Raw genomic sequence first — 144,179 nt, 5'->3', positions numbered from 1 at the left:
AACATTCCATTGGAACTACTGACGGCCTTGGGAGAGCCAGTCATGACAAAACTCTACCATCTGGTGAGCAAGATGTATGATACAGGCGAAATACCCTCAGACTTCAAGAAGAATATAATAATTCCAATCCCAAAGAAAGCAGGTGTTGACAGATGTGAAAATTACCGAACAATCAGTTTAATAAGCCACAGCTACAAAATACTAACACGAATTCTTTACAGACGAATGGAAAAACTAGTAAAAGCCGACCTCGGGGAAGATCAGTTTGGATTCCGTAGAAATACTGGAACACGTGAGGCAATACTGACCCTACGACTTATCTTAGAAGCCAGATTAAGGAAAGGCAAACCTACGTTACTAGCATTTGTAGGCTTAGAGAAAGCTTTTGACAATGTTGACTGGAAAACTCTCTTTCAAATTCTAAAGGTGGCAGGGGTAAAGTACAGGGAGCGAAAGGCTATTTACAATTTGTACAGAAAGCAGATGGCAGTTATAAGAGTCGAGGGCCATGAAAGGGAAGCAGTGGTTGGGAAGGGAGTAAGACGGGGTTGTAGCCTCTCCCCGATGTTATTCAATCTGTTTATTGAGCAAACAGTAAAGGAAACAAAAGAAAAATTCGGAGTAGGTATTAAAATCCATGAAGAAGAAATAAAAACTTTGAGGTTCGCCGATGACATTGTAATTCTGTCAGAGACAGCAAAGGACTTGGAAGAGCAGTTGAATGGAATGGATAGCGTCTTGAAAGGAGGATATAAGATGAACATCAACAAAAGCTAAACGAGGACAATGGAATGTAGTCGAATTAAGTCGGGTGATGCTGAGGGAATTAGATTAGGAAATGAGACACTTAAAGTGGTAAAGGAGTTTTGCTATTTGGGGAGCAAAATAACTGATGATGGTCGAAGTAGAGAGTATATAAAACGTAGACTGGCAATGGCAAGGAAAGCGTTTCTGAAGGAGAGAATATCGAGTATAGATTTAAGTGACAGGAAGTCATTTCTGAAAGTATTTGTATGGACTGTAGGCATGTAGTTTGGACAAGAAGAGAATAGAAGCTTTCGAAATGTGATGCTACAGAAGAATGCTGAAGATTAGATGGGTAGATCACATAACTAATGAGGAAGTATTGAATAGGTTTGGGGAAAAGTTTGTGGCACAACTTGACCAAAAGAAGGGATCGGTTGGTAGGACATGTTCTGAGGCATCAAGGGATCACCAGTTTAGTATTGGAGAGCAGCATGGAGGGTAAAAATCGTAGGAGGAGACCAAGAGATGAATACACTAAACAGATTCAGAAGGATGTAGGTTGCAATAGGTACTGGGAGATGAAGAAGCTGGCACAGGATAGAGTAGCATGGAGAGCTGCAACAAACCAGACTCAGGACTGAAGACCACAACAACAACAACATCTCGAGAAGCTGAAGGAATCGGAAACAGCCACTTTCGATATCCGTTTTGACTACCTGTTGTTAAGTACACTCCTGGAAATTGAAATAAGAACACCGTGAATTCATTGTCCCAGGAAGGGGAAACTTTATTGACTCATTCCTGGGGTCAGATACATCACATGATCACACTGACAGAACCACAGGCACATAGACACAGGCAACAGAGCATGCACAATGTCGGCACTAGTACAGTGTATATCCACCTTTCGCAGCAATGCAGGCTGCTATTCTCCCATGGAGACGATCGTACAGATGCTGGATGTAGTCCTGTGGAACGGCTTGCCATGCCATTTCCACCTGGCGCCTCAGTTGGACCAGCGTTCGTGCTGGACGTGCAGACCGCGTGAGACGACGCTTCATCCAGTCCCAAACATGCTCAATGGGGGACAGATCCGGAGGTCTTGCTGGCCAGGGTAGTTGACTTACACCTTCTAGAGCACGTTGGGTGGCACGGGATACATGCGGACGTGCATTGTCCTGTTGGAACAGCAAGTTCCCTTGCCGGTCTAGGAATGGTAGAACGATGGGTTCGATGACGGTTTGGATGTACCGTGCACTATTCAGTGTCCCCTCGACGATCACCAGTGGTGTACGGCCAGTGTAGGAGATCGCTCCCCACACCATGATGCCGGGTGTTGGCCCTGTGTGCCTCGGTCGTATGCAGTCCTGATTGTGGCGCTCACCTGCACGGCGCCAAACACGCATACGACCATCATTGGCACCAAGGCAGAAGCGACTCTCATCGCTGAAGACGACACGTCTCCATTCGTCCCTCCATTCACGCCTGTCGCGACACCACTGGAGGCGGGCTGCACGATGTTGGGGCGTGAGCGGAAGACGGCCTAACGGTGTGCGGGACCGTAGCCCAGCTTCATGGAGACGGTTGGGAATGGTCCTCGCCGATACCCCAGGAGCAACAGTGTCTCTAATTTGCTGGGAAGTGGCGGTGCGGTCCCCTACGGCACTGCGTAGGATCCTACGGTCTTGGCGTGCATCCGTGCGTCGCTGCGGTCCGGTCCCAGGTCGACGGGCACGTGCACCTTCCGCCGACCACTGGCGACAACATCGATGTACTGTGTAGACCTCACGCCCCACGTGTTGAGGAATTCGGCGGTACGTCCACCCGGCCTCCCGCATGCCCACTATACGCCCTCGCTCAAAGTCCGTCAACTGCACGTACGGTTCACGTCCACGCTGTCGCGGCATGCTACCAGTGTTAAAGACTGCGATGGAGCTCCGTATGCCACGGCAAACTGGCTGACACTGACGGCGGCGGTGCACAAATGCTGCGCAGCTAGCGCCATTCGACGGCCAACACCGCGGTTCCTGGTGTGTCCACTGTGCCGTGCGTGTGATCATTGCTTGTACAGCCCTCTCGCAGTGTCCGGAGCAAGTATGGTGGGTCTGACACACCGGTGTCAATGTGTTCTTTTTTCCATTTCCAGGAGTGTAGAATGTTTCTGTGATAACACTTTTTTCTCTTTTCTTAGGGGATTGCATCAAGGGATTATCATACCGCAGTCTCCATGGTACGAAAGAAGAATTTGTACTTATAGGATGAATGATATTAGATTTATAATTTTCATACGATCCTTGTGATTTTTCATCTGCTTTCAATGTTACTGTCGTGGTCCTCAGTCCGAAGACTGGTTTGATGGAGCTCTCTGTGCTATTCTATACTGTGGAAACCTCTTCATCTCCGAATAACTGCTGCAAACTACATTCTTCTGAACGTGCTTACTGCACTCATCTTTTGGTCTCCCTCTACGATTCCCTCCCTCCTCCCCCCCCTCCCCCCGCCGCACACACACACATACACACACACACACACACACACACACACACACACACACACACACACACACACACTTTCTTCAGTACTACGTTGGTGAAACCTTGATGTCTCAGAATGTCAACCGGTCCCTTATTTTACGCAGGTTGTGCCACAGTTCCTCCATTTTAGTTAGACGACCTACACATTTAATCTTCAGTATTTTTCTTAGAACCACATTTCAAAAGCCTCTGATCTATTCGTCTAAACTATTCACCGTCCGTGTTCCCCTTCCATGCATGGCTACATCTCATAAAAATATTTTCCGTAAAGACTTTCTAATGCTTAAAAAAGTATTCGATGTTAGAAAATTTCTCTTCTTCAGAAACCCTTTTGTGGCCATTGCGAGTCTACATTTTATATACTCTGTACTTTGGCCATCATTACTTATTTTGCTGTCCAAGTTGCAAGACTCATCTACAACTTTAAGTGTCTCGTTCCCTAACCTAATTCCCTCAGCATCACCTGATTTAATTAGACTACATTCCATTATCCTTGTCTTGCTTTTGTTGATGTTAATCTATATCGTCCTTTCAAGACAATGTCCATTACGTTCAACTGCTCTTCCAAGTCCTTTGCTATTTCTGTTACAATTACAATGTGATGGGAAAATCTCATAGTTTTTATTTCTTCCCCCTGAACTTCAATTCCTACACCAATTTTTTCTTTGGTTCCCCTTAGTGCATGCTCTGTATATAGACTGAATAACATCAGGGATGATCTACAACCCTGCCTCGCTTTCTTATCAAGCACTACTTCCCTTTAATGGCCGTCGACTCGTGTAACTGCCATATGGCTTCTCTACAAGTTTTAAATAGCCTTTCGCTCTCTGTTTTTACCCTTGCTACGTTCAGAATTTTAAAGAGAATATTCCAATCAATATTTCCAAAGGCTCCCTCTGAATCTGCAGATGCCATGACCGTATATTTGTCTTTCCGTAACCTATCTTCAAAGAGAAGTCGTAGAGTCAGTATGGCTTCTCGTGTTCTTACACCTCTCTGGAATCCAAACTGATCTTTCCCGAGGTTGGTTACTACCAGTTTTTCCATTCTTCTGCAAAGAATATGAGTTAGTCCTTTCAGGACCTGCTTTCCTTGGAGCTGGAAGTATTATATTGTGCTTGAAGTTTGAGGGCATTTCGCCTATCTCATATATTTTGCTTTGAGTTTAACAGAATGAAATACTTGAAAATATTGTGTGTGTACCTGAAATCATTCTCCGAATTTTTGTGACCAAAAGGAATTTATCAAAATATTCATTCTCCAAGTTTACTCAACAGGAATTAAAAAAAATGATGTCTCCTTTCTTCGAAATACTTTAATTTAAATTCCCTGAGAAAGTAAGACTCTGCACGATCTTTTCGTATGGCCTATAGTAACCTATTATACGATTTCAACAACACGCCTCTGAAACTGTTTGATGTTTGCTGTCAGGATACTTGATAAGGAAATCAAACTTTGAGCACGGTAACAAAGTGCACGTTGACTTCTTTACTGTTGCAGCACACATTCTAGCAGGTCTTCACCAATCAATCCAGCAAAGAATTGGCTTGGTTGATGTAGAAGCCCTCGCCAACCACATAATTTTTTTAATGTGTAATTTAGTCTTTCCTGACCTAATAATTCCAAATTCGTTAATGTAATTAAGTCTTTTCCTAACTAAATATTTCCCAAGAAGTACGTATTCGTTGTCACAGTTTCCTGATGACATTGTAATCCTCTCAGAGATGACAATGAGCTTTCTAGAGCGATTGAACGGAATGGATAGCGTCTTGAAACGAAATTATGAGAAGAATGTAAACAAGAATTGAAAAGAATGTTGGAAGGTAGTATAATTAAACCAGGCAATGAGGAGAGAATACACGACAATAATGGCCATATATGCAAAATATGCCTAAAAAACCTTCTGGTTGACAACAGAATTAGACTGAACGATGAATAATATGGATACTGCTGATAGACCAATCAAGGCAATTTCGAAACACGAGCATCATGTAGAACACAGAGAGCTACGAAACAAGATAAAGAAATGCGTTCGGCGAGCTGAAATCAGCCACACTCGTACCTTTCTATGCAGCAATGCGCCTCCTGCGACTCTTTGAAAGAAGCTCGGTAGTTTGGGTATTGGAAAGGCTAAATCAGAAACTGCTTTTTCTCAACCGAGGAACTTGAATGAATTTTGCTCTGCAGCAATCAGCTGCCATGCGGCAACGATTACCATCCACAAGTGCCTCCTAACTACATAACTAACCACAACACTTTCTACCTGAAATACATGAAAACAAATACAACAAGAAAACATATAGTAAGAATCTCTTCCGAAGCAGTAGCCAACGACGGCATTAGAATCAAGAATCACACGACAGCTAAATACCATTCTCTCGAGAATGGAATGTATCCCACTTCATAAAAAAGAAGCAAGGTCCGACCAATCCCTAACACCGAAAATTTGCTTTCGCCCTGTCATTGGACTAGCACACAATCTGCTGTTTCCAAGGTCCTGGAGTATATTGATCACCAACAAATTACTGATCACTTTGCGAATTCAACTTATTTGACAGGCCAGGCTTCGTTTTGTAAACACAATGGCACAAATACTGCACTAATTAAGGTAACTTATGACCTGTAATACGTCATGGACAACCGTGAGGACACCATATTGACACAATCTTCAGCAAAGCTTCTGATACAGTCAAGTTTGACATGCTGCTCAGAAAAATGCGACAGCTAAATTTCTCAGATAGTGCTCTGAAGTGGCTTAAAACGTAGTTGAGGAACATGCAGCGACGTGTTGTCTGCGGAAAAATCATCCCAGAAACACTTTCTGTCAGGAGTCCCGCAAGGGTCAGTCTTAGGCTCATTTTTGTTCTACTTGTATGTCAATGATATTTCATCGGTTTTGCCCTCCTGTAAATATCATTTCTATGACGACGACTACCAACATTACCTGAGTGCCAGACTTGAAGACATAACTATATCTGCTGCCCAGATGAGTGATGAGCTGTCTTCAGGGGTAAATTGGGCGAGAATACTGTGACTGAGACTAAATACATAAGAAAGTGATCTTAGTATCCCACTAGAAATTAATAAGTTAAGAATCTGCGATCATTTGCCTCCCACTCAACATGACAGCATACCAATACAGTAACAGAGAGCAATGAAGAACTTAGAGTGTAAGGCTGGGGGAGTGTTTAAATTGGGCAGGGAATATTGTCATCAAGTGCCGAAAGATATCCGCTTGCTTCTATACCCTCGAAAAATTTCGGAACGTGTGCATGTAACTTCCCATCACGGCATGACAACACCACGCGATTTCTGGGTAAGGTTACAGTTACACTACTAATTTAATTTTGTAGAATTATAATTATTCCAGTAGAATTATAATTATTCTAGTAGAGAAGCATTAATACTCCTGACAGTGGTGCGGTGATACTTCACGATTATCTACGGAAGAAACTTAGCACTACTTTCGCTCGAGAGCAAAAATGCTAATTTTTTTGAAGAAGGACACAAAAACAGAATGCCTGAATGTTACTAGTTAACTATTAGCAACGTTATAAAATTATGAACGAGTGATTTAGTTTCCGTTGCTAGGCAAGTATCATACACCATCTGAATCAGTTTTGTTTCATCCGAACAAGTAGAATTTACGCTAATTTAGAAAAAAGTGTATCATTACTTTCCCTCGACCGACCCACGAACAACTGAAAGGAGAAACAGTTATCGGCAGGTGAGACCAAAACTCGATAGAATCACAGGAGGTGCCGAATCAATAAAACATCCCACTATGGTAATCTGTGTCATGGTGGCACGGTACCGCTTCGCTGATTGTGCATTAGTGCTTACCTCTAAATTTGAGATAATTCTTAGTTGCTTGTCATTTAATTTCCAGGCTAGCAAATTAGTAACACAAATTATTATTTTTTAAATAAATTAGACTTGGGGGGTGACCAACAATAGGCCTTTTTCTTTCCACCCACCAGACGTATCTTATTTTACTCCCCAGGGGTTAATTATGCCCTAGTTAGGGTCAGTTTATCTGTAAGAGGAGAGATGATGTCGTCATATCGCACATTTTCAGAACTGAAGTTATTTCAGACGTCATTTTCACAGTTGATGATGACGTCCGAGTCGAGCTTCTCTGCTAGTTGAATTCCTCGCAGCTGAAGGTGCCCACTGAATTGAGTGCCCTCCAAAGCTCCAGATATCTTCAAGATGGGATGGGGACGCTAACTGCAGCCACTCTGCTGCCCTCAGAGAAGCTCCCAGAGCAGAGCACGGTCTTTTCTCCGGAGTGAAATAAACAGACTGCCGATGCAGTTCACAGATGACACGCAAAGTCGTCGAAATGAGTGTATTAATAAAAAGTGCAAGCCATTCAGCTTATCACTTTTCATTCAATATTACAATTAATTCGACTAGAGGATAATAAGAAGGAAGGATTTAACAACAATAGATTTGAAGAATAAATATGAGAGCAGCGAGTATGTGTCATGACTTCATGGTGACTTAATTAGCGTTTTCACATTTAACCTGCTTCTGAGTCTACTCTTTGTTTTTCTGAGAGAGCTTGATAATACCGTATACAGCGGACTCAGGACAGGTGATGTAGGGTCCGGTAGAAAAAAGCGGGCCATGTTGTGCAGTCGGGACACAGGCATTCATGGGAATAGAGCAACACCTTGCCGCAGGTGGAGAGATAAGCTTTGTCAGGGTGACAACTGCATCGCTATCCGGCACCCTGGCAGATCACATTGTTGGATTTTATGGGACTTTACCACTATAACCGGCTGAGGAGAGAACTTGTATCAGCAACCAAGGCCGGCACAGTGACCACCCCATCTTCAGCAGATAACAATCTCCAGCTTTCCAAAAACCATGAAGATGGCGCACAATTACTGGCTGGTTCTTTAACTTTCCCAGCGGTTGGGGATTGAGACTAGTTGCCAGGCACAAAAACGCTGATTGACAAAGTCCATGTGACGTCATGAGCTTAGATCACACAGAGGGAAGTTATTTAGAGAAGAGGGAAGGGTAGAGAACCTGGACTTTTTTTAACATAACGTACTTTCTTGGAGGATATTTTGTTGAAGAAGCATTTACGCCATTGTTGGACAAAGAGCATTTGTAAAATTATTGTTGATCGTGTTTTCTTGGCACGAAGGAAAGAGTAGGCTATTCGATTCAGATACACAAGGCGGTGACTTCGACACGGGCTGTGGCACTGGGCGCATCTCGGCAGACAGTGGTCTCCACTGGAGCAGCATCTGAGGGTCCTAAGATCGAGTCTGCAGAAGCTCAGACCTTCAGAGAGCCAGAGATGGAGGCAACACCCTCCTTGTGAGCAGTAACGGCAGCACCGGCACATTAGCATAGACGAAAATCCAGTCTGAGCACTGCAGTTAATTGTTCCACATCCATCAGTGGTTTGGTAGTCACGTGCGTTTTTTCCGATATAACATTCAGCAAAATTTTGGATAGTTTCAATCTTTCATAATAGGCAATCGCCTCCCTTCAGGATCCATAACTAGGACCTTAAGATTTCATTCCGTCAATTAATCCACTCGTGTACAGTAATTTAGCCTGGGTCTTAGGGGTGTGTCTACCTCGAAATTAATTTTTCCTGTTATTATAGTCTACACATGTGGCGATTTTACATGCAACAGCAACAAATCAAACACTTTCGCTAATTAGAGGCTGATGGGTGAGATTACCTTTTTGTAACTGTTTTAACCGTTTTATACATGACTTCGATTTCACACGGTATCTAATTTCACATTTTACAATTCTGTCTTATCTCAAATTACGAGGCGCAGTCAATAAGTAATGCAACACTTTTTACTCTGCCAGCTTTGGGAGAAAAAATGTGGAATTTGTTGTGGAACACCGTAGAATATTCTCGCCCCTATAGATTCATGAAGTTCCGATGGGTAGCAGATCTATTACCAGCTTTCAAAATGGCGTCTGTGATGGTGTTGTGTTGCAAGCAGACAAATGTCGTTGAGTTCCTTTTGGCGCGAAATCAGAGTATCGCAGATGTTCATAGGCGCTTGCAGAATGTGTACCGAGCACTGTGAGTCGGGAGAGGCGTATGGTGTCATCACAAGTTCGCGCAAACCTGTCGAATTTCCCGTGTGCCATTTGCAATGTTGGAATGTGCGGACAGTCTCATTCGAGGTGATTGACGGATCACAATCAAGCACCTCGTTGCTCAGTTGGACGCCTCTGTGGGTATTGCTCACATACCAGTTGGGGGAACACAGAGATGTATTCTTCCTCATCCGCACTGCAACCCGGCTCACGCTCCTTCCGACTTCCATTGGTTGGCCCAGTGAAGGATGTACTTCACGGGAAGAAGAACGTATCGATGCAGCAAGACATTGGCCCCGACATTGACCAGTAGAGTGGGACCATGCGGGCATACTGACACTTTTGGTAATATGGCGGAATGCCGTTCCATTGAACGGATATTATGTTGAGAAATAGGGTTTTGTAGCAAAAACAGTGGCAAACAATATAGTGTACTGCAATCTTGAACAAAACCAACTTGCCTTCAGAATAAAAGGCGTTACATTAATTATTGAATGGCCCTTTTAAGCTTTAAATTCCATCATTCTCTGTTTCGATCATACTGAATTTGCGTTAATGTTTTTCAACATTTCTGTATCACATTTTCCACTTACACTTCTAATAAATATCTCATTTTCCATCAGAAGAATATATGCGAAGAAGAACATGTGTGAATAAGAGCAAAATCGATTCATACTGATGAATTGCTGTGTAAATATATACGTCAATCTTAGATTTTATTCAGTTTAGTCTACACTTAACTTCTAGTAACAAATAGGACGTTGAGATTAATTTGTTCCATGAAATATAAAGGAAATTGAATCTCCATCAACTCTTGATATCTCCTGCCTCATGATTGTACATTCATTTTAAATTTATTCATTCAAAAATCATATGTTTTTCAGAATGAGAGAACGTCTCAAGAGAGGAGGAACACTAAGAACCCACATTGATGGTCTGTTTTAACTTTTAACCTTTAGAAATCTGTTGTAATCGGCTCTATCTCGACAGGCTATTCAAATCGAGATAATGCAGTTGGCAGATAAAAAGTATTACAGTGAGAGAATCTGCAGCTTTCCCACACAGACTGAGTAGACAGTGCTTGGCTGGTACGCCTCTGGTATGAGTGTGTCAGAAGATAACAGTTCTCTACTTCCTGTATGAATAATGAAATAATATGGACTGACATATCAGGAGACCTTTCCACATTTGTTTTCAACTTTTTGGAATTCCCAACCTGTTGTCATAGGTCGTCAGGTAGATTGTTAAGAACATTTGTACGCTCAACTTTGTCTAGAAGGGAGAACAAAGTATCTACATCATTCAAGAGACCACTGGAAGATGTGCAGTCATGCATTTTACTTCTTCTGAGTTCAGCTGCAGTGTCATATACGATAATTCCGTTTTCCAGTACAGATTTCAGTTAAGGAAAATAAGCTAGTGTTTTGTCTGGTGGTAAGAAACAATAAAAGACATTGACTTATTAGTGGAGAATATCCAAAACTAAGCTTCTAGATAACTTCGTCATATAATATTTTATCTTGTTATTCATACTGATATTAAGAAGAATAACCACCAACGTCTGTCACTGGCTAATGCAGAACGTTGTTTTTTTTTTGGTTTAAAACTGAACAATATAGATTCATATAATCTTAAGTCCGACACGTCTTAACGTGTGAAAGGTCTAAATTTTTTCAGTTGTGTTCTTCGATATACAAGATGTTAATTTGCTCGGTTATCTTGCTCCCTGTGTCTGGCATAATCGAGGCTGAACCATTAATTAAAAAGTATTACAGTGTTTTATTTGCATCCCATCCCATCGATCACTCAGAGGGAAGTATTTGGGACGTAAATACGTAGCTCATACAACTCCCTAAAATCATGAAACATTATAATATGACGATGATAAAGTGAATTTAGTTATAAATAAGTACCTCTACACCTACATACATACATACATACATACATACTCCTGATGCGAATATACTGTGCATGGTGGAGGATACCCTCCAGCAATGTTTGCCATTCTCTTCATACTTCCACACGAACCCTGGTTTCATTGGTTTCGTATTCGCCGTTCTTAAGCGAGACGCGCTTTGGTGGCAGCAGGGTTGTTCCGCACAGTGTCGCCAGTGCCGGCTCTGTGAAAATTGTCAGCAGCGTATCACGAAAAGAAATTCTTCACTCCGGGTATTACTGTCTGAGCTCACGGAACATCCCCGTAATGCTCGTGTGTTGACCGAAACTGCCACCACCAAGTCTAGCAGCTTGCGTGTATTCCTGTAATTCGACCTGATGGGCATACGAAACACTGGAGCGGTATTCAAGAATGGATTGCACAAGTATTTATTCGCAGTCTTCTCTGTAGATGAACTATAATTTCCTAGAATGCTCCCAATAAACCGAAGTTGATCATTCGCCTTCCGTACAACTGACATTAATATGAACAATCTTCGTTCCATTTACGTCGCTTGGCAACGTTATGCCAAGATATTCAGTAGACGTGGCTGTGTCAAGCAAATTAAGAAGCTATTCTGTATGTTCTCTAAATAAAAAATAAACTGAAAATTGAAACTTTCGCTCTACTTCTTGAATGTTCCCCCTTACAAATGTTCGAACATACAGAATAGCAATATTATTTAGTAATAGTACTCCCCCCATGAACAATCGAGTTTGCCTCAGAAATACTGATAGCCATACCATATGTGCAATCAGAACGGAGGGGTATCTGTTGAGAGGCCAGACAACCGTGTGGTTCCTGAAGAGGTCCAGCAGATATAGTGGGAATTAGTGAAGTTCGCTGGCAGGAGGAACACGACTTCTAGTCAGGTAAATACAGGGTTATAAATACAAAATCAAATACGGGAAATGCAGGAGCAGGTTTAATAATGAATAAAAAAGTAGGAGCTTGAGTAAGTTACTACGAACAGCATAGTGAACGCATTGTTGTAGTCAACATAGAGATGAAGCCCACGCCTACCACAGTAGTACAAATTTATATGCCAACTACCTCCTCAGATGATGAAGAGAAGGAAAAGTAGTAGATGAATATGGAATGGGGGTAAGGAATGAAAGAGGAAGCCGCCTGGTAGAATTTTGCACAGAGCATAACGTGTGCCCCCTGCCGCCGTTGGATAAGCAGCTGAGCAGCAAGTCGTATACTCCTAGCTCACTCGTTTGTTACATAGTTTAATTCTTAATTTCTTTGCGTGTTTTTGGTACTTGCATTGTTTAATTCATAAATTTTGGGCGTATTATAGTATTTGAGAGTTGTAGCATCGCGTTTTAGTACCTGAATAGTGTAAATTCGCGTAGTCGTTTGTCTACTGTTTTTGTTCTGAACGGCCAGTGTCGGTTGGTCGCAGTCAGTGTGCCCCCTGCCGCCGTTGGATAAGCAGCTGAGCAGCAAGTCGTATACTCCTAGCTCACTCGTTTGTTACATAGTTTAATTCTTAATTTCTTTGCGTGTTTTTGGTACTTGCATTGTTTAATTCATAAATTTTGGGCGTATTATAGTATTTGAGAGTTGTAGCATCGCGTTTTAGTACCTGAATAGTGTAAATTCGCGTAGTCGTTTGTCTACTGTTTTTGTTTTGAACGGCCAGTGTCGGTTGGTCGCAGTCAGTGTGCCCCCTGCCGCCGTTGGATAAGCAGCTGAGCAGCAAGTCGTATACTCCTAGCTCACTCGTTTGTTACATAGTTTAATTCTTAATTTCTTTGCGTGTTTTTGGTACTTGCATTGTTTAATTCATAAATTTCGGGCGTATTATAGTATTTGAGAGTGTAGCATCGTGTTTTAGTACCTGAATAGTGTAATTTCGCTTAGTCTCCTTCCGCCGCCGAGCAGTGTCAGCCGTGCGCAAGTAGCAGCATTACTGCATTTACTAGGCAATCTTGTATTTTAATAACCGTTTAAATTTTGTCGATTTGTTGCGCTCTCTGTAGATTATTTCAGACGTTCTTTGCAAAACAGTTTTTAGCATGGATAGGGACTGCAACTGCTGTGTTCGGATGCAGGCTGAGTTGGCATCCCTTCGCTCCCAGCTTCAGGCAGTGTTGGCTTCGGTCACACAGCTTGAGGCTGTTGCCAATGGGCATCACTGTGGGGGTCCGGATGGGGGTTTGTCGGGGACGGCCAGCTCGTCCCACGCATCCCCTGATCGGACTAAGACTGTGGTTGCCCGGGATACTGCCCGCATTGAGGCTGATCCCTCACCTGTGGTAGAGTGGGAGGTCGTTTCAAGGTGTGGCAGGGGGCGAAAGACATTCCGGAGGGCTGAACGGAAAGCCTCTCCAGTTTGTCTGACGAACCGGTTTCAGGCTCTGTCTCAGGCTGATACTGATCTTCGGCCTGACATGGCTGCTTGTCCTGTTCCAGAGGTTGCCCCTCAGTCTGCAAGATCCGGGCAGTCGCAGAGGGTGGGCTTACTGGTAGTTGGGAGCTCCAACGTCAGGCGCGTAATGGGGCCCCTTAGGGAAATGGCAGCAAGAGAGGGGAAGAAAACCAATGTGCACTCCGTGTGCATACCGGGGGGAGTCATTCCAGATGTGGAAAGGGTCCTTCCGGATGCCATGGAGGGTACAGGGTGCACCCATCTGCAGGTGGTCGCTCATGTCGGCACCAATGATGTGTGTCGCTATGGATCGGAGGAAATCCTCTCTGGCTTCCGGCGGCTATCTGATTTGGTGAAGACTGCCAGTCTCGCTAGCGGGATGAAAGCAGAGCTCACCATCTGCAGCATCGTCGACAGGACTGACTGCGGACCTTTGGTACAGAGCCGAGTGGAGGGTCTGAATCAGAGGCTGAGACGGTTCTGCGACCGTGTGGGCTGCAGATTCCTCGACTTGCGCCATAGGGTGGTGGGGTTTCGGGTTCCGCTGGATAGGTCAGGAGTCCACTACACGCAACAAGCGGCTACACGGGTAGCAGGGGTTGTGTGGCGTGGGCTGGGCGGTTTTTTAGGTTAGATGGCCTTGGGCAAGTACAGAAAGGGCAACAGCCTCAACGGGTGTGGGGCAAAGTCAGGACATGCGGGGACCAAGCAGCAATCGGTATTGTAATTGTCAACTGTCGAAGCTGCGTTGGTAAAGTACCGGAACTTCAAGCGCTGATAGAAAGCACCGAAGCTGAAATCGTTATAGGTACAGAAAGCTGGCTTAAGCCAGAGATAAATTCTGCCGAAATTTTTACAAAGGTACAGACGGTGTTTAGAAAGGATAGATTGCATGCAACCGGTGGTGGAGTGTTCGTCGCTGTTAGTAGTAGTTTATCCTGTAGTGAAGTAGAAGTGGATAGTTCCTGTGAATTATTATGGGTGGAGGTTACACTAAACAACCGAACTAGGTTAATAATTGGCTCCTTTTACCGACCTCCCGACTCAGCAGCATTAGTGGCAGAACAACTGAGAGAAAATTTGGAATACATTTCACATAAATTTTCTCAGCATGTTATAGTCTTAGGTGGAGATTTCAATTTACCAGATATAGACTGGGACACTCAGATGTTTAGGACGGGTGGTAGGGACAGAGCATCGAGTGACATTATACTGAGTGCACTATCCGAAAATTACCTCGAGCAATTAAACAGAGAACCGACTCGTGGAGATAACATCTTGGACCTACTGATAACAAACAGACCCGAGCTTTTCGACTCTGTATGTACAGAACAGGGAATCAGTGATCATAAGGCCGTTGCAGCATCCCTGAATATGGAAGTTAATAGGAATATAAAAAAAGGGAGGAAGGTTTATCTGTTTAGCAAGAGTAATAGAAGGCAGATTTCAGACTACCTAACAGATCAAAACGAAAATTTCTGTTCCGACACTGACAATGTTGAGTGTTTATGGAAAAAGTTCAAGGCAATCGTAAAATGCGTTTTAGACAGGTACGTGCCGAGTAAAACTGTGAGGGACGGGAAAAACCCACCGTGGTACAACAACAAAGTTAGGAAACTACTGCGAAAGCAAAGAGAGCTCCACTCCAAGTTTAAACGCAGCCAAAACCTCTCAGACAAACAGAAGCTAAACGATGTCAAAGTTAGCGTAAGGAGGGCTATGCGTGAAGCGTTCATTGAATTCGAAAGTAAAATTCTATGTACTGACTTGACAGAAAATCCTAGGAAGTTCTGGTCTTACGTTAAATCAGTAAGTGGCTCGAAACAGCATATCCAGACACTACGGGATGATGATGGCATTGAAACAGAGGATGACACGCGTAAAGCTGAAATACTAAACACCTTTTTCCAAAGCTGTTTCACAGAGGAAGACCGCACTGCAGTTCCTTCTCTAAATCCTCGCACAAACGAAAAAATGGCTGACATCGAAATAAGTGTCCAAGGAATAGAAAAGCAACTGGAATCACTCAATAGAGGAAAGTCCACTGGACCTGACGGGATACCAATTCGATTCTACACAGAGTACGCGAAAGAACTTGCCCCCCTTCTAACAGCCGTGTACCGCAAGTCTCTAGAGGAACGGAGGGTTCCAAATGATTGGAAAAGAGCACAGATAGTCCCAGTCTTCAAGAAGGGTCGTCGAGCAGATGCGCAAAACTATAGACCTATATCTCTTACGTCGATCTCTTGTAGAATTTTAGAACATGTTTTTTGCTCGCGTATCATGTCATTTCTGGAAACCCAGAATCTACTATGTAGGAATCAACATGGATTCCGGAAACAGCGATCGTGTGAGACCCAACTCGCCTTATTTGTTCATGAGACCCAGAAAATATTAGATAAAGGCTCCCAGGTAGATGCTATTTTTCTTGACTTCCGGAAGGCGTTCGATACAGTTCCGCACTGTCGCCTGATAAACAAAGTAAGAGCCTACGGAATATCAGACCAGCTGTGTGGCTGGATTGAAGAGTTTTTAGCAAACAGAACACAGCATGTTGTTATCAATGGAGAGACGTCTACAGACGTTAAAGTAACCTCTGGCGTGCCACAGGGGAGTGTTATGGGACCATTGCTTTTCACAATATATATAAATGACTTAGTAGATAGTGTCGGAAGTTCCATGCGGCTTTTCGCGGATGATGCTGTAGTATACAGAGAAGTTGCTGCATTAGAAAATTGTAGCGAAATACAGGAAGATCTGGTGCAGGGAGTGGCAACTTACCCTTAACATAGACAAATGTAATGTATTGCGAATACATAGAAAGAAGGATCCTTTATTGTACGATTATATGATAGCGGAACAAACACTGGTAGCAGTTACTTCTGTAAAATATCTGGGAGTATGCGTACGGAACGATTTGAAGTGGAATGATCATATAAAATTAATTGTTGGTAAGGCGGGTACCAGGTTGAGATTCATTGGGAGAGTGCTTAGAAAATGTAGTCCATCAACAAAGGAGGTGGCTTACAAAACACTCGTTCGACCTATACTTGAGTATTGCTCATCAGTGTGGGATCCGTACCAGGTCGGGTTGACGGAGGAGATAGAAAAGATCCAAAGAAGAGCGGCGCGTTTCGTCACCGGGTTATTTGGTAACCGTGATAGCGTTACGGAGATGTTTAATAAACTCAAGTGGCAGACTCTGCAAGAGAGGCGCTCTGCATCGCGGTGTAGCTTGCTGTCCAGGTTTCGAGAGGGTGCGTTTCTGGATGAGGTATCGAATATATTGCTTCCCCCTACTTATACCTCCCGAGGAGATCACGAATGTAAAATTAGAGAGATTAGAGCGCGCACGGAGGCTTTCAGACAGTCGTTCTTCCCGCGAACCATACGCGACTGGAACAGGAAAGGGAGGTAATGACAGTGGCACGTAAAGTGCCCTCCGCCACGCACCGTTGGGTGGCTTGCGGAGTATCAATGTAGATGTAGATGTAGAATCATAGCTGATACTTGGTTTAAGAATCATGAAAGAAAGGCCTGGAGACACTGGAAGCTTTGAGATAGATTACATAATGGTAAGACAGAGATTCAGGAATCAAGTTTTAAATTGTAAAACATTTCCAGGGGCAGATGTGGACCCTGACCACAATCTATTGGTTATGAACTGTAGATTAAAACTGAAGAAACTGCAAAAAAGTAGGAATTTAAGGAGATGGGACTTGCATAAACTGAAAGTACCAAGGGTTGTAGAGAGTTACAGATAGAGTATTATGGAACGATTGATAAGAACAGGGGAAAGAAATAGAATTACAGTAGAAGAAGAATGGGTATCTTTGAGAGATGAAATAGTGACGACAGCAGAGGATCAAGTAGGTAAAAAGACGAGGGGTAGTAGAAATCTTTGGGTAACAGGAGAGATAATGAATTTAATTGATGAACGGAGAAAACATAAAAATGCAGTAAATGAAGCAGGCAAAAAGGAATACAAACGTTACAAAAATGAGATCGACAGGAAGTGCAAAATGGCTAAGCAGGGATGGCCACAGGACAAATGTAAGTATGTAGACGCATATATCACTGGCGGTAAGTTAGGTACTGCCTAAAGGAAAATTAAAGAGACCTTTGGAGAAAAGAGAACCACCTGTATGGATATCAAGAGCTCAGATGGAAAACCAGTTCTAAGCCAAGAAGGGAAAGCAGCAAGGTGGAAGGAGTGTACAGAGGGTCTATAGAAGGGCGAAGTAATGGAGGGCAATATTATGGAAATGGAAGAGGACATAGATGAAGATGAAATGAGAGATATGACAGTGCGTGAAGTGTTGGACAGAACATTGAAAGATCTAAGTCGAAACAAGGCCCCGGGTGTCGACAATATTTCATTAGATACACTAATAGCCTTGGCAGAGCGAGCTCTGGCAAAACTGTACCATTTAGTGAGCAAGATGTATGAGACAGACGAAATACCCTCAGACTTTAAGAAGAATATGATAATTCCCATTCCAAAGAAAGCAGGTGTTGACAGGTGTGAAATTACCGAACTATAATAAGTTACTCCTGCAAAATACTAACAGGAATTCTTTACAGGTGAATGGAAAAACTGGTAGAACCTGACATCTGGGAAGATCAGTTTGGATTCCGTAGAAATGTTGGAACGCGTGATGCAATACTGACCTTACAACTAATCTTAGAAGATAGATTAAGGAAAGGCATACCTTCGTTTCTAGCACTTGTAGACTTATACAAAGCTTTTGACAATGATGACTGTGGGTGGCAGGGATCAAATACAGAAAAGGAAAGGCTATTTGCAATTTGTACAGAAACAAGATAGCAGTCATAAGAGTTGAGGGGCATGAAAGGGAAGCGGTAACAAGGAAAGGAGTGACACATGGTTGTAGCCTATCTCCAATGTTATTCAATCTGAATACTTATCAAGCAGTAAAGGAAACAAAAGAAAAATTCGGAGTAGGAATTAAAATCAAAGGACAAGAAATAAATACTTTGAGGTTCGACGATGGCATTGTAATTCCATCAGTAACAGCAAAGAACCAGGAAGAGCAGTTGAACGCAATGGTCAATGTCTTGAAAGGAGGATATGAACATGAATAAAAGCGAAACGAGGATAATGGAATGTAGTCGAAATAAATCAAGTGATGCTGTGGGAATTAGATTAGGAAATGAGACTCTTAAAGTAATAAAGGAGTTTTGCTATTTGAGGAGCAACATAACTGATGATGGTCGAAGTAGAGAGGATATAAAATGTAGACTGGCAATGGCAAGGAAAACTTTTCTGAAGAAGAGAAATTTGTTAACTTCGAGTATAGATTTAAGTGCTTGGAAGTCTTTTCTGAAAGTATTTGTATGGAATGTAGCCATGTATGGAAGTGAAATATGGACGATTAATAGGTTAGACAATGAGAGAATAGAAGCTTTCGAAATGAGGTGCTACAGGAGAATGCTGTAGACTAGATGGGTAGATCACATAACTAATGAGGAGGTACTGAACTGAATTGGGGAGAAGAGGAATTTGAGGCACAACCTGACTAGAAGAAGGTATCGGTTGGTAAGGCATGTTCTGAGGCATCAAGATAGCAATTTAGTATTGGAGGGAAGCGTGGAGGGTATAAATCGTAGAGGGAGACCGATACACTAAGCAGATTAAGAAGGATGTATGTTGTAGTAGTTACTTGGAGATGAAGAAGCTTGCACACGTTACATTAGCGTCAAACTAGTCTATGGACTGAAGACCACAACAACAACAACAACAAAAATAGTACTCTTGGACAAAACAACCTCAAGGGGCGCAAAAGTACGCCGGCTACTGACGTACTGCTAAAGGCTTACTACGCACGGGGTTGGAAGGAGGGCTTCCTGTAGGATAAACGGGCGGTACGTCGCGAGTTCAGTGGCTGACACATTTGCATCGGCTGCCCGTTGAGCCACAGGCACGTATTCAAATGGCGGCGTGTTCTGTCGATCTCATACCCTTGACCACCATCATACTTCTATATTTCATGTTGAAGAACATTAATTATGAAATTAATTATGAATTAGTAACTATCAATTACTTATTATGACTCAATTACGAAATTTCGACTTCGGATCTGAGCTTTTCGCTGTCATGTCACATGGTCGTAATTTGCCGGGATGTTTCGTATCAGCGCACATTCCGCGGCAGAGTGAAAAATTTAAAGGAAATGGAGATAGTAAAAAAATTGAGAAATATCAGCAAATTCTGATGAGAGTGAGAAATATATTATGCAATTGTAACCATTCTGCAAACGGATATGCCCAGTTATTCTTTTCATGCTTTTATGTGATCATTAATAGTGGAGTCGACATTGTTTTGTACGCTCACAGTTGCAAGAACCCGGAATTCCAAGGAGCATAGATACTGCTCAAATCAAATTTATGTTACAGTTTAGCCACCTGACATTACACAAGTGATGAGTGCTGAACTCTACATCATCTCTGACGTTGAGAATTGAATTTCTCGCGAAACAATGGGAGCCATTGAGTGTCTTGGTATGACATGAATAAGAGCCTGGAGATATTTGTAAGGTTACTGCCTCAGTATTATTTTGCAAGAGGATCAAAAAGTAGTCGACATCGGTCGCTGGAGAATCGTAACGAACAGGCTGCTGACCAAAAAGGATCCCTCTACGTTCGCCAGAAGCATAATTGTCACCTACATCATAACATAATCCACTTAATTTTCATATTTCTGTATAATATATACACTGACATAAATCGAATTTCATTTATATTAATACCCATCAGTTTCTCCTTTCAGTATTAACACTCAGTTTATATTTCTAATTTTCCTGGGCAAGGGAAGCGTAATGTTGATAGAGGGATTCGACACATTATTGAGCCTGGGACTTCCTCCTACTTTGTGTGTGTAACTCGGTGCCTTCTGTTCAGTAGTATAGCGCACTTCATCTCATTAGCTGAAACACAGATTGAAAGAAATCTGGCCCATAAGCTCACCAGCCAAAGTATTACTCACCGCCTTGAAAGTCGACAGCAGTCGCTTTGGAATATTGTAACTGCTGTAGACTGGCATCAGGTTGGCATGTTGCGCTTCACTGCTTACTCAAGTCATACCATTTCCCAAGTTCCTCGTTGTTGCGGACTCCGGATTCATATTCTACGTGAACTTTTACAACAGATAAATTTACCTGTTTTCTAGTTCTCTGTTGGCAACAAACATCCGGTCAGCCTCTGCTCTTTGTTGATGCTAAAACTTTAGGGTTAAAGAATTTAATTTCGTTCGTAATGCGTCAAGTTGGCCGTTAATAAATAAAACTATTTTTTTCAGTCACAGTGCCGCAGAAAGTACTTCACAACAATAATACGTTGCCTGCCGCTAGCATATAAAGATACGTCCTTATCGTTCCACAAGCCGAATGCAAGACGGCGGGCGATTCGTAGGAATCTTCATTTGTTTATAAAACAAGGTGTGTGGGAAATTCTTAGAATATAATAATAATATGACAACCCTGTTTACGAGGATTGGTGTCCCGCTGGCAGACATTTAACACGGCGTAAGCACACCGGTGATGGTCCGTAGTTCGTGGTCTAGTGGTTAGCGTCGCTGCCTCTTGATCACAGGGTCCCGGGTTCGATTCCCGGCTGGGTTGGGGATTTTCTCTGCCCGGGGACTGGGTGCTTGTGTTGTCCTCGTCATTTCATCATCATCATAATTCGTAACAGTGGCTACACTGGACTGTGAAAAATAATAGACTCTGTAAAATTTGGGACTGTGTACGGCCGCTGATGACCACACAGCTGAGCGCCCCATAAACCAAACATCGTCGTCACACTGGTAATGAAAAGATACTAAGAGAAAAGGAAGGGCGCGTCAATGACACTCGGTTTCACACCAGAAAGATATTGCTGTTCTCCGTAAAAGCAGGTCCGTCTAACCATTTTCCGAGCCAATATTGCCAAGGAAACTGCATGCAATGCACAATTGCTGCCGCGTACTTTAAAAAAGGAAATTGCTCATAGCAGCTCATCAATGTAATCTGCAGTGAGCTAAACAACACCGAAACTGGACACTAACTGATTTTGGACCTGTAAAGCGGCCAGCGAGTCGCAATTTTGTCAATATTGTTAGTGATGCACCGGCAATCAGACGAAGAGTTCAGTCCGACATTTTGTGCAGATTGTAGATCTGGCCGGGGTGGGTATATTTTGTGAACCATGATTTGGGCAAAAATATCCAGGTCACTGTAAACATAAACGAGGATGTTTATTTCAACATTCTAGCTGACGAACGATTGACAATTTTTCTACGTCTTCATTATGACAATGCTGTGGACACTTATTCCTTGTTTATCGAACAAACTCTGTCGCAGTTACTGTGGCCCCCTGAATACCCCGATCTTAATGCCATACAAAATATCTGGGACTAATTGTAAAGGAAACCATATGTAGCAACGAACAACGCTAAAATTCTGAAGATAGCAGGGGGCAACACACAGCGAGCAAAAAATTGTCTATAGCTTTTGTGGAAACCGGACTATCGTTCAAAATTTCGAAAAACACGAAAGAAAAGTACACTACTGGCCATTAAAATTGCTACACCACAAAGATGACGTGCTACAGACGCGAAAGTTAACCGACAGGTAGAAGATGCTGTGATATGCAAATGATTAGCTTTTCAGAGCATTCACACAAGGTTGGCACCGGTGGCGACACCTACAACGTGCTGACTGAGGAAAGTTACCAACCGATTTCTCATACACAAACAGCAGTTGACCGGTGTTGCCTGGTGAAACGTTGTTGTGATGCCTCGTGTAAGGAGGAGAAATGCGTACCATCACGTTTCCGACTTTGATAATAGTCGGATTGTAGCCTTTGCGGTTTATCGTATGGCGACATTGCTGCTCGCGTTGGTCGAGATCCAATGACTGTTAGCAGAATATGGAATCGGTGGCTTCAGGAGGGTAATGCGGAACGCCGTGCTGGATCCCAACGGCCTCGTATCACTGGCAGTCGAGATGACAGGCATCTTATCCGCATGACTGTAACGGATCGTGCAGCCATGTTTCGATCACTGAGTCAACAGATGGGGAGGTCTGCACGACAATAACCATCTGCACGAACAGTTCGATGACGTTTTCAGCAGAGTGGACTATCAGCTTGGAGACCATGGTTGCGGTTACCCTTGACGCTGCATCACAGACAGGAGCACCTGCGATGGTGTACTCAACGACGAACCTGGGTGCACGAATTGCAAAACTTCATTTCTTCGGATGAATCCAGGTTATATTTACAGCACCATGATGGCGGCATCCGTGTTTGATGATGGTCGCATCCGTGTTTGGCGACATCGCGGTGAACGCACATTGGAAGCGTGTATTCGTTATCGCCATACTGGCGTATCACCCGCCGTGATGGAATGGCCAGCCATTGGTTACACGTCTCGGTCACCTCTTGTTCGCATTGACGGAACTATGAACAGTGGACCTTACATTTCAGATGTGTTACGACCTGTGGCTCTACCCTTCATTCGATCCCTGCTATACCCTACATTTCTGCAGAATAATGCACGTCAGCATGTTGCAGGTCCTGTACGGGCCTTTCTGGATTCAGAAACTGTTCGACTGCTGCCCTGGTCAGCACATTCCCCAGATCTCTCACCAACTGAAAACGTCTGGTCAATGGTGGCCGAGCAACTTGATGAACTGTGCTATCGTGTTGAAGCTGCTTGGGCAGCTGTACCTGTACACGCCATCCAAGCTCTGTTTGACTCAATGTCCAGGCGTATCAAGGCCGTTATTACGGCCAGAGGTGGTTGTTCTGGGTACTGATTTCTCAGGATCTATGCACCCAAATTGCGTGAAAATGTAATCACATGTCAGTTCTAGTACAATATATTTGTCCAGTGAATGCCCGTTTATCATCTGCATTTCTTCTTTCACTGCGGCCGGCGAACTGTAACAGCTCCGCTAACTTCACCTGATGGATTTTTACTACATCATTTTAAGTTACGTTATGCATTCATGTATACATATGTTTTGCAGAATGAGACAAGGTCTCAGATAGGAGGATCTCTAAGAAAACACATTTATAGTCTGTATCAACTTTCAACCTTTAGAAAACTGTTGTACTCGGCTATTTCTCGACATGCTATAAAAATCAAGATAATTCAGCTGACAGATAAAAAGCATTGCATTGAGGGAACCTGCAGCTTTCCCACAATGACTGAGCAAACAGTGCTTGCTTGTTACGAGTCTGACACGAGTGTGTCAGAAGATAACAGTTATCTACTTCCTGTACAAATAATGAAATAACTTGAAAATGGACTGACATAACAAGAGACCTTTGCACATTTGTTTTCAACTTATGGATTCCCCAATATCTTGTCATAGGTCATCAAATAGATTGTTAAGAACATTTGCACGCTCATCTTCTCTGAAACTTCGTTTAGGAAGGAAGAAGAGAATGTCAGCTTCTTTGAAGAGACTACTGGAATACCTGCAGTCATGCATTTTACTTAACGTTTCTATTGCACGCCTATAGCAGAATAAATACTTTTTCTGGGTTCATCTGCAGTGTCGCATATGATAATTCGGTTTTCCAATACAGACTGAAGCTAAGCAAAATGAGCTAGTGTTTTGTCTGGTCCTAAAAAACAATAAAAGGTACCGATTTATTAGTGAACAATATTCGAAACCGAGCTTCCAGATCACTTTGTCATTTTATATTTCCATTTTATTCACAATGAAACTAAGAAAAATGGTCGTTGACGTCTGTCATTTATTAATACAGAAAATGTTCATTTGCTAGAAACTGCACAATATAAATTCGTGTTACATTAAGTCCAACAATATTAACTGTGTAGCAGAGCGGAGTAACCGCGCAGTCTTAGGCGCCTTGTACCGTCCGTTCGTCTCCCCACGTCAGAGGTTCGAGTCCTCCCTCAGGCATGGGTGTGCGTATTGTCCATAGCGTAAGTTAGTTTAAGTTTGATTAAGTAGTGTGTAGGCTTAGAGACCGATGACCTCAGCAGTTTGCTCCCATAGGACCTTACCACAAATTTCCAAAAAATTTACTGTGTGAGAGGTATAAATTTATTCTGTTGTCCTTTCCTATAAACAAGATGTTGATTTTCCAGTAATCATGTTCACTGTGTCTTGTATAACTGTTACTGGATCATTAATTAAAAACTATTACATTGCGTTATTTGAACCACAACCCACCGATCGCACAGAAAGAAGTATTTGGGACGTAAATATGTAAGGCATGCAATGCCTTAAAAACTCGAAAGATTAAGATATTACGATCTTAATATGAGTTTCGTTATACACTCCAGGAAATTGAAATAAGAACACCGTGAATTCATTGTCCCAGGAAGGGGAAACTTTATTGACACATTCCTGGGGTCAGATACATCACATGATCACACTGACAGAACCACAGGCACATAGACACAGGCAACAGAGCATGCACAATATCGGCACTAGTACAGTGTATATCCACCTTTCGCAGCAATGCAGGCTGCTATTCTCCCATGGAGACGATCGTAGAGGTGCTGGATGTAGTCCTGTGGAACGGCTTGCCATGCCATTTCCACCTGGCGCCTCACTTGGACCAGTGTTCGTGCTGGACGTGCAGACCGCGTGAGACGACGCTTCATCCAGTCCCAAACATGCTCAATGGGGGACAGATCCGGAGGTCTTGCTGGCCAGGGTAGTTGACTTACACCTTCTAGAGCACGTTGGGTGGCACAGGATACATGCAGACGTGCATTGTCCTGTTGGAACAGCAAGTTCCCTTGCCGGTCTAGGAATGGTAGAACGATGGGTTCGATGACGGTTTGGATGTACCGTGCACTATTCAGTGTCCCCTCGACGATCACCAGTGGTGTACGGCCAGTGTAGGAGATCGCTCTCCACACCATGATGCCGGGTGTTGGCCCTGTGTGCCTCGGTCGTATGCAGTCCTGATTGTGGCGCTCACCTGCACGGCACCAAACACGCATACGACCATCATTGGCACCAAGGTAGAAGCGACTCTCATTGCTGAAGACGTCACGTCTCCATTCATCCCTCCATTCACGCCTGTCGCGACACCACTGGAGGCGGGCTGCACGATGTTGGGGCGTGAGCGGAAGACGGCCTAACGGTGTGCGGGACCGTAGCCAGCTTCATGGAGACGGTTGCGAATGGTCCTCGCCGATACCGCAGGAGCAACAGTGTCCCTAATTTGCTGGGAAGTGGCAATGCGGTCCCCTACGGCGCTGCGTAGGATCCTACGGTCTTGGCGTGCATCCGTGCGTCGCTGCGGTCCGGTCCCAGGTCGACGGGCACGTGCACCTTCCGCCGACCACTGGCGACAACATCGATGTACTGCGGAGACCTCACGCCCCACGTGTTGAGCAATTCGGCGGTACGTCCACCCGGCCTCCCGCATGCCCACTATACGCCCTCGCTCAAAGTCCGTCAACTGCACATACGGTTCACGTCCACGCTGTCGCGGCATGCTACCAGTGTTAAAGACTGCGATGGAGCTCCGTATGCCACGGCAAACTGGCTGACACTGACGGCGGCGGTGCACAAATGCTGCGCAGCTAGCGCCATTCGACGGCCAACACCGCGGTTCCTGGTGTGTCCGCTGTGCCGTGCGTGTGATCATTGCTTGTACAGCCCTCTCGCAGTGTCCGGAGCAAGTATGGTGGGTCTGACACACCGGTGTCAATGTGTTCTTGTTTCCATTTCCAGGAGTGTAGTTAAATACAGCTACATCTATATACATACATATATACTCCTCATGCGACTATACGGTGCGTGGTGGAGGATGCCCTGTATCACTGTTTGCCGTTCCGTTTTGTTTTCCATTCGCAAATGGAGCGAGCCATAAACGACTGTCTTCATACACCAGTACGAGCCCTGATTTCATTTGCCTCGTCTTCGCGGTTCTTGCGTGAGACGTACTTTGGTATCAGCAGGATCGTTCTGCAGTGTGTCGCCGGTGCCGGTTCTTTAAACATTTTCAGCAGTGTATCACGAAAAGAAATTTTTCACTCCGGGTATTCTCGTCTGAGCTCACGGAACATGACCTTAACGCTCGAGTGTTGACCGAAACTATCAGCATCAAATGTAGCTTCGATGTCTGCCTTTAATCTGGTGGGCATATCACGCATTGGAGCGGTATTCCAGAATTAGTCGCACAAGTGTTCTGCTGGCAGTCCCCTTTACAGATAAACTACGCTTTCCTAGAATGCTTCCAATAAACCCAAGTCGCCTTCCGTACAACTGACATTAAGTCGCCGTCCCACTAAGGTCACTTGACAACGTTATTCCCAGATGTGGCTGTGTCAAGCAATCTGAGAAGCGGTTCTATGTGTTCGAACATATGTTAAGGGGGGCTCTCATGAAACAGAGCAAAAGTTTGAATTTTCAATTTATTTTTTATCTAGTAGAAGTACTCATTGACAGAACTACCTCAAGAGCGCAAAAGTACACCGGATACAGAAGTACTGTTGAAAGCGATGAAGGTACAGGCTCCCTATAGGGTGAACGGGCGGTACCTTGAGAGTTCAGTGGCTGACACACTTTCACCAGGTGCCCAGTGAGCCACAGCCACGTATTCAAGTGGCGGCGTGCTCTTCTGATTCCCACACAGTACCCGTTATTGTTGTTGTTGCTGTGGTCTTCAGTCCTGAGGCTGGTTTGATGCACTTCTCCATGCTACTCTATCCTGTGCAAGCTTCTTCATCTCCCTCCTACTGCAACCTACATCCTTCTGAATCTGCTTAGTGTATTCATCTCTTGGTCTCCCTCTACGATTATACTCCGCAAGCCACCCAACAGTGTGTGGCGGAAGGCACTTTACGTGCCATTGTCATTACCTCCCTTTTCTGTTCCAGTCGCGTATGGTTCGCGGGAAGAACGACTGTCTGAAAGCCACCGTGTGCGCTCGAATCTCTCTAATTTTACATTCGTGATCTCCTCGGGAGGTATAAGTAGGGGGAAGCTCGATGTTAACAAATTTCTCTTCTTCAGAAACGCTTTCCTTGCCATTGCCAGTCTACATTTTATGTCCTCTCTACTTCGACCATCATCAGTTGTTTTCCTCCACAAATAGCAAAACTCCTTTACCACTTTAAGTGTATCATTTCCTAATTTAATCCCCTCAGCATCACTCGACTTAATTCGACTACATTCCATTATCCTCGTTTTGCTTTTCTTGATGTTCATCTTATATCCTCCTTTTAAGACACTGTCCATTCCGTTCAACTGCTGTTCCTTTGCTGTCTCTGACAGAATTACAATGTCATCGGCGAACGTCAAAGTTTTTATTTCTTGTCCATGGATTTTAATACCCACTCCGAATTTTTTTTTGTTTGTTTTCCTGCTTGCTCAATATACATACTGGATAACATCGGGGATAGGCTACAACCCTATCTCACTCCCTTCCTAACTGCTGCTTCCCTTTCATGCCCCTCGACTCTTATAACTGCCACCTGGTTTCTGTACAAATTATAAATAGCCTTTCGCTCCCTGCATTTTATCCCTACCACCTTTAGAATTTGAGAGTTTTCCAGTCAACATTGTCAAAAGGTTTCTCTAAGTCTACAAATGCTAGAAACGTAGGTTTGCCTTTCCTTAATCTATTTTCTAAGATAAGTCGTAGGGTCAGTATTGCCACTCGTGTTCCAACATTTCTACGGAATCCCAACTGATCTTCCCTGAGGTCGGCTTCCACCAGTTTTTCCATTCGTCTGTAAAGAATTCGCGTTAGTATTTTGGAGCTGTGACTTATTAAACTGATAGTTCGGTAATTTTCACATCTGTCAACACCTGCTTTCTTTGGGATTGGAATAATTATATTCTTCTTGAAGTCTGAGGGTATTTCGCCTGTCTCATACATCTTGCTCACCAAATGGTAGAGTTTTGTCAGGACTGGCTCTCCCAAGGCTGTCAGTAGTTCTAATGGAATTTTGTCTACTCCGGGGGCCTTGTTTCGACTCAGGTCTTTCAGTGCTCTGTCAAACTCTTCACGCAGTATAGTATCTCCCATTTCATCTTCATCTACATCCTCTTCCATTTCCATAATATTGTCCTCAAGTAAATCGCCCTTGTATAGACCCTCTATATACTCCTTCCACCTTTCTGCTTTCCCTTCTTTGCTTAGAACTGGGTTTTCATCTGAGCTCTTGATATTCATACAAGGGGTTCTCTTTTCTCCAAAGGTCTCTTTAATTTTCCTGTAGGCAGTATCTATCTTACCCCTAGTGAGATAAGCCTCTACATCCTTACATTTGTCCTGTAGCCATCCCTGCTTAGCCATTTTTCACCTCCTGTCGATCTCATTTTTGCGACGTTTGTATTCCTTTTTGCCCGCTTCATTTACTGGATTTTTATATTTTCTCCTTTCATCAATTAAATTCAATATTTCTTCTGTTGCCCAAGGATTTCTACTAGCCCTCGTCTTTTTACGTACTTGATCCTCTGCTGCCTTCACTACTTCATCCCTCAGAGCTACCCATTCTTCTTCTGCTGTACTTCTTTCCCTCATTCTTATCAATTGTTCCCTTATGCTCTCCCTGAAACTCTGTACAACCTCTGGTTTTGTCAGTTTACCCAGGTCCCATCTTCTTAAATTCCCTCCTTTTAGCAGTTTCTTCAGTTTTAATCTACAGTTCATAACCAATGGATAACCGTTATTATACTTCTATATTTGGTGTTGAAGAACATTAATTATGAATTATTAACTATCAATTAAATATATGAATTGAGTATGAATGAATTAAACATGAAATTTCCGGGAGAGGCTCCACTTCGGACCTTTGCTTTTCGCTGTCTGGCACACAGTCGAAACCTGCCAGAAAGTTTCAAATCAGCAGAGCGAAAAATTTAAAGGAGGCGGAGATAATAAAACGTCGAGACATATCTGCAAATTCTGCTGAAAGTGGGAAATATATCATGCAGTTATAATTATTTTGCAAACGGAGGTGCCCATTTATTCTTTTCACGCTTTTAATTGATCTTTAATAGTTGAACCGACATTGTTTTGTACGCTAAAGATTGCGGGAATTGAAAATTCCAAGTAGTGTAGATGTGGCTGAAATTAAATTTATGTTACAGTTTAGTTACCTGGCATATCACAAATGGTAAGGAGTGATGAACCCTACATGGCCTCTGACGTCGAGAATTCACATTCGTGGGAAACAATGAGAGCCACTGAGTGTCAACGTATGACATGGATAGGTTAGCAAGGTTACTGCCTCTGTGCTATTTTGCAAGCGAATCAAGACGTAGCCGACATCGTTCGCTGGAGAATCGTAATGTACAGACTACCGAGCAAACAGATCCCTTCCACGGTCACCAGAAGCAGAATCGTCACCTACATCGTAACATCATCCACTTAATTTTCATATTTTTGTATATTATATACACTGACATAAATCATATTTCACTTACATTTATACTCATTAGTTTCCCATTTCAGTATTAAAACACAGTTTATATTTTTATTTTTCCTGGGCAAGGGAACAGTAACGTTGGTAGAGGGGTGTAACGTATTACTATCTTTACGACGTTTCTCGTCGAGCCATATACGTTATCTTGCATTTCTAGCTGCTTCTCTCACGCAGATAATGATAAAAATTCAGAAACACAGGGTCGCCACCAGCCCAAGCCCTTCCTAACCATTTAGAAAAAAAGGGAGCTGGAAAATTATTAGTTTAATTACTTTAATAATTTAATTACAAGTACGCAAATTTCTTTAAGCAGCCAGATAAATAGTACTCCATGTCGTGCATGAAGCAACTTGATTAATTCAGGATTTGAAACCGGGGTAAGTGGGTGAGATCGACACCAAAGAATTTATCTTTCACACAGATTATTTATTGTAACTAAATATTTAGTTGCACATCCTAACTACACATAACTGGTGCCTGACTCGAAATATTTAAGTAAGAATCACGTGAGAATGAAACAGAGCACAATTTAACTACAGCAAGAAGAAACACAGAAGACGGGGATGGGAGACAATTATACAATTATCTCCTTTGCATTAATACGATAAAAATATCTCAGGGAGATTTGCTTTACCATTCTACGCATGCACTATTCTGGACAGAGGTTTAACCAATACACAAGGCTGTGCGATATCATACTAACTGTGTCTGCTGCTTGCAGACGGCCGAACTAGAGCACGTGGTGCATTCTGACTCGAACTGCTGTGCTGCTTTGTAGAAAGAGCACGAAAGAACAGATATTCTTGCAGAAATTGTAGCTCATTAAACAAGCAAACTGTTAAAATAAAGCCTATTGCGGTGCCGTGGTGGACCAGAAGGGTCATTGATTACCAAACACGTGGCACAAAATCGACACACAAAGACAAAAGCAATTTCCATAAAATATAAGATTAAAAATCATTAAAAAAATAACTCGCTTCACGCGCTTCAGTTAAGCCGAAGTTCTTAAGTATTTCACCAATTAAACATAACGAAGTCCTAACTCAACCTGATTCCTATAACCTGAAACCCACCTTAAGAGCTACGATCCGTTCACCGAAGAGTGCCCCTTTCTCTTACGAGATTGCCTAGCTCCCCGTGCAGCGGAAGCTACAGAGGGGTAGCCCTCAGTCACCAACCTCACACACAAAAACAGCCTTTGACACAGCCCTCGACTAAGATGGGTAAACCTCTCTGTTCAGGTATTGGAAAGTTGGCCATCCTGTACTCTCCTTCGAACGAGAAGCAACATCGTCTGCTCCCAGCAGACGATGACCAATTCAGCGATTCCCACAAAACAAAACCGAAACCCCACATTAAAACAAGCATGTAATAATCAATAGGCCTTATTTCAGTGCCAGTATTTCTGGAAGAGTTCATGAATTGAGCTAAAATTAGGTAGTAAAGTGAATAAGTTGTACCGAATTCGACAAGCGTCTTATGAAACGACTTCACAGATACGTTTCAGGGGATCGAAACCTTATTGAACATAGGACTTCCACCTGTCACTTAAGTGCTTTGTGTGTGTTACTCTGTGGCTCCTATTCAGTAGTACAGCGCATTTAGTCTCATAAGGCGATAGACCAGTTGAAAGAAGCCAGGTGCATAAGCTCGCCAGAAAAAGAATTAGTCACCGCCTTAAAAGTCGACACCAGTCGCTTTGGAGCACTGCAACTGTTGCAGACCGGCTCCAAGCGGGCATGTTACCCTTCATTGATCACCAGAATCATACCGTTCCTCATGGTCCTCGTTGTCGCGGTCTCTGGATTTGTATTCTGCCTGAACTTAGGTTGAAATTACAATACATAGTTTTACCTGTTTTCTAGTTTCTTCTTGGCAGCAAACATCCGGCCAGGCTCTGCTCTTTGTTGGTGCAAAAAACTTGAGAGTAAAGAATTTGATCTCGCATGTGATTCGTCATGTTAGTCGTTAATAAATAAAGCTAATTTTTTCAGTGACTCGGTTTATTTGCAGTGCTGCAGATGGTTCTTCGCAATAACATTACGACGCCTGCCGCTAGTACACAAAGATACGTCCCTGTGATTCCAGAAGGCGAATGCTAAAGGGCGAGCGCTTCGTAAGAAGCTTCGTTTGTTCATGAAACAAGTTAATTCGCAAATTCTTAGTGAATAATATTAATATCGCAGCCGGAGGCTGCTCTGGTCGTGTGGCTGCATCATGTATAATTTAAGAGTTTCATCGCCTTGGTACGTTGGACGGTGAAGTAGTGTGACAGGAAATGATCGTCTGGCGTTGTTGGCCGGGAGGTCCCAGTCGTTTTCGGCAGCCAAGTGCAAGTCTTATTTCATTCGACACCTCATTGGGTGACCTGCGGCCGATGATGAGGATGAAATTATGGTGAGGACAACACAACACCCATTCCCCGAGCGGAGAAAATCTCCAACTCGGCCGGGAAGCGAACCCGGGCCCAGTGCGTGAGAGGCAAGTACGATACCACCCAGCTAAGCCGGCGGACGGTGAAGTGCTGTGAATGTGCTAGACTTTTGAATGGAATGAGGGTACTAAGATTCGGTACATGAGGAGACGTGGAACACAGGCAGAAATGAAACGTCGTATTTGAACATGACCATGACCACACCGCGAATGAATTTGTGCGATTTGTAGGTAAATTATCGCGGACTGTCAACCGTGGTTTACGAAGACTGGTGTGCCGCTCGCAGACATTTATCATGGCGTCAGGACACTCGTTGTGGAAGAATGCTTACAGACAAGGAGACGAGCGCTAGTGATATTTGGTTTCGCTCCAGGCAGGTATTTCTGCTGTCTGTGAACACTAACTTCGGAGCCAATGTTGCGAATGGAACTGCATGCAATGGATGTTTGGAATCGTGTATCTCACAGAAGGAAATTGCTCGCAGCGGCTCAACAAGAAAGACTTCAGTGGCCCAAACAGTGCCGGAACTAGTCACTAGCTGACTCGACACCTGTAAAGTGGCCCACAAATCGCGATTTTGCCTCTTTTTAAACGATGCAAGGTGGCGTGGGCTCCGACTATCCAATGAAGCTTTCAGTGCAGATTGTAGATCTGCCCGGGATGTATGTGTGACGCTGTGGAAATGTTTTGTGTACCATGACTCGGGCAGAAGCATAGAGGTTGCCAATATTAACCACGATGTTTATTTCAATATTCTCGTTGACAAACTGTTGCGCTTTTTTCCAAATCTTCATGATGACTATGCTGTGGACTCTTCTATCTTCCAAGATGACAACCAGCTTGTTCGCAGGGTTGCACATACACACACATTCCTGGTTTGTAGAACAATCGGGAACGCGGTAGCACTTAGGGTGGCCCTATTGAATCGCCCGATCTTAACGTCATATGAAATATTTGCGCCTATTTGGAAGAAGAAGCGATATGCAGCAACCAACACCTCTATAATTTTGGAAGATAAGAGCGGCAAAATACAGGGAGCGAAAAGTTTTCTATAACTCTTACGGGAAATAGACCGTCGTTATAGGAGTCGAAGGACACTGAAGGAAAGCAGCAGTCCACAAGGGAGTGAGACAGGGTTCTAGGCTCTCCAAGGTGTTATTTCAATTATGCATTCAGTAAGCGGTAAAAGAAACCGAGCGGAATTTTGGCATTAAAGATTAGGAAAAAATACGAACTTTAAGGTTTGCCAGTGATATTGTAGTTCGGTCATACACTTGCAACAGCAATTGAAAGAATGGATAATATTTTAAAATGAGGTTATGAAATGAACATCAACAAAACTAAAACAAAGGTAATGAAATGTAGCCGAATAAAATCAGACGATGCTGGGGAAATCAGATTCGGAGCTGATGCACCAAATGTAGTAGAGGACTTTTGTTACTGGGACAATAAAGTAACAGACAATGGTTACAGTGGAGAGGATATAAAAAGCAAGCTGTTAATAACATAAAAGAGTTCCTGAGAAAAAGAAATTTGTCAACATCTAGTACAGTCTTTGCTGAAGGTGTTCGTATGGAATCAGCCTTGAGCAGATGAGAAACGCCTTCTACGAAAATGAAACGTGGACGATAAGCCGTTGAAACTAGAAGAGAAGAGAAACTTTCGAAATGCAGTGCTAAGGAAGAATGCTGAAGGTTAGATGAAAAGATGGAATAAGTAATGAAGAGTTACTAAATCGAATCAGCGAAATCAGAAATTTATGGCAGAAGTTGACTAAAAGAGCGCGACTGCTACGGTCTCAGGTTCGAATCCTGCCTCGGGCATGGATGTGTGTGATGTCCTTAGGTTAGTTAGGTTTAAGTAGTTCTAAGTTCTAGGGGACTGATGACCACAGATGTTAAGTCCCATAGTGCTCAGAGCCATTTTTTGACTAAAAGAAAGGACCGCTTGACAGGTCATATTGAGGCATCGAGGAATCATCAGTTTGGCGATTATCAAGTCCAGAGGCGATGTCTGTAAAGGAGGTGTGTGGAATGTTTATGATTAATATTATCTATTACAGAATAATTAATTGCATGCTTCTCTAATGGTCTCGTTGTCGGTGACATGTTGAACTATAGTTTTCCTTTCAATTGCATTTTATTAGTACGATGTGATGTAACATAACTTTCAATTAATTACTGACTTTTTAATTTTTTGATGTATTAGTAATTTTTTTCTCATTTATATCACTTGTTTCCTCCTTCACCATGTGTTTCGTTCTTGTTTTTTTATTCTCTTCTTCTTTTTTGTTGCAGTATAACGTCTCATAAGCCACTGAGCATCGTTTTCACAGACGGCAGAGCCGCAAAGGAGTCGTAACCTAGACACACACATACCTGTTCGTCAAGGATGTAGACTGTGAAAAACTCGGGCAACAAGCTCAGGGTGTGGCGTGCGATGAAATGCTTCATGGTCTCTATGACATGTTTTGCTTTTTGAAGCTGCATTAGGTTGTTCGGTATCAAGAAATCTGTATAATTAAACACGTCCCAAACGTTATAGTCGTTCTAAAAGCTACAAAAAATGTTAGGATTTGGTAAAGAACCAACATTTTGCTAATTGTCAGAGGATCTTTATTTTAACAGCACATTGACCAAGACAAGCTGCAGTAATGTGTCCAGACGGCTTCACCAGAAGTACTGCTGAGGCACCTCTCTGGTCTCGTAGATCTGCGATATGACGCCGGCGGAGGCCTTCGGAGTCCTGGTCCTGTTCGGGCTGTCGAAGTCCACCTCGTACAGACCAAATTTGACACTGCAAAAGAAAGTCACGTCCTTGTATTACTGACGTCCATCTAGTAGTTACTTTCACTTTAACGATATTTAACATACAAAATCACTGTTCATACGGACGGCTACCATCATCGAATACCTGACTGAACATTATTGACACAGCAGTGTATAATGGTACTTGAATTACGTAACCATTACGGCACCTCACCTGAACCTCTCGATACCAGTAATAGTCTACTGTGCTTCTGTTAACTACTTAACATATTTCTGAGACAACATTCAGATTTGATTTCATTTCTGATACATCGATATGTTTATATAGCAATGATATTATTCTTATGTGTATTCTTTCCTTTGGCCCTATGACCTTTGACTTACTTGTAACTCTGATTTTTGGGCGCGTAAGCGATTATTAGTTAGTTGTTAGAGAGTCGGACCTTAAAAATGTCAAGTCTTGGACGTCATGTTGGAAAGACGCATATTGTAGTCAGCTTATAAAATGTGAACCTTAACAGTGAGGAAGATGTTTTCAAGTATGTTTTGTACTGTGAAGTGATGTTTTGTGTGTTACGTGATATTGCAATAAAAGCAATTAAAAGGAAGTGTAACTTAAATTCGGGGTGCTGATTATTTTTTTTACATCGCTGTTGTGCTAACTTTGAAAAGTTTAATCTTCAAGAATGGTTTGTGAAGCGCATCTACAAAACTTTTGAATATAGCAGAATAAAACCTAGGGCTTTTTGCATCCGAGCTTGGAATCATCACCACCCAGATTTTCGACGATTGAGCCATGATTTTACAACGACACCAGCGTGAGAAACACGAAAAGATGAGTGCCTAGTTTATTCATTATTACATGAAATGACTTTATTAACTGTGCTCTAATGACACCTGCCATATAATAACTTTGTTGTTGCCCGAAAATGCAGTATTTAGCATCGTGAGCAACACCACAATCATTAAATTTTGACCTTTGTTGTAGTAGGGTTGTTAGAAGTGGACATTCTATAATGTAGTGAACAGTTGCCAATGACTTTTACGGAAACCAGACTGTCGTTATAAGAGCCGAAGGACACGAAAGGAGAGCAGCACTCGAGAAGGGAATAAGACAGGCTCTTTGACTCTCCGTGATGTAATTCTAGCTGTGCATCCAGTAAGCATTTGACGACACGGACGGGGATTGGCAAAAACACGAACTTTGCAGTTTGCCGGTGACATTATAATGCGGCCGAGAGTTGTAAGCGCAACTGAAAGGAAGAGATATTTTTTTTTAATTTAAGCTGATGAACATCAACAAAAGTAAAAAAAAAAGGTAATGGAACGTAGTCGAATGGACATTTTGAAATCAATGGGTTTTTGTAACTAAAATATTCGTATCATAGTATATTAATAGACAACCAATTTTTATTTTCCGAATTTGATAAAAAAATTATGACCCAAATGACTGTCTGGTCCGAGACAAACTTACACGTTTCTGTCCCTCCTTACAGTGACATTTACGAAGTTTTTAATGGATTTTGATGAACACAGATAAATGTTACACTACACACCTACTGCTCCTGTCCTCTTCTTGCAGTTGTTTTGCCTACTGCTTTGAGCGGTATGAAAACGAACAGTAGACCAGTGCCAAAATCAATGTAGCCTCTTTATCATACAATGGTGCATTTACTGATTTATGTATTTTGTTCCGCGGCTGTTACTTGTAATTGACCTGAAGACGTATAAATTAGCACTTCTCCAGTCATCTTTCCACAATATCTGAAGTATTTTTCTTTCGTACTTTAGAGGCTTTGCATTGTATCCAGACACTGACATTACTGAAATCAAGTAAAAGGATAAAACTTTAAAAGTTCACTTTTTCGGCTTGAAGGATGTCCTGTAGGGCCTCAAGTCGTTTGGTCATAGAGGTCAGCTCGCCTCAGAAATTAGCTGTACCTCAGAACACGGCACTGATGTGTACTTCTTTCCTGTTTTTATTGCATTTTCAAACATTGTTTACAGGACCACAACCTGTAGGAGTGGAGGCAAGTGGAACAGCCTTTGAGCCTTTCCTCTGGATAACGACTATTTTATTATCGTCCCTGCAGGACTCTTTCAGGTTTTTTCTTCTGTCAGTTGATGGCTGATCCTTCCAGACTACGTTCAAGAAGCTGTTGCAATAATGGCAATGTTGAGAAGTATCTGTCGAAATACAGTCTTCCACCTGGTGGTAACGTTTGTGCCAATCCAAGTATTATAGATCATTGAGATATTGGAGGTCTTCGTTGAGCATTCTACCACTTTGTTACCTGGCAAAGTTTTCCTGAACTTCTGGATAAACCAGTACTGTTAGAGATGGATTTTTGAGATTTTGCTCTTCATCGCAAAATTAAGAGCTTTCTCCCGGTCTACGTTTGTTTGTTCGCTGAAGTAATTTATTTTAAATTCTTTTAATAAAGTTAGAATTTCCTCACAAGTAAGAAACAAACGCTCTGTGGCAATGAAGTGCTAATCTACCGTACTATTCTCCGAATTCTAACCTCAGACATCGACTGAAAACAAGCAGACGCCAGTAACATTGTCCCAATACGACAGTTGTGCGTTTGGATGTCACAGTCACTGTTGCTATGAAGGTATTTGAAACTTCTTAGGCGGACGAGTCTTTAATTGCTTCTGTAGTCCCTTCGGAATCTCAGACATATTTTTTCAAATGACAAATCGCGATCAATAATGCACAATTAATACTTTTCTCGAGACAGATGTCTCCGACCCTTCGTCTTGAAATTTTAAAATGGTTAAGACAAGGTACCTTGTACACAAAGGAGCGATTCTTGCACAATTTTTTCTCTAAATACTCCACTGCATAGCGCAATAATATGTCGCTACAACGCAAATAAAACGCACCCACACAACTGTGTGTGCACAATTCCAAAGAGTTAAAGGACCACTGGGGTCTCCGACTAAAAATCGAATGCTTCTGGTAACCGGATTTGATTCCAGTCACTGATTTTCAACAAAAATAATCAGTTAGGATGGTAAGAAATTTCCAGTATGCGAAATCATCTTCAATCTGCCAACGGCTTTTTCAAAAGATGGTGGAAGTGTAGATTAATGTTCAACGAAGCACGTTGCTCCTGGAACGGAAAGCTGTTGCTAAAGGTGGAAGTATCAGCAATGATCAGCGGTATGAGGATGCAGATGGCATTGAAAACTAATGCTTTAAGACATAATCAGCTGTATACAGAGACATACTGTCTTGAAAGGTAATATGAAGATGTAACTAATTCTAGGATCTAAACTTGTCGCTCGTTCGCATTTCCGTGGCGGCGCTGATCTGGTGGGCGTTTTCAAGACGCACATGAATGCAACTAAAACTTAGGTGTCAAACGTTAGATTCTTAATTGTTTTATAGAAGCAGGGGAATCTGAAAATATAGATGACTTGGCTAAAGTGGCGCTCAGTAGTGATTAGCGAAGACAAATAAGTAGAGGGAAGATATTTCTGGTCATATGATCATAGGGTGATAAAAACTGAGATTCTAAAGGTGGCAGGCTAAAATACACGAAGCGAAAGACTATTTACAATTTGTACAGAAAGCAGATCGCAGTTTAAGAGTCGAGGGGCACAAAAGGGACGCAGTGGTTGAGAAGGGAGTGAAACAGGGTTGTAGCCTATCCCTGATGTTATTCAATCTGTATATTGAGCAAGCAGTAAAAGAAACAAAAGAAAAATTCTGAGTAGGAATTGAAATTCATGGAGTAGAAATAAAAACTTTATGGTTAGCCGACGACATTGTAATTTTGTCAGAGACAGCAAAGGACCTGGAAGAGTAGCTAATTGGAATAGACAGTGTCTTGAAAAGTGGATATAAGATGAATATCAACAAAAACAAAACGTGCATAGTGAAATGTAGTCGAACTGAATCAGTTGATGCTGAGGGTATTAGATTAGGAAATGAGACACATAAAGTAATAAATGAGTTTTGTTATTTGGGGAGCGCAATAACTGATGATGGTCAAAGTATAGAGGATATAAAATGTAGACCGGCAATGGCAAGGGAAGCGTTTCTGACGAAATTTGCTAACATCGAGTATAGATTTAAGTGACAGAAGTCTTTTCTGAAAGTATTTGTATGGAGTGTAGCCATGTATGGACGTAAAACTTGGACGATAAACAGTTCAGAGAAGAAGAGAATAGAAGCTTTCGAAATTAGTGCTACAGAAGAATGCTGAAGATTAGATAGGTAGTCACGTAACTAATGAGGAGGTACTGAATAGAATTGGGGAGAACGGGAATTTGTGGTAGAACTTGACAAGAAGAAGGGATCGGTTGGTAGGACACGTTCTGAGGCATCAAGGGATCAGAATTTAGTAATGGAGGGCAGAGTGGAGGGTAAAAATTGTAGAGGGCGACCAAGAGATGAATACACCAAGCAGATTCAGAAGGATGTAGATTGCAGTACGTACTTGGAGATGAATAGAGTAGCATGAAGAGCTGCATCAAACCAATATCTGGATAAAAAAAAAAAGAGTTGGTGAAAGCTGTTGCGTCTTTACGCATAGGAAGGTAGGTAGCAGGCAGGTAGCAGGATGAGTTAGTACGAGCAATTCAGTGAGTAGGTACTTCTTCTGAGGTGTTAAACTGAGACAGCAGCAGCCACAGCTGTGGAAACTTAAAATACCACGTCTCAAGACGATGAGGAGGAAACGGAATAAATGAGGAACAGGGTAACATAAACTTTTAAGCGGCTGGAACGGTATCATAGGGCATAGAAGGAAATGTAGGTTTACTGAAGAATATAGGCTACGGGGGGGGGGGGGGGAGACAGAAGAAGGAAGGGAGGCTTCTAGTGCTCGTTATAGTTTTCTACATCCTCCTCTATACTCCGCAAGCCACATATTACGGTGTGTGGCGGAGGATAGTGTTTTTAAGGCGTGACACCACAATAGCGTGGCATGATATGTAACACCAAAGGACCCTGGACGTCCGTGACGTACCGTTGTGCTGCCAGAGTCCCTCAGTTCACAAGAAGCCGCGACCCCTGACGTCATACCAGACGGCTCCCCCACAGCAACACAGCTGTGCCCCTACAAAAAAACTGGAGCAATGGAACCTCTCCCCAGGTTTTCATCATAATAGCCGACGATTGTCGTCCAGGGTAGGGTAGAATCGCGATTCATCGCTAAACACAGTGGGATACCACTCCGAACGCAGCCGTCAGTGTCGTAGTGTTAACGGCAGCCTGTGCGTGGAACTGTAATTTCACGGTCCGGTGCCGCTGGTCTCCGAGCAGTGGTTCAGGATGTCACGGAGTGCTTCACGGAGTCCGTTACTCGTTCTCGGATGGCAGGCACAGATGTGTATGGGTTACGATGTGCTTGCTGCGCAGTACTGCGATCCTTCTGCGTGGTGGTCGGACTTGCTCGGCCTTAATCTTGACAAATATTGTATTATGGTTTACTGTACAATGTATGGAAGGTTTAGACTGCACCAGGGAATAGTTTACATCCGTCACAAACATTGCTGCTGTGCACTGTGCAGTTAAAATTTACAATTATTGAGATCTCATTATGTACAGAGATCAGAGTGAATATTTTACTCCTATAACGTATTTGGTTCTGATCATTAACCTCTCTGAATATACAATGTCTCTCACACATGCGCCTTTCGTGTAAGCACATGGTACAAAAAATTAATCTCGCCGAGGTAGCGTAACAGTAATGTCGTGTAACTCGCCAAAAAGCCTTGATAACGGTCTCAGTGAGTCCACAAGTTGCTTAACGTGTTCTGCCTCCAGCTACAGCCACTCATTCGTGAGTACGCCGTGTAGAACAGCTCATGTTCCCACCCGCGGATAGCCGAACACCTGCAGGCGGCAGAAGACGGGGGTGGGCAGCCAGATCACTGGAATGTAGCCAAGTGATTGCCCAGAGGCTAGCTCGAGCGCAGAACGTCTGCGACAAGGCTAGCTGCCAGGTGAATAGTACAACTAGCGCCTACCCGCATCTCAGCTGACACCACGTACCAGTGGGCGCCCCTGTCCCATGGGGCAGCGTTGTAACAGCCTGTGGTCGAGCCACCACGTTACAGCTATGATCACTGACGTGTTTCACCCGCTTTTCCAGACAGCTGATCGTTAACATCTCTGAATATACAATGTCTCTCGCACATGCGACTATCGTGCAAACACGTGGGCCGAAAAATTAATCTCCCCGAGGAAAATAACAGTAATGTTGCTTAAATTCAGTGATTTATCGGGATAACCAAGGTGCGCAAGCGTGCCTTAGAGTTCGTCAGACCAGGGACGTACGTGTGCTGCATTGTGAACACGTTCCCATGCAGTCCAGCATCTTGCCCCTGTCACATCCGAATGCCGCACAAACCTGTATATTTCACGATTCCAGCCGAATGCAGATCCACGGTGAGGCTACTTTCCGATTCTGTCACGTGCTAATAACGCTCACGCGACTGCGTAACATCTCCTTCTCCCTGACAGTGATAATTCAAGATCAAACTTTGCCACACCAGTTATGTACCATACCAGTCCTGCTAGCAACACTGAACACGAAAAACACATGTGAACTCTGGTGGCTGTTCTCTTGTCGCAGAGAATTGCAATTCTAATCACCAACATGCACGGCGATGGTGTTTTGTCGGGCAGCGTAGATTCTTGCAAACGAACATTTTGTGTTGGCCATCATGCCAGTGTGGGCGTGGAGGGGCTCTATCTCTTTAGAAAAGTAAAATAAACTGTGTAACAGAATTATTCATAGAATTGAAAAATATTTCATTGTAACCGTTTGTCTCTACATCTGAAATTACATCTACGTGATTACTCTGCATTTCACAATTAAGTGCGTGGCAGAGGTTTCATCGAACCACCTTCAAGCTATTTCTCAACCGTTCCACTCTCTAACGGCACGCGGGAAAACGAGCACTTAAATCTTTCTGACCGAGCTTGGATTTCTCTTATTTTATTATGATGATCATTCCTCCCTATGTAACTGGCCGCCAACAAAATATTTTTACCCTCTGAGGGGAAAGTTAGTGACCGGAATTTCATGAGAACATCCAGCCGCAACGAAAAACGCCTCTGTTTTAATGGCTGCCACCCCAATTCGCATATCATATACGTGGCGCTCTCTCCACTGTTTCGTGATAGAACAAAACGAGCTGCCCTTCTTTGAACTTTTTCGATGTCCTCCTTCGATTCTGTCTGATGCGGATCCAACACCGCTCAGCAACACTCCAAAGGAGGAAATAAAGCGTAGATTAGGCAGTCTCTCTAGTAAACCTGTTGCATTTTTTCAATCATCTATCAATAAAACGTGTTGTTTGGTTTACTTTACCCACAACATTATCGTGATCGTTTTAACTTCAGTTATTCGTAGCTGTATTGCGTAAGTGCTTAGTCGAATTTGCAGTCTTCAAATTTGCGTGATTTATCGTATTACGGACGTTTAACGGATTAATATTGGTACTCATGAGGATGGCTTCACACTTTTCATCATTTGAAGTCAATTGTCACTTTTAGTATCATACAAATATCGTTTCTAAGTCATTTTGCGATTTGGTTTGACCATGTGATTCCTTTATATGACGGTAAATGACAGCATCATCTACAAACAATCTAAGAGTGCTACTCAGATTGTCTCCTAAATCATTTATATTGATCAGGAACAACAGAGAGGCCGGTCGGAGTGGCCGTGCGGTTCTAGGCGCTACAGTCTGGAACCGAGCGACCGCTACGGTCGCAGGTTCGAATCCTGCCTCGGGCATGGGTGTGTGTGGTGTCCTTAGGTTAGTTAGGTTTAATTAGTTCTAAGTTCTAGGTGACTGATGACCTCAGAAGTTAAGTCGCATAGTGCTCAGAGCCATTTGAACCATTTGAACAGCAGAGAGCGTGTATCAGATGTCCCAGATATTAATTATGTTTTACTCGATGACGTTCCGTCAATTACTACTATGACCTTTCTGACAGGAAATCACGAATCCAGTCGCATAACTGAGACGATAGTCCATAGGCACGCAATTTTATTAGAAGTAGCTTGTGAGATACGGTGTCGGAAGCGTTCTTGAAATCTAATTATCAAATCAATTTGACATCCCCTGTCAATAGCATTAATTACTTCGTGAGAATAAAGAGCTAATTGTGTTCCACAAGAACGAAATTTTCTGAATCTGTGTTGGTTGTTTGACAATAAATCATTTTTTCGTGATAACTCATAATGTTGGAACACGGTATATGTCCCAAACTCCTATTGCAGATCCACGTTAGCGATATGAGTTTGTAATTCAGCGGGCTGCTTCTATATCTTTGCCTTTCTTGATTTAAGCTGCTTTGCTACACCGAGGATATCTACTTTCTAAGTTACTCATGTTGGTAGTTGTTCTCGGTTCGAATTCCGGAACATTTACTTCGTTTTCTTTGGTGAAGAAATTTCGCAAAAGAGTACGTAGTATCTCTGCTTCAGAGGTACTCTCTTCAGTAACATCAATATTGCTGTCGCATAGTGAAGGTATTGATTGTGTCTTTCCATTTGTTTACTTTACATATGACCACAATCTCTTTGGATTTTCTGTCAGATTTCGAGACAGACTTCCGTTTTGGAAAGTATTAAAAGCAACTCGCATTGAAATTCGTGCTACATTCTGAGCTTCTGTAAAACACGCCAATGTTGAGCGTTTTGCGTTCTTTTATTTGGTATGCTTTATTTCCTTGCTTCTACAACAGTGTTCTGACCTGTTAAGTGTACTATGTGGGACCAGTACCATCTGTTAATAATTTATTTAGTATGTATATTCTCTCAATAGCCGCCGATACTATTTCTTTGAATTTAAACCACATATGGTCTACGCCTACACATTCAGATTGGAAGTTGACTCTTAGGAAGGCTTCAAGCGAATTTTTATCTGCTTTTTTAAAAAGATGTATTGGCCCTTATTTTTGGTGAGTATGGATGTTACGGTAGTCAGTCTCGCTACAACAACCCCATGGTCACTAATCCCTGTATCCATCACGATGTTCCCTAATTCCCCAGGATCAAGTGTGGTCAAGTGTGGTTTCGCAAACATTTACGCTTCGCGTGGACTCCTGAGCTGATTGTTCAAAATAATTTTGCCAAGAATGCACTCAGAACAGTTGCGGACGATGTTTTTTGCCCACCGCAGACTTCAAATACGTATTTTCGCCAACATATCGAGGGTATTTCTTTGGAGAAGAAGAACTGCTTAGTAAAGATCGCTAGAAATACTTTATTGTAGATAACCGGTTTCGGTAAAACTAAGTCACCATCTTCAGATCTTCATGAATGTTATTACAAACATCTTGTGCCAGCTACACACAAAATTTTTCCATTGAATTTTCAAGTACATAAAATGATCGACGCGTCAGCACATCAAAATTAAAAGTATTATGTACATCACCAATTCGCTTAAACATCGCTCCCATAGCATAACACGCCATGCCTACCAGGGAGTCACAAGACTAACTGCCAAAAGCGATCTTGTCTAAGAAGTCCTTCTTCTCCTAACTAATCACTACAGATCGAACCTAACAAAGCACAAAATGAGTAACATAATAAATAATATCAAGGGTAGACTAAAGTCACCACCAACTATAGTTGTATGAGTAGGGTAGATGGGCACCTATTTGAAATGAAAGTCAAGTTTTCTTTGAACTGTTCAGCAATTGCATCATCTGAGTCGGGAGTCGGTAAACGGAATCAATTATTAATTTATTATTATTACCCATACAAACTCACAAGAACTATCTACCTCGATTCCACTGCAAGGTAAACTACTTCCGATAGGACATCAAACGAGACGTTCTTGGAGCAGGAGAGGCACCACAGGATATTTTAATTTCCACCAGGGAGGATTCAGGATTCGCACTCATTGCAGTGGAAGTTCGAGAACATAACAAAATATTTTTTTTTTTACGTGCGAAATTTCATAATTTTTTTCACTTACTGCATTTATTGCTATAGGTACACTTTTCTTCATAAGTTACGGAGATTCGTCGATGCATTTTGCACAGCATACATACCATACTCACAGGTGTATGAAACTTTAGAATTTATTTAATTTGTGAAAAACGAATGAACTGTTATATTTTAAACTTCATGTTTGGAAAAAACACAAATTTTATAGTTAATTACCTCAATTTTTACAACAGTTTTTAATAGATTTGGAAAATTGTAGAGTTTCATACACCTTTAAGTATGGTTTGTATGCTGTGCAAAATTCATCGAAGAATCTCTCTTACTTATGAAGAAAAGTGTACCTATAGCAACAAATACTGCCATTAGTAAGTGAAAAAAAATGATGAAATTTCACATGTAAAAAAAAAATAATTTCGTTATGTTTTCGAACTTACACTCCTATGAGTGTGAATTCTGAATCCTTCCTGGTCATGCTGACAAAGTTTTATGAATTTATTTGTAAAAGTATAGACACTGGAAATTAAAATGTCCTGTGATGCCTCTCCTGCTCCAAGTCGGCCCGTTTGACGTCCTACCCCCCTTAAGTCCTTTGCAAAAATTTCTGTTCAATTTATCTCCAGCTTCAGACAGCTTCCCATATGTCTAATGTTTACATTAGCGCTTGAAGCTCTGGTACTTTCCCAATAGAGCTAAGACAATTTACATCTGTTATACCGACGGTTCCTGTACCTATGTTCTTCCTGTGTTCGACCTGCATCCTTTGAGACTGAAGCCCTTCCTACAGTTTCACAAGACCATCTAACCCAAAGCCGCCCCTTCACATAGCCCTCGCTACCCGTGTAGCCGCTTTCTGGGTGTAGTGGACTCCTGATCTATATATCGGAGCTCGCAAACCCACTACCCAATGGCGCAAGTAGAGGAATCTGCAGACCGTATGGTCTCAGAACCTACTGAGCCTCTGATTCAGACCCTCCACTCGGATCCTCACCAAAGGCCCACACTCGGTTGTGTCAACGATGCCACAGATGTTGAGGTCCGCCTTCGTCTCACAAGCAAGCTGTCTGCCTGTACTAATTTAGCAGCCGCACGAAATCAGAGAGAATCTCTTCCAATGCAAAGCGACACAACAGTTCGTACCGACATCTGCAGGAACTGAAGAAAAAGCTACAAGAGGTAAAAACCTCACAGCCCGCACCAGCACCACCAACACTACCATCCTTTGCCACAGTAGTTAAATCGGAGCCAAAGACAAAAGAGACAAAATGGTTCAAATGACTCTGAGCACTATGGGACTTAACATCTGAGGTCATCAGTCCCCTAGAACGTAGAACTACTTAAACCTAACTAACCTAAGGACATCACACACATCCATGCGCGAGGCAGGTTTCGAACCTGCGATCGTAGCAGTCACGCGGTTCCGGACTGAAGTGCCTAGAACCGCTCGGCCACCACGGCCGGCGCAAAAAGGACACTAAAAATTGAACAGGTCAAGGCAAAACAAACGACAACACTTGTCATCACTTCGACAGAAAACAAAGACTCAAAAACAGTACGAGAAAGCCTCACATAGAAACTTCAACCCAGAAAAGACAAAATTAAAATCAAAGCCGTCAAAACCGCAGCAACAACAGTCATAGTCGAAACTGCAACGCAGGACGACTGTAAAAAGTCGCTTGATTCAGCCAAGAACATCAACACAATTACGTGTGAGCCGCCAAGTGAGAGAAAACCGCTAGTGGCCGTTCATCACGTACCTGATACACTTGGCGACCAGGAATTCCTTAAAAGCCTGTACGATCTATATTTTAGTGAGGAAATTGAGAAGGACGATTTTGTGCAGGAGACGAAGGTTAAATTCCGTACTGGACCAAGAGGTAGGAGCTTTGACCATCAGGTAATAGAGGTCACGCCGAAATTACACTAAATTCTAACGAAACGGGACAGAGTATATAGAGACTTTTTGTCCTTAACAGTTAAAAACTTTGCACAACTTCCAACCTGATACAAGTGATGTGGCACTGGACACACCAAAAATCTGTGTAAAGACACAGATATCACCTGTGCCAACTGCCGGAGAAAAGGACATAAAAAATCACAGTGTAGGGCGCAGAAACAAGACATCTGCATCCCCTGCAAAATCCCTGGAAAACAGTGTGCCAAACTAAAAGGTCGTGTGTGGCAAACTCTCACATTCCTCTAGGCTCGACCACTTTAGAACTTCGACTATGGAAAGTGTGAGTAGTCTGACACCGCTCCAAACTAGGAAGCACAAAACAATGCACAAGTCACCTTCGACCATAAATCGGAATTATCAGAGAGCGGTGACATGGCGCAGGCAGATGGGAATGCTCCCTGATGACTTTACTTGCACACATGACGTTCCATCTCTCCAAGGTCTGCAGGCACTGCAAGACGGCTACATAAATACTGCAGAATACATAGATGACATGGCGTTTAATGGTGCCATACACTATGATGTGGCCAAACAGCTGAAATAAACAGCTGTACTACTGGGTAAATTACCAGCAGGCGTTGCAGGCACTAACTGATGAGCTGGAATTCGAAGTACTACACAAGACACAGAAAGAAAACAGTCACATACAATAACATTGAATACAGGTAAGTCAAACTCTGTGAACACATATACACAACACCAAGGAACAGATGATATACCGAAGATGTATGACACAAACAGATGTAGAGGTTACACTAAACCAGTGAATTTCGTGTCAGGAGGCATAATCAATCCTGCAGCCGCTGCACAACACAATACAACACTACAACACAAGCAACCACAGCAGCGGACTACAATTAGTGAAACTCAAGAAAAGAGAGTAATACTTCTGTATGCAAAACGTAACAGACGAATGCGACAGTGGTGAGGAAAGTGTAGTTGATAATGTCATTAAAATGAAAAGTGTTAGTGAAAAGAGAAATGCTGCAGCACACGGAACAACACTATCACAGAAGATCCAGCAAGATGCCACACCGTTGATATCTGCTCTGTTGATGGAACTGTACCGTACACAGAAAAAGAAGGGAAAAGACAGTCAAAAACAATGGCATGATGACTACAACAACTTAGAATTAAATTTAAGACTTAGTAGGTCAGAGCATAACGATATATTTGTAACGGCCCAAAGACTGCTTACTACTCCATCCTCCGGGTGGCTATGTCTGCTTTCCGACCACTGGACAATCACACAGGGTGACACTTAAAACGGAGAACATCCCACAGATCCTACAGAACTAGAAAAATTAGTGATACTTGCGTGTAGCACACCAGATCTATAAGCACTAGGTGAGGGCTCACGGCAGAAAAGACTACGACTACTCACAGACTGGTAGTAAATTTTACGTATATGTGAAGCACTCATGAATATATTACAACTCAATGCTAATAGAAGCACTCTTGTAAGTGCGGAAATTCCGCAGGTTGCGCTGGACTCGCAAGCAGACGTTCTCTGCCTGCAGGAAGCATACGCAACAACCCTTGATAAACTAATCAACCTACCCCGGGACGCTGTCGCAATAACTGACAGCCAAAACTATAAGACCACTTTAGTGGTTCTTAATAGAAAATGTAACACCATAGAGATTTCTCAGCTGTGCAACGGTATCCTGGCCACGGCAGAAATAACAAAGGGTAGAGATACATGGGTGGTCGCATCGCTGTACGCACAATATAGCAATATAGAACCATACGTAGAGATAATAAAAGATATAGCGCAGTATTCTAGAAACAGGAAACTAATTATATGTGCATACATTAAAGCCCAATCCACACTATGCCAGTCTGACAAAACTGATGAAAGTCAACAGTCGATGACGCTATACAGGAGGCACAACTACATATTATAAATGAAGATATACCGGATCCAGTAGCAAAATTGACATTACACTAGGACGGGTAGAAACATGGACTTTTTTTTTTGAAAACTTATGGGACTTAACTGCTAATGTCATCAATCCCTAAGCTTGCACACTACTTAAGCTAAATCATCCTAAGGACAAACACACACACCCGTGCCCGAGGGAGGACTCGAACCTCCGCCGGGACCAGCCGCACAGTCCATGACTGCAGCGCCTGAGACCGCTCGGCTAATCAAATGGCTCTGAGCACTATGGGACTTAACATCTGTAGTCATCAGTCCCCTAGAACTTAGAACTACTTAAACCTAACTAACCTAAGGACATCACACACATCCATGCCCGAGGCAGGATTCGAACCTGCGACCGTAGCAGCCGCGCGGTTCCAGACTGCGCGCCTAGAACCGCTAGACCACCGCGGCCGGCACTCGGCTAATCCCGCGCGGCAGAAACATGGACTGTACATGACTCTTTGACCACAAGCGATCACAATGTAACAGAAATTAAACTCACATGAAACAACTACCACACGATACACAACACATTTGAATTTCAAAAGCACGAACTGGAATAGATTAGTACAAATTGTACAACATGGAAACATATACAACATAAAGGGAATGATGGATTACGGGGCACACACCCGAAACCTGTCACCTGCAGTTCACTGCGCTCTGTGCTCTTCATGGCACCTGGAAGCACCCTTTCCACCTCAGCAATGACTCCTCCCGGTTGGCACACAGAGTGCACGCTGGATGTGTTCCCCTCCCTGGTGGCCATATCCCTAAGCGGCCCCGCCACGCGCCTACTATTGGAGCTACCAACTATCAGCAAACCAACCCTGTGTGAATGTCCAGGGCATTGCGAGCCAAGAGGCTTCCTCTGGAACAGGAAGACCGACTTCACCTAGCTCGGGGACTGTTTAAACAGCACGACGTGACTTAAGTTGCCTCGAGACATATAGATACTGTTTCTAACTCCGCTACTTGAGTTATCGTCTTAAATCTTTTACATAAACTACACAGCAGATTATGACAGCATTTTAAATTTCGGTCAATAATGACACGGAGTATGGAAAATTAAATTTTTGTTACCTGTAGAAGCTGTTAGCTAGGCGACTTGCAACTGAGGCTAGATGATAGTTTCAGCCACTTAGTAATATAAATCTGCTACGGCATCCACGAATAGTTAACTATTCGCTCTAAGGAGCAGTAAAGACCAAATGTAGTTGTATGAGCAAAGGTCAGAATATGCAAAACTGTTTACAGACGATGCTGAGTGCAGTAGAGGTGTACAGCTTAAAAGATTAACACAAGACAGGAAAATATGAACAGTATCAAACCATTCTGATGGCTTAGAACCATTATGAATGGGACAAACAGAATACCACCGAGTATACGTTAACACAGACTTTCCTTTGAAATGAGTTGGAACCAGTTGCACGAAGAATCTCGTCAGCATAGATGTGTAAGTTCTGTTGTTGATAACACCATCGCCGGCCGGAGTGGCCGAGCGGTTCTAGGCGCTACAGTCTGGAACCGCGCGACCGCTACGGTCGCAGGTTCGAATCCTGCCTCGGGCATGGATGTGTGTGATGTCCTTAGGTTAGTTAGGTTTAAGTAGTTCTAAGTTCTAGGGGACTGATGACCTCAGATGTTAAGTCCCATAGTGCTCAGAGCCATTTGAACCATTTGATAACAGCATCTCTTGTGAAACCTGACTCGTCAGTCAATAAGTTGTGGTTCACGAAATCTGGTTGGTCATTAACCATCTGTAGCGATCACTGACAATATACGAAATGATGCCTATGATCTTGTGGCTTTAATTATTGCTCAGTGTTCAGATGGTACAGATGAAGATGTTATCAATGAAGAAGACAGATGAGAGATCAACGTGACACCCAAGACGCCTTGTACTCACAGGAGTAAGTGCTTCTACAATTTCAAGAATTTCTTCGTCACGGTACGGAGCATGTCCTGGTCGATCACATGATGCGTAGGTTGTAGCGTTCCTGAGCGTTGGTGAAGTGCTTGAAATACCCGTCTTCCCGGATTCCGTCATTGCAGAAACCTCTCTCGGTATTCCCTTTCAGCCGTTGCCGTATTACCGTTACAGACACCACAAACAAAGTGCATGTCCTGGTGTTCCTCGTCAGTAAACATTCTAGACGTTGAAACACGAATTTTAGCTTAGCAATTAATCGCTGCAGTCGCCTTGTCCAGAAACACACTCAGGGCTTAATATAAAAAGCATAATGTCAGTAACATCGAATGCTGTAACCAGCTACAAAACCGTACGCAAATTGCAGCTGAAGAAACTCATACAATGGCTGGCAACGTGTGATGGTCAATATGACGTGCAAACTCACCATCTTCCAAACGCTCCTTTTGTCGTGTATGGGGACAACACACATGAATTACAAGAGAAGTCCTTTAATTGAGAAATTAAGGAAAGAGAAACTCGCTGTTAGGGAGTTAAACACGTAACTCCAAAACGGTGACGAATACAGAAAATTTGTTCAAGATTTTTTGTAGCAAATAAGATCCTCTATTATGTGATCAAGAAATGACCTTACCATTTGATACATCCTGTATGTAACAGTCAGGTGCTCTTGCGTTATAGACTGTAGGGAATAACGTTGAAAACATGAAATGTTATTCCAAACTGGCGCAACAAGTCCACTGAGAATATGTTATATAATCTGTTGTAATTACAAAACTTTGGATGACCAGAAGGGCGTACTAGTCGGAATCTGGCACACGAGGATATCTGTGTAACGAAAAGAAGGGATCTCTCCTCCACGCCCAGTGAGATCAGGGTGTACCTGCCACCAGGGAGCACGTGATCTGCACAGCGTGAAGCCAACTTCTGACTTATTGCAGGAGCTCAGTGTTTGTGCAAATGGGGAGTCGATTGCAATTCTCACATAAGAAGAGAATGCTCTGATTGCAGCATGGAAAGGCTCGTTGTTAGTCACACAGAATGGTCATGCAATTTTAAGGCATTTTCTTTAGCAACTGATGAATACTTTTTTGTGCCCAATGATGCCGAGTACGCCCCACAGTTAATATTCATTACTTTCATTTACACAAAAAGGATACATTTAGGAAACCTGATGCTTAAGCTCTTATTTGGCGTCAGTTAGAATCGTTTGCGCCTATCTACGAGTCAAATCAGTAAGTGCAAACATAGATGTCAACACAAAGGTAATACAGTGTTTGAACATTTGCTGTTAATTCATCCAGCAACACCTCTACAAAAACCTTCGTCATTAGTAATAGAAGACTAGCAGCTCTTATAGTTAGAAGGCAATTTCGCAGGCAAGTTATTAAAAATTTAGCCATGAACTAAAGCAAAGTAACATAAGAATGCACGAGGACTTACTCGAATCCTCTGTTCCATTCCAGGTTGTCCATGAGGCTCCAGGCGGTGTAGCCGATCACCGGAACTCCATCCGTGTTGACAGCTTGCAGAAGCGCCGTCAGATAAGACTGCGACAAACATTTTAAAATATTCAGTGAATTTCCAAGCTGAAGTTAACATCTAAGTATTAGTGGTGTCTCAAGATGACGAAGCGCACTCACTGTTAAGTAATCGATCCTGTCGGTGTCGTTCAGACCACCAGAGTTTCCGAGGCCATTTTCTGTCACTATTATAGGGTAGCCCGGGTATTCGTTGGCGATCCAGTTCAGCAAGTTTCGGAATCCCCAAGGATATTGCTGGAACGAGAGAAAGTGGAGACACATTAACATATGATACCGGAGACTTAGTAAGCCCCACTCCCCCTTCCTATTTCCTACTCTACAGCATGGCAGTATGAAAAGTGACAACTTTACGAAAAAGAAAGTGCCGCTGCAGTAGCGACATCGAAACACTCTCACAAAATATTATTTCTCATTTATGATTATACCAGAGAAACACTCACCGTCATCACCAACATCATGCTAACCGTCGCTTCAGATAATACGCTTATCCAGTACCCATCTCTGAGTGACCTGTTCATGGCTCTCCATCCGTTTGCTTTCAGCCTCTTAATTTCTGGATAAACTTTACTATTAACGGGTCTTACCATATACTAATTCCGGAATGAATCTCCACCCTGCAGTGGAGTGTGCACTGATATGAAATTTGCTGGCGGTTTACAGCTGTGTGCTGGATTGGAACTCGAACCTTGGAAATTTACCTTTTGTAGGAAAGTGCTCTGGCAACTGAGCTATATTTTTCTCAGTACAACTCACTAATTCCCTCAGAACTTTATTTTCGCAATAGGTTTCTCTCTTACCACCCAAACTTCACAGATGCTATTCTATAAATACATTCTGGGGATAATTCTCTAGGCTGTGCCTAAGGCACTTGTGTAACGTAGGATGTTTTAGAGTGAAAGCAATACGCGCCTAATTTCAATATGTATAGAGTAATATTAACAAAAATTTAGAAAAGTCATTTTCATCTTCAACAAATTTGAACAAATCACTTATGTCATTAACATAAATATCGCAAGTCCGCTTTCTTGTAATACACGTGAAATTCTTATTTTAGAAAAAGAAATGTATATGCTGTGGTTACTGTCCCAGTCCTGCTGTCTAATTTCTCTAATTTACAGATAAAAGCAGTTAAAACAATTTATTAAAACAGTACAGGAAAATATCCAGTTGTTTTATTTTAAAACAATTATACTCTTGAGGATACAAAATGTACTCTGCGTGGTGTGCCTACTGTAAGACCTTCGGTACACCCACCATCAGATTATTTGACTTGTCGCTCTAACGAAGTTAGCGAGTGTCAGCAATATGTCTCGTGGTCTTATCGTGTCGTGTTTATGTTCTGCCGTTAGGTCAGACGATAGAAATGCCACTTGCACGCTTAGAGTAGCAGATTGTCGGTAACCAACTTTAAACAGAACTTGATTAATTTTCACACACATTTATTAAAATAATAACAAGCATAAAAATTACTGAACTTGGTTCTGGATGCTATTTACAATTGACTGTCTGAAGTTCCTTTGGTATTGGTACGTTAATCTTATTCTCACATATATCTCTGATACTTGCCAAAAGTGTCTATACATTTCTCTTCATGGCTATGTGCAGGAATATGGTAATCTTACAGGGTCTCCAGGAAAGGACTCCCTGATTTCAAAATTAAATATCTCGAAAACAAAGATCGATAGAGGAATGCAGTAAACGGTATGTTTATTGTGAAAGCTGTAAGAAGTTTATACAGCAGTTTGAAATAATAGTTACAAAGCTGCTAACAGATGGCGCTGTACGCTGTACAGCTCATATCAGCATACATAAATAATCGTATGAAAACAATCTTAGCAAACAATCACATCAAAATGTTTTCAAAATGTTCACCATTGGCACTACAGAGGTGGCGTTAACGAAGAATGAAATTCGCCATGACGTTTCGTAGTGTCTCAACCGAAATGGATTCACATGCCACAGAGATCGCCGATTCAAGCTCGTCCAGCTTGGCGGGATGCTTCGGGTAGACCATGTCTTTCACTGTGCCCCACAAAAAAAAAGTCACAGGGAGTCAGATCCGGCGAATATGGAGGCCAATCCATGCCTGCACCAGTACATTTGGGATATTCCAAAGCAATGACTCGATTCCCGAAGTATTCCTCAAGAAAGCGAAACACTTATTCGGTCCGATGTGGTCGGGCTCCATCTTGCATAAACCATTCAGTACCTGGTCGATCCTCTAACGCTTGCTGTGTGGCGACAAATTGTTCCAAAACTGCAACGTAACGTGCACCAGTGACCGTTTGTCGAATGAAAAAAGGGCCAATAATACCTCTGCTGCATTCTGCAGCCCACACAGTAACTTTAGGAGAATACAGGGGTTTCGCTTCACACCAATATGGCTTTTCGGAACCCCAAAATCGCCATTCAGGTGGAAATGTGCTTCATCTGTAAACCAGATGCAGCCAACATCAAATCCTTCACTATCAATCATTGTGAGCATCTGATTAGCAAAGGCAACCCTTTGTTGCACAGCTCGTACGGGTATGGCCTGGTGCGTCTGAAATTTGAATGGAAACATGTGTAGGCTCTTTCTCAGTATTCTCTGCGTGTTGGAACGCTTCAAACCAGTCTCAGATGCAATTCTACGGACGGATGACATTGGATTTCGCTGAATAATTCCAGAAACTGTGGCGACATTTTCAGGCGTAACTGCGGTTTGCTTGCGGCCAACATGCCCCACTAGACCATTTCGTTAAAATTTTGCGAAGAGCGTGCGAATGGTTTTCGCATCGGGTCCTTTTGGAACATTAAATCGTGCTTGAAAACTTCGCCTTGTTGCCGTAGGACTCTCTTCTAACGTGCGGTACTCTAGCACCAGAAAAACGCGTTGTTCAATGGAGTACATGGTTTTAATCTCTTCCTTCGGTACGCTAACCTCCTTTCACGCTTCAGTAGTGGAACTGATCGCTCTGGGCTTTTGATCACTATTTATACTAGGCATTACGTATGGCGATTACAGCGCCATCTGTTAGCAGCTTTTGTAACTATTATTTCAAACTGCTGTATAAACTTCTTACAGGTTTCACAATAAACATACCGTTTACTGCATTCCTCTATCGATCTTTGTTTTCGAGATATTTAATTTTGAAATCAGAGAGTCCTTTTCTGGACACCCTGTATTAGGCGCAGACTGAAACTTGACTATAGACTGGTACAGACAAATGCAGGCTGACTAATCGGAGGTCTGTACACTCGTTATAATACAATGCGCGTTGATGTATCACTGCGCGAGTTTGATCCGCGAGGAGAAAAGGTTCTACGTTAGCAGCAATCTCATTGGCTGCGTTACATATTAATACGCGGATCGGCGGAAGCAGAATTTGGTCCGTCTCTAAGACAGCGCCATTTCGTAGTGTGGAGGCGGACGAGCGCTGCGCCTGCTGTTGTTGTGCTCAGCGGGGCGCGCTCTAGTGGGAAAGTTGTGTACGCGCTGACTACGCGAAACTATGGACACAACACTCTGGTATTGTCTTCAGCTTTTATTTTTCGTTTTCTTAAACTTATTCATTCTTTGCGCAGTGTAAATAACTTGAAGACTGTATTGATAACGCTTAATCTTTGCAACGACATTTGTGCAACGTTGTAGTTCGTTGTAGGGTATTTCAGCACGATAAATAATTTTTAGTTTTCAAAAAATGATAGTTCAGTCGGTAGAGCACATGCCTGAGAGAGCAAAGATCCCAGGGGCTCAAGTTCCACTTATAATTTGTCAAGAACTTTAATACTAGTTGGAACTGGTTTTGTCTTTTAACTTTTATGCTTCCACTACAGATGGCTATATGTTTTTAATGTGTCTGTTTCTGTGTATTTATGATATTTAATGTCTTTTCATTGTTCCAATACAACACCGAGGTGACAGCAGTCATGGGGCACCTCCTAATACCTTGTCGGACCTCCTTTTGGCTGGCGTAATGGAGCAACTCGACGAGTTATGAACTCAACAAGTCCTTGGAAGTCCCCTGCATAAATATTGAACCATGCTGCCTCTACAGCCGTCCACAATTGCGAATGTGTTGCCAGTGCATGATTATGTGCACCAAATGACATCTCGGTTATGTCCCATAAATGTTCGATGGGATTAATGTCAGGTGATCTGCGTGGCCAAATCAGTCGTCCGAGTTGTCCTCAATGTTCTTCAAATCATTTGTGAACAGCTGTGGCCAGGTGACATGCCACATTATCATCCATAAACATTACAGTTTTATTTGGGAACATGAAGTCCATGAATGGCTGCAAATGGTCTCTAAGCAGTTGAATATAACCAGGACTCAGTCCATTCCATGTAAACACAGCACACACCATTATGGAGTCACCGCCAGCTAGCAATGGAAACTTGTAGTAAGGACTGCGGGACCAAAATGCTGATGTCATCGGTCGATAGGCTTACGCACAACTTAAACTAACTTATGCTAAGGACAGCACACACCCATGCCCGAGGGAGGACTGGAACCTCCGACGGGGGAAGCCGCGCGAACCGTGACAAGACGCCTTAGACCGCACGGCTACCCAGAGCGGCGCCAGCTAGCACAGTTCCTTGTTTACAACTAGGGTTCATGGCTTCGTAGGGTCTCTGTTACACTCTAACACCGGCATCAGGTCTTAACAACTGAAATCGCAACTCATCTGGTCAGGCCACGGTTTTCCAGTCGTCTTGGGTCCAACCGATATGGCCACTACCCCTGCAGAGGAGCTGCAGTCGATTTGCAGTTATCAAATGCACTCACGTGTGTCGTCTGCTGCCATAGGCCACAAGCGGCAGATATCGCTGCACTGACCAAAGGGATACGCTCGTCACATGTTCCACTTTGATTTCCGCCGTTATTTCACACAGTATTGCCTATCGGTTAGCACTGGAAACTCTACGCAAACGCCACTGCTGTTGGTCGTCAAGTGATACGTTGTCCGTGGTGATAGGCAACGCCTGCAATTTGGTATTCTCGGTAAGCTCTTGACACTGTGGCTCTCGGAATACTGAATTCCCTAACGATTGCCGAAACGGAATGTGCCATGCGTCTGTCCACAACAACCATTCCCTGTCCAAAGTCTGTTAATTCACGTCCTGTGGCCTGGCCTTAATCTGGTCGGAAATCTTTTCATACCAGTCACATGAGTACAAACGACAGCTTCGCCAATGCAACTGTCCTTTTATACCTTGTGTACGCGATACTACCGCCTTCTATATATGTGCATATCACTGTCCCATGAGTTTTGTCATCTTAGTGTATGTTCCCTAGAGCTTGAATGTGATCCACAAATTTGCAACATCATCATATTTGTGTTTTGTTTCTTCGTTGTTCCTCCTGATTCATCCCCCCCCCCCCCCATTTTATATCTGTATCATAATCAGATGCAGCAGCCTACACAGTTAAAAAGATCAATTTCCTTTTAATTTTAGAATAATCTTGTCATCTGGTGTACTTCCCAACAAAGTAAACTCACCGGGCAGAACGTTAGGCCCTCAGTGTGCAGTCGCAGATGAACCTTTAGACCTTTACAGATGGCGCAGCAATCGAGACGTGTGCTCAACCGCGAGTGCACTACCGCTACGTGAGCATCAGACAGTAACAAAAACTGAAACTTTCATGTTTCAGGCTGACACTGTACATAAACATGGGTAAATGTAACGACGTGACAGTGGCAGAAAAGTGCAGTCGTGTTTGACAGTGCCCAAAGCCATACGGAGTGTGAAGTTGCTGGATTTGTTGGTGTCTAGCGGCGGACCTTCAGCGTGTCTACAGGCAGAGGTGTAACACAGGTAGCAACGAAGCAAGACGTCGGCAGTGTGGTCCATAAAATACCCTGACTTGAAGGGGCTGGAGACCCGTCTGACGGCTTGTGAATCAAAATCGCTTCCAGAAGGGATCGGAATTGCTGCAGGCAGTGAATGAAGGTCAATCGGAACCTGTTAGCGAAAGAACATTGCCACGGGGACAGCATGCCGTGGAGATTTGGAGTCGGTCAGCCCGCAAGAGACCGTTGCTAACACAGGCACATAAAGACGACAACAGCAATATTCATCGGGCTGGAAGAATTTGTCACGGATTTTCTGAACACTGTCCCACCCATTACATCTCAACTGGCCAGCAAAATTATCTGATTTGAATGCCATAGAAAATCTGTGAGACACCTTGGAATAGCTGGTAATATGCCGACAATAGCCTCCCCGGAATGTGGTAGAACTGTGTGTTACTTAACCTGGATTCGACGTACCTGCGTGACCTTGTGGCTCCACTTCGCAATCTAATCCAGGCGTCGATCAAGTACAGAGGCAGAATTACACGATATTAGATGACGTTTGTAGTCATTTCTACAGGGGTGTTTAATTTCTTGTCAGGGGAGCTTACATAGTTTTCTAAATTCTACTCCGACTTTTCAGAAGATTATATTCTGTTCGGAAAATTTTCACAAGTTTGTCGCCTGTAACATACAGTTATAAAAATAACAAATTCAAGAAATCGTTATGAGACCTCCCATCAAATATTAAATATTATTTAAAATAACTCAGAAAGAAATGAGAGACTGCTGAAGAACTGTAATAATAAAGTAGAGCGCCTTGTTATAACATCCCTTGATTGCCATAATTACTGTCGGATTAGGTTTACTGATGCTATATGTTTATTAATAGTGCAAATTAGTAATAGTTATTAGGCAGTTATAATATATGTATTACTGTGCAACTGCTCCACGTATACGGATTACCGGCCGGGGTGGCCGAGCGGTTCTAGGCGCTACACTCTGGAACCGCGCTACCGCTACGGTCGCAGGTTCGAATCCTGCCTCGGGCACGGATGTGTATGATGTCCTTAGGTTAGTTAGGTTTAAACAGTTCTAAGTTCTAGGAGACTGATGACCTCAGCAATTAAGTCCCATTGTGCTGAGAGCCATATACGGATTACAGTGACATTACGTATTTCAACTTCATTTTTTCCTACGACTGTCGCTCAATAAGTAACGCAACACATTTTTTTTATGAAAGCAGGCTCGTTTTATTCAGCATTCCAATATGTCATATTATTTCCCAGTCTTTGGCTACAAAACCCTATTTTTCAAAATAACCTCCGTTCAATGCGACGGCCTTACACCACCTTCCTGGGAAGGCAAGTGTGCCCACTTGGTACTACTCTGCTGGTTAACGTCGGAGCCAACCTCTTGCTGCATCGACAACGTTTCTATCATCCCGTGCAGTGCATTCTTCATTGGGACAAACAGATGGAAGTCGGAAGGCGCGGTATCCACTCTGCACGCTGGATGAGGAAGAGCAGTCCAATGAAGTTTTGTGAACTCCTCTCGGGTGTGCAGACTTGTGTGACACCTTACGATGAGAGAAGTTCGCTTGAATTTTTGTGGTGACGAAAACGCTGAAGTCGTTTCTTCGATTTCCTGAGCGTAGCACAATACACTTCAGAGCTGATTGTTGCACCATGAGAGAGAACATAAAACCGGCTGGGGGTGTGGTTTTGAAAGTTTTCTCCGGAGGCGAGATGGTGTGGCGCCACTTCATGGATTGTTTCTGATTCGAAGTGAAGAACTCACGTTTCATCGCCCGTGACAAAAAATTGTCGCGATCAGCTTCGTAATGCGCAAGCAGTTCTACACAGATGGTCCTTCGTTGGTCCTTATGCTCTTGTGTTAGGCGGCGATCAACCCAGCGAGGACACACCTTTGAGTACCTCAACTAGTGGACGAATGTTTCAGCACCACCAACAGAGATGTCCAGTTTAGTAGCGAGGTGTTTGTTGTGATCCGTGAAGCACGTCTAGTGAGTGTGTCCGCACGTTCCAAGGTTGTAGGGATCACTAGTCGCTGCCGTGTGCGGCCGGTCGGCAGGCGAGAGATGGACAGATTTGCGCGACCTCGTTGGGATGATGGCAGACGCCTCGCCCAACTACTCACCGTGCTTTTGTTCGCTGCCAACTCTTCGTAGACGTTCGGTCGTTTAATATTTGCGATACTCTGGTTTTCCACCAAAATGAACTAAATGACATCGCTCAGCTTGAAACGTACCTCAGTTACAGACGCCATTTTGAAAGCTACGAAAAGCGCCGCCACCTACCGGCACTTTATTAAATTACAGGGAATGAAACAGGAATATTGCACAATGGCCAACAACAAATTCCGCATTTTTTCAACCGAAACTGGCCGAAATAAATGTGTTGCGTTACTTATTGAACGTCCCTCGTATTTCCCATTCGTAATTTTCTTTACATCATCGTGTACTATCTGTATTTACATTTACAGCAATTACTATATGGGTATTCAGAATGGCCTGGACTATTCTTCCTCGCGTCGCACGTCAAACGGTATGCTATCAATGCGTGTGGTTGCAATACGATCGACACACTGCCCTCAGCAACCCATCTCGCTCACACTGCTCACACTTGTACGTCTGTGATGGTCTGCGAGAGGCATTGAAGCACAATCACTGATCATTAGACCTACTTTAAATTTCACTCAGATTCCACGCGTTGAATTTCACGCTTGTCCACAAAGCCTAATTGAGTGACGCAGTATCATCTCGCTGATGGGTAATCCATCCACTGAAGAACGTGTTAAACTCTATTGTTCCTTTGGCGTTAGTTGACGTAAGTACGCTACATGCCGGAACCGGGTTTCATCATCTCCTTTCACAACATCAACAATGTAATGGCGTCATTACACTCTTTAAGTCATCGTGACCGATATCTCATCTAAAAGTTATAGACATTTTATAGCAAAGGAAGAATTGTTTCAGCCCAGAGCCACACGAAATGAAAATTTCAAGCTGCCTCTCATCTGACATTCATCACTTACTTATCAGTCGGTTTCTAAAATTTTTCGTTAACTATATTCGGAATACGTCCATTCTCCGTTGCGCTACCAATAGAGGAGATTGCAATCCATTGAATGCGACCAGTTTATCACTGCATTCGCTGAAGGAACCCCAGTGATATTATTTAACTTGAATTACTGTACAACTACAGAGACTCAAATCGCTAGAACCTTTATATCTGTATAACAGGTCAAATTGACAGGGACATGTAAATAATCAGGAAGCACTTAAAGCATCGCCAACGTAAGAAATCATACAAACAGCGTTCAATAGAAGGCTCGGTCCACGTTCGCAGTGATACCAGCACTTAAGTGAATAATTTAATCTTGCAGAGTACGGCAATCAGCAGAAAAACAGTTTGCTACTTGATGATGTACGAGTTAGTTAGACAACTTGCCATTTCTCAGACGGCCATGTCTCTGGCTTTGTTACCAATTGAACATGCCTGGAATATGGGCGGATGATACCAGGTTTACTGCCAGCCCCTGACAAATTTGATGATTAATGCGTCTAGTAGTCTAGTTGTGGGAAGATAGCTCCGACGTTCAGCATGCTCGGCGTATCAGTTCCCATAACGTCCCTACTGAACTTCTATGGCGCTTTCTCGCGGAATGTGGTGCTGTTAAATTTCACAGATGGTCTGACGTTAAGTCCTGATTAGTTACAGTAGGATAGTTGATTTGATCATTGTAGTCCCTCTGGCTACCGGCGTTATTCATGGAGACGTTACAAGAGAGGCATTGTGCATCACGGAGAGATTTACTATTGAAATTTCGGGACAGCACTTTTCAGGAGGAGTCAGACAACATATTACTTCCCCCCCCCCCCCCCCCACATACATCTCGCGTATTGACTACGAGGAGAAAATTCGAGAAGTTAGAGCCAATACAGAGGCTTACCGACAATCATTCCTCCCACGCACTATTCGCGAGTGCAACAGGATTGGAGGGATCAGATAGTGGTACCGAAAGTACCCTCCGCCACACACCGTTAGGTGGCTTGTGGCGTATGATGTAGATGGAGACCGAATTTGATCTGAGTTAGAGATATAATTTCAATATTAATTATCGCTTATTAAAGCAAAGTCAACAGCGGCACCTAGCAGCAGAGTCTTTGACCTTAATCTAAATTAATATAGTGTTAATGCGATTTTCTGTACGTAAGACATATTTAAAACAATATCGTTGATTGCTTGGTGATTCCATTCATATCATTCAATGATTCTGAAATTTTATTTTAAGATTCATATAAGAAACCGATATTTCGAATGTTGAAACCAGTTAATTTCATCGCATCACAGTTTACTACTTATGAGTGTAGAATCTACAACCACTAAAAGCCGTAATAGGATAATAAGTTTCATAGGGTATCTACTTGTGTAACCAATACCAAGACTGCATCACATATTAACAAAGGTAGCGGTGATGGTGCAATATTAAAATTTAATTAAACGATTGTTTCGAAATGTAAATTTAATTCAACTGATGCTTGACTGCAGAAGATCGTAAGTGTAACCCAAACATATCAGCTAAATTAATTTTACTAAAAATAGTCGTATTAAATTTTTCATAGCTTCAGAAATATCAGATGCACAAAATTTAACAACCTATTTGTAATGACCTCAATTTTTTTTCAAGATGAAACATTTTACACATCAATTCGAAGTCGTTTTAAATTTCATAAAAATTATATTTATTTTATTTTAGTAAAATGTCAGAACGCGTCGGAAAGAATTGTAGATCAAGTTTGGTTGTTACCACATTAACATACATTGCGAAGGATATACAAAGGAAAAAGCTAACACTAATATAAATTAAAATAGCATTAGCTTTCAGGCATCTTAATTCTGTTATTTACGCACCTGTTTCGTGGCCTCACATCCCTTAAACTGATGGAGAGAGAGAGCTGTCTATAAACAGGTCTTAAGGAGACGGCAAATGGCAGTTTAGAGCGAGCTGATGTTGAAGTAGGCCGTGGAGACCCACAACAGTCTCATTCCTGTGAATGCAATCTAAATGTAGGTCGTCATCGGTGAGAAAACATGGCCGATGTCTGTTCTTTCTGTAAAATTCTATTGTGACTTGTGTTTATATAATAAATATTATGATATGAATATACGTTTTGACTCATTAGCATTTACATGGCATGGAATTTACATAGCACAGGTGACCTCTTGGACCTGACCTCTGGAGTGTATTGCAACCAGTTTAATTCATCACATGTCAGCAATGAAGTACACATGTCGGATTTGTGGTCTCACTGAATGGGGAGTGAGAGTTTAATATTTGAAGCACCCCAAGCACAGAAAAATCCTCAAGTTCAAGATCTACATAAACGACGACCTACCCATATAAAACTACGGGTTATGTGTACCTAACAAAGCAGATTCCCACCAAGAAATTGTATTACCCCCAGCAGAGTCAAATCCGGGGTTTTGCTCTGAATGGCAGGGGACTGAGCTCATAGAAATTTTGTGTTGCCATGCCGTCTCAAAATGCTCTAGAGTAAACGAAGATGTTTTCTTGATCTGTTATAATAGCGTCTACACCTACATCCTCATCATTCTCCTCGAGCCACCTAACGATATATCGTGGGGAATACTTCTGATACCACTAACTGATTCTCCTTTCCTGTCCAACTCGCGGATGCCGCGTGAGGAGAATGATTGTCGGTAAGCCTCTGTATTGGCCCTAATTTCTCGAATTTTCTTGAGAGGTATGCGGGAGGAAGCAATATATTGCCCGACATTTCGCACAAGTGCTCTCTATAAATTTCAATAGAACAACTGTATATGATACACAACGCCTCTGTTGTAGCGTCTGCCACTGCTGATCGTATGTGTAACGCTCTCGCGCCGACTAAACGATCCCGCGATGAAACACGCCACTCTTTGTCGGACCTCTCTTTCTTCTACCAGTCCCACCTGGTAAGGATCGCAGACCGATGAACGATACTCAAGAATCGGCCTTGTAGGCCACTTCCTCCGTCGATGAGTTACATTTTCTTCAGATTATTCCTATGAAGCTCAGTCTGGCATCTGGTTTTCAAAATAGTTCAAATGGCTCTGAGCGCTATGGGAGTCAACTTCTGAGGTCATCAGTCCCCTAGAATTTAGAACTACTTAAACCCAAGGACATCACACACATCCATGCCCGAGCCAGGATTCGAACCTGCGACCGTAGCGCCTAGAACCGCTCGGCCACCTCGGCATCTGGTTTTCCTGCTACTTTTTATGTGGTCATTCCACTTAAAGTCGTTCTGGATTGTTATTCCTAGATATTTTTCGGTACATGCAGTTTCCAGCAGTTCGTCATCAATAGAGTAGTTGTGCATTAGTGTATTTCTTTTCCTATGTATGCACGATATGTCACGTCTATTCACGTTTAGCATTAACTGCGAGTCCTTGCACCATTAGTCAGTCCTCTGCAGGTCGTTCTGCAAATCGATGCTGTCTTCTGGCGTTGCTACCTTTTTATAGACGGCCGTGTCATCAGTAGTAGTCTTAATGAGCTTCCGACGCTTTCTGCTAGACCATTTGTATACACTGAGCGGTCCTACCTTGGGGTACTCTGGAAATTACCTTTACGCTTGCCGGATGTGTTCCGCTAAGGGCGATATGTTGAGTTGTGCCTGTAAGGTCTTGAGGCCAACTACAAGGGCGAGAAAATTTTCGAGAGTGCTGGGACTTAAAGCTATGTTGCATGTTTTTATTCGAGATTAAGAAGAAACTGGTGTAGTTCTGGAGGGAGGAGAGGGGAGGCAGTCCCATAGGCCGCTCCCTCCTCCTCCCCTCCCCCTGTCATCATTTCTGGCGCCGCCGAATTAACGTACTGCAGAGGAGTGCACCAAAGAGCAGGAGGGTGCACAGAGCGTGAATTGAAGCTAAAGTGCTTGGTTCAGAAATTTCTCATTCGTGGTGCTGTTAATCTGTAAAAAAATGGAGCGTGGTAAGGACCAGTGGTTTGACGTCAATGAGTGTGAGATGAAAATCGAGAGAATTCTCAGGGAATTTTGTCGATTGTCTCCGCCTCGGTTAATTCAGAGAGGTACCTGGCTAAAGACACTGTGTCGGCCTACGGCTCACTCACCCCACTACTGACGCTGACGACGCCAGAGTCTCTGGACTTGGATGGAGATATGCCGGCCTCGCCTGACGTCACGATGCTCGTCGAATAGTGATTCAGCCCGAAAAAGTCAGCCGCCCCTGCAACAGAACACAGCTTACGTCAGGTGATCACCTTTACATGTTATTCGTTCCGAAATGTGTAGAGAATCTAGAGTTAACTGAAGACCCAGAAATCTCTACGTCTAAGGCATCTTACGTTGTACACATTGTTTCATAGTCAAGCTGTCAACCCTTAGAAGGATGCAAAATATCTCTGAACTTAAGGTTCCTGCAAAAAGATCTGCGTTACGCCATTTATTACCAAACATCCATCTGCGTTCTAAATACCTTTTCAGTACGATTTCCCACTTACTTTCTTACAGTAATAAGAGATAACAAAAAATCTATTGAAAGCTTCTTGCCACTTTTTGGATACAGGTGAAAAATATGACCTATGTTCCTCATAAAATATATATCAGAATACAAAATGAAGATAATGGAATTTCTAGTGGAAACGAAAGTAAAAATTATAAGCCACCACAATAAACAGAAAACAGAACAAGTTTAACATATCTAGAGTGTGATACTAACTAACCTCAAAGTAATAGAAGAGAGAACTAAAAGGTGGCAGTGGGACTGATATCGTAACTGAAACAAGTATTCAGCAAGTGAATGAAATACAGTTAAGTGAGAGGAATGGGAACACTGCGGATTATATCTTTGAAATGCAAGTAAACGAACTGAGGTAAGTGTTGTGGATTGGCAGGAGAGCCAACCCAGGAAAACTAGAGGAAGCCGAAAGGCACGCGTTTTAGCTCACGCAGGCTGGCGTGAGGTCTGGAACAGGAAAGGGAAATTAGACTTTAGAAAAACGGACGTAGCTGGTGGAATACTTGTGGATTGGCAGGAGAGCCAACCCAGGAAAACTAGAGGAAGCCGAAAGGCACGCGTTTTAGCTCACGCAGGCTGGCGTGAGGTCTGGAACAGGAAAGGGAAATTAGACCTTAGAAAAACGGACGTAGCTGATGGAATACTTGTGGATTGGCAGGAGAGCCAACCCAGGAAAACTAGAGGAAGCCGAAAGGCACGCGTTTTAGCTCACGCAGGCTGGCGTGAGGTCTGGAACAGGAAAGGGAAATTAGACTTTAGAAAAACGGACGTAGCTGGTGGCATACTTAACTTTAATCCGTTAAAGGTGAACGTCGGTCTGACGGTACATGATTAACAAGATCAATAGCAACTGATAATGGCGCCTTGCTAGGTCGTAGCAAATGACGTAGCTGAAGGCTATGCTAACTATCGTCTCGGCAAATGAGAGCGTATTTTGTCAGTGAACCATCGCTAGCAAAGTCGGTTGTACAACTTGGGCGAGTGCTAGGAAGTCTCTCTAGACCTGCCGTGTGGCGGCGCTCGGTCTGCAATCACTGATAGTGGCGACACGCGGGTCCGACGTATACTAACGGACCGCGGCCGATTTAAAGGCTGCCACCTAGCAAGTGTGGTGTCTGGCGGTGACACCACAGTAAGTGAAATCCTAATCAGGAAATCTCAGCCTGTAATGTAAGGAGTCATAACTGAAATTTTGAACCTGACCGCGATTCCATCCATTTTATTTCAATGCCTTCAACTCAGCTGCTGTTCATCGCTACGGTCGGGTGTAGGTTACCTCTTATTCCGGTGGTTCTATTTCCAGACGGGAAAACCTGTTATTGTTGCTTGGGAGAAACAGGTGGAAAAACATAAGCGACAGTGAATGTTTGAGTCGTTCCCACAGGGGTTTTCGGGTGATGTATGGCAGCTGCTAATGGTAAGCAAATTATCTAGATTGGAAACAAAACTTTCTATTGAGACAACAATATCTTAAACATATAAACTTGCATCGAATACTTAAGCGAATGGAGTGCTATGCTGAAAGCGTATTTTAATGCACAGAGGGTACAGTTAACTACAATGCTCCAGTTAGAGAACCTATAAAAACACAACCACTGAATAACACCCTTGTGTGAATAGAAGGTAAGTGGAATCCTTAGCATAAGAGGTTTGCATACAAACACAAGGTTGCAGTAAAATGAAAACTAAAAATCTTGAAGAGGATATAATGTGTCTTGTCTATAACAAGAAGAACTTTCGTTCCAGATCTGACTTTATGTTCAAGAAATAGCGGAATGATGTGCTTTCTACTGACATAGGAGAACGAAAGTAGATATTAGTGTGGCATAAACTTACCTCTGAGGTACGCAATCTCTTCCTCTGTAAAAGATGGCAGCCGTGAACGGGGCCGCCCCTCTGCAGCACTGTTGGCGTCCACCCTCTGGCGCACTACTGCCGGGTAATCCCCATCCTGGCTGTAGATGGGGTGCGCGTAGAGTCCTCCCTGATGACAGCAGACAAATATGCTTCTCTTATAATTTGTGTATTTCCTATTTCCCGCAGCAACACAGAAACTAAATAGGTAAAACAATAATGACTGCTTATAACCATCTCTGTGTGTTATAATTAGTGTCCGCAGCTCGTGGTCGTGCGGTAGCGTTCTCGCTTCCCGTTCCCGGGTTCGATTCCCGGCGGGGTCAGGGATTTTCTCTGCCTCGTGATGACTGGGTGTTGTGTGATGTCCTTAGGTTAGTTAGGTTTAAGTAGTTCTAAGTTCTAGGGGACTGATGACGATAGATGTTAAGTCCCATAGTGCTCAGAGCCATTTGAACCATTTATGATTAGTGTAATCTTATCTTCGCAATCCCTACAGGAACGACACACAGGACGCTTTTGTACATTCTTAGAGTCCTCTCTTAAAATCGATTGTTGTAAAAGTATAGATTCGAGGTACAGTTGGCGTTCGTCCTCAAGAAACTGCCACTTCAAGGTCCCCAGTCTCTCCGTGACGCTTCCTGTGAGCAATCGTGTCGCCCGACTCCCTGTACGATCTCTGTCCGCTGTTCGTCCTGTTTGGTACTAGTGCTTCACACTCGAGCAGTATTCTAAGATGGGTCCGAAGAGTGTTTCGTAAGCGTTCTCGTTTCTAGACTGTTCACATTTTCCTAGTATTCTACCAGTGAACCAAAGGCTGCAGCCTATGTATGCGATTGTTACTTTTCGTACCTCTACAGACTGTTACACCAAGGTATTTACAATAGTTGACTGATTCCAATTGTGACACATTGATATTGTATTGTAGGATACTACGTTTTTCCTCGTAACGTGGAATGCACAATTTTACATTGTTGAACAGTTAAAGCAACTTGCCAATATTTGCCCCACTTGAAATCATATCAAATTACCCATTATAAACTCACCATCTATTTCCACACGCAAGAGGTTGAACTCTTTTCTTCCTTCCCCTGTCGCCTTCCAGAAACAACGACCTAAGGTTTGTATTAATAGCTTCAATTAGTACTCTATACGTAATTGTTTACAGCATGAAGATGAAACCAGCTGATCCAGTTTCCCAGTCTAGTAAGTTTCTCAAATAACGGTGGGGGGGGGGGGGGGGGTGATCAGGAATTCAGGTTACAAGGCCGCTATTTCTGAAGTTTCGACTGTTATAAAGAAATTAGTTGCGCGCGGTGATTCTGATACATGCCTTTGGAAAACGTGCTAGTTACAGGTGAGCACAAATGGCGACTCGCCTCTGAAACTGGTCTCACGAAGAAATCCACTCAGTTACTCGATTTCTATTTCTGAGGGCGAAACATGTAAACATGGCTGAAATTCTCTGGCAATTGGCAGAGCTTTACAGAGAGACTGTACTGTATGCTCACCACGTTGCAGAATGGTGTCGAAAGTTTGAGACCGGCAGAGAAAACGTCACAGACGAGGATCACAGTTGCCATCCCAGCACGGCAACGACAGCTTTGAACAGAGTTCGCGTGCCGGAGCTGACTCGGGATAACTTCGGAATCAACTTGCAGCGTGTGACGGTAGAACTGGCAGTGCCTTCCGGAAGCGTTCGTCACGAATTTTTCGATATTCTGCAATACTGGGAAGTTTGTACCCAATGGGTTCCACGAAATCTGTCCAGCTAACACGAGGAGAAGAGCATGGAGGCAAGCCTGCAACTTTTACAAGGGTTCTCCACTGAAGAGAACGGTTTTATTCATAGCACTGCCATTTGTTACGAAACCTGGATCGACCACCGCACCCCCAGCAGAAAGCGGCCGTCAGTGGAGTGGAAACACCTCTCCTCTCCAAGGACAAAGTAGTTTAAAGTGACTCCAAAAGCAGGGAAGGTGACGGCCGCAATGTTTTGGGACACACTCGTGCAGTTTTTGGAAAGAGGGAAGACAGTGATCGCTGACCGATACTGCATGACCTTAACATGACTGCGCAGGAGGCAACGGCCAGGACTTCTCATCGAGGACGTCGTGTTTCTTGGCGACAACGTGCGACCTTATACTGCCAAGAGGATCACCACGCTCTTGAAACTGTTCTCTGGGACGTCACTGACCATCGTTCCTACAGGCCGGACCTCGCTACAAGGAACTTTTACCTTTTCCCTCACTTAAAGGAGCAAATAGGAGGCCGACGATTCACTTCAGACAAGGAGGTGAGACGCTTCGCGGAAATGTGGCTGAACACGATTTTTACCAGAAGGGTATATTCAGGGTCGTCCAACGAAGCGACAAGTGCCTAAACCAATATGGAGACTATGTCGGAAAATAACCTAATGCATGTACTTCCTGATAGGCCCTCGTACATTGCCACGTTTACACTCCTTTTGGAAGCAGTTGTGATTGAGGCTGATAACTTTTTCCTTCTCGAGACATCGCATAACTCTGTTTAATGAGACTTCGTCACTATTGATAGCATTTGCAAGAAACGCCCACTTGTACTAAACCCCCAGAAAAGTTTCAATTTAGCCAGTGAGACCGTAGAAGATGGTATAAGAGGCACAGAGTTGTACTGACCGTAATTGTCCATCCGAATTTTGCGGAGATTAAGTTAATCCGTCCTTGGGCTTTCTTAATGAGTCGTCGTGTAGGATTCTTTCGATCAGTTTTGCAGAAAAGTTTATGTCCCTCACACAAGCAGGATCGGCACCGTCAGATTGTAAAGTGCAATTCTTCTTGCTGTGACTCTGTGTTCAAGCGGAACGCTGTATTATTCGCGACAACGTTCAAAAGGGCTGCCATTATTATGTATTTATTTACTTAACACCATAAACCGACAATATCGACACAATTAATAATGATTTAACTGGAAACTGACAGTTTCCTGAGAGCCAGATCTAGATTGGAAGCCATCCTATCAGCGACTGGCGACTACAGCGCACAGCCTGTACCTTGTACTTACACTCGTGATATTTCGTAGCCAATTGTACATTTTCGTTTGCTTAAACATTATTCATTTATTTATTAAGAAGGTCAATTTCTGGCGTCGTAATATTGTTGTAAGAAATTTATTATGACCTGTAGGTTCACATAATATCCTGAAAGGGTACAGTACCGCCCGACATTGAAAATAGGTACAACATACTTCATTGTTCTTGTCAGAACAACATATTTTTTCTAATAATAACTCAATTTCAATTAATACAGCGAAGCCGGATACCAGTGTGGGAAAGAATGACAATTTATTTGTTTAATTGATCACATGTGCACTCCCACAAAATAAATCCCTACATCCAGTTTGGTGAGATCTGTGAAATGAATGAATGTAACCGCAGATAGTGAATGTGAATATATGATCATCTTTGAGACAATCCTTTGGTCACCTTTGGTGGGACCAAAGAGATGAAACTTACCGGAGCTTTGAGCGCCTGAAATGTGGCTGACCAATACAGTAGCATGGTCTTCCCCCACCTCGACAGATATGCGAGATGACCTGAAGAACGGCCATGTTTCAGCACTCTGCCGCTGGATCTAGTGTTGGTAAGACATGTCTTAGGCGTGCTCCGTAAGGACAAAAGAGTGGAGACATGGTATGCATGTGAAATACTTAAGAGTAGTTTAGAATAATAATTTCTCTATTTCAGGAACATTTGTGGGGAGAATTAAATGTCAGGCAGGTAACATTAATGGGATCGTAGTAATCTTCGGATGTGACCAACGGTCACAATGAAACCACGTGTAGCAATAAGTTGAAATACTTCCGAGTGCTTAAGTTAAGCTGAATTACTAGCGTGTGTACTATAAGTTGGAAATATTTAAGAAATGGCGTGTGCAGGACTTGAAATTAGAGACGAGTACTTCCACGTGGTGAGTACTGTGTGAGTCTCAATCTGTGTATGAGACAAAGGATAAAGAGAAGTACTCGTCCATGGTATCAATTAAGGACTCGCGTGTGTGATAAATATGTTCTTAATATTACTTTGCGTGTTGTGTTTCCGTGTGACGCTTGATTCAAACTATAATACTCTGAGAGAGAAGCAAGGTGAGTCAGCCGTCTATCCAGCAACGCCACTTGGCTTGCATTGCACAGGAAGACGTGCATATAACGTCCAGAGTTCGTAGTAGGAAAGAAAAGTTACGAAGTGGGGCAGTGTCGTGTGAAACTGGGATAAATACTAAATGAAGTGGGAAAGCTGAAAGTGATGTGATTATAATGTTGTGGCTATTCCTTGTGTTGTATTCCTTGTTGCAGTGTGGTGTATGTCATGTAATTTAAGTATGTGTGGTTTGCATGGGAGAGTAGCAAGGTAGTTTCAGAGGTAGTGGGTTATGCATGTTCCTTTTGTACCGCTCGGTCTGGAGGAAAGTTTCGTGATGATGGTTGTGAGAGTCGAAGTGTGAGATACAGAAAAAGATCCACCATTCTATCCAGAAAGTGCACTGTAGCGTTAAAGAATTACGAGACCATAAGATGGAGAATCACCAATGTAAAGCCATGCCCTCTGGGCGGAATTTCTCATGTGTTATTGTTGTAGGTTATAGAATTTGTGTGTTTAGGTTATAGAATTTATCGGAATAAATAAGATAGTGAAAAGAAAAAGATTGGTGGCCTTTTCCTTCGGATTGTATGTTGCCATGATATCCAGAATTTATAATGTGTGCGCCATTCATATTCAGTGCGATGGCCACGTGTTGATCAAAGCCGTTAAATAAAAAAAGAAAATGTGGTATTACCAGTGCGTAGTGAACAGTCAGAGTTGTGTAAATTACTAATAGTCAGATTTGCGTTTCCGTTGCGTAATATTCATACAGAAGAATAATTTGTAACTTAATTGTGAGTACTAGAGTTCATGTTACTCGATAAATAAGAATGAATCCACTCGCTTGGCAGACCACTCATCTTGCAGGCCTGACTGCTTGATGCCACAGTATGAGCAAGGAATGTGGGTGCCTCTCAATCCGTACGGGAAAAAGTGACTTTCGGTAGCAAATATTTGTTAAATAAGATCACTTGCTTCAGCGCGAGAGTAAAACTACGTACAGTACCTCGCTGCTGACGTAGCCGGCTTTCCCCTCTCTAGCCACAGCGCCTCACACCATCGTCCTCTGGCGACGCCATATGGTCCACCGTCTGATTCAGCCAGCGTGGGAACCGAAATCTTACTCCCTACGGTGTGCGTTCTTCACTACCGCTATACTTACTGAATGCTACGTGATATCTGCGGTACAAAATTGTAAAACTGGAAAATAAGGAAACAAAATGTGGCTTGAAGAGGAGGGCTACCTTAAACACTCTGCTGTTCACCATCTCAGAAGACACTGCTGTAAGAGTCACCCAATTGCTGTCTAATTTCAGTTAAGTAGAACCTATTTAGAATAGATGCTTTTGTTTAAAGTAATATTAATGGAGACATTCATCTCACGCTACGCTCTCCGCGCCGTGTTGGAAGTGTGGTTCAGGCTTTTAGAAAACATCGTTGACCCTATTCTTAGGATGTGTACGACAAAGTACACGGTCACAGATTTCCGAACTCTGCTGCATTAATATTTTTATATGCCCTTCTGCAGTTGGATCAAGGTGATCAAAGGTGGTTCGTAGAATGGTTTTCCTTCTACCGTGATAATGACATCTCTGGTAGTCAGTGAACTGTTTACACTCTTACAGGGGGGGGGGTACATCATGTTAATCCATTGCGGTAACTATATAATTACTGCTGAAAATTTGTTATTGGATAAAAATAAGTATTTCTGAATTACTGAAAATGTGGTATTTATCTTACTCACACTGAACTGAAGATTCCTCTCAGCGGCTTCCAAATCTTCCGTTGAGTTTGAAGCTGGTTCGCTTCCTCCAATGTTCAACGTGATTCCTACGCTACCTGGAACCAATTTTCATTTTGGACGTTAACAGTCATGTAGTTAACATCTAGTTAAAGAAAATACATTTCATTGACAATTTTATATGTTATAAACACGGAGTACTTCCGTGCCTTATGAAAGCAAAACTGATCTCGACATTATTCCTTCATCATGACAGTGAGCACTTTCATTGGCTACTCAGAGCTTATAACCACAATTATCATTAACTTTTAGCAACCGTTTTAGTATATGCTGTTTCTAAATAATGTCACGCTGACGAAGCGAACTGGCATTGGCTTAAAAAACGAGTAGCGTTGCTAACTCGAGCCGCTGAGACCGCCTTTTCGGCCGATATCCTGTTGCGTCCAGACTCCTCCTACTTTCCGAGGACAAACTCAGGCACAACTCCATGGCTTTTGGGCCACTATGTTCATTACATTGCACATGGAGGAGACAGCACAGACCCAATCGCCCTCCACCAATATTTTGACACCGCATATTGGAAGTGTCTGCGCCCGCCCCTATACCACGACTTACTCGCAAATATGCTGAACCTTGTATTTCATCGTCAAGGTACCGGTTGAGTTGACCGGTCCTTGTGGTATTCTTGTCCTGGCCCATTTTCAGGTATATTGTTTCATAATTTATTTCATTTCTGTGGCACTCTTGCTGTCGCTTTATTGAACTATAAAAATTAATAAACAAATAAACGAAAGAAAAAAATATATAAAAATAGCTACAGTCAACGACGACAGGGATAAAATCTGCTTTTCTATTTTTCTTTTTTAATTTTTTTTAAGTCTAGAGCTGTAATCGGTAGATAGCTGGCTCAAGCACACTCATTCTTCTTTTTTGTGGATATATTTTCAACGCTGGTCATATTATTGACCGTACCATTACTTCACACATATGTGAAATTGAAAGGTAACATAATGAAAAAACACGCATATTTTCACGAACATTTACTGATTGCTTTTGGCCTTTTACTGATTTTAATTATTACAGCAAGTGCTATATTAATAGTATTCGACAAGTGAAACAAGAGAACGAACAAACGGATGAAGTTTCCGTGAACATATGTGTCTGTCGTGTGTTGCGAAATTCCTTATAGCGGTTGTTCAAAAAGTCCCTCCGCAGTGCCGTGTGATTGTTAGTCGCGCGTGCCGTATGATTGTTCGCCTGTCTGGGTTACGTCCCTTCAAGTGGACTCTCCCAACATTCCACTGTTTCGTTTATCTCAGCCAGCGTCAGTAGTATCGTTGGTGTGGGTCGTTACGTGTTTACTTGAACGTTTAAGTTTAGTTGCTTTGTTCGTTTGTTGCGTTTTTGTCACAGTTAAAATGCTAACCATTGAAGAACATGTGTTTTTAGCCGAACAAGTGTTCAAAGCTGGCGGTAAATACACAGTTTCAGTTCGTCAAACATTTAATTCAGTTTTCTCGCAGAAAACACTCCCACATCGCGATACTGTGTGAGATTTGATTAACAAATTTCGAAGTAGGGGTTCAGTGACAGATGCACCAAGAAGTGGTCGTCCTAGCGTTTTGTCTCAAGATAAACTACTCGATATTTACGATAAAATGTACATGAGTCCGAACAAGTCAGTAAGAAAACTCGCCCAGGAAATCGATGCTAGTGTCGGAACGGCCCACACAGCTGTAAGAAAAAAATTAGAACTTTTCCCATACAAAGTGACAGTCGTGCAAGAAGTGAAAAATACTGATCTTGGGAAGAGACTGCATTATTGTCAATGGTTCAAAAATTCCGTTCAACAAAATGGAAGGGATATTCTTAATGAAACGTTTTTCATTGATGAGGCGTCGTTTCATTTATCCGGGTACATGAACTCGCAAAATTCTCGTATGTGAAGTACTGCAAATCCATTGTGTATTCATGAGGAACCACTTCATTCTGTGGAAATAGGAGTTTGGATTGCAATTTCTAGACCTCGGTGTGTGGGTCCCATATTTTTCAGCGAAACAATAAACGCACAACGATACTGCAGTGATATTCTGTACCCATTCATAGGAGAACTTGTGGTAAGTGAAATAATGAACAGCAAGATGATGCAACCGCGCATACGGCTCGCGTCTCAATGGCACTGCTTGCTGATGTTTTTGGTGATCGCATAATTTCACAGGGACTTTGGCCTCCACGATGGCCTGACCTAACACCACTTGACTTTTTCTTCTGGGGTGCAGCGAAAGCAACTGTCTATAAAAACCGACCAAAATCCATCGATGAATTGAGTACTGCAATATCCACTTTCACTGCTTCTGTAACAGAAGAAATGTTGCAGCTTGTGTTTGGAAAGATGATTAGACGAATAAAACTGTGTATTCAGTAACAGGAGGGACACTGTAAATAAAAATTAATATTCAATCAATTAATAACTTGTATTTCACTGAGTCTCATTTCGGTATATTCACTGCGGCATTCGCACGCGCGGCTAACAATCATACGCCACTGCGGAGAGACTTTTTGAACACCCTGTACTTGCTGTCGGGTAAGATACACAGAACTACCTTGTAGACGATCGGTTCGACCTGCAGACACAGATCCTCGCACATGTGTGAATTTTTCGAAAATCATAAAATTAACATTTTTAGCGCAAAAATGGAGGCGACTCCCGATCCTTCCACTACTGCGGATGATGAATGGCATGAAAACTCAGTGCAAAACGCAGCCGCAAAACGTCAGTCAATAGATGCCTTCGCACACTATGATAATCTTCTTCAAGAAGACAAGAATCATCCACAACGATTTCTGCAGATGCTGTGGCAATGGGAGAACAACATGGTCGGCCTAACGTCGAAATGTTATGAGAAAAGACAGTTGCTACTGACGAGGACCTCATCCATTCCTACAGACTGGCTGAAGAAGAACTATTCTGTGAAACTGAAGACTTTTACGACAATGAGTATCATATGTTCATTTTTGCAGTAAAAAATACAAATTTTGTGTTCTTCAAAAATTTCTTACGAACATTCTTCGTTCTTGCAACACTAGTAGGGTCACATCGCTACCCAAGATAAATGCCGAATTGGCCCTGTCTCTGTGTCTGCAGGTTGAACCGTCCAGCTACAAAGCACATACAAGTATAACGCATTTTGCAAATCACGACGGGCATTCATTTTCAGGAAAATTTTATGCATTTGGTCGTTTGCTTGTGGACAGTTATAAATATAGTATTTGTCATGATATTTAAAATTAGAAAACAGCCAAATACCATTGTGCATTCAACAAACCTTCATATAAATACAAGTATTTTTTCGTTATATTACATGTAAAACTTCATAGATATGAAATAATATCATGACTGTTGAAAAACAGATATACACTAAAAACATAAGCGGGACTCGATCCAGTGACCCACCGATTATAGAGCTTGAACGCTAACCACTTTCTTGCATTTCGATTTTAGAACTCACACAGGCCTTGCTTCACAATACAGGCGTGGAACATTTTTTAATAAAAGTTAATGCAAATAAATTCCACTATTCTGGGGCTGAAAGGAAACACAAAGTTTTTTCTCTAGGAAGAACGCAATTCGGAAAGGCTCCAGAACAAGGGGAAAGGCCCTATAAATCTCCAGTAGCTTGACGATAACGTGGAAGCCTCTGCCATTTCCAATGCAAATTCGTCATATTTTGGTCAAAAATATGGGGTTGGTATTGTCACACCTGACTGCATAGTCAGTGTAGTGCCCGTGGAACCATACGATCGTCTGAGGGAAAATGGGTAAGTGCAGACTGAGAAGACGTTTAACTGAGATAGCAGCTTCAGATGATCGGATAAGGAAAACCAATTATCTGCGAACCCGGTACCAGTGTTCTCGTCCGCAACAGAAGAACCTGTGTGGAAATGTAATTCGTCGAATCTTGGAGAACCTCATGAAGTCTCAGGAGCTGTTCATTCTCACTACAGGCAGTCCCAGTCATTTCCCGGCTGCTACTAGATCATCCCCAGCCATCAATCGCTCTTACTGCTCTCCCGCCCTGGCAGACTCAGCTCAGTGGAAGGCAACTGATGACTTTCATTCGAGTGACCGCTTCCCACTGTGGATCCAGCTACAGGTTCGAGCATTATCTGAACATAAGCCAGCGAAATGGATTGTCAGCAGTGCTAAGTGGACACTGTTCAGCCAGCTGGCTGTATTTCAAAACAGCGACAACGTAGTGTCCAAGAATGGGTGGACCACATCACACGAGTAACCCATCGTGCCACTGAGTTATGCATCCCAAAGTCCTCTGGTTGTCTTACGGGGCGACCTGTACCTTGGTGTACTGATGAGTCCGTTCAGCAAACCGTAAAAGGCGTGTGGCCCTTCGACGTTCTAAATACCGCCCAGCTGCAGTCAACCTCACAGCCTTCACAGTTGCGAGTGTCAAGGCTCGACGCGTAATTAAGGACAGCGGGGAAACGTCATGGCAAAGCGTTCTCGCCTGAACTCCATCAACAGCCCCACTTGTTTCACATAAGTATGGGAAGCCGTCACCAGGATTTTAGGTAAACAAAGTCGTTTGCCGACAGCAGCAGTGATGAAAAATGTGTGTCTCCAAACAATAATTGCAGACCTCTCTCAGACGATGACAGAACGTTTTGCAAAGACTGTAGCCAATCCCTGCCAGGATCCAGAGTTTCGCTGCTACCGTGCGACCGTAGAGAGGAGCAAGTTGGACTTCAGATCCAACAATTGTGAGTGTTACAACCACCCATTCTCCTAGTGGAATATGGAACAGGCAATGTCTGAGACTCATGATACTGCACCCAGACACGACCAAATACGGTACTGTGTGCTTCGACATTTGCCAGCAACATAAAAGGAAATCCTCCTCCAATTTTTTAAATTAGATATGGCAAACAGGAACTTTCCCAACTCTGGGAGGGAGACAATTTTTATCAGCCTCCTCACTCTGCCAGATTGTTTTGAGCAAGAGAATGGGGTCCCTCAGGGTAGTGTTTTAAATGTAACCCTGTTTGCTACGACCATGAACAGTGTCACGTCTACAGTGCAGAATCCCGTACAATGTTCCTTATTTGTGGGCGATTTTGATGTTTTCTGTTCCTCTTACAGTGTTGCAACAAAGACTCGTCACTTGCAACTTACTCTGCGGAGGTTAGTGGAGTGGAATGCAAAGACAGGTTTTTCGGTTTTCTGCAGATGTGTGCCTCCGTTCTCGTCGTCTTTTTAATTTACCTAAGACTCAGTGAGTTTTCTGGGCCTCGTTGTTTTTACTTCAAAGTGTCGTGATTGGCACACTTGAGACACTTGAATGCCAGGACCCTGAAGATGATAAAGTACCTAAGCCACAGGTGTTGTGGAACAGAGAGAGCACATCTGGTCCAGTTTTACAGAGCTTTCGTCCGTTTGCTGGACTATGGATGCCCAGTATATGGATCATCGACGCCTTCTTATCTGAAGATCAACGGCGCTGTCGACAATGAGGGAACAGACTCGCCAAGGATGCTTATAGGACCAGACTTATACCCAGTCTCTGTGCTGAGACTGGTGAACCGCCACTTAAATTCGACGGCAGCTTCTCATGGTGCGTGAGGTATGTGAGTTCCTCACACTTCCGACTTCACCTGCATGCCATACCACCTCTGACACACTCTCTCTCCAATCGACCACGAGCAACAAGGGCCTCTGTGATCCACGTGTGGCATATACTACAGTCACTTGGTATGTAGCATGTACAATCCCAAATCCAGGGTTTCAACCGTCTGCCACCATAGTTATTGCAGAGGCCAAGAGTAATTTTAGTTTTAGTACAGTGCAGGAGACGTTGTGCTCCTACAGATGTTTTTAATACATTATTTAAGAGCATTTAACTCAGCACCACAACTTCATATCTGTCTTTACAGGTGGGTCAAAAACGGGGGATTCCGCTTATTGCGCCGGCCGCGGTGGCCGAGCGGTTCTAGGAGCTACAGTCTGGAACCGCGCGACCGCTACGGTCGCAGGTTCGAATCCTGCGTCGGGCATGGATATGTGTGATGTCCTTAGGTTAGTTAGGTTTAAGTAGTTCTAAGTGCTAGGGGACTGATGACCTCAGATGTTAAGTCTCATAGTGCTCAGAGCCATTTGAACCAAAGATCTGGTGATAAGGTGTGTCACTGATAAAACGTCGGCGACCAGAAAACTTGTTATTACGTATGTGCTGGAATTTAGAATTGATCCGGCCAACATCGGCAGGGGGAGCCAGACTGGCCGGTCGAAGACACGTTAATAAATGAGATATAATAGAATGAGTAGCTCGAGTAAATGTTAATACTTTATGTCGTATAAACAGTACTGAAGCCCTTACTTTGATATCGGGAAGTCTCAAGCGGATGCCTTAATTAAGAGCATGACTAAATTCAAACCAAAGCGTGGTATTTCAAACTCTGTGGACCTTGTAAATAATATGAAAGATGCACTATGTCACAGAGTGATAAAGTAGTGTCCTTTGATGTCTACAGTTTGTTTTCCAACATACCAGCATTGGAATGCATTGATATTCTGACAGAGTTGATGTACAAGTCTAATGTCAATCCTGTGGAACTGAATGACTTGAGACTGGCCACTCAGACATGCTTGGCACGGAACTATTTCCAGTTCCAAGGTGGCTCTTTATAAACAATAAGATGGCTTAGGTACGCGTTCCACTCTTAGTCCACTGTTGGCTGAAATATTTATGAACCATTTTGAACAACATTTTCTGAAAAAAGAACCTTTGAATCCAAATATCGAATAATGGTTTAGATATGTGACGAGGACTGGTACTACAAGACAAGGCAGCATATTTTTGAAAACCTAAACAGTCAACATAAATAAATTCAGTTCACAATGGAGGTTGGCAACAACTCAATAAACTTCTTAGATCTCACCATTAACATCAGTACTTAGACACATGATTTCAAAATTTATAAAAAAAATTCAACTACAGACACAATTCTTGCTCACAACATCCCACAGCTCACAAACACGCAGCTTTCCACTCAATGGTACAGCGTCTCATATCTGTCCCCCTGTCCACAGATAATTTTAAAGCAAAGTTAGATGGCCGATGGCTACAGTCGTGTCCTTATTGACCACATTTTGCATAGGAAACAAAAACGGAAAATTATACCCCTCCTCCATGCCCCGTCTGCTTCCCCATCCATTGTACAAATGGTGTACATTACCATATCTGGGAGAGGTATCACAGCCTCGTGATGACTGGGTGTTGTGTGATGTCCTTAGGTTAGTTAGGTTTAAGTAGTTCTAAGTTCTAGGGGACTGATGACCTCAGCAGTTAAGTCCCATAGTGCTCAGAGCAATTTAGAGGTATCACAGATTGTAGCCAAAGCACTGAAGGCCTGCAAGGTTGGTTGGTTGGTTTTAGGGAAGGAGACCAGACAGCGAGGTCATCGGTCTCATCGGATTAGGGAAGGACGGGGAAGGAAGTCGGCCGCGCCCTTTGAAGGCCTGCAAGTATAAGCTTTCGTACTATGTTATGAACACGACAGCCCAGTATATTTTTAATAGCAAAGATAAGATCCAGTTATTAGCCAGCAGTGGGGTATACAAAATCACCTGTTCTGATTGTAACAAGTTTTACATTGGTCAGTGAGACAGAGACATATCAACTAGACTGGCTGAACACGAACGCAGCTGGAGGCTGCAGAATTCTGACTCTGCGTTTGTTGAGCATGTACTGAGTGAGGGTCACAACTACCAGCCAGTGTCCCACGTCCTTCACTTAGCAAACAAAGGCCATAAACTAAACCTGCTGGAAGCCCTGGAAATTAACAAACATCTAGCTCACAGTCTAGATCTAATCCTAAATGACCAGACACAGCTCAACACTTCCCCTCTCCCAAGCTCCACATAATCATCTGTGTTTTTCATTACTTCCAACACTGTCTGTTCCTACATATTCTCATTTTCCTATACTCATTAAGTTCTTTCATTTTATTGAAATCGTCTGTGTAATCCATATAAACTGTAGTTTCTATTGTTAAAGCTTTCTTCTAACTGATTTAATACCTCTTGTAGTTGTCTCATCAAATATTGTTTTTATTTTATTTGGTTCATTTATGTAATTCAAACTGTTATGAAGTCACAGTTTTGAGTATAATGTTAACGTTTTTCGTGTTTGGTCCTTTTGTATTTGTGTGTTGTTCAGCCTTTTTTACCTTTTAAAATGCAGTACCACCACACTCTCAAAGATTGCATTTACAGTATGTTCTCTCACACTCCTCCATTTTCCTGCATTTATTCATTTCTGTTTATCTTATTGCTATTGTTTAAGTTCCTTATAAATTCTGTAGATGCACTGATAATTGTTTCTTCTTTCAATTGGTTTGTGTATCACTCTCCATGTTCTATACCTCCTGAAGTAGCCTTGTCAAGTACTAATTTTATTTCGTTTTATTAGTTTAGCTTATTAATATGTAGGCATGCTGTTCCTATTTTGTGTTAATTTTTTCCTGTCTTTTCCGTTTTTACTTTTGTTATGTACTGTTCAGTTTTTTACTTTTTACATTGCCTTACCACCACACTGTCAAAGATGTTACTTAATGTAAGTTTTTGCTTCAGTGTAGACGTGTAACTTATCTTCCAGTGTTGTTTACACACATTGTAACTTCTTTGGTGACAATACTCAGCAAATGTCCGAAGATGGCCTTGTAAGCCGAAAACCGGCTAACACAATAAAAGGAATACTGTAGAACGAAAGCAAACTAGTGCTTTACATTTATTAATACGTTACACTTTTCTTTAAACGCCGTGTTCAGGTTGACAGACTGAGATAATTCGACAGCAAAGTAATGCAAGCAAATTATGACACGTACCGTTCTGCGTGGCCCTGTACTGTTCGTCGTAGAGGCGGTAGACGAGTCCGTGTGCCCTGAGCAGGGTGTGCGTGGCCAGGTAGTCGCCGATGCCGGAGGCGTTCTGCGACGGCGCCTGACCGCCAGAGGACGCGTAGCCCATCACGAAGACGGACGGCTCGTTGAAGGTGATCCACCACTTCACCTGTGCGACCACGGCGCTCAGACATGTATCGCAATGAGCAGAAAGCGGTGCGAGAAACAATGGAGCCACCGGCACTTACTCTGTCTCCGAAGTTTTCGAACAGCACTCTGGCATACTCCACGAAGTAGTCGGCGAGCAGTGGATTCGGCCATCCGCCGATGTACTGCAGCGCCTGTGGCAGGTCCCAGTGGTACATCGTCACCTGCGCCAAATTATAGCTTCATGTTACCAATCTCACGTTACTCTGCTCACTCGTAACACTTTTATATTCATAAATATAGCTTCTTGTTCTTGACACGCAGTCTTACTTTCCCCTGCAAATAAACTTAAGTTATGTAATGTTAGCAATACATCGTGGCATTTGTAAGACTTACTTGTACTACAAGCTGTGTATAAAATAGGTAGTCCTTCGGGTATATGACTACAGAATTAAAACCAAGATCTAACCTTACAGAATGCTGACAGCGTCACCTTTCTAATAAGAGACTCTTGCTATCAGTATCTGATTTATTTGTGGCAAGTATACGTCCGTATTTCATAAAAATAAAAGGTGAAATTGTTGATACAACACTAATACTTCAAAGCATCATATATTTTTGTGCAAAATGTTGTATCTTATACGGTAAGACCTATTGTAACGATTTCAAAATGAAGTGCTGCTACTATTTGCTATTTTAATATTGGATTCGAAAGTAGTTAAAGTTATCACAGACCTTATTTCAAAAATCGTGCATTTGCCTAAATATACTGATAAAATCAAAAACCACAGAGACGATCATTTCTTCGCCTTATTTTGCCGAAAATATTGCAAAACTGAAAAAGGCAGCCCGCGTTGAAAAGTTAACGGAAAGTCAACTTTTCCTCGATCTGGCTGTTACGACACGGAATAGTAAGTGGTAGAAATCAGAAAAAAATATTGAAACTCACTCACATAGTCTCAGGCAAATTCAAGTCATGCCAGAGAAGCAGGAAGCGAGGCATTATGACGCAAGTGGGTCAGGTCGACGTCACTGTCACCAGAGTAAGGAATAAGTGTTCAGCAGAAAAGAGGACGGAAAACCAAAGGAAGCGGGACAAGCATATTCGTTAGCCCGTAAGGCAAGTTGCAAGAAACTGTATGTATTTTGTAAGAGCACATAGTGAGGGACCGACACAGCACTTAACAGCCTGTCAGCTGAATGTAGCAGAATGGAAATGCCTCGCGTCGGGCAGACCGGTCGGCTGCTACAAGTATTTCGATTTGACGCCACTTCGGCGACTTGCGTGTCGATGGGGGATGAAATGAGGATGATAACAGGGTGCAATTTGTGCTTTTACCAGTGGGGGGGATGTCTTAGGTGGTTAGTAGAATTATATATGTTACTAGCTTGGACCGTGGCGTTACGCATGGTTAAACAGCTACTTATAAATAGATGTTAATGCCGAAACTCACTATTCACGCGTATGCACTGTCAGAAAAGCCATCGCTTGTTATATCTTTAAAAGTACATTATAGGTAAAGCTTATTTACAAAATAATCTATATACAGGGGCATTCAAAAAGTAGAGGCACAGTTGTGAAAAGCTGTACTTATTCTGATGATAGAAAACTGAAACATATTAATAATATTATTAGTAACACTTATTAAAAACTTTCAGTGTTCGGCTCCACAAATTTAAATTATATGCAAAGTTTTACTCCAATGCGTGGGAAATAAACATCCCAAGTTGGGATGCATAAACTAAAACCAGAGGAGGGGATGGTCTGATGCAGAGGGGGGGGGGGGAGGGGAATTCCCCCAATCCCCCCCTGCAAATCGCACACTGGATGATAAGGAAAACACAAAACCCAGTCCCTGAGCGGAGACAATCTCCGACCTAGCCGGGAATCGAGCCCGGGCCGTTAGGCACGACATTCCGTCGCGCTGACCACACAGCTACCAGGGACGGATTGTAGCAGAATAAGGGGAGCACATTCGGCCATTGCGAATCGAACTTTGGGTCATAGCCTCACGTTAGCTCAGTTTAAATGCTCCAGCTCTTCACCTGCCGTCATGAGTTGAACGTTGGAATCGATGGCAGTCAGAGCACTCGATTCTGTGATTACGATACTGTATTGAATCTATGACCTATATGCTCCAGTACTGTCTGTAAACTAGCGCTACTCAAGACGATGCTCTTTTTCACTGGATGTACTTTATGCTGCTCTCCTCCTGCCATTTATTAATGGAGAAACGACACCACATTTTAGAGTGCTGCCAGTACCGCACTTCAACGCGGAAGCCAGCAACAGGGGCTCTTGGGGTCGACGTTCCTGTTCAACACTCAGGCGCCTTCGGGCGCTGAAACCGACGAGGGCTAGGGGGGACAACAACCGACCACACGACTGCCGACAGCAGGTACATCGCGCTTCGGTCATCGAGCGTCGTCGTAGAATTCGGACGGAGCGAGCGAGAATCACTTCACGCTGGGCAGCCGCTGACCCGTTCGCCGACAGCAGCCACGCCGCCAGCGTCGCTGACGTCACCACCTGGGCGTGCAGACGCTGAGCTGACTCGACGAACGTCAGCTAGAATCCAACACAGCCGACGCTGCTGCAGAAGAACGACGATTTGTAATCATTGTGAACGTACGTACTGAACCGTAATAACATTTTACTGTGGTCGTTGACGCTTCACTGGTTCCCACCAGCCATCTTGACTTCAGGCAGAGGTTTCTATATGTCCGTCCTTTTGACTGGAAGTCTCGCCGACTACGGACGTTCACTATTGTAAGAAAATGAAACGCCTACAGCCGTCCTTGTGATCTTATTTATTGTGTAGCTACCAGTTTCTGCGCTTCAGTGCGCCATCTTCCGGTCTTAGTTGATGCTCAAAGGGTTGTCACGATCCATACACAGGGTGGTCCATTGATAGTGACCGGGCCAAATATCTCACGAAATAAGCATCAAACGAAAAAACTACAAAGAACGAAACTCGTCTAATTTGAAGGGGGAAACCAGATGCCGCTATGGTTGGCCCCCTCTAGATGGCACTGCGATACGTCAAACGGATATCAACTTCGTTTTTTAAAACAGGAACCCCGATTTTTTATTACATATTCGTGTAGTACGTAAAAAATATGAATGTTTTAGTTGGACTACTTTTTTCGCTTTGTCATAGATGGCGCTGTAATAGTCACAAACGTGTAAGTACGTGGTATCACGTAACATTCCGCCAGTGCGGACGGTATTTGCTTCGTGATACATTACCCGTGTTAAAATGAACCGTTCGATGTTGTGTTGATGTATGGATATTGTGATCAAAATTCCCAAAGGGCGTGTGCTATGTACGCTGCTCGGTATCCTGGACGACATCATCCAACTGTCCGGACCGTTCGCCGGATAGTTACTTATTTAAGGAAACAGGAAGTGTTCAGCCACATGTGAAACGTCAACCACGACCTGCAACAAATGATGATGCCCAAGTAGCTATTTTAGCTGCTGTCGCGGCTAATCCGCACATCGGTAGCAGACAAATTGCGCGAGAATCGGGAATCTCAAAAACGTTGGTGTTGAGAATGTTACATCAACATCGATTGCACCCATACCATATTTCTATGCACCAGGAATTGCATGGCGTCGACTTTGAACGTCGTGTACAGTTCTGCCACTGGACACAAGAGAAATTACGGGACGATGACAGATTTTTTGCACGCGTTCTATTTAGCGACGAAGCGTCATTCACCAACAGCGGTAACGTAAACCGGCATAATACGCACTATTGGGCAACGGAAAATCCACGATGCCTGCGACAAGTGGAACATCAGCGACCTTGGCCGGTTAATGTATGGTGAGGCATTATGGGAGGAAGGATAATTGTCCCCCATTTTATCGGTGGCAGTCTAAATGGTGCAATGGATGCTGATTTCCTACGTAATGTTCTACCGATGTTACTACAAGATGTTTCACTGCATAGCAGAATGGCGATGTACTACCAACATGATGGAAGTCCGGCACATTGCTCGCTTGCGGTTGAAGCGGTATTGAATAGCATATTTCATGACAGGTGGATTGGTCGTCGAAGCACCATACCATGGCCGGCACGTTCACCGGATCTGACGTCCCCGAATTTCTTTCTGTGGGGAAAGGTGAAGGATATTTGCTATCGTGATCGACCGACAACGCCTGAGAACATGCGTCAGCGCATTGTCAATGCATGTGCGAACATTACAGAAGGCGAACTACTCGCTGTTGAGAGGAATGTCGTTACACGTAGGCGTAGCCTTAAACTGGCTTCTGCGACCCCAGGTTCCCTACCTGATATTGTTCAGTGGTGCATCCTCTATGTCCTGATCAATTTTTGGACGCTCTTACGGAAACACCCTGTGTACCTCATAGATGTTTGAGACTTGAATAGTTCTCTTGCCCACAAGGTTTCATTTGATGCGTGAATATTACTGCAGACCATCTGCATCCCTTCATACTTGATGTCTTCCCCGACGACGATGGAATCGTCAGACAGGATAACAGTCGGTGTTACAAGGCCTGAATAGTGCTATTGAACCCCGTGGAACACATCTGGAACACTAATGGGCGCAGACCTCACTCCCACAGGATGTCGACCCGTAATTTACGGGAAGTGCGTCACCTGTGCGTAGACATCTGGTGCTGGAGACCCAGCTTTCGTATAACCCATACCATTCAAATTCGTTGCTGTCTTGCGTCTCATATGTGGACCACCGTGCTATTAAGCAGGAGCTCACAATATTTTCGCTTGTCAGTCTATATCGATGAGTGATCATGGACTCATTCCACGAACCGGTTGATCCGGAATTCTTTTCGCAGTTGTCGAGTTCATACGGCGGAACAATATTTCTACATGAAATAGCTTTAGTAATAACGGTGGACATGGCACCGAGCTGGAAAAAGCTACTCAGAATAAATAAAAAAATGTTTGAAAATTGAAAGAAGTAATTTTGTGGCATCAGTAAGTTTATGCAAACAGGGCACATGGATTTAAGAGGAGGGAACATTTTGTCTCACATCCAGCAACCCACTCTACAGTAATTTGAGTCCTCCTTTCCGTAACATATTCCGGTAACAGTTTCTTCCGTTGTAGGTGAAGTTTCCAGCATTAGATTGCAACACAAAACAACTAAAAAATTGCACCACCTAAACACACTTGTATGTGTCTCTCTTACCATAGGCTGAATTCCGTTCGCGAGCAGCTCGTTGATGAGGTTGTTGTAGTAGTCGATGCCCGGCTGGTTGATGACGTCGAGGTCCCCGGTGGGCAGGATGCGGGCCCACGAGATGGAGAACCGGTACACATCCGCCTGTTCACGAACAAAAGAGAAATAAAAGTTACTTTAATAACCACTGTGTAAATAATTTTCACAGAACTCATTACGAGGGTACGACACCGGTCGCACAAAGTTAGTCGTAACAGACAAAACACGAAAAGTAAGGCAGGAAAGGGGAGTAATTACTCGAAATCACCGTCAGGGTTTCATGTAAGCCAAACTGTTGCTGTCCGTGCAGGAAACGAGTACATATATTTCTGATAGGCACGTAATTGACTGATAACGAAAAGCAATTCATCCGTCCCGCAACGCCTCAGGGGGTATAAGGCGAGCTGGCATCTCTTTCTTCACCCAGAGTATCGCAGTCCGTGTCGCCCCGTTTGCTCAAGTAGTGCTTCAGTGTTTGTGTATGGATTGTGCCGCCACCCAGCGGCTGCTTCCCTTTTCACAGCTGCTTTCTGTGACGCATTAGTAGCGTGGTGTTATACCAGTCCCGAGGATGTAGCCAATATGGAAGCTCAGCAAGCAGATGAAAACAGTAATGGTGTCAATGAAGTTGACACTCTGCATGCTGTTGAGAAAAAGATTGCTACAGGAAATAGCCTCGAAAGTATCGCAGCACAAGATGTTTCCACTCAAAATAACTCTTTAGGTACAGTCTGATGAGAAAAATGTCACTACTGTTATTTGACAGCTCTAGCTAAAAACAACTAGTATAATCCAAATGACTGTGCTCCTTACTGCGTTTGTATTCGAAAGTAACTAAATAATGTTAGCAACATGCATTCAGCGTGTGTTTGATATTAATAAATTTAAACCATCCAGAAACCAAAGGCAAAATGGTTAATATTACCTCTGCCGGTAAAAACAGGATCGAATTGGAAGTAAGGAAGCACCCACAGCTAACCATTTAGCACAATGAATTTATTAGTAAAGTACAGTTTAGTGCCTTTGATACTTACTTACATAGGAGGCAGGATGTTATTCGAGGAGCAACTTAAGAATTTGACGAACAGCAAATATTTTTCGAAATCAAAACTGTTCTTAAAGTGATTGATATAAAGAGATTCTCTGTCCCACAAGTACGTTTATCTACTTGGGTCTAGGTGTTAAGTGCATCCATCCTTTCCATCCGTCCGTCAATGTAACGAATCCCTCAGACTCAATGCCGTAGTCTCGAGCGCTGTACCAAGCAAGGAGGCGCAGTGGCCAGGACACTGGACTCGCATTCTGGAGGTCGACAGTTCAAATCCTGGCCCAGGCATCCAAATGTAGGTTTTCTGTGATTTCCCTAAATAGCTCCAACTGGTTCCCTTGAAAAGCGCACGGCCGATTTCTTTCCTCAGCCTTTAGTAATCCCAGATCTATCTTTATTGGTGGGGACGTTAAACTGTAGCGTCTTTCTTAGAGCGCCGTACTACATGTGGCGCAGGAGACTCGTCAACTCAGTGCACGGCTACTGATTTACAGTGGTTGGATTGTGGAGGAGACAACCTGGCTAGATATAAGAACTGTCTCGTCTTGCTCAGGGACCATAACGAGAACAAGTTTTTTACACTCAAAGCATATCGTTCAAAGCAACTTAATTCGGACATAGTGGAAATACACTCAAAAGAATAGAAAAAGAACAACACAATGTGAAGGAATTATCCGTATCGGACGGAATTCGGTAGATGTTATATTCGTGCACAGACAAACAAGTGATTGAAGCTTATGAGAAATTGGATAGTTTTTTCAAGAGAAACAGCTTCACGGACTCAGAAAATCAATATTGAGTTGGCCCACTTCTGGCTCTTGTGCAAGCTATTATTCGGTTCAGCATTGATTCACAGAGTTACTGGATATTATCTGTAGGGTTATAGAGCCAGGGTCTGTCCGACTGACGGGATACATAGTCCAAATGCCGAGATGGTTGAAGGGCTTTGCCCACGATAAAACTATCTCAGTTGGAGAGCGATCCGGTGAACCTGCAGGACAAGGTAGGGTCTGGAAGCACAAAGAAAATCACTGAACAGTTTTGTTGTGCTTCGAAGAAACTGTAGGAATACAGCGTGTGATTTACTCCACCTTCTGACGAAAAAAAAAAGGCTTATCCTTGACGTCTATGGAAGTGAGAAGGAGATGAACCATAGTTAGTACGCAATCGTACCAAAGTAGCTACTATCTTCATGCTTGTGTGAAATTTTCGAACCAGAGGTAGCTTGTGATTACTGTCTGCATCGAAGCGTAGTACACAGTGATTGACAAAAGTCATGGGATTTGCTGTAGAATTATGGAACATATTTTGTGTTCAGACATCATGACCTTTCTATACTCTGAGACGCTCATCTGCAGAAACCAGCACGGTTTTAGGAAACAGCGGTCATACGAGACACAGCTGGCCCTCTTTTTGCGTGATATACAACAGGCTCTAGATACTGGCTCTCCAGTTGATGCCAATTTCTCGACTTTCGAAAGGCGTTCGACTCAGTTCCGCACTGTCGCTTGCTCCAAAAAGGGCGCGCTTACGGTCTATCCGATGACATATGCGGTTGGATAGAAAGTTTACTAACAGACAGGGAGCAGTATGTCGTCCTGAACGGGGTGACTTCAACAGAAACAAGCGTAACTTCAGGTGTGCCCCAGGGCAGCGTAATAGGTCCGCTGCTTTTAACGATTTACATAAACGATCTGGTTGAAGGTATTGACAGTGGCATTAGACTGTTTGCCGATGATGCTGTAGTCTACAGGAAAATAGTATCACACGAAAGTTGTGAACAAATCGGTGAGGAATTGCAGAAAATAAATGCGTGGTGTAATGACTGGCAGTTATCTCTCGATATTAGGCCTAGTAAGTGTAACCTACCGCGTATAACAAGGCGAAAATCCCCATTAATGTACGAGTACAAAAATAAATGCCCAGTCTTTAGAAGCCGTAACGTCCGTCAAGTATCTGGGTGTGACTACTCGAAATGATCTCTATCGGAATGATCAGATTACACAAGTAACGGGTAAGGCGAACTCTAGATTGCTGTTTATGGGTACAATCCTGAAACGATGCAGTCCTTCAACAAAGGAAATAGCTTACAATACGTTAGTTCGTCCAGTGTTAGAGTATTGTTCGTCTGTGTGGGACCCTTACCAGTTGGGTCTGATTCAAGAGATTGAGAAGGTCCAAAGAAGAGCGGCAAGATTCGTGACTGGTACATTTAGCCATAGAGAGAGCGTTACAGATCTCATAGAAAGTTTGAAGTGGTACACACTTGTAGATAGACGGCGTGCTAAACGGAAGGGGCTGCTCACTAAATTCCGAAATCCGATCTTCGCTGGGGGTGTATAGCATATATTATTAACACCAACTTTCAAATCACACAATGATCACTGTTCAAAGACAAGGGAAATTAGAGATCGTACTGAGGCGTTCCGACAGTCGTTTTTCCCTCGCGCGATCCGCGAGTGGAACAGAGGGAGCGAAATATGACTGGCGTGAATTGTGCCCTCCGCCACACATCGCTGGCAGCTAGCGGAGTATATATGTAGATGTAGATACGCACATATACTGATGGCGGTAGTATCGCTTACGCAAGGTATAAATGAGCAGTTTTTTGTACTCAGGTGATTCGTGTAAACAGGTTTCCGACGTGACTGTGGCGACGCGACGGGAATTAACAGACTTTTAATGCGAAATGGTAGTTCGAACTACACGCATCGGGCATTCCATTTCGGAAATCGTTAGGGAATTCAGTATTCCGAGATCCATAGTGTGAAGAGTGTGCCGAGAATACCACATTTCAGGCATTACCTCTCACCACGGACAATGAAGTGGCCGATGGCTCTCACGTAACGACCGAGAGCAACGGCGTTTGCACAGAACTGTCGTGTTAACAGACAAGCAACAGTATTGTAGAACACTCAGTATAATGTCGTTTATTGAAACTGAACTACACTTCTCGAAATATCACGATATACACACAAAGAAAACAAAAAACATGTGGACGACTATTCATTAAGAGCGTCGGTGAGGTCTGTCGGAGCTGGTCCTAGCTCGGCGAGGAACTGGCTGTACTGCTGCTGCGCTGGCCTTATAAAGCCGGCGGAGGTCGGCGGAGTACTCCAACTTTCCCTGTGTCTGTGAGGCGACCTCTACAGAAAAACGCATTAGTCTCTAGTTCTGTTTATTCTGAAAAATTGTTTTCCTCTTGGTTGCGCCTGCAAGTGCTTGTGTATGTTATATGGTACACAGGCGTGTCTTGAGTGTAGTCTGCCTAGCAGGGGCCGTCTGTTGCACACGTAACACATCACTACATGAAATAATGACAGAAATCAATGTGGGATGTACGACGAACGTATCCATTAAGACAGTGCGGCAAAATATGACGTTAATGCGCTATGGCAGCAGACGACCGATGCGAGTGCCCTTACTAACAGCACGACATCGCCTGCAGCGCCTTTTGTGGGCTGGCGGCTACAGCGGTTGGACACTAGACGATCGCAAACGGTGGCCTGGTCATATGAGTCCCGATTTCACTTGGTAAGAACAGATGGTAGGAATCGAGTGTGACACAGACCCCATGGAACCGTGAACCCAAATTGTCAAAACAGCACGGTGTGCCGCTGGTGGCTCATAATGGTATGGGTTGTGTTAACATGGGATGGACTGGGTCCTCTGGTCCAGCCAAACCGACTACTGACTGGCAACAGTAATGTTCGGCTGCTTGGAGACCATTTCCTGCCAAACAGCGGTGGAATTTTTGTGGATGGCAATACGCCAGGTCACCGGGCTACTACTGTTTCAATTGGTTTGAAGAACATTCTGGGCAGTTCGATCGAATGGTGTGGTCACCAGTTCGCCCGCCCAGAATCCCAACGAACGTTTATGGGTTGTAATCGAGCGTTCAGTTCATTCACAAAATTATGCATAGGCAACACTTTTCCATTTATTGACGACTGTAGAGGCAGGATGGCTCAATATGTCACCAGCTGAGTTCCAGTGACTTGTTGAGTCCATACCACGTCGAGTTTCCGCACTACTCTGGGGAAAGGAGGTTGGACGCGATGATTTTCGTCTTCTGCATTCATCTCTCAATTTTACGATTTGCTACGCTCAGTTGCACATGTGCTCGTTTAGCCTTTCTTCATGTTAGTAGCGGATGTGAGCACAACTATTGCTGCAAATGACCTGCCTTCATCAGAATTAATATTACCATAAAATAACTTCAACAGACAATGTATTTCCTTCTTTACACGCAATTTTGCAGACAAAATGAAGGTTTTGACTTGCAGACAACTTCAAGGCACGTGTTGCAGTCGTGAAGAAATAGAAACTTTGAACTTTAGTGGTTCATGCTACTTGTCGTTAGCTATTAGACCTCAGAAAGCGCAGCTACACCCGCACTGCACACGTCTTTTCCATAAGAAGAGGGCTATTTACACCTGTACGTATAAGCCGCATTACGACGATTGAAGATCCTCGTTGTGGTCTGATTTCCTGTAGTTCATGTTTAAGGCCTCTTTACGTAGTAAGTTGCCCTATAGACATTTGCTTTCTACCTGATAGCTTATTATCAGTAGTGATATCGCGTTGTTATTCATTCATGGGTCAAATTTTATATAAAAGGGAATATTTTCATGGCATTAATACCAGAATCCTAACTAGTTTGCACTACTAGGTTAACATGTAACGGGTTTCATCGTAACTGAGAGAGGTGGTGCGTTGGTTAGCGTAATGGACTCGCATACGACAGAGACAGGGTCAAAACCCCCATGGCCATTCTGATTCAGGTTTTCCTTCGTTTCCGTAAGTAGCGAATAAGAAGGATCAGTTTATTTCCCCATCCTTGTCGTATTCGAGCTTGTGCTCCACCTCTAATGATCTCGTCCTGAACGGAATGTTAAACCTGTCTCTTCTTTCTGTAGCATAATCAGATAATCAACCACTTCAGTAGTAAACAGTTTTATTGGTTTAAAAATACTACCGATTTCAGGCAATCATAAGCCCTTCTTCAGGTGGACGAGACTGCAAAAGGGAAAATGAAAAAAAGCTATAATAAGTGTATAAGAGATAAGGCTTACTGTGGGGATTCACTGCCTAAATACAAATACAGTGACGGAATATCGCTCCAGAAGTTGGACCATTACGGAATAAGGGGAGTAGCTCACAATTGGTTCACCTCTTACTTTAGCAACAGGCAGCTAAAGGTCATTATTCACAATGTTGATAACGGCTGTGGTGTGGGATCTGAGTGGGGTACTGTCAAGTGGGGGGTGCCCCAGGGATCAGTGTTCCGTATTTATATAAATGATATGCCCTCTAGTATTATGGGTAACTCTAAGATATTTCTGTTTGCTGATGACACTAGCTTGGTAGTAAAGGATGTTGTGTGCAACATTGACCCTGTTTCAAGAAGTGCAGTACATGACCTCAGTTCATGGCTTGTAGAAAATAAACTAACATTAAATCACAGTAAGACTCAGTTTTTACAGTTTGTAACACACAATTCAACAAAACCTGACGTTTTAATCTCACAGAACGAGCATATGATTAGTGAAACTGAACAGTTCAAATTCCTAGGGGTTCAGATAGATAGTAAGCTGTCGTGGAAAGCCCACGTTCAGGATCTTGTTCGAAAACTTAATACTGCCATTTTCACTATTCGAACGGTATCGAAACTGAGTGATACTTCGACACGTAAATTAGTCTACTTTGCTTATTTTCATTCACTTATGTCGTATGGTATTATGTTTTGGGGTAACTCTTCCCATTCTAGATGGATATTTTTGGCTCAGAAACGGGCGGTTCGGGTAATAAGTGGTGTGAGTTCACGAACCTTTTGTCAACCTCTGTTCACGAGTCTGGGTATTTTGACATTGGCCTCTCAAATTGTATATGCCTTATTGTCGTTTCTTGTTACCAATATTAGTTTATTTCCAACAATAAGCAGCTTTCACTCGGTTAATACTCGGCTGAAATCAAACCTCCATTTGGATCAGACTTCCTTAACTCTTGTGCAAAAAGGTGTGCAGTATACTGCTGCATCAATTTTCAACAAGCTGCCACTCGAATTCAAAAATCTTAGCAGTAATCCATGCGCTTTCAAATCGAAACTGAAGAGTTTCCTCATGGGTCACTGCTATTCTGCCGAGGAGTTCCTTGAAAAATTAAGCTGATTCTCATTGTATTGCTGATAGCGTTTGCTTAAACTTATGGACTGATTTTCTTTCAGGTTCATGAACATTTATTTTTATCTGTTATTACTTTTATGTTGTAAGTTCACGTACTGATACGTTCCATGACCTTGGAGATTGGCTCCTCAATTTGGTCCTATGGAACTTGACATGTAAATAAAATAAAAATAAAATAATAGAATGAGATTTTCACTCTGCAGCGGAGTGTGCGCTGATATGAAACTTCCTGACAGATTAAAACTGTGTGCCGGACCGAGACTGGAACTCGGGACCTTTGCCTTTCGCGGGCAAGTGCTCTACCAACTGAGCTACCCAAGCACGACTCACGCCCCGTCCTCGCAGCTTTACTTCTGCCAGTACCTCGTCTCCTACCTTCCAAACTTTACAGAAGCTCTCCTGCGAAGCTTGCAGAACTAGCACTCCTGAAAGAAAGGATATTGCGGAGACATGGCTTAGCCACAGCCTGGGGGATGTTTCCAGAATGAGATTTTCACTCTGCAGCGGAGTGTGCGCTGATATGAAACTTCCTGGCAGATTAAAACTGTGTGCCGGACCGAGACTTGAACTCGAGACCTTTGCCTTTCGCGGGCAAGTGCTCTACCAGTTTGGAATGTAGGAGACGAGATACTGGCAGAAGTAAAGCTGTGAGGACGAGGCGTGAGTCGTGCTTGGTAGAGCACTTGCCCGCGAAAGGCAAAGGTCCCAATTTCGAGTCTCGGTCGGGCACACAGTTTTAATCTGCCAGGAAGTTTCAGTGACGGAATGAACTATCGCAACACCAAAATATAGTTAATCTAGTGTAATTGCCTAGGTATCAGATTTAAGCTATTTACGTTGAAAGATCACTGGTTAATATAAGCACAAAATAAGCCATTGAAAGTGTGAAATGGTGGTAAAGTAGTAACCGTTATATCCACGAGAATGTCGAATGTCAAGATGCAAACATGCATGCATTGTGTTGTACAGGTGCCGGATGTCAGTTTGTGGGATGGAGTTCCATGCCTGTTACAGTCGGTCGGTGGACGGTTAATGACACTGGAGTTGTCATCCGATGATGGCCCATATATGCTCGGTTGGAGACAGATCTGGTGATCGCGCAGGCCAAGGGAACATGTCGACACACTTATCCTGTTGGAAGACACCCCTTGGAATGCTATTCATGAATGGCAGCTCATGTCGAATCACCAGACTGAAGTACACAGTTGCAGTTAGGATGCGTGGGATAGCCACGAGAGTCTTCCTGCTACCATACGGAATCGCACCTCAGACCACAGGTCCAGGTGTAGGTCCAGTGTGTCAAGCACGCACAAGGTTAGTTGCAGGCCTTCAACTGGTCTCTTTATAAACATAATACGGCGATCACTGGCACCGAGGCAAAACCAGAAAACACAACAGACCTTCACCCTGCCCTCCAATGAGCTCTCGTTTCACACGAATGAAGTCACAAATGGAGGTGGTTTGGGATCAGCGGAATGGTTGCGACAGGGCGTCTGGCTTGAAGATTTCCTTGAAGTAACCGGTTTGTAACAGTTCGTTGTGTCACTGTAGTGCTAACTGGTGCTCAAATCGCTGTTGCAGATGAGGTACGATGGACCGGAGCGAGACGCCGAACACGATGGTCTTCATTCTCGGTTGTGCTGCGTGACCGTCCGGAGCCCAGTCCCCTTCCCACCATACATACGTTCTTGAGACCACTGCCGCCAGTAATCACAGACACTGTGAGTATTGCAGAAGAAACATCCAGCTTCTCGTAGCCCTATCATACGACCTCGTCAAAACTCAGTGAGATGTTGATAAAGGTGTCTTCGTCGACTTGAAGGCATTCTTAACTAACATCAAGTCACCACATCTAATCTCAAAGGTAACTAACGCTCACGACCATTACAGCGTAACCTTATGAGCGTCGTCATTGTGGCGCTATTAGCGCCATTATAATACGATTGGCGAGATATTTGAATAGACATAACCTTTCAGATGAAGAAACACGCCTACAGTTTTCGTTTATGTCGTACAACTCCTTCTTGGTGTTGCGATTTTTTTCCGTCAGTGTGTGAGGCTGATACCGTCGGATTGGTCAGAGTGAAAGCAACAGTGCCGCACCAAGCTGTCACAAAGTAACCTGAGGAAAGTGAACGGTCAAAGGAATAAAAAGACAGCGAATTACTAAGAGAACTCATCGAACAACGAAAGATCGCTCACACGTGGCGAGCATGGCCGCCGCACACTGCGAACCCTAGGCTGCGGGCAACTGACAACCGCACGTGAAGCCAAGGCACGGATCGTTGCGGTGCTGAATCTGCTCCTGTATTCATCTCTTGGTCTGCCTCTACAATTCCCCCCCCCCCCCCCCCACACACACACACATACACACTTCCTCCAGTACTAAATTTGTGATACCTCGATGTCTCAGAATATTTCGTATCAACGGATTCCTTCTTCTGGTCAACACAAATTTCTTGTCTCCCCATTCTATGCAGTATTTCCTCATTAGTTATGTGATCTACCCGTCTAATCTTTAGCGTTCTTCTGTAGAACCACATTTCGAAAGATTCTATTCTCTTTTTATCTAAACTGTTTATCGTCCATGTTTTGCTTCCATGCGTGGCTACACTCCGAACAAATACTTTCAGAAAAGACTTCCTAACACTTAAAACTATATTCGATGTTAACAGATTTCTCTTCTTCAGAAATCCTTTTCCTGTCATTGCTAGTCTACATTTTATATCCCTTATACTTCGGCCATTACCAGTTACTTTGCTGTTGAAATAGCATAACTCATCTAATAATTTAAGTATCTCGTTTTCTAATCTGACACCCTTAGCATCACGTGATTTAATTTGACTACATTCCATTATACTTGTGTTTTTTTTTTGTTCATCTTATATTCTCCTTTCGAAACACCGTCCATTCCGTTCAATTGCTCTTTCAATTTCTTCTCCCTGAACTTTAATCCCTATTCCAAACTTCTCTGTCGTTTCCTTTACTGCTTCTCATTGTACAGATAGGGGATAGGCTACAAACTTGCCTCACTCCATTCTCAACCATTGCTTCCCTTTCATGCCCCCCGACTCTTATTCCTGTGCAAGTTGTAAATAGCCCTTCTGCCTGCGTTTTGCTCCTGCTACCTTCAGAATTTCAAATAGTGTATTCCAGTGAACACTATGAAAAGCTTTCTCTAAGTCTACAAATTCTATAAAAGTAGGTTTGCCTTTCCTTTACCAATCTTCTAAGATAACTCGTAGGGTCAGTATTACCTCGCTTCTACCAGTTTTTCCATTATTCTGTAAAGAATTTCTGTTAGTATCTTGCAGCCATCGCTTGCTTACATGATTCGGCAATTTCTGCACCTGTCAGCAAGTGCTTTCTTTCGAACTGGAATTACCACATTCTTCTTGAAGTCTGAGGCTATTTTGAATGCCTCAAGCATCTTGTACACCAAATGGAGGAGATTTATCATGGCTGGCTCTCCTAAGGTTATCAGTAATTCTGATGGAATATCGTCTACTCCCGAGGCCTTGTTTCGGGTTAGATCTTTCAGAGCTTTGTCAAATTCTTCTCGGAAGATCATTTTTCCCATCTCGTCTTCATCTAAGTCCACTTCTTTTTCAATAATAGTGCTTTCAAATTCATGTCCCTTGTATAGTTCCTCTATACACTCCTTCCACCTTTCACCCTTCCCTTCTTGCCTTAGGACTGATTCACCATCTGAGTTCTTCATATTTGTACAGCTGCTTCTCTTTCCCTCAAAGGCCTCTTTAATTTTCATTTAGGACGTATCTATCTTTCATTTAGTGAAATATGCTTCTAAATCCTGACATTTGTCCTCTAGCCATTCCTGCTTAGACATTTTGCACTTCATGTTGATCTCATTTTTCAGTCGTTATATTACCTTTCACCTGCTTCGTTTATGGCATTTTTATATTTTCTCCCTTCATCGATTAAATTAAATATCTCTTGTGTTACCCAAAGATTTCTACAAGCCCTTGTCTTTTTACCTACTTGGTCCTTTGCTGCTTTCACTATTTCGTCTCTGAAAGCTACCCATTCTCCTTCTACTGTACTCCTTTCCCCTGTTCTTGTCACTCGTTCCCTAATTTTTCCTGTTAAACTCTCAGCAAACTTTAGTTCTTTGAACTTATCCAGGTCCCATCTCTGTAATTTCCTACCTTTCTCCAGTTTCTGCAGTTTTAATCTGCAGTTCATAACCAATAAATTGCGATCCGAGTCCACATTTGCCCCTATAAATTTAAAATCTGGTTTCTAAATCTCTGTCTAACCATTACATAATCAATCGGAAACATTCCGGTGCCTCCAGCTCTTTTACACGAATATAACCTTATTTCATGGTTCTTAAACCAAGTGTTGGCGATGATTTAATTATGATCTGTGAATAACTCCACAAGGTTTCCGTTGCTTCCTTTTCCTACTATCGAATTCCAGTCGCACATTACAATTAAATTTTCATCTCCTTTACTACCTGAATACTTTCTTTTTTTTTTTTGCGTCAAAGTACATTTCCTCAATCTCTTCATCATCTGCGGAGCTAGTTGGCATGTAAACTTGTACTACTGGAGTAGGCTTGGGCTTCATGTCTGTCTTGGCTACGATAATGCGTTCAGGATACTGTTGATAGTAGCTTACCCGCATTCTTGCTTTCTTATTCATTACTAAAGTCACTCCTCCGTTACCCGAATTTGAGTTTGTAATTATAATGCTATATTCACCTGACCAGAAGTTCTGTTCTTCCTGCTACCGGCCTTTACTAATTCGAACTGTATCTAACTTAAACCTATCAGTTTCCATTTTTAAATTTTCTATCCTACCCGCCCGATTAAGGGATCTAAAATTCCACGCTCCGATCCGTTTTGTTTCTGTTTCTGCTAATAACTACAGCCTCCTGAGTAGTCCCCGCCCGGAGATCCGAATGGGGACTATTTTACCTCCGGAATATTTTACCCAAGATGGTTACATCATCATCTAACCATACAGTAGAACTGCGTGTCCTCGGGAAAAATTACGGCTGTGGTCTCCGTTTGCTTTCAGCCGTTCCCCGTACCAGCAGAGTAAGGTCGTTGATGTTACAAGGACAGACGAGTCAATCATCCAGACTGTTGCCCCTGGAACTGCTAAAAAGGCTGCAGCTTCTCTTCGGGAATCACACATTTGTGTGGCCTCTCAACAGTTACAGTTACGGTACGGCCATCTGTATCGCTGAGGCATGCAAGCCTCCCCACCGACGGCAAGGTCCATGGTTCATGATGGGAGGGGGTGAGACGAAATTATGTACTTTCTCATTAATAGTGAGAGTGCCGAACTATCTGTTGCAAATGATGTAAGAGAGAGAATTAAGAAAATAAGATCGTTAAAGTCCCGAGGTAGAGCTGTCACACACTGCAAGCACGTAAACGTCTGGACAATTGGTCTGGATACCCATTTCATCGACATTATGCGTTGACGACAACGAGAAACTCTGATGGATAAGTGAAGATATCAGTTGGCCACAGTCGACGTGTCTGAATTCTATAAAGAATGGCAGCGATGCCATTGTGGCGACGAACTGCGCTTTCTTAGCCGCCAGCAAGAACTTCTTCAGACCCTTTTACAGGAATGTGCAAGAACCACATCCCAAAATAACTACCTAGTAGGAATGGAAGAGTTGCTCCTTTTTAATTAAATATTTTTGTAATCCATATATTCGTTTCAACAACAAGATTTATACTCTGTTCTGTGTCAAATGTCTTGTGATTAAACTCATTTGTTGGTTGTTGTAAGTTTTTGATTGAGTGTATTTATTTTACTGTGGTGTATGCCATCTAGCACAGTTATCTACAAACTATATTTCATTCTTGATATTTAATTATGTGGTAGTGTTGCTGAAACTGTTTCCATTACAAGTGTTTGGGAAAGATATCTGCAGTAGGTATGGCAGTTGGCAACTGGAAGCAACAGTGATGAATGTGAATGCTGACTCTCTTTCCTTTCGCTATGTGATTCTTTGATGGGAAGTAAAATGTACTTGGAACGTTACACTGACAGCAGAAATCCCCGCTACTGTACTTACATAGCATTGTCTTAATGAACCGAGGAAGGAGACACAGATGGAATATACTGCATTTTTTCAGTGAAGTATGTGGTTTTGCACTACAGAGAATGCATGGATTGTAACTTCAGTATTGAACAGTGATTCAGATTTCGCATTCAGCCCGGTTATCGATTTGGAGGAAAGGTGAGCTGTAGTCGGGCTCCCTAGCACGGCTGCAGCTTGTTCCCACGGACGGAGCCGGCGGTGCTGCGTGCATGTCACTCGGGACTGTCCGCTTACATGACAGAGACCATAAACACCGCCGCCATGCACTCGTCCGACATTTCTCGCCGTTGTTTGAAGCCATCAGTTCACGCCATTGACAGTCAAGAGGTGGACCTTGCTTGTTTGCGTTTTTCGATCCACATCGCTCTCTGGACATATTGCCACAGTTTCGACGCCTTTCGATTTGCTCCAGTCTTTGTTAATGGCTAGGCGTTGACTTCGAGAAGTGAGCTGTCATTCAACCAGAGGAGCCAGATGTTCCACTAGTCTCTGCGTCATTACCAGTGCAAGCGATAATAAACTGTGTTCTACCCACACCAGGCGGGGTAGACAATTAACCTTTCCTACTCAGAGAATGCTAGGAACCTGAACACGAGGCTTTAGCTATAGGTTCGAAGGTACTTTACGAGGGGTGTTCAATAAGCAATGCAACACTTTTTTTCTGAAAGCAGAGTGGCTTTATTCACGATTCTCGTACATTATTCCCCCTATTTTGCCTACAAAACCCTATGTTTTGAACATAATCTCCGTTCAGTGCGACAGCCTTACGCCACTTTACTGGGAGGACCTTTGTCGCCGCATAGTACCACGCTTCTGGTCGACGTCAGAGCCCACGTCTTGCTTCATCCATGACCTCCCCATCAACCCATCCCGCGTAGTGCACCCTTCATTGGGCCAAACACATGGAAGTCGGAAGGTGCGAGATCCGGGCTGTAGGGCGTGTGAGGAGGAACGGTCCAGTGAAGTTTTGTGAGCCCCTCTGGGGTGTGCAGACTTGTGTGAGGCGCGTATGAATATCTGCGACGTTCTCGTTTCCCGCCAAAAGAAGGTCAAGGACAACTCTCTGCAACACATCTTAGTTTAAGACGCCATTTTGAAGTCAACGTATAGCGCCATCACCTATCGGAACTTCATGAAACTATAGGAGCTGAACCGGGAATATTCCACATTGTCCATAACAGATTCCGCATTTTTTTCAACCAAAATAAAAAGTGTTGCACTACTTATTGAACGTCCCCCCCCCCCCCCCCCGTACTTTCCACTTTCATAAAAAGACACAGTTTTAAAGAATAAAAGGTAATTATTTTAGTGTCCCTGAAGTTAACATTTCTCATTAGATATGTTCCTGTACTACTGATCCGTGAAATTTCGTATAAAGAAGGACTACTGTAAAAATATTATACCAGTTAGTTGTAGGAAAGGCAAATGGTTGTATGAGTTATTGCGAATTAACACTAAAGCGTCACAGAAGCCAGAAACACATTTTTGCTAGGGCATTAGCTGTTGCAAACAAGAGATATTTTAAAAAATAAGCAGACGATTCCTACCACTCTCAGCACAATCGCCTTTGCTTACCAACTTGAAGAGTCCTTTAGCACTCGCTCGATTCGTCACATGAGTTGTGGCAGACAGAATACTCACGTTTAGCGCGCTCAGCATCTGCACGTCCTCCTGGTACTTGTGGTACGAGTCGCAGGCCACGTCGCCGTTGTCGCCGTTCGTGCCGTACTCCGGGTGTTCGTGCAGCATGTGATCCCAGATGTTCTCGCCCTTGCCTGCGTACAAAGCGAATCATTGTTTGACGAAGTGTAGAACATGTTTGCTCGAAACGACAAGAGCTACAAAATAGGTAATTTCTGAGAAATACCTACCTCATCGCTCCCCCCTGAGATATAGTGGTAAGATGGACAAGTGGTTAGTCCGTCAAAAACTGAACACAGATCAGGCATGAAAATAGGAACAAGGTGTACTGAAGTGCGAAAAAGCAAAATAGAACCAGTGAATGGTCCAAGATTAACAAGTGGAACATTGCGCACATTCTAGTAGCTAGAGCGTCGTGGTTATGTGGTTGCGGTGTTGAACTGCTATGTGGATGACCCGGTTTCGAAACTGTTTCACGCAGATTACTTTTTTCTAAATTTATTTTTTCTCCAAATTATTAACTGTGCGCCCGGTCACTGAGACATTTGTTCTCTTTCTGTTGTCTTGGCAGCTCTCATACTATGCACTGTTTATAGAATATGAGCCATGTGGTAAGGATACGCTACCGTCTCAAGTCTATGTGATGAATAATGAGAGCAGGCGAGATACCACATATATGTATAGACGTTTCACAGAAATGAATGCAACAAGTAAAATGCTGTGAACTATGTTACAACAAAACAATTCAAGAGCCAAGACTTCCAATATGGAACGCAACTTCAAAAACGTTCAAAACGTATATTTTGACGGAGCACAGAGAAACCGTGCGATTGTGAAGCTGTTGCTTTCATTTGTTGCAACTTACGTGACAAACTATTATGTGTTCATCATTTCCTTGGGAGTGATGACATCACATTCATATGAACACCTAAATCGGGCAAGGAGGCATATCTCACTCACATACTGGGCATATAAATTAGGTACGTACGTCGATAAGAGATTCCTAGCGTATGACACACGTACTGTCACTAGTGCTTTTTTACGGAGGAGAGTTCGGATGACTTGTCGCCTTGTCATCAAACGTTTGCGATTCCCATTCGAAAGCCACTTCCTTACGGCTGCTAATAGAGTAGTTGTGATGAATCAGCTGTCATTATAGGTCCCTACCTCACACCTCGCTGTTGCAAACGGACATTGCACCGCGACACACACACAAATTTGAATAAAGGGGACAGACAGGACGGCTTATGGCTCTGAAAAGAGGGCGCCGTGCATTTACTGCGGCTGCTCCGCCGCCCGTCGAGAAGCAGGCGGAAAGGAGCTTCTCGCAGACGCCCTGCGGTTGCTAAGTAGGCGGGGTGCGAGACGACGCTGAAAGCAGAAGATCGTAGAGGTATCACCTTACAAACGCCGCCACCGGCCTTCTTTAGCACAGAGGAATTTATGAGGAATTTGTCAAACACCAACGCGTATTTCCACAAAAAGACAGAGAAAAGTATCTTGCTGGCTGACTTGTAGATGGAGGAGGGGCCACAGTTTGTTCTAGAAATTTCTACCGAACAATGTATGAGGTGAATGCAGTTAGCTGACAACTTCATGACTCGCAGAGTGGGAGACATTCCGTTTCTAACGGGCGTGGTGATCGTCCGCAAGGAGAGTTCACGCTAACGAGCTGAGGTTTATTCTCAACTGGGCACTGCGCGGCGAGGGGATCTCTGGCAGGTGTTGGTAGGACACACTTCGCTGGGTAGCGTTTTGAGACTTTGCTAGCAAGGTGTGAGTGAACAGTCTCACAATTAGGTTCGGAAGTGCTGATTTCGCCTCTAGGAATGGCAGCATTCGTTTCTCTGGGAGCAGAGAAACTAAGATGTGATTCTTCGTGAAGACTGAGGTATTACGAAGTGCTTCTTCACGACCGCACACTTGAGCTAAGTCTCTGCTCCTGGCTTATGAACAAGCAGAATTCTTGGCCTGTGGCCGGCATTGCACGGAAGTGGCTTCGAAACTAGGAGTTTGCGGACGCTGTTTCGTGTCCTCTGTGCAGTCACAATATTTTTAGCTACGCAGCGCACGTTCTCGGCACCGAGCAGCTCGGCGCTGGTGAACTGCTCTTCACAGCAGTGAATTCGGTGATATAAGCACCACGGCCAGCAAAATAAGGAATTTTTAACAGTAGCTATATTAAGATCCAGTTGCTTGATCACAGTGCTCTTTATCGTCAGTGCCGCACAGGGTGGAGGTTTCCTTTGTTTCGATGCTAAATAGTATCAACCATTTCCGTTGATTAAATAGTGAGGCGACTTCTAAGTCATACATGTTCTGCCAACCTCAAATTTAGATTAATGGCTAAGAGTTAAAGATCTATGTCTGTAGTTTTTCAATTTTAATATTTTTCTTCGAAAGTTGTTTTCATTAAAAAAAATATAGTATCAGTGCCTAGTTGTTCTACTTCTCCTAGGGTTAGACTCCAAGTACTGATTCTGATTAAGTTATAGTGGAGTACTGTTACTACTTAGGTAATGACTCCACATGTTATTCTCAGTTGCAGGTTGTCAATGGCAGGGCTAATTTAATTCACCTTTTAGGCGGGACCACAGAATAGCGAATACGACTTTGACAGCGTTCGAACACACACACTCAACCGATGTAGCACTGGCAGCTTACAGCTGCTTCAGGAACCAATGTTCCTCGATAATTATGTATTGGTGGCTCACGTATGTCCGTCAATATGTGAGCTGTCCAACACTGTGACTCATTATCGGTGGTGAAGAGACAGACCGCTTGATAGTGGAATCAGCAACAATGACATTGGGCCATGAATGAGTGCAAGAATGTGCTCTTAACCGATGAGTCTGTCGCGCTTCGGTCAGCGGGTGGAGGAATGTAAAATTATTGGGGCCTCGTGGAAAGAGGCCAAGGTGTTAGTGGCACGGTCTTAGTCTTGGGAGCTGTGACAGTGGATACAGGAATCAGTGATATGAATATTTACATTCGTGACCATACAGCTTGCTGTGTGATATTACACTTATAGATGCTGCTATACTTTTTGCAAGAATTAGTGGTAAGACATAGGGAGATAACAAATGCTCTTGATTTTTCTTAACTATTGCTTTTTCCATAAATCTTATGTACGTGTTTTTATTTTCTTAAGTCTTGCTTCCATCATCAATCCCAACATCAGAACTGCGTTTATTGATCCGAATCCAAAACTGATCGTCCTCTAACAGATCCTCAACTGTCTTTTCCATTCTTCTATAACTTGGACGCTTGAGCCCTTAGGCTGATTGTGCGATAGGTCTCACAAATACGGACTACGTGAAATTTATTGCAAACCGCCTGGATCCCATCGTACTTTACGTTTTGCCGAATGGCGATAGGATCTTCCAGCAGGATAACTGTCAGTGTTACATGCAGTATCGATGTTTCTGTCAACCACTCACATCTACATGCCCTCAGGGGCTCAGCATTCGTTTTCTGAGTATGGGCTTCGCGACCCCAGGGTTCATGAACTGTAGACCGGTACGCGATACCTGTCCTCTGTCACTGTAAGCTGTGGGCATGCTTCAGCTCTCACTGTACAGTACAGCGGTGGAATGTTGTGTGCCACAGGAAAAGGGGATCTTGGCTTGACCGCCCGGATCACGAGGATTCTAATAACCTCTGTAATAAACGCCTAAATCTCAAGGTGTGCTACGCGCCGATGAGTGGCACGCAACAGTTGTTAGTGGGCAATATCTGGGGAATCTACGGCACCTTAGTGGTATGAGGATTACGCAGGAAGGTGGGGCTCTGTCTAGGTTGACTTTTACTCCCTTACCTGCTCGTGGGGTCGAGGTGAAACCGTCGAAATTTCCTCATAGTAGACTGGGTGGGCCCCTGGTAGGTACCAACAACCAGCATAACAAGAGGGCTAATGTAGCCAGTCCTCCTGACTCAGAGACTATACAGAGTTCTTCCGTATATAGTAACAGAAGGCATCCTGCTGTTCAGAATGTATTTTCGATTGCGAAGCGAAAAGAGGGCAGCAGTGACAACGTTTCGCTTTCTTATGTTCAAAAAAAGTTTAGAGAACATCGCAAATACTCTGAAATTAGTCTAGCTAGTGTCTAATGGAACAATGTTGTTTGAATCTGTTAGTTCACAACAAGTAATGAATCTATGGAAAGCTAAAAGCCTTGGGGGATATGCCTTAGAAACGGAACCCCACAACACCTTGATCCATAGCGAAGGTGCTGCGTCACATAGAGATCTGTTTGAAATTCCAAAGGAGGAACCGAAGAATGAGTGGGCGCATGAACAGTTCGTTGATGTGCAAAATATATGAAAATGATGCATGGGGAGCTCGTATAATCTGACTCCCTCATCGTTACACTGAATAGCACCAAAGTCCCGGAGGTAGGTTTTCTTCACCTAAGCGTATGGCCCTTTGCCCCGAAACCAGTGCACTGTTTTAAAAGCAAGAGCTCTGGCACACCTTAGAATGTAAGGCTGTAGCCACTTGGTGAAAAGCAAGGTCGCCCATGATGGAGCTGGATGCTTCTCTCCGAAGTATGTAACTTGCTCTTGTGATCACCCTGCTGGAGTAGGGACTGCAGTGTGTTTCTTGAAGAAGGAAGACACGGGATATTACAACATCGAAACGCATCCTGTACGATAAGACCAAGAAGATGTATAAGGCCATTGAGACTCCCACATTCACTACATCATTTTCCTTCCGCCATTAAAAAGCCTATTTCGACAGCCAACGCTTCTACACAAACAGAGGTTCCTAGTGTCAGCTCTAGTACCTGTACCTACGTTTGTCAGTGCACTTGTCAAGCTGCAGTTTTTTCAAAGCCCATAGCCCTCTCAAGAACATCAGATGGAGCCACTGTTGCCACAACGCCCAGAGACACCGGTCAGCCGATGGCAGAGAATTTTACAGCGACTACTGCCAATGTCAGCCAGGATCTAGGGATTCGCCAATACCATGCGTGGTGTCACCGCAAGGCACCACACTTGCTAGGTTGTGGGCTTCAAATCGGCCGCGGTCCGTCAGTACACATCGGACCCGCGAGTCGCCACTGTCGACGCTAGCAGACCGAGCGCCGCCACTCGGCTGGTCTTACGAGAAAAGCTAGCGCACTGACCAATTCTACAGCCGACTTTAATAGGAATGGTTCACTTGTTATAGCTTCAGAGATCTCATTTGCAGAGCCGCTAGTTAGCATAGCCTTCAGCTAAGTCAGTAGCTACGACCTAGCCCGGCGCCACGTACAGTTTATGGATTGACAATTGATCAATGTTGAAGCAATCAGAATTGTAAAGAAGTATTCGCAGTTCAGTCTATAACTGCACTTGTAAATGTTATTGTACAAAGTCAAGATCGACGTTCACCGCTGAAGCTGAATTAAAGCTAAGTATTCCTGTCTACTAACTTTCTAATCACCTAAGATGTTCCAGATAAATCCCGTCAAGTATAGTTCATTGATCCTCACGTCAGCCTACGTGATCAACGCGTGCAATTAATGGCCACACCTCGTGATCAGACTAAGAGTCAAATTGCGTGACTCATCCGGGTCACCTTTTTCCGCGAGGGCCGTAGTTCCACCTCATACATAACACCATGCAACTGTGGAGAGGGGCAAGTTGGACTTCAGATCCAACAATCCTGAATCTTACAACGGCCCGTTCTCCGTGTGGGAGCTGGAATCGACACTGTCTGAGACTCGTAATACTGCACCAGGTCACGACCAAATCCGCTAATGCAAGCGTCGACATTTACCTACACCATCAAAGAAAATCGTCCTCGAAAGTTTTCATTTGACATGGCCGACAGGTAAGTTCCCTAACTCGTGGAGAGAGTTTTGACGCCTCTCCTCAAACTAGGGAAGGACCGCACATGTGCCAGTAGTTATGAGAGTATCACTTAACGAGCTGTGTCGGAAAGACCCAAAAGTGAATGGTTAACCGTCGTTTGGCCTGGTTGTTGGACGCTAGGCAACTCCTTAGCCACCCTTATTGTGGATTCCGGAGACTCCGGTCCACTGTCGACAACCTGACCAACCTGGAGGCGGCTGTTGAGCAGGCTTTCCTATGCCAACATCTTTGACATCAATAAGGCGTACGATACTACCCCAAGACATAGTATTGTAGAGAAACTTCATCAATGAGGATTTCTTGGCCACCTACCCATCTTGATATGATCTTTCCAGTCTGAGCAGTTTTTTCATTCCACGTTGGTGGAACGCTATCGAATCGTTTTGAGCAAGAGAATGGTGTCCCACAGGGCAGTGTTTTAAGTGTAACCCGATTTGCCATAGCCATAACTGCTATCATGTCCACGGTACAGGGTTCTGTACAACGTTTATTATTTGTGGACGATTTTGCTGTTTCTGTTCCTCCTGCAGTCTTGCAACTCCTAGCCGTCAGTTGCAGCTTACAGTGCAGAGGTAAGAGGAGTGGGCTGTAAACACAGGTTTAGAGTTTTCTGCAGATAAGTGTGTTGTTGTCCATTTTAATTATTCCCGTCGTATTTTTAATTTTCCTGACTTTCATGTGAAAGATACCATTCTACACTCAGCGTGGTCGCTGGGCCTCGTTTCCCACTTCGACCTATTGTGGATTTAGTGCAGTACACCTCCGAGACCTGTAAGCCAGAACACAGAAGGCACTGAATATCATAGAGTGCCTTAGCTATAGCTCTTGGCGAGCAGACAGGGCACATCTGCTCCAGTTTTATAGGGATTTCACGTGTTTGCAACCAGACTATGGGTGCACAGTGTACGGGTCAGCGAGGCCTTCCTATGTAAAGATTATTGACACTATCCATCATGAGGAGATTGGGCTGACCACCAGTTCTTACAGGATCAGCCCCAACCATGGTCTCTGTGCAGAGGCAGGGGAACCACCATTCACCATCCTGTGGAGGCACCTGATAGTGCTTCAGGCATGTAGGTTCCTCGCAGCTCGGACTTCACCTGTATACCGCCCTGTTCCTCGTCCACCTCTGGAACGGCTGTTCTCCAATCGTCCACAAGCAACAACGCCATTTGGGGTCCACGAGCAACATGTACTAGAGTCACTTGGTGTGCAACATGTACAACCCCAAATCCAATGTTGTAACTGCCTGCCACCCTGGTTACTGCAGAGCCCCAGAGTAATTTTGGATTTAATACAGGACATCACAGAAGTTGGGAAGGAAAACATAGGTACAAAGAACGTAGCTGCGAAGAAACCATGGGTAACAGAAGAAATACTTCAGTTGATTGATCAAAGGCGGAAGTACAAACATGTTCCGGGAAAATCAGGAATACAGAAATACAAGTCGCTGAGGAATGAAATAAATAGGAAGTGCAGGGAAGCTAAGACGAAATGGCTGCAGGAAAAAAGTGAAGACATCGAAAAAGATATGATTGTCGGAAGGACAGACTCAGCATACAAGAAAGTCAAAACAGCCTTTGGTCACATTAAAAGCAACGGTGGTAACATTAAGAGTGCAACGGGAATCCCACTGTTAAATGCAGAGGAGAGAGCAGATAGGTGGAAAGAATACATTGAAAGCCTCTATGAGGGTGAAGATTTGTCTGATGTGATAGAAGAAGAAACAGGAGTCGATTTAGAAGAGATAGGGGATCCAGTATTAGAATCGGAATTTAAAAGAGCTTTGGAGGACTTACGGTCAAATAAGGCAGAAGGGATAGATAACATTCCATCAGAATTTCTAAAATCATTAGGGGAAGTGGCAACAGAACGACTATTCACGTTGGTGTGTAGAATATATGAGTCTGGCGACATACCATCTGACTTTCGGAAAAGCATCATCCACACAATTCCGAAGACGGCAAGAGCTGACAAGTGCGAGAATTATCGCACAATCAGCTTAACAGCTCATGCATCGAAGCTGCTTACAAGAATAATATACCGAAGAATGGAAAAGAAAATTGAGAATGCGCTAGGTGACGATCAGTTTGGCTTTAGGAAAAGTAAAGGGACGAGAGAGGCAATTCTGACGTTACGGCTAATAATGGAACCAAGGCTAAAGAAAAATCAAGACACTTTCATAGAATTTGTCGACCTGGAAAAAGCGTTCGACAATATAAAATGGTGCAACCTGTTCGAGATTCTGAAAAAAGTAGGGGTAAGCTATAGGGAGAGACGGGTCATATACAATATGTACAACAACCAAGAGGGAATAATAAGAGTGGACGATCAAGGACGAAGTGCTCGTATTAAGAAGGGTGTAAGACAAGGCTGTAGCCTTTCGCCCCTACTCTTCAATCTGTACATCGAGGAAGCAATGATGGAAATAAAAGAAAGGTTCAGGAGTGGAATTAAAATACAAGGTGAAAGGATATCAATGATACGATTCGCTGATGACATTGCTATCCTGAGTGAAAGTGAAGAAGAATTAAATGATCTGCTGAACGGAATGAACAGTCTAATGAGTACACAGTATGGTTTGAGAGTAAATCGGAGAAAGACGAAGGTAATGAGAAGTAGTATAAATGAGAACAGCGAGAAACTTAACATCAGGATTGATGGTCACGAAGTCAATGAAGTTAAGGAATTCTGCTACCTAAGCAGTAAAATAACCAATGACGGACGGAGCAAGGAGGGCATCAAAAGCAGACTCGCTATGGCAAAAAAGGCATTTCTGGCCAAGAGAAGTCTACTAATATGAAATACCGGCCTTAATTTGAGGAAGAAATTTCTGAGGATGTAGTCTGGAGTACAGCATTGTATGGTAGTGAAACATGGACTGTGGGAAAACCGGAACAGAAGAGAATCGAAGCATTTGAGATGTGGTGCTATAGACGAATGTTGAAAATTAGGTGGACTGATAAGGTAAGGAATGAGGAGGTTCTACGCAGAATCGGAGAGGAAAGGAATATGTGGAAAACACTGATAAGGAGAAGGGACAGGATGATGGGACATATGCTAAGACATGAGGGAATGACTTCCATGGTACTAGAGGGAGCTGTAGAGGGCAAAAACTGTAGAGGAAGACAGGGATTGGAATACGTCCAGCAAATAATTGAGGGCGTAGGTTGCAAGTGCTACTCTGAGATGAAGAGGTTAGCACAGGAAAGGAATTCGTGGCGGGCCGCATCAAACCAGTCAGTAGACTGATGACAAAAAAAAAAAGAAACAGATCGCAAACATTCAATCTCAAAAACAATCTAAGCGCGCCTACGTGTAGGAGCATTCAAATATATGACCTGCTTCGGCTAAAGCTCGTAACGTAGTGACAATGCATTGAATTATACTTAGTCATTACTCACGATTCCCAAAGAGTACTCATGGAGAGCTCATGGAGAGCTGCATCAAACCAGTCTCAGGACTGAAGACCACAACAACAACAACAAACGGGTATTCATTGGACAAATATATTATACTAGAAATGACATGTGATTACATTTTCACGCAATTTGGATGCATAGAACCTGAGAAATCAGTACTCAGAACAACCACCTCTGGCCATAATAACGGCATTGACACGCCTGGACATTGAGTCAAACAGAGCTTGGATGGCGTGTACAGGTACAGCTGCCCATGCAGCTTCAAAACGTGACCACAGTTCATCAAGAGTAGTGACTGGCGTATTGTGACGAGCCAGTTGCTCGGCCATCATTGACCAGACGTTTTCAATTGGTGAGAGATCTGGAGAATTTGCTGGCCAGGGCAGCTTATCCAGAAAGGCCCATACAGGACCTGCAAGATTCGGTGGTGCATTATCGTGCTGAAATGTAGGGTTTCGTAGGGATCGAATGAAGGGTAGAGCCACGGGTCGTAACACATATTAAATGTAACGTCCACTGTTCAAAGTGCCGTCAATGCGAACAAGAGGGACCGAGACGTGTGACTAGTGGCACCCCATACCATCACGCCGGGTGTTACGCCAGTATGGCGATGACGGATACACGCTTCCAATGTGCGTTCACCGCGATGTCGCCAAACACGGATGCGACCATCATGATACTGTAAAAAGAACATGCGTTCATCCGAAAAAATGACGTTTTGCCATTCGTGCACCCAGGTTCGTCGTTGAGTACATCATCGGAGGCGCTCCTGTCTGTGATGCAGCGTCAAGGGTAACCGCAGCCATGGTCTCCGAGCTGATAGTTCATGCTGCTGCAAACGTCGTCGAACTGGTCGTGCAGATGGTTGTTCTCTTGAAAACGTCCCCATGTGTTGACTCAGGGATCGAGACGTGGCTGCACGATCCGTTACAGCAATCCGATAAGATGCCTGTCATCTCGACTGCTAGTGATACGAGGCCGTTGGGATCCAGCACGACGTTCCGTAATACCCTCCTGAACCCACCGATTCCATGTTCTGGTAACAGTCATTTGATCTCGACCAACGCGAGCAGCAATGTCGTGATACGATAAACCGCAATCGCGATAGGTTACAATCCGACCTTTATCAAAGTCGGAAACGTGATGGTAGGCATTTCTCCTCCTTACACGAGGCATGACAACAACGTTTAGCCGGCCGAAGTGGCCGTGCGGTTAAAGGCGCTGCAGTCTGGACCCGCAAGACCGCTACGGTCGCAGGTTCGAATCCTGCCTCGGGCATGGATGTTTGTGATGTCCTTAGGTTAGTTAGGTTTAACTAGTTCTAAGTTCTAGGGGACTAATGACCTCAGCAGTTGAGTCCCATAGTGCTCAGAGCCATTTGAACCATTTGAACAACAACGTTTCACCAGGCAACGCCGGTCAACTGCTGCTGTATGAGGAATCGGTTGGTAACTTTCCTCATGTCAGCACGCTGCAGGTGTCGCCACCGGCGCCAACCTTGTGTGAATGCTCTGAAAAGCTAATCATTTGCATATCACAGCATCTTCTTCCTGTCGGTTAAATTTCGCGTCTGTAGCACGTCATCTTCGTGGTGTAGCAATTTTAATGGCCAGTAGTGTATGATGTCAGTAAAGTAAGCACTGTATTTCAGAAGAAAAGTTGAGATGACGCAAATCAGTTACCATAGATACGTTGTTCGAAAATGCGTGCAATTTACTTTGAACGCCTGCGAACAGATCAGATGGTTTTGCTGGCATGAACTCACCATCCTCATTCCACGCTCCCTCGATCTGGTAGGACGCCGTGGCGGTCCCCAAAAGGAAACCTTCCGGGAACTGGTTAACAGCTGTTTGTGCCGTAGCGACACTGAGCAGAGCTGCCAACAGAATCGGCGTCAACATTGTGTACAGACAACAATTAAACGCGGTAATTGGATTCCGTATATATACGTTCTGTGATACTTCACAATATTACTCAGCATCTTTACGCGGTGGACAAACAAAGTAATACGTGAAGGTTATCGCTGATTCTAATCTGGCAATAGCGATATCAAGTCGTCTCGCTTTTGAAAAGATTTTCGGTAAGTGGTGAGGTGTGATTTGTCGATTACCAAGGACGGAAAGAGGGCAAAAACCAGTACAGCGAAGCAGGAAAAGCGCTTATAGATCAGGAAAGTGACCGTGGTTAATACTGTTACAGATGTAGATGCAAGTGCAGAATAGGATGTATATCTGAGATTTCTGCAGCGCCTTTGGTACAGCTGACTACTTAATTTTACTTTCCAAGATTTGTAAAGTAATTTCTTATGCAAATGCCACAGAAGTGTTTCTCTTCAGCCTGACCCCCTTCCTAAGTCGTGTAACTATAATTACATACAAAGTAAATATGGTGACAGGCAGACTCTTTCCTTTCTACCTCAAATAATGCACATCTTCTGACGTCTTCCAGTCACATTTCAGAGTGAACGAAAAATCAATTTGAGAACGGTTACAGGAAATGTAGATACGCACTCAAGCGTATTATGGGAATAGATACAGAATAAGAGGCTAAACCTCAATTATTTCCAAGCCTAAGCAATTCTGTGACGTTGTTCAGGTCCGAAAGTTCGTAAAACCATATTATCTTTGGGCCTAAACAGTTGTCATCAACTCTGTATCCATTACAAAAATGACACAAAAATGTACTAGTCATATATATCATATATAAGGAGGTTAAAAATTCCGCTCCAGAGACGCACAAGTACTGTCTAATGGCACGTAGACAATGGATATAACTGCAACCTAAAAGGGTTTGAAGTCTGCAGTTTCGAGACATTTAAAATTTCTTCGAGTGAACTTAGTACTCCGTTTCGTTAATGGCTGACAAGTCTTTCGTTATGAGTGTAATCTTATCTATTTCTGTCTTCTGAAGTGGCGCTCTCAATGTGCGTTAGATTTCAGTACCTTAAGAAGATGAGGTCTTTGTGTCACGTATCTGCCACTTCTCAGAGATTGTAGACATTTGTCTCTTGCATAGGAAAACTCGTCACCGAGCAAACCTTAATAAATTTACATACTTACACTACTGGCCACTAAAATTGCTACGCCAAGAAGAAATGCAGATGATAAACGGGTATTTAGTGGTCAAATATATTATACTAGAACTGACATGTGATTACATTTTCACACAATTTGGGTGCATAGATCCTGAGAAATCAGTACCCAGAACAACCGCCTCTGGCCGTAATAACGGCCTTGGGCATTGAGTCAAACAGAGCTTGCTTGGATGGCGTGTACAGGTACAGCTGCCCATGCAGCTTCAACACGATACCACAGGTCATCAAGAGTACTGACTGGCATATTGTGACGAGCCAGTTGCTCGACCACCATTGACTAGACCTTTAGAATTGGTGAGAGATCTGGAGAATGTGCTGGCCAGAGCAGCTTATCCAGAAAGGCCTGTACAGGACCTGCAACATGCGGTCGTGCATTATCCTGCCGAAATGTAGGGTTTCGCAGGGATCGAATGAAGGGTAGAGCCACGGATCGTAACATATCTGAAATGTAGCGTCCACTGTTCAAAGCGCCGTCAATGTGAACAAGAGGTGACCGAGACGTGTAACCAATGGCACCCCATACCATAAAGCCGGGTGATACGCCAGTATAGCGATGACGAACACACGCTTCCAATGTGCGTTCACCGCGATGTCGCCAAACACGGATGCGATCATCATGATGCTGTAAACAGAACCTGCATTCATCCGAAAAAATGACGTTTTGCCATTCGTGCACCCAGGTTCGTCGTTGAGTACACCATCGCAGGCGCTCTTGTCTGTAATGCAGCGTCAAGGGTAACCGCAGCCATGGTCTCCGAACTGATAGTCCATGCTGCTGCAAACGTCGTCCAACTGTTCGTGCAGATGGTTGTTGTCTTGTAAACGTCCCCATCTGTTGACTGAGGGATCGAGACGTGGCTGCACGATCCGTTACAGCCTTGCGGATAAGATGCGTGTCATCTCGACTGCTAGTGATACGAGGCCGTTGCGATCCAGCGCAGCTCTCCGTATTACCCTCCTGAACCCACCGATTCCATATTCTGCTAACAGTCACTGGATCTCGACCAACGCGAGCAGCAATGTCGCGATACGATAAACTGCAATCGCGATAGGCTACAATCCGACCTTTATCAAAGTCGGAAACGTGATGGTAGGCATTTCTCCTCCTTACACGAGGCATGACAACAACGTTTCACCAGGCAAGGGCGGTCAATTGCTGTTTGTGTATGAGAAATAGGTTGGAAACTTTCCTCATGTCAGCACGTTGTAGATGTCGCCACAGGCCCCAACCTTGTGTGAATGCTCTGAAAAGCTAATCATTTGCATATCACGGCATCTTCTTCCTGTCGGTAAAATTTCGCGTCTGTAGCACGTCATCTTCGTAATGTAACAATTTTAATGGCCAGTAGTGTATATCAGTTTTACTGTGCAACGCAGACGAGTAGTAACGTTAGGAAATTTTGGCAAACGTAGTGTGACAACTCGCTTGCTTATTAGGTAAAGGTGAAGTCTGGTGCTCTAAAGGGCAAGTGGAGTGCAGCCCGCCGCTTACCGCGCCAATAGGAGTGGCTGGGCCGGCGAGTCAGTGGCACCAGCGACCTTCCACACCCGGGACGGATTCCCGGTACAAATTTGTTAGCAGGCTAAGTGGACCTGGGCCGTGCTGGAGGGACTGGAGCGAGGAAAATTCCCCACTCCTACCTGGAAATGAACCTGGTACCTCCAGGGCCTGAGCTTGCTGATCTACCCAGTAGACCACTACGGACACTGCGTCTCTTGTTCTACATCTACATCTAAATTTATACTCCACAACCCACCCAACGGTGTGTGGCGGAGGGCAATTTACGTGCCACTGTCATTACCTCCCTTTCCTGTATGGTTGGCGAGAAGAACGACTGCCAGAAAGCCTCCGTGCGAGCTCGATTTTCTCTAATTTTACGTTATTGATCTCCTCGGGAGGTATAAGTAGGGAGCAGCAATATATTCGTAACCTTATCCAGAAACGCACCCTCTCGAAACCTGGATAGCAAGCTACACCGCGATGCAGAGCGCCTCTCTTGCAGAGTCTGCCACTTGAGTTTTCTGAACATCTCCGTAACGCTATCACGCTTACCAAATAACCCTGTCACGAAACGCTCCCCTCTTCTTTGGATCCTCTGTATCTCCTCTGTCATCCCGACCTGGTACGGACCCCACACTGATGAGCAATACTCAAGTATAGGTCGAACGAGTGTTTTGTAAGCCACCTCCTTTGTTGATGGACTACATTTTCTAAGGACTCTCCCAATGAATCTCAACCTGGCACCCGCCTTACCAACAATTAATTTTATATGATCATTCCACTTCAAATCGTTCCGTACGCATACTCCCAGATATTTTACAGAAGTAACTGCTACCACTGTTTGCTCCGCTGTCATATAATCATACAATAAAGGATCCTTCTTTCTATGTATTCGCAATACATTACATTTTTCTATGTTAAGGGTCAGTTGCCATTCCATGCACCAAGTGACTATCCGCTGCAGATCTTCCTGCATTTCTCTGCAACTTTCTAATGTTGCAACTTCTCTGTATACTACAGCATCATTCGTAAAAAGCCGCATGGAACTTCCGACACTATCTACTACGTCATTTATATATATTGTGAAAAGCAGTGGTCTCATAACATTCCCCTGTGGCACACCAGAGGTTACTTTAACGTCTGTAGATATCTCTCCATTGAGAACAACATGCTGTGTTCTGTTTGCTAAAAACTCTTCAATTCAGCCACACAGCTGGTCTGATATTCCGTGCGCTCTTACTTTGTTTATCTGGCGACAGTGCGGAATTGTATCGAACGCCTTCCGGAAGTCAAGGAAAATGGCATCTAAATGGGAGCCTGTATCTAATATTTTCTGGGTCTCATGAACAAATGAATCTTAACCTGGCACCCGCCTTACCAACAATTAATTTTATATCATCATTCCACTTCAAATCGTTCCGTGCCCATACTCCCAGATATTTTACAGAAGTAACTGCTACCAGTGTTTGTTCCGCTATCATATAATCACACAATAAAGGATCCTTCTTTCTATGTATTCGCAATACATTACATTCGTTATGATGGATCAGAATGATTCAAACAGACTGACACCGAACCGTTTTACTTTGTGAACCACCTCTACCATTGCCTCAGCGTAAGATAGCTGCATCAATAAAACCACCGCCAAATGTAGACGCAGAGCAGAATGAATGTTGCGCATTTGCGGGCAGTGGAATCGTAAACCTAATAGGTGAAAGCCTGAGGGACTTCAATCCGCGCGTGGGCTATGGGCTGCTGGGATGGGTACAATAGAGGGCAGCCTCTCAGTCGCTATGGCGCTAGGATGGGGAAAGGTTTTGCTCATCTTTCGCACGATTGTAGTAGATACACAGATGTACCAATGCTGCTCTAGAACGATACCTTCCCATTAGTTTTCTATCAACAGCGGTTCGAAGTCTTGCGATCCTCTTTATGGTATCGTCCAGAGATCGCGGTGCCACAACAACGTCGGCAACGCATGTGGATACCACGGAGGTTAGCGAGGGGCTGCTGCTGTCCGCAACGACGTGTGGGAGGAGCTGGAGAGGACCGCAGCCCCCACCTCAGCAGCAGCAGCGCTCTCGTGCTGAGCATGGAGGAGCTCTGCCCCAGTACGTCACCTCAGCTTCAGCACTCAACATCATCGTGTAGGGCACTGGCAGTTGAAGTTTCTGAAGAAATGTACGTTTGTTAATGTTGCATAAATCGCAAAATTTGCATAAATTAACATTCGCAAAGTAGAACCAACGATCCCAAAGACTACTCCGTGTGAGTACTCTTTGGGAATCGTGAGTAATGACTAAGTATAATTCAATGCATTGTCACTACGTTACGAGCGTTAGCCGAAGCAGGTCATATATTTGAATGCTCGCACACGTAGGCGCGCTTAGATTGTTTTTGAGATTGAATATTTGCGATCTGTTTTTTTTTTTTTTTTTTTTCATCAGTCTACTGATTGGTTTGATGCGGCCCGCCACGAATTCCTTTCCTGTGCTAACCTCTTCATCTCAGAGTAGCACTTGCAACCTACGTCCTCAATTATTTGCTGGACGTATTCCAATCTCTGTCTTCCTCTACAGTTTTTGCCCTCTACAGCTCCCTCTAGTACCATGGAAGTCATTCCCTCATGTCTTAGCAGATGTCCTATCATCCTGTCCCTTCTCCTTATCAGTGTTTTCCACATATTCCTTTCCTCTCCGATTCTGCGTAGAACCTCCTCATTCCTTACCTTTCAGTCCACCTAATTTTCAACATTTGTCTATGGCACCACATCTCAAATGCTTCGATTCTCTTCTGTTCCGGTTTTATGCCATAGCGAGTCTGCTTTTGATGTCCTCCTTGCTCCGTCCGTCATTGGTTATTTTACTGCCTAGGTAGCAGAATTCCTTAACTTCATTGACTTCGTGATCATCAGTCCTGATGTTAAGTTTCTCGCTGTTCTCATTTCTACTACTTCTCATTACCTTCGTCTTTCTCCGATTTACTCTCAAACCATACTGTGTACTCATTAGATTGTTCATTCCGCTCAGCATATCATTTAATTCTTCTTCACTTTCACTCAGGATAGCAATGTCATCAGCGAATCGTATCATTGATATCCTTTCACCTTGTATTTTAATTCCACTCCTGAACCTTTCTTTTATTTCCATCATTGCTTCCTCGATGTACAGACTGAAGAGTAGGGGCGAAAGGCTACAGCCTTGACTTACACCCTTTCTAATACGAGCACTTCGTTCTTGATCGTCCACTCTTATTATACCCTCTTGGTTGTTGTACATACTGTATATGACCCGTCTCTCCCTATAGCTTACCCCTACTTTTTTCAAAATCTCGAACAGGTTGCGCCATTTTATATTGTCAAACGCTTTTTCCAGGTCGACAAATCCTATGAAAGTGTCTTGATTTTTCTTTAGCCTTGCTTCCATTATTAGCCGTAACGTCAGAATTGCCTCTCTCGTCCCTTTACTTTTCCTAAAGCCAAACTGATCGTCACCTAGCGCATTCTCAATTTTCTTTTCCATTCTTCTGTATATTATTTTTGTAAGCAGCTTCGATGCATGAGCTGTTCAGCTGATTGTGCGATAATTCTCGCACTTGTCAGCTCTTGCCGTCTTCGGAATTGTGTGGATGATGCTTTTCCGAAAGTCAGATGGTATGTCGCCAGACTCATATATTCTACACACCAACGTGAATAGTCGTTTTGTTGCCACTTCTCCCAATGATTTTAGAAATTCTGATGGAATGTTATCTATCCCTTCTGCCTTATTTGACCGTAAGTCCTCCAAAGCTCTTTTAAATTCCGATTCTAATACAGGATCCCCTATCTCTTCTAAATCGACTCCTGTTTCTTCTTCTATCACATCAGACAAATCTTCACCCTCATAGAGGCTTTCAATGTATTCTTTCCACCTATCTGCTCTCTCCTCTGTATTTAACAGTGGAATTCCCGTTGCACTTTTAATGTTACCACCGTTGCATTTAATGTGACCAAAGGTTGTTTTGACTTTCCTGTATGCTGAGTCTGTCCTTCCGACGGTCATATCTTTTTCGATGTCTTCACATTTTTCCTGCAGCCATTTCGTCTTAGCTTCCCTGCACTTCCTATTTATTTCATTCCTCAGCGACTTGTATTTCTGTATTCCTGATTTTCCCGGAACGTGTTTGTACTTCCTCGTTTGATCAATCAACTGAAGTATTTCTTCTGTTACCCATGGTTTCTTCGCAGCTACGTTCTTTGTACCTATGTTTTCCTTCCCAACTTCTATGATGGCCCTTTTTAGAGATGTCCACTCCTCTTCAACTGTACTGCCTACTGCGCTATTCCTTATTGCTGTATCTATAGCGTCAGAGAACTTCAAACGTACCTCGTCATTTCTTAGTACTTCCGTATCCCACTTCTTTGCGTATTGATTCTTCCTGACTAAAGTCTTGAACTTCAGCCTACTCTTCATCACTACTATATTGTGATCTGAGTCTATATCTGCTCCTGGGTACGCCTTACAGTCCAGTATCTGATTTCGGAATATCTGTCTGACCATGGTGTAATCTAATTGAAATCTTCCCGTATCTCCCGGCTTTTCCAAGTATACCTCCTCCTCTTGTGATTCTTGAACAGGGTATTCGCTATTACTAGCTGAAACTTGTTGCAGAACTCAATTAGTCTTTCTCCTCTTTCATTCCTTATCCCAAGCCCATATTGTCCTGTAACATTTTCTTCTACTCCTTTCCCTACAGCTGCATTCCAGTCGCCCATGACTATCAGATTTTCGTCCCCCTTTATATACTGCATTACCCTTTCAATATCCTCATACACTTTCTCTATCTGTTCATCTTCAGCTTGCGACGTCGGCATGTATACCTGAACTATCGTTGTCGGTGTTGGTCTGCTGTCGATTCTGATTAGAACAACCCGGTCACTGAACTGTTCACAGTAACACATCCTCTGCCCTACCTTCCTATTCATAACAAATTCTACACCTCTAATACCATTTTTCTGCTGCTGTTGATATTACCCGATACTCATCTGACCAGAAATCCTTGCCTTCCTTCCACTTCACTTCACTGACCCCTACTATATCTAGATTGAGCCTTTGCATTTCCCGTTTCAGATTTTCTAGTTTCCCTACCACGTTCAAGCTTCTGACATTCCACGCCCCAACTCGTAGAACGTTATCCTTTCGTTGATTATTCAATCCTTTTCTCATGGTAACCTCCCCCTAGGCAGTCCCCTCCCGGAGATCCGAATGGGTGACTATTCCGGAATCTTTTGCCAATGGAGAGATCATCATGACACTTCTTCAATTACAGGCCACATGTCCTGTGGATACGTGTCTTTAATGCAGTGGTTTCCATTGCCTTCTGCATCCTCATGTCGCTGATCATTTCTGATTCTTCCGCCTTTAGGGGCAATTTCCCACCACTAAGACAAGAGAGTGCCCTGAACCTCTATCCGCTCCTCCGCCCTCTTTGACAAGGCCGTTGGCAGAATGAGGCTGACTTCTTATGCCGGAAGTCTTCGGCCGCCAAAGCTGATTATTTATCAAAATTTAGGCAGTGGCGGGGATCGAACCCGGGACCGAAGTCGTTTTGATTATGAATCAAAGACGCTACCCCCTTTTTTTTCTTTTTTAAATCTCATTTTGTTCGCTTTTGTTCGTTGCATCTGCTCGGGGCGGACGTCGTAGACATCCGTTTAAGTTCGTTGTTGATCGATTAGCTCAGTTTTTTTTATTACATAAGGCTGCTAACCCTCTGACCGAACACGCTGAGCTACCATGCCGGCTGTGCTTGGACAGTGATCTAGGCAACGAACACTGATAGACAATTTTGATTCATAATAGCCAGTGGTTTATGGAACTTCAATGATAGATCTGAAGCATATAATTTAAATCCCCCCAACACCTGGGAAGGTATTCTTCTCAAGGCTCGGTTAGGAAGTGACTGATATTGTGCAATAAAACACCCTCTCGTGCCAAGTCGTGCATTTGTGATTTAAAATTCTATCAAGTTATTGACATGAAACTCCCGAGTAATAATTACGCGCAGCGATAATATTTGTCTGTAGCGCTCGGCGCTTGTGTAGAATCTTTGACTCAAATAACAAGCCCACTGTTACGATTTCTTAGATGCTTGAAATTGCGACCAGCTTGTAGGGAATTTGTTGTGGATGTGACTGTATTGGTTTTATCATTAATATTTCATCATTAATCAGTTAAACATCGATTACGAACGATTAATTACGATTCTTGGTGAAGTAAATATCTCACGCACGTCGACATTTCGGTTCAGCACTGTCATTTTGTGTAACGTCGTCTTCGTAACTTGATAACGATCTCAACACTCTACCGACTGTCGCCGAGATTTAGCCGAAGCCAAGTACAAATCAAACCAAATCATCAAGAAGAAGAGGCGTTATATGGTGATGCTTTCACAATCAATGTAAATTATCACACAATCCTCTGGCGAGGAACTGTGGCAAAGTTAAGTAAATCTTGTATTCATCAATGTAACAAGGTGAACTAACATTTTATGTGTTTTAGTTTGATGAGCCTTCCCCCCAGAACACTCAAAGAACCCACATCCATGGTCGGACGACAGTAGCTTCCACTGGTCGTAGCACTGTTCAACACTGCTCGAAAGCGACAGCCTGCGAACAGCGACTAAAGCGCAGTCGGCTAGACGGCTGTCAACAACCATACTGCCGGCCGAGCGGTTCTAGGTGCTTCAGTCTGGAACCGCGCCACCGCTACGGTCGCAGGTTCGAATCTTGCCTCGGGCATGGATGTGTGTGGTGTCCTTAGGTTAGTTAGGTTTAAGTAGTTCTAAGTTCTAGGAGCCTGATGACCTCAGATGTTAAGTTCCATAGTGCTCAGAGCCAGTTGAACCATTTAGCCAATATTTCTCTTTGGCCCTGTGAAAATATAGAGACTGCCTGCAGTCGCTTCAGGAAATTTTTGATCGTGTGCGCTAACGCCGCAAAATAATGGCTGGCGTTCCCATTGTTACTCAACAGACTCCAAAAATTTTGAACCACGGTTTCTCCTAAGTGCTTGAGATGCGTATCTTACTAGAGCAGCATTTGTTGCAACCACGTATGTACTACAAATCTCCAGTCATGTGAAAGATGGACGCAATCTGTAATTCCTTAGATGTATGTCGATGCAACGGTGAATGCTCACTGTGAGCTCATAGCTTCATATCCACACGAGGGAGAGATAACTTCTTGTTTAAGTTCACAGATAACCATGTGTATATGTATCAACGACGGGCACAAGACATAAGACAAGTATTCTTTTTGAGACACCATGAATCTTGCAGAGCTATTCACAAATCCGTAACAGTTACGTCTCAGTTGTTGGCTACGATATGTGGACGACACATTCGTTATCTGGCCCCACGGTGAAGTGGAATTGTGAAACTTCCTCCAGCACTTAAATAGGCTGCACAAAAACATAAAGTTCACACATAAGACCGAAAACTATGGTTCCTTGCCATTTCTGGATGTGGAAGTATACAGAGCTGCCGAAGGTAAACTGGGACACAAAGTGTACCGGAAACCAACGCACACTAATCGGTACCTGCACACGGAGAGCCACCACCACCCAGCTCAAAAGTATTCTCTCCTCCATACGTTAACTGCCCGAGCCTACCGGATAAGCGATGGAAGTAACATCAAAGAAGAATTAAAGGAGCTACAACACACGTTTCGCGCCAACGGCTATGATGACAACATCATAAGAAAGGTAGCTAAAACCAAAGGGAGCAGAACACGAGAAGAAGGCAAAGAAACGAAGCTTCCACTGGTCACTTACCATTTGTAAAAGGCGTCAGTGAACGGCTAGGCAACGTCCTCCGCCGACCAGGTTTCAAACCGATTTTTCGAAGCAGTGACAGGATCCACGAAGTAATAGGTTCTACCAAGGATGTAGTCAACAATCTTAACACTGCAGGTGTTTACAGACTACGGTGTGAATGCGGAGCTACCTACATAGGAGAAACAGCGAGACCTGTCAGCTTACGAGTAGCAGAACACGAACGCTACGTACGATTTCCACAACATGATAAATCTGCGATAGCGGAACACCACCGTGACTGTGGACGAACTATCAGGTTCCATGAAGCCCGAGTACTGGCGAAAGAATTGTAGATGCGAGAACGCAAAATATGGGAGGCGATCGAAATTATTAAACAGCCTGACAACATCAACAGAGTCCCGGCGGGGTTAGGGATTTTCTTTGCCTCGTGATGACTGGGTGTTGTGTGATGTCCTTAGGTTAGTTAGGTTTGAGTAGTTCTAAGTTCTAGGGGACTGAAGACCATAGATGTTAAGTCCCAACCACATCAACAGAGGAGATGGCTACAAACTCCCGGCGTCCTGGCTGCCGGCCATCCCAGTCCAACGGGCCGCGAGCTGTCGCGGGGCAGAAGCTACACGGGACACGGACGTATCTGCACAAACAGCTGTAGAGCAACTGTCAGTCCCGCGCACACAAGGAGGATAACTTGCCGACCAGAAGCCGAACGCTGATTGGCGGACAGCTACCAATCGTTGACGACATGGACATCCATGAATAGCCTCTTTCCTTCGATCTTGCCTGACGTCATAACTAGCCAATCATATTAGAGGGCCAATTAAAAGTTTTACAAAAGTGACGTCAGACATCGATAGTCTGTAATAAATAGAAGCACCCATCCCCATGCAAAACCAGTCGTGCCCTGAGGAAGGCCGTTGCAATTCGGCCGAAACGTCGGTTTTAGTTTATTATTGTTGTTAGTTTTTAGCAATGACGCGGCATATTACCCAGAAGAATTTTAATCACTATGATACCGGCCGCGGAAGCCTACGTTTTTATAACACGTTTCCAGTCATCAACAGTCCAATGTCGGTGTTGACGGTCCCAGGCGATGCGTAAAGCTTTGGGTCGTGCAGTCATCAAGGGTACGCGATTGGGCCTTCGCCTCCGAAAACCCTATCGATTATATTTCCTTAACCGGTGGCACGCTGACACTAGTTGATGGCCCAGCATTGAAATTTGCAGCAATTTGCGGAAGGGTTGCACTTCTGTCACGTTGAAGGATTCTATTCAGTCGTCGTTGGCCCCATTCCATTAGGACCTTTCCCCGGCCGCAGCGATGTCGGAGATTTGATGTTTCACGCAACTCCTCATATTCACGGCACACTCGTGAAATGGTCGTAGGGATTGGAAAATCCACTTCATCGCTACCTCGGAAATGCTGTGTCCCATCGCTCCGCCGACTATAACACCACGTAAAAACTCAGTTAAATCCTGATAATCTGCCATTGTAGCAGCAGTAACTGGTGTAACAACTGCGCCAGACACTTGTCGTCTTATATAGGCGCTGCCGACCGTAGCGCCGTAATCTGCCTTTTTACGTATGTCTGTATTTGAATACGCATGCCTGTACCAGTTTCCTTGGCGCTTCGGTGTGTATATTCTTTGCTCACGAACTATTTAAATGACGCTGGTATTCAGCTTTGACCTACAAGTTGCGTGCGTGTTGTCCTCCCATGGAACCAGTCCGTAGCGAAAACTGGGACGTTTTTTTCTGTTTTTTTCTTTGAATTAAGAACTTACATTTTCTAAACGACGGCGTTGTAACAGCTTTGAATTATAAGTTGCTGTGTATATCATTCTCCAATTAAACCGACACAGCTCGAAACCAGGGTCGTAATTGTGTGCTTTTAATTTATGTTATGAACTTATCTTTCTACTTCACACTGCTATCAGTGTTTTATTGTGAAAACTGCACTAATGTTAACTTGGTACTATTGTAGCTACTACTGGCTGTAAGGCACTCATTTTTTTATTGTTTTTGTTTTCCATTAAGTACTTAGGTTTGTGCGTCAAACTCTTTTTATTGAACTACTGTGGAAATGACAACTACGTTAACATGGCGCTTGTGTAATTACTGTTGACTGTATTAACATTGCTGCACAAAGCCAAAATAAACTAAAATTTGCATTTGACTAGTCAGTTGTGAACAATCGTGTAATGTAACGGGCGTACGGCAAAAGTATGACAACGTTGTTGTCTTACAAATCACAGTGGAGCAACACTTCTAAATCACTTGTGCAAAAAGTTCTCCAGAACATTTCGAATGAGAGAGATGCGTATGCATAATTTGTCTCGTACACCTGCACTCCGGAACAAACACAACGACGCATGTACGCCTTCTGCGACTTGATTGAAATGCAAAATGGGGACTTTTTTTTTTAAGAATAATCCTACGTGACGAGGTCTGGTGTCATCAATACGAACCTAACACAAAACGACATAGTTCAGAAATTCACGTGACGTTTCAACGTTTTGACGACGTACTCGGCTTCCAAGCCAATATCCCATAAAATGACTTTTCTGATAGTTTGATATTGTTGTATGAACGTTTTGTGAGGCGTACTCAAGTGAAGGGAGACTATGTGCAACACCCGTGTCATTAAAACCATTTTAAATCCTACAATTTTTGTTAATCCATTCTCGAAACTTTTTGGATGACGGAGTATACGAAAGCATAGTTCTAGTTAGTGTACTGTTTCGTTATAAGCTTGAGGGACGTATCATATAATACGACAAAATTCCATGTCTAGCATGGGAGGGTGAATGGGTGAACTGAAATACATGCATTGCACAACCGACCTGAACTGACATCCTGGAGGACGGCGGTTCAAACCCACGTCCGGCCATCCTGATTTAGATTTACCGTGATTTCCCAAAATCGCTTCAGGCAAACGCCGGGATGCTTCCTTCGAACGGGCACGGCCGACTACCTTCCGCATCCTCCCCTAATTCTAGCTTTGGCTCCGTGTCTAATGACCTCGTTGTTGACGGCTCGTTAAACACTAATCTTCTCCTCTTCTTGCTTTGCGCATTTTGTAGGACGCTGTAGTTACCAACAACAACAGTTGGGTAAATAAAAGTTTGTAATAAATGCAATAAGATCATCCGGTGAGCTGTGCAGTTGCACATTAAATTGAATCACCCAGCGTTAGATCTTTTAAAATTTGTTAGGGAAGTTGCAGCGTTTTGTGTTGTTTTCCTCCAGTCCCGGGAACACTGCTTAATGTGACAAGTACTCTAAGGCTTGGTTCTTCCCATTGTAAGGTTCACAACGATAAAATCATCGGAGAATAATTTAATTGCTACTTCTGTTTCGTTATCGCGATGACCTTCCATCAACGAAAGTCAAGAAGCTACTGAAGTTATTCGTTACGTAAGTTAGATGTTAACACTAAAGACTATTGTTTACAAGTAAACCTTAGGCCTAGATGACAGTGGAGACATTGGATATTGCATCACATGGTGTGGTTAAGGGTTTGCAATGCGGTCCACGCTTTCCACTTTACACCCAGAACTTCATCGATGCAATGTGGCAGACCCAGAGCTTCATCGATGTAATGTGGCAGAAGCGTAGGAAAATGTCTGTTGTCTGTATCATCCGTGATATTTGGTACTTACTGTATTCATCATCATATCCATTTTTGGTTTAGACATCCCTACTTGTTCCAATTTCAAGCAGAATGTAGCCGACCTTCCCATCTCTTCTTAGAACACTCAACATTTCATTTCCCCGTGATGTATGTATTTGTATATTAATTTGGGTATTCGTTCATCTGATATCCTTTTAGTGTTTACAACTGTTCAACTGTGTGTGAATTATTAAGGGACCAAACTGCTGAGGTCATCGGTCCCTAGACTTACACACTACTTAAACTAACTTATGCTAAGAACAACAGACACACCCATGCCCGAGGGAGGACTCGAACCTCCGGCGAGAGGTGGGGCGCAGTCCGTGACATGGCGGCTCCAACCTCACGGCCACTCGGCGCGGCTTAGTGTGTTCGTACGGCTCCTTTCGGCGCTCCTCTGTTTTCTGAAGTATCCCTTAGGCGTCCAGTTCATTTCTGATTTCACTATTTCTCATCACATCTTCTCGTTAGTAACCAGCTATTGGTCTTGGGAGGCTCATCTCAGCTGCCTCAATCCTCCTAGGTTGACTGACGGTTAGAGTCCAAGTCTCTGATCCATACATTACAACTGCATCCCTCCTCGCAGGTGTTTCAAGGTATTTTTTTGTTCTTGCAGTTTATCTTGAGTTGTTGGTGTCGCTCTTAGATGCTCCTTATGCCATTGTCTTAGTTTTAGCTTTTGCAACGACCAAATTGTTCTCTGTGGTTTATCTTCAGAGTTCACTAATATTATTTGATCATCTGAAAACAGGAGTGTATTTATAATTGTATGTTGCTTGTAATATTAACGTACTTTATTCTGCCATGTCTTTACGACGTCGTTCATAAAGACATTAAATAATGTCAGTGATAAAGGACGCCTTTGTCTCACTCGTTGAGATACTTTTCTCGCAAACGGATTTCCTTTTTGTACTTTGGTTTTTTTGTCTGCATATGTACTTTGTACTATACTTGTTAGATTCCGACACTCAAACCTGCAGATGTCAGACACTCAAATCGGTACCGAACGTTACATGTCGATAGAGTATAATCAAAACGCCGATTTAGTTCGTGCTGTCTGCTGTCATCCAGTAGAACATGCGTAACCCGTAATCAAAAGTAACACCAGAACTATGCAGCAAAGGAAAAGTGTGTCTGTGAGTAACTATTGGTTAGGCCTTTCGTGGGTGAGTTGGTAGAGAGTGAGGTCGTCATATCCAAGGTCCGGCGTTCAAACCCGGGGATGACAATTTTTGTTTAACTGGTAACGCGTGAAACTTTTCGGAGTTCGTAGCAATGTTCTTTTGACAGCATGCTTTCGCTTGGTTAGTTGAAAGTAGCAAATCTGTAGAGTACATTTGTATAGAAAGGTGTGGTGTTCCGTCAGACATGTGCTACAGAACAGACACAACACGTAATGAAGCATCTAGTGCATTTGTAGTTTCACAGAATTAACATAAACAATCGGAGAGTAGGATAAAGAAACAATTGCCTCACATGCGGAAGAATTAATAATAATAATAATGATACTAATAACACTTTAATGTTCTTCGTGATATGCGCCTACAAAATAACCTACCAGAAGACAAAATCGTGATATGCGCCTACAAAATAACCTACCAGAAGACAAAATCACAATTCACACAATTCCAGCAAACACAAGCTGTATTGTCAACCGCTATTATTATTATTACTTCCGCACGTGTGATGCATGTTTTTCGTTATTTTTCTGTTCTGATTATATATTCTGTGAAGCTAGAAATATGCTCTATAAGTTCACTACCTTCAAATAAAGGAAGCGAAAGCAGACTGCCAAGATAAAATTGCTGTAAACTCAAACCGCCCTTTTACATGTCATAAGCATGTTTTCTTGTATAACACATTCACCCATAAAACAGTAAAAAAAGTTGTCATCATTGAGGTATGATCAAGGACGCTTCATGCGACAATCTAATGTTCTACCAATTTCCCCACAGAAGCCATATACATTAGTTATTCACAGTTATGCTTTTCCTGTGCTCCGTAGTTCTAGTGTCACTTTTAATTAAGATTTGTCAGAGTTTTGCTTCATGCTCTATCGACAAACGTTTGGTACCGATCTGAGTGGCATCTTAGGTTTGGGTATGAGGTATACCATTATTTTATAAACATTCGCATAATCTAATTCCTTTAACTTTATCAAAAACTTTCCCGTAGTCGATAAAGACTGTTATATTGTATTGTATTGAACCAGGGCTCTAGAAACGACGGAGAGGCTTCGTCCTGCCCTAGCCCTTAGTGGTTCACAACCCCACATTAGGCAACAGCAGTCCACCCACCCCACCGCCGCCCCACACCGAACCATTGGTTATTGTGCGGTTCAGCCACCAGTGGACACCCCCCCCCCCCCCCTCCTCCCTCTGGGTACGTCGCATACCAGACGAGTGTAGCCCCAAATGTTTACGTGGAAGAGTAATTAGTGTACGCGTACGTGGAAACGGTGTTTGCGCAGCAATTGCCGACAGAGTGTAACTGAAACAGAATAAGGGGAACCAGCCCGCATTCGCCGAGGCAGATGGAAAACCGCCTTAAAAACCATCCACAGGGTGGCCGGGACACCGGACCTCGACACTACTCCGCCGGGCGGATTCGTGCCGGTTTGGGAAGCAGCGCGTGAGACCGCGCGGATGGATGGGCGGGCTCGATAAAGGCTAAGTATTCGGCCTAATTGTATTTTCCGTGTTTTTCAATAGCTTGACAGACTGTAAAAACACTACCTAGGCAAAATCTTTTCATCCGAACCAATTCTGTTTGTAAGAAACGTTTCTGGAAGTATCGTTACTATATTTATTGATAGTTTCGGATATCTCTTATGTCAAGAGTTCAAAAGATTAATATCTCGCTAACTGTCACGCATCCTGCCGTCCCCGTTTTTAAATAATCGAATAACAACTGCAGATTGACAGTCTACTGGTATGTCCCTGTATTTACAACAAATATTCACTAACTGTAATAGCTTTCAGAGTATTCTGAAGTATATAATTCCACTTTAAGATTCCCTGGGGATTTTCTGTTTTTCAATGTCTTTAACACAGACTATAGTTCTTGAATTACCGCAAGTTCAACATGCTCTTCATTAACTGCAGTTCTTTCATTTTCCTCATCACGTCCTGCCGCGCGGGGTAGCCGTGCGATCTGAGGCGCCTTGTCACGGTTCGCTCGGCCCCCCCTGTCAGAGGTTCGAGTCCTCCTCGGGCATGGGTGTGTGTGTTGTCCTTAGCGTAAGTTGAAGTTAGATTAAGTAGTGAATAAGCTTAGGGACCGATGACCTAAGCAGTTTGGTCCCATAAGACCTTACCTCATATTTCCAATTTTTTGTTCCACCATCTGTCCATGAACTTTTGAAATAATCCAGGCACCCATTTACTGAAACGAGATTAATTGAAGCACATCTTTTACTTCTTTGTTGTTTCAGCATCTTACGCACTTTAGCTTGTTGCCCATGTAGATTACGCTCCATTTCATTCAGGAATGGTCGCCTTTAGAGTTTTTGTTATTTTCTGAATGTGGCCCACTATTACTTTATTGGTAGAATTACCTATCCTTGCATTGAAATGCCAGCAATTATTTTTCTTGTTACTTTTGTGACCACTGTCGTGTGCAAGTATTACTCGATATTGTCTTGTTGTTTCCTAGATAGGGAGTATTTCTGGTAGGCGTGGTTCTTACATTTTATGCTGTCTGCTAGTCTTTGGTTCCAGTTTGGGAGTCTCCTTTTGTTTTTATGCTTCATCCTTTTCCCTAAAGCTTCACCAGCAGCTAGTTGTTTTATTCTTACTACGACTAATTTATTCCACTCTTCATTAATACTGTGTTTTCATAGAATGTTTTTTAGTATTTCAGCTAAACGTTTTCTGTATAATTTTTGGACCTTATCGCAAACGTATTCGATGAACATCTACTTGTGCTTGCTTTTTGTTAGTGCTTTTAATGTATACAGTGGGATTCCTAGTTTTGACATTACAAGAGAATGGTAAGTACTAGAATCGTATTCTCAGCAGACTTCGTGTCTGCTGTTGATGGAATGGCTTTCCCATTTGTAATAACATAATTTACTACACCACAAAGAGATAAAAGTAACGAGAAGTAGCGGAAATGAGAATAGCGAGAAATGTAGCATTAGAAGTAGTGGCCACCTTCAAAGCAAAATAACCAGTGGAGAACAAATCGAGGAGGGCATAAAAAGCAGACTGACGCAAGCAAAGACGACATTCCTGCCTACAGCCTTAACTTGAGGAAGGAATTTCTGAGAACGTAAGTTCAGAGCAGAGCATCGCGTGGTAGTGAATCATGGACAGTGGGAAAATCGAAACAGAAGAGAATCGCAACGTTTGAGACGTGATGCTGCGGAAGAATGTTGAAAATCACGAAATGAATAGATTCTCCGCAGAATCGACGGTGAAAAGAATATATGGGAAACACTGACAAGTTTGGTTTGTGGGGCGCTAAGGAAACATTGACAGGAATAAGGCACAGGATGATAGGATACGTATTAAAGCATCAGGGAATGCCCAGGAAATGTAGAGGGTAAAAACTACAGCGGAAGACAGTAACTGGAATACAGCCAGTGTATAACTGAGGCCGTAGGCAGCAAGTGCTACCCTGAGATGAAGAGGTTGGCGCAAGGCAGGAATTAGGGGCGGGCCGCATCCAACCAGTCAGAAGACTGATGACTGAAAAAAGAGTGTATTATACTGGGCGTTCCGAGACTACTCAGGTTGAGAACATCAAAACCATTATACTTAGATAAGAGACATATGGTCTCTGAAGTTAACTTGTGATGTTAGAGACCATTTTGTTAGTGGTGCTGAGGTAAGCTGTTGTGTCGGTGTCGCTGACTGGGCATGTGTCCTGACACTCAAAACTGCTCTCTATACGGGTGGCTGGCTGTGCTGGTTGGATGTACCTCTAAATGTTAGACGAAGGATGTACTTCCAGCACGATGGGGCGCCAGCCTACTTCCGCACTGATGCGAAGAATCACCTGAGAGCCATCTTCGGGAATCGGCCGAGGTGTTCCACTGGCCCGGCGGCCAAGGTCACATAATCTCGCGTGCCCGGATTTCTTCCTCTGGAGGCACCTGAAGCAGCTTGCGTAGGGAACCATTGCGGAAGCAGTAGTAGAACAGGCAATTGTCCGACTAAGTACTACGTGCATACATGCCAATGGTCGCGCATTAGAGCAGTTCCTGGGAATGACACTGCTGTAATTAACATGCTAAACTAACATCTGTGAAAGTTTTCCCTAGCATCTGAAACCGCCGTCACGGAACTTATATACCTTAACTAAATATATTTGTTTAATAATTTTTTCATAATGCGGGGCCACAATCGTAATATATTACTTTAAAGTCAGTACCGCCATTAGACTGTTGTTTATTACAGCGTTACATTTACACAATCACGATTTCGGCTTCAAAGTGCCATTATCAAGTGTTTTCTGAAAGCAGGTTATACAATAACAATGAAATACATAACAAGTGATATAACCGAATTTTTTCCTTTTTTTTTTTATTTGGTCATCACTTTACTGACTGGTTTGATACGGGCCGCCACAAATTCCTTTCCTGTGCTAACCTCTTCATCTCAGAGTAGCACTTGCAACCTACGTCCTCATTTATTTGCTGGACGTATTCCAATCTCTGTCTTCCTCTACAGTTTTTGCCCTCTACAGCTCCCTCTAGTACCATGGAAGTCATTCCCTCATGTCTTAGCAGATGACCTATCATCCATTCCCTTCTCCTTATCAGTGTTTTCCACATATTCCTTTCCTCTCCGATTCTGCGTAGAACCTCCTCATTCCTTACCTTATCAGTCCACCTAATTTTCAACATTCGTCTATAGCACCACATCGCAAATGCTGCGATTCTCTTCTGTTCCGGTTTTCCCACAGTCCATTTTTCACTACCATACAATGCTGTACACCAGACATACATCCACAGAAATTTCTTCCTCAAATTAAGGCGTGTATTTGATATTAGTAGACTTCTCTTGGCCTGAAATGCCTTTTTTGCCATAGCGAGTCTGCTTTTGATGTCCTCCTGGCTCCGTCCGTCATTGGTTATTTTACTGCCTAGGTAGCAGAATTCCTTAACTTCATTGACTTCGTGACCATCAATCCCGATGTTAAGTTTCTCGCTGTTCTCATTTCTACTACTTCTCATTACCTTCGTCTTTCTCCGATTTACTCTCAAACCATACTGTGTACTCATTGGACTGTTCATTCCGTTCAGCAGATCATTTAATTCTTCTTCACTTTCACTCAGGATAGCAATGTCATCAGCGAATCGTATCATTGATATCCTTTCACCTTGTATTTTAATTCCACTCCTGAACCTTTCTTTTATTTCCACCATTGCTTCCTCGAAGTACAGATTGAAGAGTAGGGCGAAGGGCTACAGCCATGTCTTACACCCTCCTTAATACGAGCACTTCGTTCTTGATCGTCCACTCTTATTATTCCCTCTTGGTTGTTGTACATATTGTATATGACCCGTCTCTCCCTATAGCTTACCCCTATTTTGTTCAGAATCTCGAACAGCTTACACCATTTTATATTGTCGAACGCTTTTTCCAGGTCGACAAATCCTATGAAAGTGTCTTGATTTTTCTTTAGCCTTGCTTCCATTATTAGCCGTAACGTCAGAATTGCCTATCTCGTCCCTTTACTTTTCCTAAAGCCAAACTGATCGCCACCTAGCTCATTCCCAATTATCTTTTCCATTCTTCTGTATATTATTCGTGTAAGCAGCTTCGATGCATGAGCTGTTAAGCTGATTGTGCGATAATTCTCGCACTTGTCAGCTCTTGCCGTCTTCGGAATTGTGAGGATGATGCTTTTCCGAAAGTCAGATGGCATGTCGCCAGACTCATATATTCTACACACCAACCGGAATAGTCGTTTTGTTGCCACTTCCCCTAATGATTTTAGAAATTCTGTTTTAATGTTATCTATCCCTTCTGCCTTATTTGACCGTAAGTCCTCCAAAGCTCTTTTAAATTCCGATTCTAATACTGGATCCCCCATCTCTTCTAAATCGACTCCTGTTTCTTCTTCTATCACATCAGACAAATCTTCACCCTCATAGAGGCTTTCAATGTATTCTTTCCACCTATCTGCTCTCTCCTCTGCATTTAACAGTGGGATTCCCGTTGCACTCTTAATGTTACCACCGTTGCTTTTAATGTGACCAAAGGCTGTTTTGACTTTCTTGTATGCTGAGTCTGTCCTTCCGACAATCATATCTTTTTCGATGTCTTCACATTTTTCCTGCAGCCATTTCGTCTTAGCTTCCCTGCACTTCCTATTTATTTCATTCCTCAGCGACTTGTATTTCTGTATTCCTGATTTTCCCGGAACATGTTTGTACTTCCGCCTTTGATCAATCAACTGAAGTATTTCTTCTGTTACCCATGGTTTCTTCGCAGCTACGTTCTTTGTACCTATGTTTTCCTTCCCAACTTCTGTGATGGCCCTTTTTAGAGATGTCCTCTCCTCTGCAACTGTACTGCCTACTGCGCTATTCCTTATTTCTGTATCTATAGCGTTAGGGAACTTCAAACGTACCTCGTCATTTCTTAGTACTTCCGTATCCCACTTCTTTGCGTATTGATTCTTCCTGACTAATGTCTTGAACTTCAGCCTACTCTTCATCACTACTATATTGTGATCTGAGCCTATATCTGCTCCTGGGTACGCCTTACAATCCAGTATCTGATTTCGAAATCTCTGTCTGACCATGATGTAGTCTAATTGAAATCTTCCCGTATCTCCCGGCCTTTTCCAAGTATACCTCCTCCTCTTGTGATTCTTGAACAGGGTATTCGCTATTACTAGCTGAAACTTGTTACAGAACTCAATTAGTCTTTCTCCTCTTTCATTCCTTGTCCGAAGCCCATATTCTCCTGTAACCTTTTCTTCCACTCCTTCCCCTACAATTGCATTCCAGTTGCCCATGACTATTAGATTTTCGTCCCCCTTTACATACTGCATTACCCTTTCAATATCCTCATTCACTTTCTCTATCTGTTCATCTTCAGCTTGTGACGTCGGCATGTATACCTGAACTATCGTTGTCGGTGTTGGTCTGCTGTCGATTCTGATTAGAACAACCCAGTCACTGAACAGTTCACAGTAACACACCCTCTGCCCTACCTTCCCATTCATATCGAATCCTACACCTGTTATACCATTTTCTGCTGCTGTTGATATTACCCGATACTCATCTGACCAGAAATCCTTGCCTTCCTTCCACTTCACTTCACTGACCCCTACTTCATCTAGATTGAGCCTTTGCATTTCCCTTTTCAGATTTTCTAGTTTCCCTACCACGTTCAAGCTTCTGACATTCCATGCCCCGACTCGTAGATTATTCAACCTTTTTCTCATGGTAACCTCCCCCTTGGCAGTCCCCTCCCGGAGATCCGAATGGGGGACTATTCCGGAATCTTTTGCCAATGGAGAGATCATCATGACACTTCTTCAATTACAGGCCACATGTCCTGTGGATACACGTTACGTGTCTTTAATGCAGTGGTTTCCATTGCCTTCTGCATCCTCATGTCGCTGATCATTGCTGATTCTTCCGCCTTTAGGGGCAATTTCCCACCTCTAAGACAAGAGAGTGCCCTGAACCTCTATCCGCTCCTCCGCCCTCTTTGACAAGGCCGTTGGCAGAATGAGGCTGACTTCTTATGCCGGAAGTTTTCGGCCGTCAATGCTAATTATTTATCAAAATTTAGGCAGTGACGGGGATCGAACCAGGGACCGAAGACGTTTTCATTATGAATCAAAGACACTACCCCCTTTTTTTTCTTTTTTAAATCTCATTTTGTTCGCTTTTGTTCGTTGCATCTGCTCGGGGCGGACGTCGTAAGACATCCGTTTAAGTTCGTTGTTGATCGATTAGCTCAGTTTTTTTTTATTACAGAGGGCTGCCTACCCTCTGACCGAACACGCTGAGCTACCGTGCCGGCTAGATCTCATTTTGCTCGTTTTCGTTCTTTGTATCAGCTCTGGGCGGACGTTGAAAGACACCCGTTTCAGTTCGTTGTTGAGCCATTAACTCAGTTTTTTTATTACGGAGGGCAGCTAGCCCTCAGACCTAACACGCTGAGCTACCATACCGGCTGTGCTTGGACAGTGATCTAGGCAACGAACACTGATAGACAATTTTCATTCATAATAGCCAGTGGTTTATGGAACTTCAATGATAGATCCGAAGCATATAATTTAAATCCCCCCAACACCTGGGAAAGTATTCTTCTCAAGACTCGGTTAGGAAGTGACTGATATTGTGTAATAAAACACCCTCTCGTGCCAAGTCGTGCATTTGTGATTTAAAATTCTATCAAGTTATTGACATGAAACTCCCGAGTAATATTTACGCGCAGCGATAATAATTGTCTGTAGCGCTCGGCACTTGTGTAGAATCTTTGACTCAAATAACAAGCCCACTGTTACGGTTTCTTAGATGCTTGAAATTGCGACCAGCTTGTAGGGAATTTGTTGTGGATGTGACTGTATTGGTTTTATCATTAATATTTCATCATTAATCAGTTAAACATCGATTACGAACGATTAATTACGATTCTTGGTGAAGTAAATATCTCACGCACGTCGACATTTCGGTTCAGCACTGTCATTTTGTGTAACGTCGTCTTCGTAACTTGATAACGATCTCAACACTCTACCGACTGTCGCCGAGATTTAGCCGAAGCCAAGTACAAATCAAACCAAGTCATCAAGAAGAAGAGGCGTTATATGGTGATGCTTTCACAATCAATGTAAATTATCACACAATCCTCTGGCGAGGAACTGTGGCAAAGTTAAGTAAATCTTGTATTCATCAATGTAACAAGGTGAACTAACATTTTATGTGTTTTAGTCTGATGAGCCTTCCCCCCAGAACACTCAAAGAACCCACATCCATGGTCGGACGACAGTAGCTTCCACTGGTCATAGCACTGTTCAACACTGCTCGAAAAAGACAGCCTGCGAACAGCGACTAAAGCGCAGTCGGCTAGACGGCTGTCAACAACCATACTGCCGGCCGAGCGGTTCCAGGCGCTTCAGTGTGAAACCGCGCCACCGCTACGGTCGCAGGTTCGAATCTTGCCTCGGGCATGAATGTGTGTGATGTCCTTAGGTTAGTTAGGTTTAAGTAGTTCTAAGTTCTAGGAGACTGATGGCCTCAGATGTTAAGTTCCATAGTGCTCAGAGCCAGTTGATCCATTTAGCCAATACTTCTCTTTGCCCTGTGAAAATATAGAGACTGCCTGCAGTCGCTTCAGGAAATTTTTGATCGTGTGCGCTAACGCCGCAAAATAATGGCTGGCGTTCCCATTGTTACTCAACAGGCTCCAAAAATTTTGAACCACGGTTTCTCCAAAGTGCTTGAGATGCGTATCTTACTAGAGCAGCATTTGTTGCAACCACGTATGTACTACAAATCTCCAGTCATGTGAAAGATGGACGCAATCTGTAATTCCTTAGATGTATGTCGATGCAACGGTGAATGCTCACTGTGAGCTCATAGCTTCATATCCACTCTAGGGAGAGATAACTTCTTGTTTAAGTTCACAGATAACCATGTGTATATGTATCAACGACGGGCACAAGACATAAGACAGGTATTCTTTTTGAGACACCATGAATCTTGCAGGGCTATTCATAAATCCGTAATAGTTACGTCTCAGTTGTTGGCTACGATATGTGGACGACACATTCGTTATCTGGCCCCACGCTGAAGTGGAATTGTGAAACTTCCTCCAGCACCTAAATAGGCTGCACAAAAATATAAAGTTCACACATAAGACCGAAAACTATGGTTCCTTGTCATTTCTGGATGTGGAAGTATACAGAGCTGCCGAAGGTAAACTGGGACACAAAGTGTACCGGAAACCAACGCACACTAATCGGTACCTGCACGCGGAGAGCCACCACCACCCAGCTCAAAAGTATTCTCTCCTGCATACGTTAACTGCCCGAGCCTACCGGATAAGCGATGGAAATAACATCAAAGGAGAGTTATAGGAGCTACAACACACGTTTCGCGCCAACGGCTATGATGACAACATCATAAGAAAGGTAGCTAAAACCAAAGGGAGCAGAACACGAAAAGAAGGCAAAGAAGGGAAGCTTCCACTGGTCACTTACCATTTGTAAAAGGCGTCAGTGAACGGCTAGGCAACGTCCTCCGCCGACGAGGTTTCAAACCGATTTTTCGAAGCAGTGACAGGATCCACGAAATAATAGGTTGTATCAAGGATGTAGTCAACAATCTTAACACTGCAGGCGTTTACAGACTACGGTGTGAATGCGGAGCTACCTACATAGGAGAAACAGCGAGACCTGTCAGCTTACGAGTAGCAGAACACGAACGCTACGTACGATTTCCACAACATGATAAATCTGCGATAGCGGAACACCACAGTGACTTTGGACAAACTATCAGGTTCCATGAAGCCCGAGTACTGGCGAAAGAATTGTAGATGCGAGAACGCAAAATACGGGAGGCGATCGAAATTATTAAACAGCCTGACAACATCAACAGAGTCCTGGCGGGGTTAGGGATTATCTTTGCCTCGTGATGACTGGGTGTTGTGTGAAGTCCTTAGGTTAGTTAGGTTTAAGTAGTTCTAAGTTCTAAGGGACTGATGACCATAGATGTTAAGTCCCATAGTGCTCAGAGCCAGCCACATCAACAGAGGAGAAGGCTACAAACTCCCGGCGTCCTGGCTGCCGGCCATCCCAGTCCAACGGGCCGCGAGCTGTCGCGGGGCAGAAGCTACACGGGACACGGACGTATCTGCACAAACAGCTGTAGAGCAACTGTCAGTCCCGCGCACACAAGGAGGATAACTTGCTGACCAGAAGCCGAACGCTGATTGGCGGACAGCTACCAATCGTTGACGACATGGACATCCACGAATAGCCTCTTTCCTTCGATCTTGCCTGACGTCATAACTAGCCAATCATATTAGAGGGCCAATTAAAAGTTTTACAAAAGTGACGTCAGACACCCATCCCCATGCAGAACCAGTCGTGCCCTGAGGAAGGCCGTTGCAATTCGGCCGAAACGTCGGTTTTAGTTTATTATTGTTGTTAGTTTTTAGCAATGACGCGGCATATTACCCAGAAGAATTTTAATCACTATGACACCGGCCGCGGAAGCCTACGTTTTTATAACACGTTTCCAGTCATCAACAGTCCAATGTCGGTGTTGACGGTCCCAGGCGATGCGTAAAGCTTTGGGTCGTGCAGTCATCAAGGGTACGCAATTGGGCCTTCGCCTCCGAAAACCCTATCGATTATATTTCCTTAACCGGTGGCACGCTGACACTAGTTGATGGCCCAGCATTGAAATTTGCAGCAATTTGCGGAAGGGTTGCACTTCTGTCACGTTGAAGGATTCTATTCAGTCGTCGTTGGCCCCATTCCATTAGGACCTTTCCCCGGCCGCAGCGATGTCGGAGATTTGATGTTTCACGCAACTCCTCATATTCACGGCACACTCGTGAAATGGCCGTAGGGATTGGAAAATCCTCTTCATCGCTACCTCGGAAATGCTGTGTCCCATCGCTCCGCCGACTATAACACCACGTAAAAACTCAGTTAAATCCTGATAATCTGCCATTGTAGCAGCAGTAACTGATGTAACAACTGCGCCAGACACTTGTCGTCTTATATAGGCGCTGCCGACCGTAGCGCCGTAATCTGCCTTTTTACGTATGTCTGTATTTGAATACGCATGCCTGTACCAGTTTCCTTGGCGCTTCGGTGTGTATATTCTTTGCTCACGAACTATTTAAACGACGCTGGTATTCAGCTTTGACCTACAAGTTGCGTGCGTGTTGTCCTCCCATGGAACCAGTCCGTAGCGAAAACTGGGACGTTTTTTTGTGTTTTTTTCTTTGAATTAAGAACTTACATTTTCTAAACGACAGCGTTGTAACAGCTTTGAATTATAAGTTGCTGTGTATATCAATCTCCAATTGAACCGACACAGCTCGAAACCAGGGTCGTAATTGTGTGCTTTTAATTTATGTTATGAACTTATCTTTCTACTTCACACTGCTATCAGTGTTTTATTGTGAAAACTGCACTAATGTTAACTTGGTACTATTGTAGCTACTACTGGCTGTAAGGCACTCATTTTTTATTGTTTTTGTTTCTGTTAAGTACTTAGGTTTGTGCGTCAAACTCTTTTTATTGAACTACTGTGGAAATGACAACTACGTTAACATGGCGCTTGTGTAATTACTGTTGACTGTATTAACATTGCTGCACAAAGCCAAAATAAATTAAAATTTGTATTTGACTAGTCAGTTGTGAACAATCGTGTAATGTAACGGGCGTACGGCAAAAGTATGACAACGTTGTTGTCTTACAAATCACAGTGGAGCAACACTTCTAAATCAATTGTGCAAAAAGTTCTCCAGAACATTTCGAATGAGAGAGATGCGTATGCATAATTTGTCTCGTACACCTGCACTCCGGAACAAACACAACGACGCATGTACGCCTTCTGCGACTTGATTGAAATGCAAAATGGGGACTTTTTTTTTTTTTAAAGAGTAATCCTACGTGACGAGGTCTGGTGTTATCAATACGAACCTAACACAAAACGACATAGTTCAGAAATTCACGTGACGTTTCAACGTTTTGACGACGTACTCGGCTTCCAAGCCAATATCCCATAAAATGACTTTTCTGATAGTTTGATATTCTTGTATGAACGTTTTGTGAGCCGTACTCAAGTGAAGGGAGACTATGTGCAACACCCGAGTCATTAAAACCACCATTTTAAATCCTACAATTTTTGTTAATCCATTCTCGAAACTTTTTGGATGACGGAGTATGCGAAAGCATAGTTCTAGTTAGTGTACTGTTTCGTTATAAGCTTGAGGGACGTATCATATAATACGACAAAATTCCATGTCTAGCATGGGAGGGTGAATGGGTGAAATGAAATACATGCATTGCACAACCGACCTGAAGTGACATCCTGGAGGACGGCGGGTCAAACCCACGTCCGGCCATCCTGATTTAGATTTACCGTGATTTCCCAAAATCGCTTCAGGGAAACGCCGGGATGCTTCCTTCGAACGGGCACGGCCGACTACCTTCCCCATCCTCCCCTAATTCTAGCTTGTGCTCCGTGTCTAATGACCTCGTTGTTGACGGCTCGTTAAACACTAATCTTCTCCTCTTCTTGCTTTGCGCATTTTGTAGGACGCTGTAGTTACCAACAACAACAGTTGGGTAAATAAAAGTTTGTAATAAATGCAATAAGATCATCCGGTGAGCTGTGCAGTTGCACATTAAATTGAATCACCCAGCGTTAGATCTTTTAAAATTTGTTAGGGAAGTTGCAGCGTTTTGTGTTGCTTTCCTCCAGTCCCGAGAACGCTGCTTAATGTGACAAGTACTCTAAGGCTTGGTTCTTCCCATTGTCAAGTTCACAACGATAAAATTATCGGAGATAAATTTAATTGCTACTTCTGTTTCGTTATCGCGATGACCTTCCATCAACGAAAGTCAAGAAGCTACTGAAGTTATTCGTTACGTAAGTTAGATGCTAACACTAAAGACTATTGTTTATAAGTAAACCTTAGGCCTAGATGACAGTGGAGGCCTTGGATACTGCATCACATGGTGTGGTTAAGGGTTTGCAATGCGGTCCACGCTTTCCACTTTACACCCAGAACTTCATCGATGCAATGTGGCAGACCCAGAGCTTCATCGATGTAATGTGGCAGAAGCGTAGGAAAATGTCTGTTGTCTGTATCATCCGTGATATTTGGTACTTACTGTATTCATCATCATATCCATTTTTGGTTTAGACATCCCTACTTGTTCCAATTTCAAGCAGAATGCAGCCGACCTTCCCATCTCTTCTTAGAACACTCAACATTTCATTTCCCCGTGATGTATGTATTTTTATATTAATTTGGGTATTCGTTCATCTGATATCCTATTAGTGTTTACAACTGTTCAACTGAGTGTGAATTCCTAAGGGACCAAACTGCTGAGGTCATCGGTCCCTAGACTTACACACTACTTAAACTAACATATGCTAAGAATTACCGAACTGTCAGTTTAATAAGTCACAGCTGCAAAATACTAACACGAATTCTTTACAAACGAATGGAAAAACTAGTAGAAGCCAACCTCGGGGAAGATCAGTTTGGATTCCGTAGAAGCACTGGAACACGTGAGGCAATACTGACCTTACGACTTATCTTAGAAGAAAGATTAAGGAAAGGCAAACCTACATTTCTAGCATTTGTAGACTTACAGAAAGCTTTTGACAATGTTGACTGGAATACTCTCATTCAAATTCTAAAGGTGGCAGGGGTAAAATACAGGGAGCGAGAGGCTATTTACAATTTGTACAGAAACCAGATGGCAGTTATAAGAGTCGAGGGACATGAAAGGGAAGCAGCGGTTGGGAAGGGAGTAAGACAGGGTTGTAGCCTCTCCACGATGTTGTTCAATCTGTATATTGAGCAAGCAGTAAAGGAAACAAAAGAAAAATTCGGAGTAGGTATTAAAATTCGTGGAGAAGAAATAAAAGCTTTGAGGTTCGCCGATGACATTGTAATTCTGTCAGAGACAGCAAAGGACTTGGAAGAGCAGTTGAATGGAATGGACAGTGTCTTGAAAGCAGGATATAAGATGAACATCAACAAAAGCAAAACAAGGATAATGGAATGTAGTGTAATTAAGTCGGGTGATGCTGAGGGAATTAGATTAGGAAATGAGGCACTTAAAGTAGTAAAGGAGTTTTGCTATTTGGGGAGTAAAATAACTGATGATGGTAAAAGTAGAGAGGATATAAAATGTAGACTGGCAATGGCAAGGAAAGCGTTTCTGAAGAAGAGAAATTTGTTAA

At 43.4% G+C, this 144,179-nt stretch overlaps 1 protein-coding gene across 1 annotated transcript; it reads right to left on the bottom strand.

Annotated features, from left to right (window-relative positions):
• Positions 1–35,148: 35,148 nt before the first annotated feature.
• LOC124622458 (myrosinase 1-like) lies at positions 35,149–114,084 on the bottom strand. The gene is made up of 11 exons (XM_047148162.1): positions 113,949–114,084; positions 102,903–103,036; positions 87,908–88,042; positions 82,828–82,950; positions 82,565–82,748; positions 73,670–73,764; positions 67,788–67,935; positions 65,545–65,660; positions 52,702–52,836; positions 52,502–52,608; positions 35,149–35,346 (listed from the first exon to the last, which is right to left on the bottom strand). Exons 1-11 carry the CDS (start codon positions 114,082–114,084, stop codon positions 35,220–35,222), a joined length of 1,440 nt encoding a protein of 479 aa, XP_047004118.1. The 3' UTR covers positions 35,149–35,219.
• Between the last annotated feature and the right edge of the window lie 30,095 nt (positions 114,085–144,179).

This window comes from Schistocerca americana, chromosome 7 (genome assembly GCF_021461395.2).
Source record: "Schistocerca americana isolate TAMUIC-IGC-003095 chromosome 7, iqSchAmer2.1, whole genome shotgun sequence".
Taxonomy (NCBI): domain Eukaryota; kingdom Metazoa; phylum Arthropoda; class Insecta; order Orthoptera; family Acrididae; genus Schistocerca; species Schistocerca americana.
This window is presented reverse-complemented; position numbering and strand designations above follow the sequence as displayed.

Excerpts from the sequence above, each read along its gene's own strand:
- LOC124622458 (XM_047148162.1), bottom strand. The coding sequence starts at position 114,084 with ATGTTGACGCCGATTCTGTTGGCAGCTCTGCTCAGTGTCGCTACGGCA. Across the intron at positions 103,037-113,948 it reads GGGAGCGTGGAATGAGGATG|GCAAGGGCGAGAACATCTGG; the intron begins GTGAGTTCATGC and ends CTTTGTACGCAG. Across the intron at positions 88,043-102,902 it reads AGATGCTGAGCGCGCTAAAC|GCGGATGTGTACCGGTTCTC; the intron begins GTGAGTATTCTG and ends GTTCGTGAACAG.